Here is a 144,179-nt window from a genome sequence, read left to right as displayed (position 1 = left end):
AGATGCCTATTTTGTCTGTAGATAATCGGTATAAATGTATGACTTGATACTGTTTTGCCAGTGAATATCAATGCTCTGTTTAATGTCAGGGGTGGTGGGGTGATTGTGTGTTTGCTTTCCACTGGGGCGAGGTCAGCCCTCATGAAGTGAAATGTCAACATTTTGCTAAAAAATGAAAAGATGTTAAGAATAAGAGTTGGAAAAAAGTTGGAAAGTTACTAAATGTGTGCACTTTGTTGCCATCCTCTTAAGATTCATTTGAAAAGTTGCCTTTGCTGTCACCATACCCAGAGCCTGTTGACTGTAATATCAGTAGCCTATGAAGCACTGATCAAGATGGCATGACTAGCCCGTAGATCTGGGTGTCCTGACACTGAATAATGCAGCTTTTTCCTCTGAGGCCCTGTATCCTTTGGGCCCTGTCATTGAAGATGCCCTCTCATCTCATCTCTCACTGACACATGGAAATGTTCTCCAAGTAAGAGTTTACATCACCCTGAGAGGCTCGGCGATGAGGTTTTTACAATGGTAAACGGCCTGGCCTAAGTGGCACGCATCTCCCTCTGAGTATGTCTCCTGACTGTCCTCCTAATGACTCAGAAAATATGCACGCCGCTCCATTTATGGGCAGTAAAAACAGTCATCCAGCTGCATGCTAACAGACTGTGAAGAGCACCATAAAAACTGTCTCCGTCATATTCACTTACAGCATAGTGTCGACTGGCAGCTCAACTGGCTGTCATAACATCCAGGAGGATTGTCGCTGAGCTCCGTGCTATACCTTTCTGCCCGACACGAGCAGCCAAACATGAACTAAAACAGCAGGCGTGCCCTCCCCTGCTACAAAGGGTGACATGAACTAGCAGCCCTGCACATAGGAAGTGACACAAACAAGCAGGCCCCAGAGAGGAGGGCCATCAGTAGCGATGATGAGCGACTCTCTGGATGCTCCTTGACATGTGTGGCTGCAGCAGAGAGAGGGTGAAGGAAGCAGGGGAGGGAGGCGGTGGGTGTATGAGTTCGGGGAGTGGGGGGGGGGAGAGGTGAAGGCGGGTGGTGCGGGGGCATGCGGTAGAACTGTGCGCACGACTGCATTATCCGGCTGATTTAGTTATGACAGCTGGTGCCCAAGAGGAACGCAGCAGAGGGGGATAGGATCGCCCAGGCTGCAGACAAATGATGATGAAGAGATCACTTTAAAGAACAATCTCCATAATATTTCATGCTCGCTCGGCAGCTCCCAGGCAGCCCGGGCTGCAAGGCTAACTGCTCTATCAATTGATTTGATTCACTGCCGGAGCTACTCCTCACACATAGTATTTCAAATAAATGACACAGCAGATAGGAATGATATCTACATCAATATTAACCCTGAAAAGAACTAATGGATGCCGGCTGCAATTTGCGCTATATCCTGAGTAATGCATGGGAGGCAGGTGATGGAAGAGTTATAACTGTGGCTTTTCCTGTCTGCCGCCCCCCCGCACAAATGCACAAGAGGATACAATTTGACCTACACCCACCCCACCCAACACAAATATACAAGCTACATCTTCCTTTCTCCCTAGGCAACCATTTGTTTTTGTATTTATAAAGCACATTATGGCAGACTAGGCTAAACTAAACCATCTCTCAGGCTTGTGGAACACAAAAGCAGTTTATCAGATAAATCACCCTTGACCAGTTAGCTATTAGAGCGGCCAGGAAGTGCAGCTCGGGCACGTATGGTGCTTATAATGATAGCATAGTTGCCTTTTATTAATGCACGGACATGATGCATGCTCTTGCGCTGCAGTGGTTTAACATGGCTCAGCACTCTTTAACCTGATCTCACTTACTAACCTGATGTATTATGAATTCAGATCAGGTACAAGGGTAGATATACAGATTATTTGGAATAAAATGACCACAGCAGTTTTCCATAGAGATGCCACAACTTCTAGACTTCTAGAGTTAAAATGCACGTCATAGTTTTTTCCTACTTTTTCCCCTGCGATGCCTGTGAATAAATTAAATATTGAGCAGCACACAGACAAGATGGAGTCCATATTACACCTTAAAATACCTATTCGTCTGGCTGGGTGTTTAATTTATTGCTCAGAGATACGTTTAGGTGGCAACACTTGCGTAAAGGTGATGCCAGTACATTCATTAGTCAGGATGATTTTCCCTGAGTAGCTACTGATCGCCTCTGTGCCTGATATCTGACCCCTGCCCTGGTAAGAAGAGACCTCAACCACACACACACGCACAAAGACTGGGAAGTTTGCTGCTTGCCAATAAGGTGGTGATTAATCACAGTGCTGGTGAGAGTGTGTGTGGGGTTTCCATCAGCGATGCTTAATGAATGTCAAAATAACACAAGTGTCTCTGAACACTTGGGTCAGTCAGCTGAGCGGAGGTGCATGTGTGAGGTTTACGTGTGTGTATTTGGGGGTGGGGGAGTATGCCCTATAGTCGAGACCCCCATCACTGAGCAGTCTGCTAATGAGTCCACCAGAGACCCGCCCAATACCTTTGATTGTGATGCCGTGGAAGAGAGGGGAGCAGTGCAATCTTTAGCTGGATTAAGTATCTCTTAAGGAGATCTACTTTCAGCCACAATGTTATCAACCCTTGAGTGTGTATTAATTAGGCCTATTGCAGAGGCGAAGCAGGCGGATTCGCAGTATTCCCTCTACTCTCCTGCAGATGCTCATGCGCACACGAGAGAGAGCAAAAAAGATGCATCTAATAGCCTCCTGCAGAAACCGACTTACACACAAACACAAGGCTCCTGTGTGAAAGTGCAGTTTATTTTAAGGGGGGGGGGGGGGGGGGGATACATGTTTAAAGTAAAGCTTACACCTCTGTCTGCATATGGCAGCATGTTCTTGCACGCATTAATGTGACACCTCATTACATCTCCATCTACATGTTACATCTACACATCTGCATGCATGTTTTGGTATTGTATACATCATCCTGTTCTCATTAGCAGGGCTTTTGATATGAAGTGATGCATTATCTACGCACCAGGCAACAGTTGATTGACTGCGGGCCGGTAATACTGTTTAGCCCCACTTAGAGCAGCCTGACTTTGATGTAAGTACATATTTCCTGGTGAAGGGGTTGTTATAATTTCAAACATTCGCATACTCATCATATGGAGTGCTGACATTGTTGCGGTTCACTTGCTTTTTTTATCTCTTGCATGTGTTTCCCGGACGTGAAATCCACTTTTTTCCTCTTCCCTGCAAGTCATCAAGAAAACCCCTAATAATTGGCCTGCAGGTACGTTGCTTTTTACCTTTTTATCCTGTTTGGCTAAAACCCCTCCACGTATGCCAGCAGGAGGTAATGCACAAAGCACTGATATACAATCCAGCCAGCCCCACCTCACCCCCACCTCCATCATAACCCGGATGTTTAAGAAGCATGTCCAACTGGTATGTTTGGCTTGGTGTAAGTGGTGTTTAATGACAATGGACTGGCTGTTCTGTTCCGGAGCTGTGTTAAGAGTTTCTAATCAAACGTTCTGCTCCATCAATAATGCAGTGCCTTGGATCCCATGGAGGACTTAATTGTGGGTGTAGGGCTGATAGGGAGAGCCTTGGCTAGGGGTGTCTCATTGCACTCTTTAATTAGAGACCCCCGTCATGTCAAGAGCCGGAGTCCTGGGTGTTTACTATGCAGCGATGTGCCCAGCACTACTTTGGCAAGAACCCTACTGTAACCCTGCCACCAGCTAGCGCTCGTAGCTGGCTCCTTGTGGAGGAGAGAATTGGACAGGTGGGGGGAGAGAGAGACGAAGGAGGGTGAGAGAGGAGACAGAGAAAAAGGTGGAGGGATGAGAAAATTAATGTTTTCTTTAATTTCATTATTTGTGGATATTATTATGATGCTCTGTACAGTGGTTGTTGAAGAAAAAAATAAGTTAAAGAAGTCAATAAAGACAATATTTTTTCCTGGGGCGACTTATTTAATTGAATGTTGGGTTGTGGAACTGACGCTAAATACATGAATAAACAAGATTTGGTGTGAATGTGTGGCGTCTGAAAGGATTTTCAGATTTGCCACCCGTTTCTGGTGGTGAGATTAATTACACAAACCCTTCTGATACATGTGTATGACATATGCCTACAGACTCTCAGTTTGTTCTCAGCTTTCAGTGCTTTTCAGCAAGGAAAAGGCACACCATTGGTAATCTGTGGTTGTCCTCATTTTATTTTTTTCCTCCTTTTTCTGAACTTTCTTGAAACATCTTTTGTTGCTACGGAGAGTCCTGTGCTATAGCTTTACTTAAGTTAACTACATCACTCTTTGGACCCCAGGAAATCACAGCAGCTCAAGCATGTTGATCATCTTGGTCTACTTGGCGGAGTTTAACTGGGGGTCACTGTGGTTCTCGGTGCGGCTAGCCTCATCTAAGCCCACCCTCTCATTGCCTCTAAGGATTTAATGCATTTTTTTATATGAGGTGAAGTCAGGCGTTCTGATCTCATACACTTTTTCTGTCCGACTCAACTCCTCACAGTCTGTGTGGGCTACGCTGAACTAAATGTCTATGGCTCAGAGTGATCCACGCAACACTTATTAGGCTTTGTTAACCCTGGAGGGACATAAAAGCATAGAAGAGACAAGTTTTTTTGGAAATATAGTTTCCTTGATGACTTAGAATCCTTACAGACAGTTTAGTAACCTACTACCTAACATTAGTAACATTAGTTTGTGTCGTTGCGTGGTAATTCGCCTCCATATTTTTAGCCAGAATCACACAAATCCGTGGAACAATTAAAGTTTGTTTACAAGTCAACTGCATGAAGAACATATAAAAGCCTAGGAGCAGCAGTAAAAAAAAAAATCTGAAAACTTGCCTCAAGTAATGTCTCTGTGATGTGCCTATCCTTACCTTTTGTGAATAGTATTGAACACAACAGCAATAGAGTGAGCAAATTAAATAATAATAATAAAAGCGCGGACAGAGCAGAACTGTTAAAATTGAAGCTTGCAGAAGTCCAGGAAAGGAGAAAATGTTGAACATTCAACATTTTGCAAACATTGAACACAGGCATAAACACATAATAGTGCATAGCATGCACACATTGACATCCTTAGAGTCTGCTACAAGGTGTAGATAAAAATTTAAATTTGAGTTAATTCTCCGATGTCACTCCCGCTGAAGGAGTCAGGACATTGTGAGATTTTTTATTTATTTTTTTCTGTCATGGTTATTAGAGCAATTATTGATAACAGGCAAACATTCCTCTTCTGGAGTCTCAGCTTCGTGTTTTTTAGAAAATCAATATGGCCTCCTGGCCCTCATCTTATGTCCAAACAAAAAATGACAGAACACATTTGGAGTATGATGGATGATGGTACCTTTATGTGGCCCGTGTAATGAAGCTGAAGATAAAGAGTGAAGAGGACTTCCAATTAGTAAGCCTCTCATATAGTGATATGGGTTAGTGTATTTTTTGAAAGGGTGACTAGACTTTGTTAAGTTGGCAATCTGACTACTAAAATGAGTGACAGAAAAATTGGAAGCAAAGTAAGGGCGAGTGGACGACATGGTTGCTACCAAATCTATCCTCCAGCTACAAGCAAAGGTGCCTTTCCCTTTTAGTATGTGCTACAGTGAACTTTGACCTGATTGCATCTGACCCAATGCAGAGATGCATGCATTTCTGAGTGAGCATCTTGAAGCAACAAATAACACAATTTATTTCTTGTAAGGCGACCCAAATCTTCTCACATTTGACCTGGTGGCTGTGATCCATCTTAATGTTTGCCGGAACCAAAGAGGTCAAGATGGAGAGCTGCAGAAGAAGATATCATTCAGTGTCTAATCATTCTATCAAGGCACAACAAGCCTTGTATTTGTGGGGCGTCGGGGATGGAGGGAGACCCCGGCCAAACATCAGGTGTCACACTCTGCACCAATGAATGGACAATGGTTATCCATCAATCTTCAATGTCAGCTTGTCTCTCGGTCTGAAACCAACTACAATGTCCATCTCAAAGCAATTTGATCTCCTTCAGCTGACTCATTCATCGGCCTGGCCTCATTTGCAATCTAGACTGGTTTCCTAGAGAAAAGAAAAGTTGGAATTCAAACGAGAACATGGCTGCAAAATATTGAATTTAAGGGAGCCAGTAGTTCACAATATTGCTTGGAGCACAGTAGGTGAGCGATGGTCTTCATCTCAGTACCACGGTGGCTCATTTATTTTGTTGATAGATTGTTTATCAGTCAGGCAGAATGGGCTTGTATCCGAGTAGCTGGAGGGAAGTTTGGAGGGGTTTTATGCAGAGAACAACCATGTACATCCCCTTCAGCCAGCTGACCTCGCCGGGTCATCGGGACTTAAGTAAGAGTGAAAGTCGCTTTAAATGGAGCGAGGCTCCCAGGGACCCAGCCTTGGCTGAGCAGCTGCTGCCGGCCGGCGACTATTACTTTTCCAGGGGCTGACTTTGATGTTTTAACAATCCATACATATTGATTCAGACTGATAATAAACAATTTGATTAGCCTCTTTCTATAGGCTGTCATTTCAATCACTTTCAGAGCTCCGATGGAGTGGAAGTGAGGGGCTGTGGAGGGAGAGCGAGAGGGAGGGAGGGATGAGACAGAGAGAGCAGGCAAAGCTGAAAGAGAGCGTGGAGGGCTACAGCCCCCTCCTCAGACAGAAAAAGGAATCCAGCCCTGATTAGGCCTCTGCCTTTGGTGAATTGGACAAGACAGCTGAGCTGCCAGGTTATTAACTCCCTCAGAAAATTCTCAGCCCTCTCTCAGGCCAGCCTGAATACTGCGATCTGGATCGATAAGCAATCTCCGGTGTGTACCAAATGCCTGCTGGATTCATTTGTCTCCCAGCACCCTCTCCCTCCACTGGACAATGCACCTGCACAACTGAGCCCCTCACCCCCGCGCCTCTCCGACTCCCTTCTTTCCCGAGTGCTGTTCTCACTCTCTCTCCTCTCCCTTTTTCTTCATCGCCCTCCCTCCTTCCTCACTTCTCTCTCACATTCACTCACTGGAGTCTCTGTCACTTTTTAAATAATGACCCTGGGGCTGAAGGAACAACTGCCTACCTCTATTTCATCACGGTGAGTCCCTCTCCTGCAGGCCCGGGCGACCAAGCTGTCCAGGAGAGAGAGAGAGAGCGGGGGAGAGAGACAGAGCGGCTGAGGGAGAGAGGGAGAGGAGGAGTAGAAGAGGGTTTGCCCACGGCGATGTGGAAGGTGGGGGCTGCAGCAGCATCATGACTGACAGAAGCACAGATGTCACCATCAGAGCTCAATCTAAGCATATAAATGACCAGCTCATGGCAACTTTCTATTAAACGGAAAAACATACAAAAATAGTTGTTGTTTACGGTTGAAATCACACAGACAAGTGTTCCATGGCACGCCATTCACTATATGATGCCAAGTATTAAGAATCAATCATGCTTAATGCCTAATTGTTAATTATGGAGCTGTTTTATGCTGCCAACGTTGGAGTTTGTTGAGTCATGAGAGAATATGGAGCTCCTCTGAGAAGGCTGTCAGCGCTGTGCTGAGAGTTGCAGTTGGATCCACTGTGTGTTCTGAATCATATACTTTAATGTGCTGAGGTTCAGCAACCAGCCGGAGTTGCCAATTGTATCACACATTAAGTTCTCAGAGAAAGCGGCTCGGCTCGTACTCTGAGATCTCTTACACTCAAAGCGAGCCTGTCTTTGTGGAGGAGAAGTAAAGATGGATTTACATAGTGATTGTGTTTGCTGATTTGGCAGCGCTTCAGCTGATAACTTTTAGTGATTCGCTGCAGCATTGATCTCCCAGATGGATTTATTGACGGGGGTGGACAGCTGAAGGTGGGGGTTGAGTTGGTGGGGGGTGGTGGGGGTGGGGGTTGCTTGCTGCCGAGGTGATATCAGGAGAAAACAGTAGATAGCCACTCAGGCGAGGTGGACAGTGGATGGGCTTGATGTTACCTGCCTTTACTTGTTGTCGGAGTTACTCCCCCGAAGGACTTAAAAGCTGTGCTGTTCCTCATAGCTCATTTCTGTGCTTTGTCTTCTCTATAGTCTTTCTATTGTCTCTGTGTGGCTGCAGAGTTGTGACCCCAGAGGGAATTGTCTGTCAGCATACAATAAAGGCATGGCCTGCGACCGAGGACTCCATTTCTCAGGGCTAATTGTCAGAGACAATACATGGCACAGAAAACACAGTCTATGAAGGATAAACCTGGCGGATGTTTAGACTTTCTTATCACTGTAATCTCTCATGGAGCAAAATCAGACTAGAGTTTGCATAGACGGTTGTAAGAAGAAAGAGGAAGAAAAAAAAAAACAGCGAGGGAAATGCAGTTATTAAAAGGAGCTCTGTAAATATTTGAGGGGACTTTAATGTAGTCAACTGCAAAACACTCAACAGGCAGGGCGCTTAGGCAGGGATATGAGACAGACCAAACAGGAAGTCCCTCAAAAATGTATGTTGGAGTTTTTAATCAGTCAAAGATGCCTTTCTCATCAGGGGTTGATTGCAACGGAACAGTTTTGGTTCATAATGTCTTTTTTCCTCTGAAAGATCACAGGCGGTGATATCATCAAAGAAAAAATGTAATAATGAAATTCGGCTGATAACATGATACAGAAAACTGATCCCTTGATTGTTGTAATTGCAGTCCTGTATAACCACAGCGTTATCAGTGCCATGTGATGAGTCTAACTCCCAACTAAGCGCCTTTTCACCTAATAATGTTGTGTAATGTACACCACAAAGTGCTGCTTTAAAGACTCTGAACCTCACTAATTTACTTGGACTCTGTCCAGGCCGTCCCAGTTCTCACTTTGTGACTTTATCGGCTATTTCAAACCATTTTAACCTACACCGTAACTCTATCCCAGCAAGCACTTTTTCATTAGCATCTCTCTTTTTTTTCTCAGTTCAAGGTCATTTGTAATGTGGAATCTATAAACTTCTCAATGAAGAAAGTTATTTGAATTCTTAGATTTTAATGGCAGAGTTTAAAAATTCCCATTTCAGACCTGCAGTTTTAAAATGATCCTGCAATGTGTATGTCAGCAGATGAAATTACTGAGGGTAGCTGCTCTCACGCCACGCTTCCCCTTATATCCCTCTCTCTCTCTCACACACACACACACACACACACACACACACACACACACACACACACTTACAGTATGCACACAAACAGACCTTAAACACTAGCCTCTGCATTACATTATCTTTACAGTTTTTGCATTTATTTTGCATATCTTGGATATGCCCACATCTGTGATGGCTTCAAAACAGCTAAAAAGCTCAACGTCTTTACCAGTGAAAAATGTCTTTGACCAGTCACACAAGTGTCTCATTCAATAATTCCAATACGATATAAAACTGTTGTCTTTTTTTTTTTGACAGATTTACATTAGCAATAAAGATGGTATACATTATCGTGAAAATCTATTACATATTGACAAAGCACGTGTGTTCTAGCAAACTACAGTACATGCTGCACTTCTGTGCTTAATGGAAGATGCCACATAAGATATTCTGGTAATGAGTCCAGCTCTGTGGATTTTCTTTGGCGGGTTTTATTAGTTCTGTTGATAGCCCGTGGTTTTTCATTTCAAAGCATCTGTATGTGCAGTATTTTAATTCGCAATTAAATACATACAAAAGATATTTCTGTCACTATCAGTGTGTGTTTGAAAATAGTGTTAACATGCTTGCACGCTAAACTAAGATGTTTAACACTACCCCTGCTTCACATCTGCATGTTAGCAGGGCCATTGTGAGCTTTGTTAGCATGCCAACATTAGCTTTTAGCTAAAGTAAATTAAGAAAATGTTTGTGTGACTTTTACAGACCCTTAAGGTGACTTATAATGTTAGAAAAATGCATAGTCTTCTCCTTGCGGTTACCTTGAATGAAGCAAATTGTGTGTACGTGTGTCCTTCTCCCTCTTCCTCTCCCTCTATTTCTCTCTCATTGTCCCTTCCTGACAGTGACGGTAATGCGTGAGTAGGTGAGCCACCCTCAGGGCTCTGTACATCCACGTCCACCTCAATATAAATCAGCACTTGTCATCACGCACTCATATCACACGCTCTGATCCCACGTCCCCTCTACAGATTCCTCCTTGTTGTTCGATACCGTCCGAGATGCCAGTGGCCAGAGTATTAAACCTGTCCTATCTCACCGGCAGTGTCTCCCTCTCTGTGTCGCTTTGTTTTCTCCCTCCTAGTCCTGTAGGTGATCCTGCACGGTGAAGTTAAACAGATGTGACTGCATTAGATTCAGCCCGGACAGCAGCACACCTCTGCTGCCCTGAATGCATTCTATAATTATCCGCCACACCTTGTATCGGGAAGTCAGCTCATGTCAAAAGTGCAAGTGAAAGCTGGGGTCACTGTCAGGAAAATGAGTCTGATAGTGACAAAGATCCAAAGCAGCTGCACTGAAGTGAAATAAGATTTAGATGGTGTTGCTGGAAACATGCAATCTGACTGCGGCAGACTGCGCGGGATTGTTGGCTCCATTTTCTGCTGGTGAACGCTGAGTTTTGCTGTGTTGACTGGATCAAGACAGTCACTATATGTGTAATTTTAGAAGTGATTCTGAGTCGTACGTGATCTGTTTTGCCGTTCAAAGACGTGACACCAACACGCAGTAACGTAATATTACGAAATAACAAAACTTTTCCATTAGGCACCACAGTTCTATGAGAGAAATGCTGCAAAAGTCCTCATAATAACAAAGCAGGTGTATGGCAGTGTCCATACAATAGTCGTTGAGATAGTTTTCTTAAAATCACAAACATCTCAAATCACAACTTTACAGTGATACTGGAGGAAGTGCCAAGGATCAGTTAAGACATTAGGATTCGTCCTCTTGAGAGAATGAATGTCTGCATAAAATTCACAGTTGTTAGCATATTTTAGTTTGGATCGAAGTCAAATGACTGACAGACTACCATTCCCACATCATCCATTAGTATGACTAGAATTACAGGTGCAAGAGTGTCGTGGTGCCATTTCCTAGGCCTGTTAAAAACCAAGCTCATCCAATGAGAGACATGCGTTCTGACCTAAACCGCCCTGCATGAATCGATTTGAATACAGTGAATTTCACAATAAAGACCTCATGCATTCAATAAACTGCAGTCCGTAGTATGGGAGATAAGTGCTGCAAATGTAAACGTCATCAAGAATTAGAATTCATTTGATGGGTCAGACATTATTTGATGGAGGAGGAGCAGCTGCATTGGCCCAGAATCACCCAGCCACTTTGATTGTAGCCACTGATTGATTTTTAAGTTAGAAGGAGGCAATCAGTAAATACCGCCCAATCAGGGGCCAAGAACATAGAAAAGATTAGACAATTTGAGGTAATCAATGAAAATATTCTCTGATTTGTAGGCGCTCAATGACTGCCATAAATCAGGCATCATAGCACCAAGTTAGTTTGCAATAAAACAAAGGCCAGCGACAGGCAAACTATAAGCGATGAATTAAAGGTCTGGGGGAGGAAGTGCCGACTAGCGTGGTAATGAGACAGAATTACAGGCCACGGATTCAGGCCTGCTTCCCTTGCAGAAGCTGTCAACAACTAATGGGCTGCAGCAAGTGCTGCTATCCGTCATCCTGCTTCCTGTCCACATATTTACTCGCTTATTTATCACCGTGATGCAATATCATCATTTTTAATGTTAAGCATCCTCCACTCCCGCCAAACACAGACGCCCATCTTGAGAGACCCGGATATGGACACAGTTAGGATATTGGCCTTTGTAAATCAATAGTATTTTACATTTAAGAAGCCACTCTTAAAATCTCAAAATGCACCTTGATAAATGAAGGTGGTACTGTATCAATTTGGGTGACTTCTAGGTTTATTCCCAGTGAGTTTAGAGGAACATAACCAAAAATGTGTGTGTGCAAAAATATTCCATAATCAATGAGACACTGACTCCTAGTCAGCTCCATTGCTGTCATGTGGTTTAGACTACATAGCTGAACTGTGGAAAACAGAAGTCATTTTTCAGCCTCTGCTTGTCATCATGGAGGATGTTCCCACTTAGGACAGTAGAGTTTCATGCTGTCCTGGCGGGGAGCTGAAGCCCCCGTGCTCGGACCTAATGGACTGACTAGACAGATGATTCTGACAGCGACCTGCTCAAGTGCTTTTGATTCTATCATCCGCAAAAGGGTTGGACAGCTATATCAGATGAATTACCTAAAGTGCCTCTTATTTCATCATCCGGAACGTCGACAAAACGGCATTCTTTTAATTGATACACCCCAAACAATCACCACGTCGTACATCACACGGCGGCCTCTGAAAAATCACTGCTAGGAGCCTAGGCCAGGTGCAGAGTCATTAACCTACGCCATGGATTGAGGGTAAGGTCGTGATAGAACGCCGCTGTAACGTTTGTATGAGAGCAGCTTTTGTTACTTGACCTCTCCTTTATTACACTATCTACACAGACAGAAGCTGGCATCAATAATCTCATTTCCTACGCCTCTGGGCAGCAACAAAGAGTCAAGGAATGTATTTTTCAACTGTACCCCACCTTAGTTCAGTATCATATGTCTTTAATAGTTCACCTAGTAATACCTCTAAATATGTTGTCTTTTACTTATCTTCTTGGTGCAGTTGCATTCCACAAGAGATGCAATAGTTAATTAATCCTTAAGAGGATATAGGAATCTCTAACCACACCACAGCCTAGCAACTGTAACAAGCACGTCCGATAAAGTTGGGATTTTTCCACATGGGAATGTAGTTAGGCCGATATGCCGTACAGGAGGATCTTTCTGTAGCTTTCCAAAGAACAAAAAACAAGAGAGCAATCTTGCAAAGAATGGATTAAATATTAAATATGTTACATTAGAATAGATGAACGTTCAGCACATAGAAGCAGCTTTACTTCAAAAACCCGAAAGCAAGTGGGGTTACATGACGAATTAAAATTCAAGCCACGCTCGCAAGTAACTAAGTGACGCTCCTTGGTATAATGTATACTGTATACTACATACTGTGCTATCTAGGTGCCGGTGACCAAGCCATCTATTAGATTTATAATGTTTCATTATATACTATGGCCATAGTTAAAAAAATAAATAAAAATCTGAAGAGAATCATATTTTGGAAGAGCACTTCCACTCAGGTGAATTCGTGAATCATCACCACATCACAGTACGTACAAATATCCTGCACACTAAACAAAGACCTCACATATAAGTGCAGATGGTCAAAACACTGTGATACGTGTTTTTATCATGTTGCTAGAGCCATGTGCTGGTACAGTACTGACTCCTCTGACTTTGCTTACCCTTGGAAAGCTTTCTGCACCCTATGATCCAACATCTGAAGAGCTGATAAAAACCCCTCAGTTGCCTCAAAGCAGCTGCGAGGCTTAACATTGTCAAAAAGGGGTTTTTATTTCCCTACCGTTTCGACCTCCTGTGTATATTTTATTGAGCTGTTCTCATCCCACGGCGGCGCACGAAAATGTATTTTGAAGCTCATTAACACGGGACGTGCATGCTTGGAGCATGTAGCATCTTCTTTCAGAGACACTTGTGAAAGAGTGTGAGGGCCATGGCGAGGGGCTCAGAAATCGTTGTTTTTGATATTCAGTGAGCTTTTCATCTTTTTTTTTCTTTTTTTTTTTTTTAGCTGCAACACCACATGAGAGGATTAGGAAAGTTAATGAATTACCCTCACAGGGGCCAAGACAGTGTGTGTAAGCTGCACTATCCCACGTCTCATAACATGGAGCTGTTTGAATTTATTGAACTGAGGCCTGAATGTTCCCACACTGATCTGACCCAGTTCAAAATAATACTCAGTCCCCTTGCTCTGTAATCAAGATGACAGCATGAAAGTTCTCTTTATCGGAAATGTTGTTAATAAAAATGAAAGTTAACTGTACACTGTAATGCTCACGGTAGCCTTTCTGCGACTCTGCTAGGAGTAAGGTATCTACAACAGCTGATGATCAAGGTATCTGCAAGCGCTGTGATCAAATTAACAGTGTGTCTGTGTTTGGTTTGTGCCTGTGTGTGTCTATGTGAGAGTGTGTGTGTGCAGGCGGGGGCTGGAGTTGGCGGATCCCCTGGGCAGCTAATGTTGGAGATTATATGCTCCTGAACTTCTCTTAAGTGAAAACAGTCCACAAAAGTGAAATATCGCTTTAAGATGTCGCCTCTTGCCATTGGCGTCTGTTTGCTCAACTCCCAGAGGCAGCCCTGTATCAAATGCACCAGCACAAATGATAATAACACAGTAAGACCTTTCTATTTTTCCAAATTAGGTTGAGCCTCACATCGGTGCCCTTGAGGCCGGCACAAAGGCTCTGATTCTTCCCTGAAGATCTTTCTCTGCAGATTTCTATCATATAAAGCAAATATCAAAAATGTGATTTGAATCTCGGAAAAAATTAAAGCTGAAGGGCGCTAGAAGGAGGACCGGTGTAGCACGGTGGGTGACAACACACCACCTCGCTCGAACTCTCCTCTACAGGCATCGATTTAGTCTGTTTAGCTCACTGTCAGCTGGCTATGCCGCGAGGCACACCCTGGAGAGACGGTGCCCAGAGTCACTGAGCGGCAGACCAGACTGCCCCAGGGGTTAATTGAAGTCCCTCAAGTGACTCAAGTGCCCTCTCTTTTAATGGGTCAACCCATAAAACGTTGGATTTCTGAACAGCAGTGGGAAAAATGTATCCTCTTATGGGCCTCTTTGCCCCTCATTCTTCCTGTTCTTGAAAGGGAATCTCGGATGTGGCTGCTCGTAAAAACATGACAAAAGAAACATCTTGAACCGGCCTAATAATCATATGACTGACTCTTGTTTCCTGTGATTTTGTTTTCTTTTTTCTTTTTTTTTTTTTGGGTTACCACAAGTATCTCTTCTAGGTAATAAGGCCAACTGCATTGTGCTCAGCAGCAGCAGGAGCAGCTCATGAGAACAGCAATTACAAGGGCAGCCTGGGAAAATCAAGTCATGTGAAACTCAGTCAAGTCACTAAAGCAATACTTTGGCCATTTGGGTATACACTTATTCAAATTCATTTTCTTTTTGAGACTTAAATACAACAAAGCTGTGGATGTATCCCTTAAATGTGGAGTTAGACATAGAATGCGATTAGTCTGTCTAATCTAGAAAATGCATTTAATCATGCATTTAATCCAGATGAAATGCATGTCTACCAGCCTGAAGGTATATAATAGAAATTTTAGGTGGTGCTCTTACTGTTTCTTGGTGAATAACAGTCAAATGCACTGACATCACAATGGGTAACCATTATTTGTTTGTTCCATTTTCAGTTTTGTGGAACTTCGGGTTGCGATTGCTGTTCCTGGCACATTGTCGATCTGTCGTTACTACATCCCCTTTACACATAAGATCTGAAAGACAATTTTCGGTAGTTAAATGTGGTGTTAGCTCGCTAAAAGTTAGCCTTTACTCTGGAATGTCTGTGAAGAGTCTCCATCACCAGGTCTTGGTACGTTACAAGTGAAGACGCCAGTTCGGCCACCTTTGTTTTATCTTTTGTTTTGGAGGTTGCCTGCTGTTTCTACGGGGAAACATTAGCACTGCTAATCTAATTAGTGCTGCCAAATAAGTAGCTGCTAATGTCTGACTGCTGTGGAAGAAAGCCTCACAATTGCTCAGAGCTCTGAAAACCCTTAACACTACATGTGATGCTGGAAAATGGCTCAGCTACTACAATGCAGGTGCAACCTACACAACCAACCTACGCAACACCTCCCTGATTCCAGTGTACGAGGTGTGGCTATTAGATAATGACTCTAAAGGTGATTCAACTCATCGTACACATTGTCTCAGAACCTTTATTTCTTTCACTCCTTCCAGATAGGACGTTAAACCAAGACAATTGAGTAGTTTAAACATATTGTAGAGACGCAGCAAAGATGTGCTGCATGGATAGTAAATCAGCTGTTATGCAAATAATTGCACAGAGGATTTTTCCAAAATGGCAACCCATGTATTTGCAATTTGAGGTTCTAGTTGGCATATATTTAAATGCACAGCCATAGTGTCCCAAAATGTTTAACTATTTTTTTGAACTGCAATCAAGGAGCTCATGAACTGATCCTACAGCACTACCAGTGGAGAGAAAGCTGTTAGCGTGTTTATTTTGCAGCTACAAGCAGTGGACACAAATAATGTTAAGCGAGTATTACTGTAATACAGCATCAGCAGCAACATTGTGGTCCGTTAACAGCTGGATAAATAAACGCTAAAAACATACCGGGAGAAAATTCAAGGCATTCTGTTCCATATTGAATCCTGGCTTTGCAGTGTCGACGCATTTTAGAGCTGCTCCACCATCTATCAGTTTCAATCAACAGTGATTCCCCTTGCTACATTCAATCAGAGGTATCTGCAAATGAAATCTTTAACCATCTTAAATCTTTAAAAACTAATTTACCTAATGCCTTACAATTCCCGATTAAAAGCTCTGTCTGCAATTACAGTAGGCCAGTGATTACCAAGTTCCATGATTTATGCCGTGACAGTGTGGTCAGACAGTGCAGTCGACACTGTGTGTTTACGTGTTAGTCCTGGGTTTGTGGACGTTATTCCTGAAAGTGAAAGAGCCTTGCATGCATCTATTTGCATGTGTGTGTGTGTTTGATACAAGATGATGAGAGACTATGCCACTGGCCTGTGTTCACAATGCATTCGTTGCATCTCTTTCATTTGCTGGAAGATAATCTTGCCATCGATTTGTAAAAATGCTTGAAAATGAAATGAGTGTCTCTCATTCCACTTAATCACGAGAGTATATTGATCAGGTTTCCGATGAAGGATCATTTAGATAGGGTGGAGAAGAATAGGCCAGCCTATCATATTATGTCAAGGAGTAATAGGATGTCTTTATCTGAAGATTCCCGGATATCAGTAAAAGCCATCCTTCTATATCTTCATAATGGAAACCTGCATCTGTCTAATTATGTAACGCGCTCTGCTTAAAGGGATATTACCAATATAATACATTGTAAAAATGATTTCTACAGTACTCGTATGATATTTCCAATCTTTTCTGCAAAACAATGATAGTCATTTGATCTCAGAATCAGCCTTTATTTTGTTGCATTGCTGACAGATACTAGCATAGTGTAACCAGACTCATATTCTGATAAGAATGGTTACACGCCATTTCATTATAGGGCGTGTTTCAGACCAATGTATTAAACTGAACAGACCTATGATCACTCAGAGCCATTTTGTTGTGAACTCTTCTGTCCATCACCTCATAATGACCAAACTTACAATTTGATCAGCCCAGCAGATCTTTGCAGGAACAAAATCACCTACTGCAGACTTTCCTCTGCGAAAGATTTTGTGGGCGGGGAAAGTCGAGCTGGCTTCTAAGCTGGAGAGATGCTTAAAGACTTTACTTGACTTTTTACACAAATAAAGTTAGATCTACAAAACTCAGTGCTGTGACTGGTATTTTTAACAACCAAAAGCCGAGACAATAAAATACTGATCAGCGAAAATTCCTGAAGTACTCAGGCTACTTGACTGTAAGTGGCTGCTGTTCAGCACATACCTGTATAGCCTGTGGGCTGAAGGCCATCTGCCATCTACCTCACTGGCTATGAGTCAGTGACTTACAGGTCAGTCCAAGCATGTTCAGATGCTAACCACACATGATTAATTGTTTTTTTAACTCTATTTTGTGAAAATATATCTGTCCATGACGTACTAAGTAAAAGATACAAGTTCGAGATGCTTGGCAGATGCCTTCATTTTCTTTTGAGAGGTGTGTCATTCCAGGCTACACAATGAGCAGTGGAAGTTTGTTTTTAAGCTGGGCTATAAAGAAAAATAAATAAGAATAAAGAATTTTTTTTTTTTTTTTTTTTAAAAAGAGTCCTTTCTATCTGACTAGCATGGGCATATCAACATGCATCATACACTACTACCAAGATTCTGGTTGTGATAGGCAGTTGTTACTAATGCTGAAATAGCGTATTTTCCATAACTTAATTAGGCTTTCTGCCATTTCAGGAGAGGTTTGGAGAATAGCCAATAGGGAGGCCCTCTTTGCGAAAAGACCTGTGATTGGCTCCTCTCCTCGAGGCGGAGAAGAGGCGAAGAAGACTCTCATGCCGCTTGCAACATACTGAAAGGTAATCTTGTAATTTCTACTGGTGGAAACTTCAGTTTAGTAGTTTAGAGTCAGAAATCATGAATCCTGTACAGACCTAATTGTCTTTAGCAACAGGTGTCACAAAACATATGCATTTATCACCGTTGACCCAGAAATCCATTAGCGAATCTTTATATTTAAAGAGTTTCTATGTCAACCCTGGGTTGGGTTGGAGGCTATACAGAGGGCAAGGTACAATACAGCTACATGTGTACATTTATGTCCAACTTATGGGCCAGTACCAAGCTCTAGCCACTGAGCTACACTGGGAGTCAAACCCTCAACTTTACAGACAGCCTCCTTTATCCACTGAGCTTCCCAGAGCCATTAACAGTCTAATGCTGTGCTGTGAGTATGACATGAAGTAGAGTTCTTGGCAGTAGACTGACCATTACACAGAGTAAACTGAGTGACGTGCCTCTAACAAAAGAGGGTTATGGACTCACCTCCCGAAAGTGCCCAATCACACCTAATGGCGTCGTGTTAAAACACGGTGTGTGCAGCCTCTGGGGGTCCATATACTACCCAGAGTGCACTGACCACTGTGCATCCAAGGGCGCTGTGTTGTGATCAAAACGCAGCAGTGTGGCAAGCGGGGATGGGAGACCAGAATCACCTCTGATTATGGCTGTGGGACATCCATTTGAGCATTTTTAATATGTGTATCCTATTAGGCAGTTTAAGTGCTTTTTGATAATTGTGCTTTGTACTTTTACAGCACTTCAGTCTATTCCCAGTTCAATTTCCTCTTTTATCGGACGTTTGAAATATTGATCTCTGACAGATAAAAGCAAACACCATAATCTCACTCGGGTGAGCTGGTGAGTGAGTGAGCGCGCAGTGTGAGGAGAATACACCGGGGACCGGTCGCCCCTCCAACCCTTTTCTGTTTTATTACTTTTATTCGTCAACAGAATTTGCTTACTGCTCTGGGATGTTTATGTAAAGCACCTGCAATCTGATAGGTGGTTGATATGACCATCTCTCCCAGTGAACCCCCTTCACACACACACACACAATTTCCCTGCCAGCCCACCCGTCTCCTCCCCTTCCATCAACCCCCCATGACATTTTGCAAAATGCGGCACAGGGGCTCCCGTGGTGCTTCCGATGATTGCCGCTGCTTAAACTGCTGTCAGCGCTGTCAGGATAACAGTGATTTATCTCCATAGCACTTTATGGAAGTTAGTGTTTTCTGTTAACCTGAGCACTGAAATGCTGCTTGGTGCTGGCTTGCAGTCACATTAACCTGAATCAATCACGTCTTGATTTTTCCATAAAAGAAAAGCCCTCTGTAAATAACACTCGAGCTATTGGCGCACTGAATACACTAAGCTTAATAGCAGTCCTGCTGAGCTCTGGCTGATACACGGTTATCATTGTTACCTCTTTCCAATATCCACATGCCAACATAGGGATTTGATGCTTTGACTGGTGCGTATAATTTCTTCAAATGGGGCATTGCTTAATACCAGTACTGTCAAGAGACACGCCGAACCTGTGAAATAAAGCAGAGATCCACAAAAAAAAAAAAAAAGTTTCCAAACACAATCTTGCAGAAGTGAAACAATAATGCACATTGATTGTGTATGAAGCAGTATGTTCTTTGAGTTGAATCTGTTCAGATTTAGATGGCAGGTCCCTCTTGAGATAATAGGAAGGGCTGTTTTGATGTTTAAGGCATTGCTAATCTCCTAAAGCCTCGGGCTACTCATCCCACTGCATATTTGCAGGCCTGTCAGTTTGAGTGTGGATGCAAGAAGATGGTCCTCTGAGCAAATGAATTTTTTTTTTTTTCCTCCTGTTTTTCCTTTTTAGCTTTGCAGACACTATTTGAGATTTACTGCAAACATTTGACCACCGGCCTGGTGTATTGACTGCATTTGACAAGCGTAATCCTTTTCTTCTTTCCAGTCACTTCCATTCTGCGATCAATCAGAGCATCAATGCCCTGCAGACTGCTATGAAGTGCAGAGTGTTCGATCATGAGCCAGGCACCTTGTGGATTTTCACCATAATATAGTGATTGATTCATCTTCAAAGATATCTTAAGTGGTTGGCTGGGTACGGTATATAATGCTTTTTGTTGACTGCAGCCCTTTCCTTTTACCCTGCTTGCAATCCTTTAAAACGGCAACACAAGCACACACATCAAAACTTAACCCAAGACAAATACACTGCAGCGCTTTTGATGTGATTCATTCCCGCGCAACCCTTGAATTTCTCTTGCGAGGAAGAACTTTGGTTTGAAAAATGTTGTGTAGTGTACGAACACGAGATGCTCTTTGAATCCCTTTGGATTTACACGGACTTCCCTGTTTGAAAATTGCACATTTGTGCCGGAATCCCTGATTTCACAGTTTGGCTTAATCCTGCAGTAACCCTGCACTTTGAGAAAAAGTTGCAGCAGACCTATACTTTGACCAAACACTGAATGAGACCAAATAACTGAGGCCAGAAAAACCTACAGGTCTGCAACACCTTTTATGTCCATTTGAGTTAGTGGGTGTTCAGCTTTGATTTACCTATTTCAGCAGTGATAGTCTTTTTCATCGCTATGTGTTGAAGTTTAAAGCCACTGCTAGGTTCCCAGAAACAAAAAGATGCTGTTATTATGTATCTTACTCAACTACTGATAGTCAGCTGGGTGAGAAGTGAGATAGAGGAATATGTTTCCTTGCAGTTCACAAATCTGCTTTATATTATCTAATATCAACAAGATTAGCACATTAAAAATAGCTGTCCTGGGAAAAGGAAGACAGTGTTGAACTCTGACAACACAGTGAACTCTCACTGATATGTTCATGTTTGTCTGGAAGAGGTGTGCGTGTTGGGGTGGCTTGGAGGGAGATGGGGGTTGGAGCATTGCAGAAGTATTAAAGGAAGTGTAGTAATTACAGCAGAGGCAGTGTCAGTGACCTCTAGATTGCACTATCTTGTCTCCTTTGTGCCTGCCTTTGCAGCCCGCCTCATTGAGTGAAATTGTATCTTTTCACTTTGGCTCTCTTAAAAATGTGCATGGTATTGGGAGCCAGTGAGGCGTGATTTTTTTTCTCTTCTTTTTTCTTTTTTAATGCCTTTTCTCCACCTCCCCTGCGCCCCTCCCTCCAGCCTCCCCCAGCTGCCCCTCTCCTCCGTCCCCACTGTCTTACTGGGAGGTATTTCATGAACAGCTGGGTCCCGGGAGAGGGGAGGTTAGTGAAAGAGGCACACTGTGTATAATTCAATGATTATCAGGTGTGTGTGTGTGTGTGTGTTTGTATATATGTATGTGTGTGTGTGAATGTGTGCGCGCGTGGCCCTCCCCCTTCTATTGGCAGGTGTCAGGTGACAGGCAGGCCATGTCACTGGCTGTCAGCTGGCTTTCTATTGGAGCAGTCACACTGTTCACAACATTACCATAAGCTGATGAGGAAGGCTCGGCCCGTCTCGGCGCACCCACTCTGATCTGCAGCTCTGATGTCACATGGGAGACTCGGACTATGTCAACGCCAAAACACTTAAACCTCTTAAACACCCATCTTTTTTTTTTTCTTCTTCTTCTTTTTTTTTTTTTTTTTACTTTATTTGAGTTTCCATTTAATCCCAAACCAGCGTTTTCCACAACAGGAAATTATCCAGATTAGAAGAAGTTTGAAAATGCTGGCATTGCGTTGCGGTACAAAAAGAGGTTGATATTATACTCAGCCTTTTCAAGAAAAGGGACTTTCATGTCTACATTCGACTGCCACAGACAGTCTCAAACAAGTATCCATAGAGTTTAAATAAAGTTAATAACTATGACTTGTAATATCTGTATGCAGAGTTAAAACTATTTGACCATTGCGACTGCACGGGAAAAAAATATATATTTGATCTGCTTAGATTAGCAACAAGAAATCAACAGATTTATGTCAGTAAGAAAAGTTTCTAACATCTGTTTTAAGTGTTACATATTTTCCTCAAATGGAAAAAAAAAAAAAACAGCAGAAATCTAAGGCTGCAGAACAAAAAAAAAAATAGTCAGCAACTATTTCTTCAGTGGATGAAGGATGTTGGATCATAAATCCCTTCAGCTCCTCTGTATCTATACAATTGGATTCATTACGATCTAAATAAAGATGTGATGTTCCATTTCAGATTCTTTCTCTCTCTGATGCCCTGACCCTCAGTTTAACACGCGTTAGCTTCCTAAACTCCACATGCCTGATAATCGTGTACAAACACTGAACCAATCTGTCCATTACTAGCCCCAGTAATGTGCAGATTGGAGCTGTTGGTGATTCAAAGATGGTCTCGCATTTGAGTTACCTTTAGCATGCTAATTGCAATTCTCCTCCTCAGCAGGGATCCTGTTTAAGATGGAGGGGACAAGCGAACAAGAGCGCTCGATCCTTAGCTGCCTGGATGTACTGTCAGCAGGCTGGGCCACGGAGAGGACAGAGAGCTGATATCAACTGTAGTCTGGACGAGCAGCAGCGGAGTGAAATATGAAATATTTTTCCAACACACAAGCAAATAAACACCATAAAAAAGTGTCTTTTGGAAAACAGAATGCATTTGTAAAAGGACACCAGACACTAGGCTAAAATGCGAGCACACACGCACACACAAAGAATTTGTTAAAGTTTTAAAGGGGGCATGGCTGGTGGCGGCTCTGATCGATAGCATTAGCTGTGACAAAATACATAAAAAGGGAATCAATGCTAATAAAGTGAGCTCAGCCTCAGAAGAGAGCCTCACCCCCCCTCTGTTCACCTCTAGATCGGTGGCGTTCCTTGTCCGGTGCTTTGTGAGAAACGGTTGACTATCTGTGACACGAGGTCCAGGTCAGGGATCACATCTATTAACAATTATTAATCACCGGGTTGCAGCAAAACAGCAGCAGCTGAAAAGAAAATAATGCCACATTTCAAATAGGGCAAAAGGAAGCAAACATACAACAAGAAAAAGAATAGTTAGTAATAAATATTATTTAATATTACTTAACATTAGTGAATTAGTTGTTCACCAGGTCGTAATATATTAACAATAATAACACAGAGTCTGGAGAAAGTTTTATTTTTTTATTTTTTTGTTTTCTTAAGAGTCAATCATCGGGACACCACTCTACATACCTGAGCTATCCTGCGCACTGTAAGCATGTCTCCCTCTCTTAAGTTTCAAGCACCTGTTAAACTGTGAGAACACTTGACTGCATGACTGTGCTCTCAAAGAAATCTTGATGTAGTTCACTTGCAAAGCAGCACGATGTCTTTATGTCCAGAAAAAAAAAAAACATGGTTACTGTAATGCCATCAATCATGTGAACATAACAGATAAAGCTTGCTGTGCTAATTTAAAGTCAGTGTGTAGATTATATGTTCTCTAGTCACAGTAAAGTCATTTCATACTGTCTACATTTGTTGACACTTTAGTATTCACTGAAATATTAAAAGCCTTACGCAACCTTTTATGCTACCTGTGTTCCTACCAGGATCGGCACATGGGGTTCAAGTTACATAAGGCCTGTTTGATTTAATCTACATTCATGGAATAAATGTTCATGGAAATTGAATGAACTCTACTCCTTTTTTCGTCATACTGAAACTTGTGACTTTGTTTAACCCGCGATCAAATTCATGTTCTAAGGCACAAGCATGTGAACTATTCTGCCTTCAGTTTCATCACACATGAACTGATGATGATGTGCTTTTCAGTTGTTGTTACTGTTAAAATTAGCATTTACTAATGTAGCAAATGACAGAATGTAGAGTTTACAGAAAATGAGAGGGAAAACTTTTACTAAAAAATAATAAAGAAGTATTTCAAAATCCTTTTTATAATATTTAGACAGCTCTGTGTGCATTTACGTGCATCCATGTAGGAGTTTGTCATTGTGTCATTAAAACACACAAACATGTTCCTGTTGGATGTGTTTGTGTATTCATGTGAGCGCTACCTGATTAAAGTCGGTGATCTGGAGCACAGCGCCCCACAGTGGCCCAGCATGGGACAGGTTTCCTCTCTCTCTCTCTCTCTCTCTCTCTCTCTCTCTGCACCTCTGTTGTGCCCAACTGTACGCTCATCTGCTCCAAGGTGGACAGTGCATTTACATAAAGGTGCAACCACTTTGAGCCTGTGATCATCAACACTGTTTATCGTTTGATCAGCTATGATTGATGCTCTGTTAATACAAATTTAACTTAGCGTATTTTCCCTGCCAAGGGACCCATGAAGAGGTTCAATTACAGAGCAATCTCATTAATTCGAGAGCTTGTTACGGCGAGAGGACAGCGGCCTTTTTTTAAATTCTGGAATGCAGATGTGTAAGGGACATAATTAGTAGATAAGAGTCCTAATTGGATCCTGCTGTGTGGCTGCAGAGGGTGTAGCCCTTGCTATGTTTTACAAGTTCCACGGTGTGGAAGAACACTTTTTTATAACCTGCTCACACACACGCACCATCCGTCACACACAGAGTGGGAGGGAGCCCCTCGTAGCTCCCTTGTAGTGTTAGAAAAAATGTCGCTACGGATGTATGATATGAGCTTTTCCTCCTAATCTTGGTTTTAAAGTCAGTGAAGCTGTTCTAAATACGTGAATATTAGTTGTATTTATTGAAAGTGTTATTTGCTTAAAGCTTTGGCACAATACATAATGCTCTAATCACTAATTTTACAGGTTGTAGCTTGAGTTAGAAAAGCAAAGTAATCAACAACCCTATAGACCCAAGAGGACATCTTTTTTTGAAGAATGCATTGTGAAAAAATCAAACAGTCCTGTGCGCCTGCTTCACATCACTGTTGTAATGTTTTTATGACACAGGTTCCTTTTCCCGGCCTTGTCTCCCAGGCCGTGTAAAATGTCAGTGAGGTGGAGGGCTGAGGCATATCAAAAAGCCGACCACCCCCTGGCACAGCACACCGATCTGGCTTCATAGCCCTTGTTAGATGGCCGTGTTATTTAAGCATGCTTGTCTCTTGGCCTCTGCGGCAGGACCCGCTATGTAGAAATGGGCAGGGTGACTGCCGTTCAGTCCCACATATACGGGTCTGATTGTTCTCATCATGGTGGTCCACCCACGCCTGGAACTCCCACGCACACCTCCCCTTCTGTTAGGAGTGAGCGCTGTGCGGCAGACTGAAGGCGCAGGCCCAGGAGTGGCACAGCAGGACTGAGAGGCAGGGGCAGGGAGGAGGAGGAGGAGGTGGCATTCTGGGGGCGGAGGGAGGGGGTGTAACCCCAGCACTGGGTGGCGGATCTCCCCCGGCCGTGCCCATCTGAGGGGAAAAGCGACCCAGAGGAAGCTCCATTACTTCCAGGGCCGACCGAGGGCCTGAGTGGCCGATGGCAGCAGCAGAGCAGAAACACACTCCCCTTCTTTTCCAGCATCAGCGACCCTCCACACTCAATTACTTCTCTGGAAAAGAGGTCTAGGGACAATGAACACAGCCTCTGGAGCACTGATTTATACTTTATTTACACAAGTTCTTTACTTGTTCACAGTGAAGTAATCTTTTGGAAGAAGCGCACTGGGATTGTTCCTAGTGTGACCAAGGCCATTTACTGCATGTTTCTCTTTTCTGCAGGCTGCTGACTGTGAACAGTGTCAAGCTTGTACTTTGTTCCTAGCAGTGTATCACTGAAAAAGCAGTCGGTCGAGGAAATTACCACTCATCACGTCTACACAGCCCAGACAAGTCAAAGCTGAACTTACAGTAGCTGATGACTTTGTTCAGCCTTTTTTTTTTCCTTTTTCTTTTTGCAGTGCACCACCTGTATAATGAAGCTGATCCAGTACCTGTATGAGTGTATCAAGTGTGAAGCAGTTCTATAATACTATTTTGTCTAAGAGCTGAATCGCCGGAGAACAAAAGTGGTCGGGCACAGTTTTATAGAGAGGGATTGTGTTAACATCAAAGTCAGACATGCTCTCAGGCGGGTGGGGAGGAGCGCTTCACCAGAGGTTGATTCATTCACATCAGGGTGTTTCTTCAGCCAAAACGAAGCAGAAATGTCTCTATTCTGAAAGATGAGATGCTCACTTCTCATTTTAGCCCCTTTTGGAATGAGGGAGGACAAAAAAACAACAACACCCGTGTCACTCGCCTACTGACCCTTATCTCTGTTAATTACACATGTAGTTTATTTCTCACACTCCAGCACTTACAGTCAGGCCACTTCCCCCGTAAAAATGGACAGGGACGCAGATTTGTGTCAGCTCCGTGGCCTCTCCGTGACACGGACAACTCTTATCTCGCGTATTTCCTTTCCCTCCTGAGATATTGTTGCAGTATTTCCACGTGTGACGCTGACATCCGAGAGCGTGTTTTCTTCACGCCAAATTCTATATTTTCACTTCATCTCTTTCAGCCCGATGCTGGGGATTTATCCCTGTTTTGCTCAGAAGGAGGAACACTTTAAAAGTCTGCACACATGCAACGGAAATTGATTAATTGCTTCAATACTTACATGCAACCGACATTACGTCCTTACGATAAACATCTCGGTTTTCAAGGGTCAGGTTTTTTTGACCTCTTTCCTTGTGTTACTTTGAAGGCAGAACACTTTAGCCATCTCACCCAGCTTCTTGGTTTTATTTGTCTGTTGCTCCTTTTTTTTTTGTTTTTTGTAGTTGATACCACCTAGTTTGTCTTTGTGTATGTGTCTCCATGTTAACTCGGTCTGTGTCTGTGTGTGTGTGTTTGTTTATATGTCTCGTAAGTCTTGGCCAAGCAATCTTGGCCTGGTTGCCCGCTGTGCTGCCTGTCATTCTTGCTTCCATTGACATTCAGACTGAGCAGCTGTGCCTCTTCATGTTTTTCAATTAGACATCACTTCAAACCAGGCGCTTTGGAATTTAAAGGGCTCACTTTCCTTGTTTACACACCCTGGAAACACTGGAAATAAAAATCTCTAGAGTGAGGAATTCGCTTCAAGAGTAATGTAGACACACTGTATACATCCTGTTCTTTGTGAGACTTCTGTTGCCTTGGTGGTTCACATATAAGAGTTAAAATGATTGATACTTTTTGTGAAAATGTGAAAGGTAAGACTTCCTCTTAACAGGTGTTCCTCTTACGCACTGGGAGAAAAGGGCTAAGCGCCACGTAGTAGGACTAAATAACCCAAAAGGCTTGCATTTTTCCAATCACAACAGAGGTGTCATTTACGTGCCCGTCACCAGGCGTGACCTGGACCCAGACTGAGCCCTGAGGAGACACGCTATTGATCTGCACAGCCAAGAAAGCCAGCTGCCATTAAAGCCATGACAGTGGAACTGTACGGCATCGATCGGCACCGCCGGGGCCCCACCATATTATTTATAGAGGAGAGCTCCATCCACTACTCTCTTATGTCTGATAATTGATGGCAAGTGGGGCCTTGCTTCCTACCCTGACCCCGACAAACTGAAAGTCAGATGGATTACATCTAACACAATTATGATTGATATTATCAGATTACGCCATGCACGACAAGGCATGCTGGGTGAGCAGAGCTGAGGTATTCACTCTTTCAGGATGTCTCGCTTAATTCCTCCAGTGGGAAAAATGGTGAGTTTGTGGCGAAGGGGTGAAGGTGTGTGTGCTTGTGTGTGTTTGTTTGTGAAAGTAACTAATGAGTCAGAGGCCCCAGTGCACAAGATAAATGTCTGAAATATAACCCTAGGCTGGTGGTCATCCAGTGTCCTCTTATCCACGAAGCAAACATAAACCTAGCATGTTACGCCTGGTGTATGCACACGTGGTCTGAAGGCTGCATGTCGTCTACCTTCAGAAGGTGTGAAAGGATCCTCGGAGCTGACTTTGTTTGACTCGAGTAAATTAATAGGTTTGCTAAAATGAAAGTTGGCGCATTCCCGCATTGATTTGTTTCCACCAGGTTTATACGGCTCCCCGAGCGTAATGATCGGATTGAGCGCTTCACATTTTCTTCCACCTCAACACATTAACATCATTTTATGGTTTTGTGGTTTTCCGTTTCTTTCGGGAAAAACACGTCCACCGCCATGAGAGACACAACTAAATAATTAACAGAGAAACTCTTTCATCTTTAACATGATTTTCTGCCACCAGTCTGACTTCGACTCGACTTCACAGGAATAAAAACATTAGCTTAAACCGGAGTCTGTGCGGGAAGGAGCTCTTCACACGCGAAACCTGAAGCTGACACTTAATCTAGTGTGTTTTGATTTACAGTTAGAGCGTGAGTTATGTTTGCATGTGTGAGCGAGCTTGTCCATGCTCATTTGCTTGACAATGAAACCTCTATTGTGGACGGGGCCGGCTGAAAGTGGTACATTCAGAGAGCTACAGCGGCCTTTCCTGCCCCGTCAAGACCCATGACCAGCATACTGCTCTCAATCCATTTCTTTATATGCTATTATTATGAGCTTTACTTGATTTTTCCCTCTAACCTAATTACTCTGAACGACTATAATGCGATTTAGACATTGTTTATTATTCAATTACAGGACATATCTGTCCCTCTCAAGCATGCAACTCTTGCCCTTAAAGCCCTCTTTATGGCTCAGAAGTTTCTGCATGCTGTGGAGACCATCGTGATGGCGAATTGAATTAACATGACAGAAGGTAGCAGCAGCTCCTTATGGGAGTTAAATTGTAACGACAAGCCAGTTAAAATTCATTTTCCACTCTGATTAGATTTAGCGCGATCATCGTCGCTTCACAGATATGTCTGTTCTTCATTCATATCTGAGAGAAGAAAAAGCATAAATCCCGCAAATTGGGTGCTGTCACTTCTTGTTAGGACGATGGAGATTTATAGCTCGGCTGGAGCACAAGTTCTCAGCCTGTCCTTGCCAACGTTAGGTTCATAAATACACCAACAAAAAAGAAAATGTCTCCAATTGGACCAAATCAGATTAAATCTGCATCTGTCTCCTGTTATATTTTTATGTCCAATTCATTAGAAAAAACAACATTCTTATTGGACATTAAGGGTGGCTTTTTGCGCAGTACAGAAGAGACAGCATAGTACAGAACGTGTAACAAGGACTTTCAATAGCTTTGGCCTCACGGTTTTGAACTCACTTTATATTCTTTTGTATGTTTTTTGATACTTCCAAGGTTTATGAGGGAGAATTTCTGTTTGAATTGATGAATGTGCTGAATGAATGTCCGTACCTGATGGCAGGCGGCAGCACAGAACATAAAAGGTATGTCCGTTTGTAAACGGAGTGAGTGCAGCGCGCATGAGACCATGAGTGAATCAGCGTCCCTGTGCAGCGGTGTCACGGAGTGGAGGAGGTGAGGGGAGCAGTCCGGCTGGCTGACGCTCCTGCTGGCCTGGCCTGCTGGCTGAGCCAAGTGCATTTTAACACCTGGAGTCCTGCTGGCTAGCTCCTTGCCAAACACTGCACTATAATGAGTAGTTAAGGAGCACAAAAAAAAAAAAAGGTGATTCCCTTGATGAAAAAAAAAAAATTAAAAAAGCAAGGGAGTGGGACGTATCAAGTGTCAACCGAACATAAAAATGTCCCGCTCAGAAGATGGTGTGCGTTACCCTCCTGTTTGTCACATCATCTTAATTTAATGGCCTCTCCTCGTTTGTGATATTTGATTTCATTTTTCACCTCACCAAAGACAGGCGGCCCTATATGTTTGGTCAACATATGGCACATATTAGATTACTCATATATTGTGTTATGTTTCAGCAGTGTCATCTTTCTCATCCAGTGGCTTCATGCAACATATGTTCTCTCTCATTACGCATATCACAGAAGCTATTGAGCTATATCTGCTATCTGATACCAGCAGCACTTTATATCTCCATAAAGGACCACTAAGCTCTGAGTCACTGACAGGTTTTTGTCTTCCTAAAAAAAAACAAAAAAAACATTTGGAACGTGCATTCATCTACCTGCCTAATATTTTGGAGCAATCAGGCACATTAACTGGAACCACTGGGGCTCAGTGGTTTGATAAATGGCCCTTCAGTGGGCACAGCAGTGCTTAAAGCTAAATGCTCTAATCATTTCAGTCATTCTTCAAGCAAAAAAAAGGAAATGGTGCAGTCAAAAAAAAAACAAAAAAACTGCTTCGCTTTGTACTGAATACCTTTGAGTTTGGACTGTTCGTCAGACAAATTGAAAATGTTAATTTAGCGTTGAGAGGCTGAATTTTTTTTAAACAGAATATAAACAAATGGTTTAATTTAATAATCAAAGAATAATCAAGAAATGGCTACGGTATTTCCAATTCGCATGCGAATTAGAACTAACCCAAACACGCAACTGAGACGCATAAGAATGTCATTAATTTTACACATATTTAATTATAAAGCGGACAAAACTGACCTAATTACACTGCAATCCATGAAATCATTTTCATAACACTTTACAGAGGACTGACCAACTGCCTCTAGAGCACAGACACCACATGTCTCCTGTGAAACAAGACAGATAAATTTAATTAATTAATTAATTTAACTAATAACATTGCAATTTGTCATTAAAATCAGCACTATTCGTTTTTCTAAATGTGATTATTATGTAGTGGTATTATTTTGTCTCAGTCTCACCATCAAACTGACTTTTTCAAACCACGGACCTTCCTGACAGATGCACTGAAAGTCTGTTGTGGTCTGGTAAAAATACTTTGCTGAAGCGAGAACGGTGACATCATTCTGGACACTACTGGACACCACAAGCTTCCTGTTTTTACCCCCTCACAAAAAAAAACAAAAAAACATGACAGTTTGTCTCTCTACTGGTGTCTAGTCTTTGTACCTCTCCTCAGGGACAGGAAATCCATGCTGAAGGCAAACTGTGATGCTCCAAAAGGAAGCAATGACTGCAGAGAAAACCTTTAAACATAAAAAAAAAAAAAAAGGCTGTCATAGAAAGTCTGGGTGAACTGCTGCATCAGAACAAAATATAAGTTCTCTGTGAGCACACAAAAACGGTTTTAAAGTCTTTGATTAACATATAAATATAATATAGGCATTAATGTTTTTATAGACGGCTTCAGTGAGAAATAACATAATGCTGCTCAGATGAAATGTATTTTCTTTGCACGGTGTATCATCCTAAATGAATCATCAATTGTCTCATGTCTCTGTCTTCATCTAAATTGTATTATAAAGTCAAAACGCAGTACAATACATCTTCGGCGCAGCTATTGTGGCAAGTAATTGAACATATCAGTTCACAGAAGCTAATAAGGCCTAGTTTTGTAATGTAGGAATTGTACATTGACAAACGGATTGCATTTGCTTCTTTCTGCCCTGCTTATTATCAGTAACTTGTAATATAAATATGCAAATCGGCTGCGTGAACTTTACAATCCGCCGTTGAGGCTATTCATCTCCTTTAAAGTGTTCATTTACATGTGGAGAGCCTCCATGCATCAAGCCGTGTCATTTTGAAAGCAAATATTAATCAATTTTGCATTGTGGATTGCCCCCGAGCAGTGTGTAATACATGCGGTGTCTCTGCTGGGATGGATGTACGCACACCGTTCCCTGCTCAAACTTCTGATATCTGTGAAGAGGCTGCGCTATTCAGTGGTATCGCAAAGCTTCGTCATATTAGGTGCACACTTGCCCTGTTATGCCCCACTCTGGAGCCTTTAATACATTTATTTACAGAGAAAACAGGCTAATGCTAATTCCTTGTATCCCACGTAGATACACCTATGTTCTTCAGCCTGTATTCTTTTGGCTGTGTATCCATGTTAACTTTAGAGGATAACTTTCTTTCCTTACTTTACAGTGAGTACTCTACTTATCTCAGGGTTGTAGATTAAACCTCTAAATTAATGATTACAAAGATTCTGCAGAGCCAGCTGGCGTGTTAGCTTACTGGCAGTGGCACATGAGCTAAGTGACAGTGAATCATCCATATTGTTCAACCGAGGCTGACATTGCCTTTTTTAGTTCATAATACCGCCCATGATATGCTTTCAAAAACAACCGAAGTTTGTGTGAGTCATGTTTCGGCCGACATGGTCTGTTAATGTTGATACCAGTCAGAACTCATTAACCTCATTCCACTGGGCCTCAGCATGACCAGTCAGTCTCACAGGAAGCTACATCAGTTTCACTGTAGTGTAATGCATTGGAATAATACTGTGAGTTCCTCCTCTCCCATCACGGTCTGAGTAATTCGTTATTCAGCATCATATTGTTGCACTAACGAGCTCCCAGTGTTGTGTCGTGTTTTCATACGCCAGGCACTGCTGCTATCATCTCCTAGTGATGGTGAAAGACTATCATTGGCCTTGGCAAAGCTACCAACATGAGGTTGATGTTAGTGTTTTTTTTAGTGAAATGTGTCAACTGTCGCAGTGTTTTCTAACCTTTCTTATCTTGATACTGCTCTCTGCTCTTTCACTTTCTCAGACATGTTGTTTGATTCATAAAATAGGGAAATTAATATCTTTTGAATATTTGTGTATACGCTTTTTCTTATTTATTAGGTATGTCATTATGATTTACTATTATTTTACATCTGACTGCCTTGCAATTTGGTACAGATACTCATTTTTACATATTAGAGTTGTTTGGACATGTCTGATCTAGTTCCACCATAAATTTAAATTTTAATCAGTGCAGCACATTTCTTAAGATTACAGTATTAGCCTGATAGCATCTATGCTACTTTTCCTTCAAAGTAGTGAATACACTGTATGGTGGGAAGGGAAAGAAAGAAAGCTTAAAGGGTAATTCATTAAGCAGAATGTGTGCAACATGACGGACAAACCAGCTAAATTCCTAAAAACATCTTAGATCAGGGCTGTATGATTAGATTTTCTTGTGTAAATGCGGCCGGGCCTTGCAGACACGTTCGTTATGGCGCGTCTGAGGCCCTGACGAGCCATCATACTGAGTAATACCACATTAAGTCAGTGTGCTGTTTTTGCAAGACGAGCAACACACCTTACCAAGCAATTTGACAGCCAGCAACAACAATCCTGATAAAGTCAAGCAAGCAACTAAGTAAAAACGGAGCATACAGCAAATACAGCAGCCTGCCCCCATTTCCCTAAGGGCTCCCTCCTACTCAATAGCGTCAGACACGGCAGACAAACGATGATAAAGTGATCCTCTCATGACTTTGACAGGCACGACAGACAGCAGCAGCGGGCCGGGCCCACGCAATAACGCCAGTCAACCAGGCTCAAAGAAGAGCAATGAGGCACGCGTTTCATCTGCAACAGGGCAGTCAAAGTAAACACCTACGCTCGCAGTCATGTTCCCAATTATTGCCAGCAGCTTGTTAATAAACGAAAGCATATTGCTGCTGTCGGATCAGCCTCACAGGTCGTTCATTTTGTTTTAAGGATTTTAAGATGACAAAGGTGACTTTTGCATGGGTTTACCAGGGGCATTAAGGTTGTTATTTATCATTATGTACAAATCTGAAAATTATAAGTAGCCTATGCAGAATGATTTGTAAAAGAAGTCTTCATTAGCCCAAATATGTGGATATTGTCTTTTTTGTGCTCTGTATATAAACAAAGCATCATAAGATGGTTAAAAGAACCCATTATTATTAGATCAAAAATCAAGAAAAACTTGGTTTTAAGTCTACATGGGTTAATTCCTGTGACATTCCTGATTGATTACTGGATATTCAATTCTTAAACTTGGTTCAGACTCCCTGAGCAGATCCACACAGAGCCGGTGTGCGTCGGCATCGTTCTGTAATTGTGCCGCTAAAAACACAAGTCAGCTGTGTTGTGTTTCTCTTTGTGCTTCAAACAATGACAGCTGGAACTGAGCGGCTCATGTTTGAGTTGGTGCTGATAAATGCTGAACAACAGTCACTTGTACTGAAGTCACTGCAGTGCAGGAATGAGACGAGACGGTTGGTTCAAGATGGTCTGAAGGAGGCAGGAGGAGGGTGAACTTTCTGAGCCAGCCAATCAATGGACGAGAAACGGCATTTCGGACCAGTCACAGCTGTCGCGGTCTCCGTCACTGGGACATGTAGTTACATTTCTGGGGAGGATCATGTCAGGGTACGGGTTAGGGATCAGAGTTATGCTGTACCTATGCGCTATATATCTAACATTTAAATCAAGCTGAACAAAGATCTGGTTGTGGTGTCATTTGTTGGGAATCCACGGTGAAATACATGTAGAAGAAAAATTTTAGACTTTACACACATTTTATGGGTCCAATAGGCGTCTTGCTGGGCCTTGCGGGTGCTTTTAAAGCATATTTGATTTGAACAAGCACCATGGCAAACAGGAGGGTGGTTAAGCCAAAAGGTCAAACATGTAATATCAAGGAGGCCGTGTAGTTGTCACCAGTGCACAATAGCATTCAGGAGAAGACCGCCTCCAACCATCTCAACATAAGTCATCCATTTCTCTGTTAATTATAGTCATATCGCTGTATTGAAGTTCAATGTTCCTTAACATATTCTTTGTTTTGAGTCCTTTTTGTCTCAGGTAATGGAATGTCAGCTCGGTGTGATTCCCGCGTGTTGCAGAGTGCTGATCAAAGTGACCTCTGCACTCCTCCGCTCTTGCAAATCAATACACCCAGTCAACAGGAGCTGACAGATGCAGGCACAACATATAATAAATGACAATTCACCATCACAATGGCAAGAGCATATCTGACAACTGCTGCTCATGGCAGTCATTTTCATGTGATGCCAAGCTGTTATGTTCAAAGTGGGATTCATTTGCCAGGACTGTCTCACACAGATGCTGATATTACAAGGCTGACTTGTAAGCACCTCATCCCCCAGTCATACGTTCCCGCTGAAGCTGCCCCGGCCAAGTGCTGACAGAGGCGGCGGTATTACAGTTGTATCTTTTTATTGTTGTTGTCTTTCAAAGGGAGCTTATATTGAAAGCAATTTTCCTCTTAAGGGAGCAAATTGTTCACAGAAAATTGTAACTGCCATCGCTTGGAGATGATTGGCTGCATCTTTTGGTGTTGGCAGCCAAGAATGGAAGGATTTCATATGCGGGAGGGGAGAGGAAGGGAGAGAGAGAGAGAAAAAAAAGGAGCAGCGCATATTAAAAGATGTGTTGTGAAAAATGAGTGTGAATTTTCACACGCTCCGGATGATGAAAATGGCTGCTGTTTTGCCAGGTGGAGGGGAAATAGAAGTCTGATGTGTGTATTTTGTTGTGGTGCAAAGAGGTAGAGGCAATATGTTGTAGGGTTTGGAGTTGCAGTTTTTATTATAAACTACACCGTGTGCCTATCAGGGGAAACTCTGAGAGTGGCCATTTCCCTTCATGTTTTGCAGCTTTGTAAGGATCATGAGGATTTGTTTCTACTGGCAGATCGCCCGTCACCTGAAACAGAAAAGCCAAAGGACTTCTGGGCTGTGTTGTGGCTTAGGCTGCTGCAGGAGAAGGACCATGCACAGTTAGAAAAATGACACGCACATGCTCTTTTCTCTATGGTATACTTCAACAGTGCAATATAAAATGAGTTTAAACCTGTATGCATTGCATCAGGGAAATTGGCATATGCCTATATTCTAAAATACAACGTGACAAGAGCTGCTCTGCTTTTATAAATAAACCAACAACATACTGAGGCATATATAATTTAAATAGTATTACAAGCTCCCTTGACTGCTGTGTGACAAAGTTTAGATATAAGCAGTGCAGGTGGACACTGGCTCATCCATGCTTTCCCCTCTAGCACATCCATAGCAGTACGCCCCTGCAGCTGAGACTGTTTAATAGTACAAACTATACATGCAGATACAGAATCACCACTCGCTTTCTTCAATGAAGAAAAAATGATCGCCTGTGTTTACATTTGTAAATCTGGTGATAGAACACTTAAGGTATACTTTTTCTATTGTCTATTGTTGTATGTGCAGTCTACAATAGGAGTCAGTGAGGAAAACACTAATTCTCACCTAGAGTGGACCAGACAACAAAAAAATCTTATCTGGCTCATGCGAAAGGCAAATAGATTTTATCCGAATGAGTGGGAACCATCTTGAATTTCAGTATCCAGTTGTCTTTAATACTTTCATGCTGCACACCCAAACACCAGCCTGCATACCTAAAAAATCCTGAAGATACCACTTTGTGGCCAAAGCCTGACAGTAGATTCAGTGCTGGTTATACATGGGTTTGAAGTAAAGTAAGCAAACCCTACTTTAAATGCCAGCAGTGCCTCTAATTGTTATGCATTTGAATTTAATCAGTATCCATTTATTGTTTCTACTTCTGTTGTGATCCAGTTTTTGTACAAACAAGTTGGCAGAATTTTATCTGTAAAAGTTCAAATGTACGACGGTGGCAAAACGATTCTTGATCTCATAATTTATCAGATTTACGTAGCAAAAAGCACCATATTTAGAATGATAATGAATGATAATATATGACTTCTTGCCAGTACCAGTGTTTTGAATCGTTAGGTTACGTTGTAACCTTGGTTCTCTGAGTGAAGAGACTATCTCTCCACTCCGTTACATATTCCATATGTACGGGGAATGACCTCCCCTGCATGTCAGGGTACGTGGATACTTCTTTAAGACACACCGGCTCGCCCGGTCACGCCCCCAGGTTTACCCTATAAAGCACCTGTGCTGGCGTGAAATCAGTGATAGTTTGATCGACACTGGTCTCCGAGCGGCCCTAAGAGCTGGAGAGATAGTCTCTTCACTCAGAGAACCAAGGTTACAACGTAACCTAACGTTCTCTTTCGTCTCGAGACTATCTCTCCACTCCGTTACATATTCCATATGTACGGGGAACTCTTTAAGACACCCCGTGAGGAGACGGTGCAGCCCCATAACCCGAAATGCAAACGTGCAACAAACGAACTATTTACAAATGTACACTATTTACATACCACCCAGGTCAAGGCCCGCAAGGCGCAAGGCCAAGCCTGAGAGGCAGAGGGCTGCTCAGGTCGATCCGCAAGACGCAGGATCGACCCAAGAACACAGGAAAAGGCCCCACAAGACGTAAAGGCCAGTTACTGTGAAAGGGGGTCACCACTCAGACCAGCTGACTCGGTCGAGGGTCAACAGGTGATGGGGAAGGAGGCATAGCCCCCTAACAAGTCTCACCCAGCACCCTGTCCCCAAAGGAAGGGGTGGCTGCGATGTTTAGGCGGTAAAACCTTGAAAAGGTGGACTGAGACGACCATGTGGCCGCGGCACATATGGTGGCCAGAGAAGCTCCTCGCCATAAGGCCCACGAGGTGGCCACACCCCGAGTTGAGTGTGCCCGAACCCGGGGTGGGACAGGTATACCAGAAAGTGCGTATGCCTGCTGAACCATGTCCACGACCCAGTGGGACAGCCTCTGTTTTGACAGGGGTCTCCCCAAACGACTGGTGTCGAAACAGATGAAGAGCTGATCAGTCTTCCTGACAGCCTGAGTGCGCCGGATATACTCCTTCAAGGCCCTAACCGGACACAGCACACACTGGCGTTGCCCAGACATCCCATCTCCGCCAGAAGGGAGCGCTCGTAGTTCTACCGACTGAGATAAGTGAAACTCGGAAAAAACCTTAGGCAGGAAAGCTGGGTTGGGGTGGAGGACCACGCTTGACCCATCTGGTGAGAACCTGCAGCAGTCACTGTGGACCGACAGTGCCTGGAGCTCACTCACCCTCCTGGCAGAGGTTATGGCCAGCAAAAATGCAGTTTTAAGGGAAAGCCACTTCACCTCAGCAGCCCCAAGGGGCTCGAAGGGAGGGCCCCTAAGCGCGTCGAGGACCACGTCCAGATCCCATGGAGGGACTGTAGGTCTAGTCCTGCAAACCGTAAGCCGCCGTGCACCTTTAAGGAACCTTGAAATCAAGGAGCAGCTGGCCTCACTCAGGGCGTGTTCACCGCCACGCACTGCCTTGATTGCCGCCACCATACCTCGGAGGGTAACGGCAGACTTTCCTGCATCCAGCTGGCCCTGCAAGAACAGCAGGATGTCCTTGGCCATGGCTGAATAGGGGTCCACCTGGTGGGCCCTACACCAAGTGGAAAACACCTCCCAGCGATATGAGTAGGCCATCCTAGTAGATGGTGCCCTTGCTTCTTGTATAGTCCTCACCACTGGCGCTGGCAAACCTAGATCCAGGAGCCTGTCCCTCTCAGGGGCCAGGCCACCAGTCTGAGGCCCGCTGGGAAGGGGTGGAACAGGGTTCCATTTGCCTGAGACAGCAGGTCCCTGCGCTGTGGGAGTTCCCACGGCATGCCGTCCAAGAGTTGAGGAATCGCCGAAAACCATGGCATGTGGGGCCAAAACGGAGCCACCAGAATCAGCCTCCCCCCTTCCATCTGCAACCTTCGGAGAAGAGGCTGGAGAAGGGAGAAGGGGGGAAAAGCGTAGAGCAGCCTCTGGGGCCATGGGTGAGCCAGAGCATCCCACCCCAGAGGAGGATTGTCGTTCCTCAGGGAGAAGAAGAGTTGACAATGTGTTGACTCCCTGGAGGCGAACAGGTCGACCTCCGCCCTGCCGAGGTGACCCCAGATCTGCTCCACCACCTGCGGGTGGAGCCTCCATTCTCCTGGACATGGGCCCCCTCTCGACATGATGTCCGCGGCCGTGTTCAATGACGCCGGCACATGTACTGCTCTGAGCGAGCAGAAGAGGGGGTGGGCCCATTTCAGCAGCCTGGTTGCCAGCTTGCACAAGATGAGGGAACCCAGGCCCCCCTGCTTGTTGATGTAGGCAGCTGCCACCGTGCTGTCGGTCCTGACAATGACATGGTGGTCTCTCAGTCTCGGCAGGAACTGGTGAAGTGCAAGAAAGACGGCTCTCAACTCCAGGACATTTATGTGCTGGGTTGTCCAAGGACCGGTCCAGCAACCGCTGACCCCGCAGCCCTCGTAGACGGCGCCCCAGCCTGCCAAGGATGCATCGGTGGAGACCACTTGGCGATAGACCACTGGTCCCAGAGTACTCCCTTTCTCTATGTCTTTATTTTTTTATTTTTTGGTGTGTGTGTGGCGGGGGCGGGGCCTTCGGCAGTGACGAGGAAGCTTCTCTCTCTTTCCACTTCCTTGTTTATACGTGACACGTGGAGATAGCCCTCGTGCTAGCGCTCTAGCAAAGCCAGGCCGCTAGCTATTAAGTCGTTGTTGTATGGACTTTGTTTAAGCCGGCCTTTCTCTGGCCGGCACCGGGTCGGGCGGCTGAGGCGGCTGGCTGCAGAGTGGACGTCTGCGTTCAACCGAAACTCACCGGACGCGTCAGCTCGCGAGTCGCAAGCAATACGCCGGTAAGGAAACAGCCGTCGTAGCCGCTGCCGAGCGCGTTAGCTCGCGAGACGCGAGAAATACGCCGGTGTCGGCTCTGCTGGAAAAATGTCGACTCGACTGGCTGGGTCGGCTGGCTGCAGACTGGACGCCTGCGCTCAGCTGATTTCCCACCGGACGCGTCAGCTCGCGGGCCGCAAGCAATACGCCAGTAAGGGAATAGCCGTCGTAGCCGTAGCTTTCACTCCTCTTTTTGGAGAAGCACCGTCACCGGGGCAAGCCACCGGTGATAGCGCATAACAATGAATGAAACAAAGGATCAGCATCCAGGGTGGCTGCCCATAGACAGACACCTCCGATAAGGTAAGTGGATACCTGCTGTAACCCTCTTTACTTTCTCTTTCTTAGATTATAACTCTGCACCCTGACTGAGGTGGAGATCAAACAATCACTGATTTCACGCCAGCACAGGTGCTTTATAGGGTAAACCTGGGGGCGTGACCGGGCGAGCCGGTGTGTCTTAAAGAAGTATCCACGTACCCTGACATGCAGGGGAGGTCATTCCCCGTACATATGGAATATGTAACGGAGTGGAGAGATAGTCTCGAGACGAAAGAGAACTACTATTCTCAATACCAATCGGTTACTATCAGCCGAATGTGTCAGTGGCTGCTCGTAGTTACGATAGCTGCTGAAAAGATGAAGAAAATGTGTCACTGTCTGTGTGATCTATTCAGATTTTTTTTTTATTTTCTCAATGCAACTGAATATTATTTTTGTATGTGACGCATGTTTACACTAAAAAAAGATGCTGGAGATGGTTCAATTATGTCACCATTATATTTGAACATGCATATCGTGTGATTGTGCCTGGAAGTTAACACCCAATACTTAATAAAGTGAAGACGCCAAATGTATTCAGAGGTCTGAACCAGGTATCTATTGACACACAAATGAGATTGCTCTCCTAGCATTAGAAATATACAATATTATGCATTAATTCCACTAGAATATTACGATATAAACTTGCCAATTTAGATTTAGAGTTAAAACTAATTATTAAACTATACAACAAAGAAATAAAGTGTGAGTTTATTTGGCATATAGAGTTCAGTCAGTCTCACTGTAGTAGTTTCTTCTTCTTCTCCGACTGATCTCCAGTAAGTACCCCTCCTCCCCCTCCACTGCCAACAGGTCCCTGCAGCTGCTGCTAATTGCCCAGATACTGACATTTCTTTTTCTATGGACATAATGAATTATGAAAGTGGCAGCTTGCACCCAAACTCCCTCGGCACACACACACAGGCGCACACCCGCACTATCCCACACCTCCCAATAAACCTGTTTGTTTTGGGCTAGCTTGGGCCATCCATTAGTTGTTATTGTTTTCTCTAAACATGACATTGATTCAATTTACCACCAATCAATTTCAAATGCTTCTGACATTCAGATATGACCTTAAAGCCAGGCGAACCAAGAACTATGATTAGGATTAAACTTTTGTTAATGAGGTGATTTCTCTTCACACGGGCCCGGGTGACACGATGGAAAAGGAATGGTCAGTAAAAATTAGATCAATTATTGTGAACAAAACCGCTTTAACTTGATTACCCTTGCACTCGCTAATTTGTGTAATTAATAACCCCCTCTCAGCTGAAGAGAGCAGTTTATTAATAACAATCTATATCTGTGCTCCTTAATGAAATGGCAGGGGCCAGGCCATCCGTTGTACAGGTAATGTCATAATCAATGATGCCCAACACACATGTTAATTACCGTAGTTATTAATTGTTACAGTTGGACTTGAATGTTACATGCTGTCAGCTCCTTTGTCCCACTATGTATAGCAATCAGTGGATTGAAAATGGCAAATCTAATTAGCCATTCAGCAAGCAGGCTGGGAATCCAAATGAGACGATATCAGCCCTGACAGCTGGCAGCCGAGGCGCCGTTCACACTGGGCTGCGAACAAAACCAGCATTATCCACTGCCCCGGGAACAACAGGAAAAGGCATGTATCGCAAACTAATAAATACATTCACAGCAGCGGCCTGCCATATCACACAATGGTCTAATGAAATGCCTGCTTGATGCCTTTGTTTGGGGTACAAGGAGTGTTTATGCATTTATCTGTACAGGGTGCACATCGTCCATCCAGCAGGCTGCACAGAGTCATTTTAAGACAAGAGGTTCTTTAATACTCCTGCTAAAAACAATTTATGTAATTGATTCTTTCATTTGTTTTATTAATAACTGAGGCTTTTGCTATATGAATTATAACATACACTGACTTGGCAGTTCATTAGGTACACTAGTGAAAACTAATACATTCTAATGTTGAACTAAATCCCCTATTCATGACTGCTCTTATGTTCAGTTTATGTTCAAACAGCGTCAGAACAGTGGTAATTGATGTGGATGAGCATTTTGGAGGATGTAGTTTGTGGTGCTGTTTTTTAGCCTAGCCCACTGACAAAAATGAGGTCGTCAAACTAATACAAACCTTCACAATCTCTCAGTTGTTTGAAACAAATGCTGAATACCATAACCTTCATGAAGCTTTAGCGCAAGACTGTTTAATTAAAAAGCAATAGTTTTCACTAGTGTATCTAATGAACTGACAAGTGAGTGTATGGATGCTGTATTTAATGACAAACATGCATTAAAGTTATCATCATTTAATATAACAGTACTAAACATTCCAGGAAGTTTATTCGCGAGTCTGCTGCTCTGAAAGTGATGGTTTCCATGTCCCGTCATCCTCTTTATTTTTAGGTTTATAATGAAAGCTCTTAAAGTGAAATCAAAAGTAAACTGTCTTACCTTCCGCTGTAATAAGTTCCCCTCAGCCCAATCATTAAATTGTCCTTTGATGCACATGTGACTGCTTCAGATAACGGCACGTCCCTTTGAACATATTTGCCTAATCTGACCATTGTTGCCCAGTCTGTGAGGGAAAATTGTGAGGAAGATTATAAAAGGTCATTGATGAGGGAAGCAGGACATAGTTCACTTAGCATAATCTAACCCCGAAAGTCATTTTCTATTCATTACAGTGGTCGAGGTTACAAAGTCCACTAAAGAGCACAATGTTTAATGTGTCTAGGGCATGTCCCTATGTTTACTGTCCTCATAAAGGACACAACAAAGCCGGAATTGGTATTTCTCTGCATCATTACTTAAATTATAGTGGAAATTATGTACAGTAAGTACTGGATGTTACCTAATGCATCAAGGCTGTTGTGGCACTGAGAACATTAAACGGCAGGATGGACTAAGAGTCCCATTAGCAGAATGTCACCGGTTCAGTTCCCACTATTGCCTGTCCTGCGTAATATCTCCAGAGAGGACAGAGAAACAGCAGGCACACACATTGATGTTGTCCTGTGAAAAACATGCATCTCCAATGTTTTATGGGTCAAAATAAGACAGGTCTGCTTTTTGCATATGACTAAATTATTTTTAAAAGAACACAGTGTTGGATTTAGAGTTTCTGGGCTACTGTGGAAAAAAATGGCAATTCAACATGGCGGAAGCTGTATATATAAGAAGACAGGAAGGACTCACTCTAAGCAAACTAATACACAACAATTTGCAGGTACAGGAAATTATTCACTACTGAAAACATAATCATGACAACTATTTTCAATTTCCTAGTAAGACACTGGTCTGGTTGATTTAGCTTAATTAACGAGTGTTCGAATTCTCAGCACATAAAGGAAGACATTACATTTTGTGTCCAAAAGTGAGAGATGCATGATTTTTCTCAGAACACAAATTACATTTTTTTTTAAAAAACATCTTGTAGTAATACGTAGTACCTTTGTTAGCATCTGGTTGATTATTTACACGAGTCCAATACTCTCTCTTGGCTCTGAAAATAAAAAGAGTCTGCAATCTGCAATGTTTGACTGGAAACGCTTCACTGTGTTTACCAGCAGCTATCTTTGCACTGAGTCTGAGAGTTGTTTGGTCCTTTTGCACAGACACAATTTTTTGTGTGTTGGGATATGATTCATTGACACTGAAAATGAGTTGTAGCTGTGTTGAGCTAATCTGGAGACTGGAGAATTATTCGTTTCATGACTCCTTTTTTCTCTCTTTACCTGTTACACACATGCAGTGTACACACACACACACCAACACAAAACCATCCATATTTAAAGCAGACAGCAGCTTGTGTCTCCAACAAGAGAGCACCTGTAAATAATGCAGTGTTAAAGGTGGCAGCCAGGAGAGAATTAGAGGGTGAACAGGTGGATGGATCCCCACCCCTCACCCTCCACCACCCATACACCCTTGCACCAACCCCACCACATCACAAAGCCACGCCAAGTCTCACCCCGGGCCCCTCACCATGCGCGTTCTTAGCACCACAGGTGCTGAGCTGCAGCATGGCAGGCCCAGGGGGGGCGACGGCCTTTCCTCTCGCCATACTGAAAGCAGTGATGGGCAATAAAAACACTTCACACCTTAAGTGAAAGATACGACTTTAAATATTTTACACACATTCTGCATATGCAATTTATCCACACCTGGCTCTGAGGACCAACAACATCTGGTAGTGGTTGCTTTAGAGGCAATTAATTCTTCATCCAAGCGGCCAGGTCCTATCTGAGAATGTGAGAGAGCGACTCACACGCTACTTAGATGAGCGCAAATGTTAAGATCACACTGCAGTCTAGGAACATGAGAACTATACAGAGCAGAGTGACGGATATAAGTGGTAATATTACTTTGTGATAAAAATATTATAATTTTGCAGCAAAGAATATAAGTGGAAATGATTTCCCTGACATTTGAGGACAAGCAAGATCTTGAATCTAATTTTAACATATGGATGTCAGTACAAACAGCTACTATAGAAGAAAAACAACACAATTTAAAAATATAAATAGAATGATATTTTATAATAATATAGCTGCAAGCAGCAATGTAGGGTCCAAGCAGTTCGTTTGCAATAGAGCTGCAATAGTACTGATAGCATCAGCATGATCCAAGGAGTCCAACAGTACCATGTTTTTGAATATCAGGCATATGGGTCAAAAGTTATAAGCAAAAACGCAATTTTGCTAATTAAATCGCCCCCTAGTGGCCGAATGACACTATTTGTAGCCAAAAAGAGACTTTCGCTAATTCCAGCGCCCCCTTGTCGCCGAATGACTCCAAATTTGGCATGTCCCCTCACGACGGGGTCTCTAAGCATACTTCCAAATTTAGTTTTGATACATCACACCATTCCCGAGATATGAGCTTGTATCCCGTTTGCCGCCTTCACCACCGACTTTGATTGGCTGTAGCGGCCAAACGGTTTCGAATCTGAAGACGCCTGATAGTAACTTTTGTGCGCATCGGTCAGAAGACGGTCTGTGCCGATTTTGGTGAGAATCGGACAAAATTTGCGAGCGCTGAAAATTTAGTTTCGCTTTCAACAAAATCCAATATGGCGGAGAATCCAATGAGGCGAAATGAACATCATCGGTATCGTTGATCTCGGCATGATCCAAGGAGTCCAACAGTAATATGTTTTTGAATATCAGGCATACGGGTCAAAAGTTATAAGCAAAAACGCAATGTTGCTAATTACATCGCCCCCTAGTGGCCGAATGACACCAAATTTTTATTGCGCACTTCTAAAGGAGTCTCAAAGCGTGTGACTAAGTTTGGTTTTTGGAAGTCAAAGCGTCACAGAGATATAAGCAAAATTCCTGTTTGGCGGCTTCGCCACCGACTGCGATTGGCTAACACGAAAAGTTGGCGTGAACTGTCACTGGGGCAACCCACGGTATATGCGGATATCACAATTTCATTTCAAGTAAAAACGCATCAAGAGATATGAGCAAAAACAATGTTTTGCTAATTGTAGCGCCCCCTAGTGGCCACACGACACCAGATTTTGTTCGTGCACTTGGGACAACGTCTGGAAGCGTGCTACCAAATTTGGTTTCAGTGCACCAAAGCGTTGCCGAGATATGAGCTCAAATGGAAAACGCCACCTTCACCTTCAATTTTGATTGGCTGTAGCGGCCAAACGGTTTGGAAGGTCAAGACGCCTGATAGTAACTTTTGTGCGCATTGGTCAGAAGACAGTATGTGCCAATTTTCGTGAGAATCGGACAACATTTGTGACAGCTGAAAATTAGTTTCGTTTTTCAGCAAAATCGTAAATAGCGAAAAATCTATCATGACGCATTATGACGTCATAGCGTGCGTTGCAATCGTCATGATCCAAGGATTCCAATGATACCTTGTTTTCAAAAATCGGACACACGGTTCAAAAGTTACATGCACAAATGTACTTCAAACTTTGACCAGTTGGTGGCGCTAGACCGTGCTTAGTGCTTACATGTAACTCAGTCAAAGTAATATTGAGACTGCCCTTAAGCTATGTGCCAAATTTTTACAACTTTCAACCATACGGTTCTATGGGCTGCCATAGACTCCCATGGCGGAAGATTTAGGAATAATAATAATAATAAGAAGAAAACATAGAATACCAATAGGTTTCCAGCAGCTTCGCTGCTTGAACCCTAATAACTTATAGGAGTCTGAGTTCCCTGATCTGAAAAAAAGAAATGCTAATTGTGTGTCCTGACAACACTCAAGCCAGAGGCACTTGTGTCCCTCCACTGATGAACTGAATAGATAGATCTGCTTAATGTCTGACGGAGTGTAATTTTGGAGGGGCATGTGTCCGCGGAAAGAAAACCGATCTGGATAATGGTGAAAAATAACTGTCTTCTGAGGCCGGAAGAAAAAAGAAAAAAGAAAAGATTTAAAGATAGCTTAAAGTGACTGAGTAACTGCTGAGTTAATACTTTTGGCAATAAACATTCGGGCTGATTACACTACTTTGACTTCATCAGAATCCTGACCTTTGAAGACACTTAATAAAACCAGTGACCATGATGGAGTTAAAACAACACCGAAGTGGTATATTGAGTTAGGACTGATTGGCTTAAAACCATTCATGATCCACTCTTTTTCATCTCTAGTGCCGGAAATCACCGCTTTCCTGTTGTCTGAATGGCCTCGAACATTTACCTTCCCTCTGCACTGATAGGATTCCTTTGTGTATTGCTGTCTTTTCCCATGGGAATGAAATCAGATTTGGAGTTCAATGCTAAGTGCGAACTGCCCTGCATTCCCATACCCGTACTGTAGAACAACAGAGGGGACACCAGATTACCCAAAGAGGTGGTGTGTAATACGACCATACTGCCACCAAGGCCTGCACCCAGTGGCATGGATGTGAAAACCACAGCAATGAAATATTAGCAAGGTTATAGAAGAACAAAATAGTCTTTTGTCAGTGAGAAAGAACGTGGAAGCTTATTTCTACAAGAGCATCAAAATAAGAGTTTCTGTTTTGGGAGAATTTTACAGTTTAAGGTCAAGTAAGTAAAGAAGGACTTGTTATGGTACAAGGAAATTATTGAAACTCTCCACAGGGAGTCATAAGTACTTCCTTCCTTGGCATTCTACTTGTTTGTGTTCAGTGTTTTGTTCAGCTGCATAAAGAGCTGAAGTCCAGAGCAGGTGAGGCTGAACTACTGTAATCCTGTTGGCTGGGAGGGTGGGGTTAAGGTGCTAGATGGACACTGGTTGTACTGGCTGTTTATCACAAACACAGCCTAGCCCAGAGAGGTCCATCTGCTTTGATTTTATTTAGTGATTCCCCCCAGGGGCCCTGAGCTGGAGCGAGAATAACAATACTCGAGCCCATCTGTTCCCGTAGAACCAGCCCCGGCTAAATTACCACGCGCTACGAGCGGCTGGCATATGCTGTGGCATAAAGCTACAAGAGGGCATTGTGCGCCAGCTGTTCTGTTGACAAATACTTATCTGGCACTTCTGAAGTCAGCTTGCTAAGCTGGTTTCAAGTTTGACTAAAAACTAAACAGGGTAAGGTGTAGAGCAGGGTTCCTGCGGGGGAGGTGCATGCATTATACATGTTGATTTATCCAGGGTATCGTTCTGTCAAGAGATTGTCTGGGGAATTGGGTCACTGGATGTTAATCTGAACATATAGGACAGATAGAAGACTAAAGCAAAGCAGACCATAACTAATCTTAATCATCCTCCTGTACGTAGAACAGGCTGCAATCATATTGTTGTTATAGGGTATGTTTACAAGTCTGTGGATGATCACCGCTTCAAAGTCCTAAATTGGGCTTGATCATAGTAATCCTATCAGTGAAGGATCTGATCTTTCTAGGGGTGGATAACACACACTTTAAACGCAAATACACAAGAAGGGTTTATAAGGATTTACATCTGTCGTCACCCAAAATTATAAATAACACACTATTAACGAATCCGAGACATTTACTTCAAGGACGCGAGATGCCAGCAACAGGCACTTAAATGTGAGACTTGACAGGCTAGTGCTATACTAACCCCGGTGGATCACTGACGTCAGTGCTTTTTCTGGCCATATACAGTAACTATTATTTTACAGGAACACAGAACAAACTCCTCAGCCCAGTCCAGGACAGTTTACATTAAAGCTTGCAGCAGAACACTGTAGCAACCTGTTGAAGGTATAGCTTATGATTTCTTTGTAAACCCTTTGTAAGCTTTTCCTGTGATTTTGCAAAACTCAAACTCCCAAACAGATTTAGAGTTAGAAAAAGAGGCAATTTGTATAGTCTACATAAAACAAAAAGGTTAGGAACGTACATTTGGGTTTTAGGGTAAACTGAAAATGGCTGTTCACATACGTAACAGAAATGTTGCAACATACTGAAACAACCTGGAGTACAGTTGAACATCACTGCTTCAAGGCTACTGATTAACACACCAAGATACTTTCAGAAAAAAATATTATTGAGACTATATTCAAAGACCTTCATGAGTGAATGGCTGAGACGCCAACCCAGAAACACACCCGATCTGAATCCGATCCCACACCCAAAGACCGAAGCATCTGCAGATGATTCCCTCAATACATAACATCTGCCACCTCAGCGCGCTCTCACACTCTCAAATGCACTCACAACGTGTCGCGTAGCCTTCAAAATGGGCTTTATTTAGTTAACATTTACAGGAACATCACTGACATTAATTTTCCACCCGTTACATATGTCTACACTGTACAGATGCAACAGAACAAAAAAACAAACAAAAAAAAAAAAAAAACTTGAAATCCCATCGTCTGTTCTGAGACTTCTCTCGTAGAGAACAAGGCGCCAGTCAGTGACAAGCTCCAGCAGTGCAGAAAGAGTTCACACAGGAAGGTCCTCTGTCAGAATCCCTGCGACAGTGGAAACGACCACGGGACGGAAGTGGTCGGGTGGAAAGGAATTTATAAAACGCCCGTACACATTTACTTTATACTCACAACTAAAGCCACCTTTAAGCTGTGATTCAATTTAGGAAAAAATATATAATGCTGATGCTCACATCTGTAGTATATTGTTATTTTATGCAATTGTGTGATATATGAAAACCAACAATTACTTTATTGGTTTGCTTTTGGTATTCTGTAAAACCGGAATATGATGAAATCAAGGACTGTATTTATGATTTTTTTTTTCCATTTCTCGTTTTTTCCCCCAGTGAATACATATATATGATGCCCCAAGGTTACCAGCCTTGTGCCTCTTCATTTCCTCTTCTTTGTTAACTGTTCAATGTGTCACCATTAACATTCAGTAGTTACTATGAGACGATAACTCACCACAATATACAGTGAAAGAGGACAGGGAGTATCCAAAACTTAAGGTATCATCAGCCCCGTTTCAGCTTCTCAAAAAGGGACGTATGAGCTGGTAATATGATTAGAGTAGAATAAATAATAATAATAATAAAAATAATTGATCACAATTGTTTAGTTGCCTGGTGCCTGGCTGGAAAAAAAAAAAATTGCGTGTCACTTTCATGAAAGGCAGCAAGAGTCAATACTTGCTTCTCCAGAGGAAAAAAAAAAAAAAAAAAAGGATGTAAACACAAAATATAATTTACTCATCAACACAATGAGTGAAAGGCTTAAAAAACACTGCATTACAAACTCTTCACATCACACACTCTTACCTTAAAAGGTAGCCGCCAGACTTTTCCAGGATTTCACCTCATTGACCCTACAAATGCATGGAGTGCTCCACCAACCAGCTTTACAACAGGAGCCATTGTACTAGTCTCCCTTTATGCATTTATCTGGCATCTACTCTGCATTAGCAATGCAGACCATTCTTTACAGCTACAGCCGAGGAGCAAATTTGTATTCTGAAACACAAAACTCTGATGTCTCCCAACCAACAAATTAGCACTCAGGGTGACTTCTAATGGGAGAGAGAGAAAAAAAAAAGTAAAAAGCGAAACCTAAATGTTTCCTGATAGGTCCAGTTTGGGACGGAATGAAAAGTGCAGCATCGGTTGAGGAGTAATGCAGTAAAACGTGAGACTTTTACAATGGCTACATCTGTTTCTGCAGAACATATACTGTAAAGACATTTACACAGTGTGATGGGAAAATATGCAAACCGGTTCACAAGGAGCAGAATACTCTGATCTTAATGCAACTGCACACTAGGTTGACATCTATACTGCTGATGTTACTACCTGGAGAAATCTATGCTACCGAGAGATTTTACACAAGTTTTTAGAAGAGTACACAGAGCTTGGATGAGGATTTGCGCACTGCTTTGCTTCCTTAATGTGCGTTATGGAAAGCTCCCATCTTTTACAGTGATTAAGAAAAGCAGGACTCCTCTTTTCTCAAGATAAATGAGGTGAGCAAGGTCCTCCCACTACCTCATTTTGTTTTTGTTGCACTTGTTTTGTCAGCCACTGCGACACATTATGCCCTTCCACCCCTCTTCTCCATCCTCCCTGAACAGGGAGTGAATCTTCATAATGCCTACCTTTGCTCCATTTTTCCACCACCAATGCTCAGCTGTGAGACACAGGGAAGCTACATAGGACTACATGAAGAACACAACACTTCAACTAATGCACAGTGCAAATAGGCTTCTCCCCCTCTCTGCCATCTCTCTCGGCTCCAGAAATGGGCAGGCATAGAGGAGAGGTGGTGTTGAGAGGGTTAACTCTGGACAGCGCCCCTTGCTGGCAGGCAGCCATTCTGCTTTTTGTTTAGTTTTTGTTTTTTTTTGGTCTTTCTGGGAATCACCTGCCTGGGGGGAGAGGGAAGTGGAGTGACTGAGGGGCAGGGGTGAAGGGGTAGTCGTTCGGGAAGAGGACACTACTTGTACAGGCTCATGGTTGGGCTCTGGTACATGCACATGTAGGCATCGCACAGCAGACGTCGAGCCTGGCCTTGGATGCTCTTGGGATCCAGGGTGTGCAGTTCCTCTGGGGTCATTTTCAGGTAGGCTTCCACCTCCGGACAGGGAGACACCTGCGGGATGTTGAATCCATTCTGCCCTCCTGCAAAACCACCAGCAAGGTCATTAGAAGTAACACAATGGACACTGCCAAGCCTACGGTGTGTTAATCACAACTAATACTTAGTGTTTAAAATAGCAGATGACTACACTCTAAACGGAATTGTTTTATAGGCTTCATGAACTATTTTCTATTTAAACAAACAATTCATTGATTAAATGTATAAACAGTCAATTCATTTCTGCAGCTTTCTGGGTTGGATGTCATAGGAAAAATAGGCACACCACATTTCAAAGTCAATACAATGCTACAGAATTAAACTTCGCAACTTCATTTCAAAGTTTGACAATAACTCCAGCATCAAAAAAGCCACGACACCAACCATCACGGTCAGCCATGCTGTCAAAGAAGAGCCAGGCCGAATCTGCGCTGCCGTACTTGACGAAGGCCACGTAGTGACTGGTTTCGATGCACAGCACGGCGAACAGCTCCATCCTCTGGCGAGGAAAACTGCCCTGGCGCCCCGTGCCTTCTTGTAGCTCCTTGGGGACAGACAGTTTGCCGTGTCGATGGGCTTTCCTCCTCGGATGGAGGTGGACCTAAATCAGTGGAAGCAGATATACACCATCACACACACCTTTAGTTTCTGTGTCCTATTAAGGATAAAATAAATATTGTAAACAAGTTGTTGTTTTGGAGATCACATGAAAGAAAAGCCTTTCAGGAGCCATAAGGCAATGCAGATATCAATGCAAAATAACTTCAATAAATGCACTGGCTGTGAAACCATGTGTTACAATCTACAGTAGAAGCCAGTCATCTGCAGAACAAGTCCAACGCTGATAGAGTATGATTCCTTTGGATTTGGCGCCACCAAATGGATGATCCTCACACAGACTTTACAACTTGTTTTTTTGTTGGACTGATGTTGCAATAATGCCCTCTGTTGTTTACCTGTGTATTGCACTTTTCGCAGAACTGTTTAATCTTGCCCGCTGTGATGTCCCCATCCTCGTAACAGTCTCGGCACTCATAGAGAGCCAGGCCTCCGCAGATCCGGCATTCCCTCGGAGCTGGATAATAACACACAAACCTTTATCACTGCTGACACACTGTACAGAAGTGAAGTTCCCTAAAAAGTTAAGAGCAGGTTGGAAAGCAAGAAATTGGCTCCTTCATCACAGCTGAGCTGCAGTGACAACTCAGAGGAATTTCATTACCAAATGCCACACAGCTCTGAATCACCATTGATCGGCACGTCGTACTTACTGACAGGAAAAAAACAGAAAATGTAGCTACAACTCACTGTCTTCAAGAAGGTCTGTGATGTCTAACTCTAAGGAGGGGAAAATCTTGTTGAACATTTTGAAGTCCTTGCCAAAGCGGGGCATCTGGATGATAAGGCAGGAGGGAGCCTGGAGCCAGGGAGTCAGGAAAAATAGAGAAATAGAAAACGTATGGAGTCGTCAACAAAGCAGTCCGGACATACTGGAAAAGCTCAGTGCACATAAGAACTGAAAACTGAGAACATCAAGTTATGTTAAGTATTCAAAAGTAAAAAGAGATGATGAGAACAATGACTAACATACAGTACAGTATTTGTAGTTACAAAAACTGCTTTCTGGATTGATCATTGAGCTTCTGTGAGTAACAGTGAACATATGAAGGAAGCGATTTCTGTGTGTTTACACTGAAGAGACACAGAAAATGTGGATGTACATTAAATATTACAGGTGTATAGAAATTAAAAGGTGCATACTTCTATTACTTTTTCTTCATCATCTTCTCATAACCAATACCCAAAACAGCTAAGCAAACATGCACTGTGACCTGCTGATATATACCAATATGAAATGTGATACCTGTTAATGACACTATTAAGCACATATGATATCCTGTTATTTTTTTTTCCCATATTCATTTGAATTTTAAAATTTAACACAATGTTCTTAGTATTTTTGTACAACTGTAGAATGTTAAATAATTTTGCCCATAGGGTAATTATACAGAGAACACAGAGTCTAAATTTTAGGCAGCACAATATATGCACACACTTGTCACTTGGCAGTGACTGTACCAAATATCTAATATACTTAAATCATGCTAACTTGTTTGAAAGTTCAGTTTGAAAGTAAAGTTTGAACCAAATAAAAGTTACCTCTGCAAACTTTAGGTCGCTGTTGATGAAGGACCATTCCAGAAGTTGCTGGATGGTGGGAACGCCGACTTTGTCCTTCTTATCCATGAAGATCTGGTAAAAGTAACAGTCCTGGACCTTCTGACCTGCTGACCTAGAAAACAACAGGCTTTGTATAAGACTTTTCAGAGTAACCAAATAACCTAAATAAACAACTTACAACTTTAAGTATTCTTTCTAAGGCAGGTACATGCTTCAGATTAGCCACTTTAGATGACATCTGTACTGTTAACAGAGGGCACAAATGATGACATGCAGCGCCCTGACCCGTTAAAGATTGACACGGAAAAATAGAATAACAAAACTGTCCACACTGTCCGCAGTGAAACCTCTTGAGTAAGCACTGTAGCACAAGTGAAACCTTTTGTGCGTCTGCTTAAATTTACATATTACAAATTTAGACAGGGCTGGGGTGACTGTGGTTTAGCAGTGATGTGTTTTAAACTACATTTGGTAATGCGGCAGTACACAGACAATCAGGGACTGTTTCAGACATTCCCGTGGATCTGTTTTGCTAACTAAAATTATCCTACAAAGTTGACCGTTTCAGAATTAATAACAGATCATTGCTAGATCAAGTGCATATTTCTCTTTTGAGCCTTTGGGCAATAAGAGCACATGCAGCCATGGAAGATTTTGTGTTTTTTTATAAAAGCCAGCTGGCCCTTACCTTAGTTTAAGCAATGGATCCACCCTCAGTATGTGATGAAAAAGGATATTAAGGAACTCCTCGGGATCTGTAGTACAAAATATACTAAAATGAGATTTGTGGTAACATTCCTGCACATATGCTACCATAAACTGTTGAAACTATGAATGTGAATGATTGTGTGTACCACATTAAAACAGTATTTTCGTTTCGTTTCTCATGACTTGTAGCAGTGTGTTGCTTTCCTTTGTGTCATAATAGGAGCTCATATTAACATAACAAGAAAGCACCGACAGTGCAAATATGTTGAGACGATCTTCATAATCGACATTATCAATGCAAACCCATGAGTATGACCACAAGTATGAGAACAACTATGAGAAGATTTTGAAAAACCAATAGCCAGTCTTATTGTCCCACCTTTCTCTTCAGAGGTAAAACCAGAGGCAGCTTCTACTTTCTCCAGAATCCTCCGGAGCTTCATCACTTTAGTGGCACAAACATAACCATGTCTGGAGGACAAAGACAGAGGAAGTTATGTGCTAGTTAAAAATCCAAATATGGTTTCAGTGAGATTACATCTGCTAGTGCAAATTGCGTGACATGAAACTTGACAGTTTATTGATTAAAGTAGAAGTAACACTGTTTTCTTCGTTTCATTTCTTTGCTTTAACATTTGTGCGCTTAGTTGTGTGTAAGTCAGAAATGTGCACCTGTGTGTGGGTGTGTGTGTATGGGTGTATATATATCAAGACTTACATGCGGAGGGGGTTAACTATCTCTGTGCGTAACAGCTCTTGGGTTTCTCTATAATACTCAACGTCAGTCTTTGATCGTGGCCTCAGCAGAACCGTGTCCAGTACAGAACTGAAGGAGAAAAGACTGCAGAGCACAATATACAACAAATAATTTGTAATTAATTTATTATTTAACTGACATACAGTTGATGATAATGTCTGATGTTCACCTCATGGTAAAAAACATTTCATTTTGTTCAAGTATTGGTTTTAGAACACACTTTATGAGGAAAACCCTTAGACTGGATTCCCCCGTTCTGTCCCTGGAGTGGCCAAATTTGAAACTAAACTTCAAAAAGCCTTTGGCTCTGTTGGCAGAAACAAGAGAGGCACAAGTATCCAGCAGCCAGTTCACAGCTGGAACACATCCTAGTGTCAGAGCCAGTGGTCAAAGTCAAATTAGTTTACTAATAAGACTCTGCCTCAGGGCAAACACAGAACTGCTGGCTGATGAAACTCTGTATAGTCAATCAATATGACTGAAGTCCACAGACATTCATAGAAAAGGCCCTTCACTGAAGCTGAAAAAGTATTTACTGTTGAATACTGACCAGAAGAGGGTTGAATCCAGGTAGCAGGAGTTGTAGTGGCCCTGAATGCCTTTCTTTTTTCCCACCATGACATCGAGACCATCGTTTTCTGTGCGTGGAGGCGTGTTCTCGTGTACTACCTCACTCAGGTAGCCCCCAAATGCTGCAAAAACACACACAGAACAAGTGTTAAAACACATCCTTTTGGGATTAACTGTTAACTTAATCATTCATGCACCTCCTCTTTACTCACCAATGGAGTTGCACCGCTCTATCGGGTTGGAGGAGTGGTGCAGGGATGGAAATCGGGAGTCGGGTCGGCAGCACTTGAGCTTCACAAACAGGGCCTTTTTGGGTGGACAGGTGAAATACCGCGTGCCTTTAAATGTCCCATCAGTGCAACCAGGACACTCTTCTTCCTGGAGGAGAATGTCCAGATCATGTGATGTAATTACTGCAATATAATGCATATGGACACAGTAAAATTTATTTGCCTTCCTCCAAGTGCATAAGTATTTGGACTGCCTGATCAAAAATTGTGTCAACGGTCATTAACCTTTTCGTGACGGATTTGTTGTATTTTACCCACATCTGTGTGAAATGTGCTTAACAAACCGTTAACAGAAAAATGCTAATAGACCACTGTGTTAATAGGAAACATTTGGGAAAGCACGCTTGTTCACTCTTTTGCTGGATGCAGTGACTTCCCTGAGGTTGACAAGCAATCGACAGAAAATCCAGGAAGTCACTGGCTGGTGCTCGGAAATAGTCAAAGGCCAAAAAAACCCCATAAAACCACATGCTAATATTGTCATATTAATAGTAGCTTTTGCAAAGAAACCAGATGTGACGTGTTTACTACAAGATGTAATTCAGCTGAACATAATAAAGTGCTTGGTGCTTGCTTGGTAAATCACTTCCATTCCACAAGGTTTTGACCAGACAAAGTTCACTACTCCAGTAAACTTAAGATATGCACAGCTTTTTCTAGTCCACTTAACTTGCAGAACCAGTGTTTATTACGTTAACGAAACACTGATGACCAAGATGTGATGTTGACAAGCTAAAACTAATATCTGAAGATAAAAACTACAATGAAATTTGTGCCTTTTTATGTTTAAAGAGACAGGACTATAAGGTTTTTGATATGATAAGATGCTATCTGAATATCGGATATTCAGAATATATGATCTCTTCGTACAGGCCTGTATGTCTTTCAAAATGTGCGTCCCTGTCCCTGGATTGGATAACTGTATCTGATTTCAGGAAGTTGACAGTAGACTACGAAAAGTAGCAAACTACTATAAGCCCTGTGGCTACAAATTAGGCATCTGAAGGTGTATCCTCCTGCTATTTATGCAGCCTCCATCACCGTAACTAAGTTAACAATGAAGTTAAATAAGTCTCTCTACCTTTCAAGTTGCTGTTTTGCTCTACATGAAGTTATTGCCTTCTGCTGATGTTTTACTGACACGTTTACACAATGTACAGTGGAGTGTATAATGGATTAGCATTTAGCAAACTAAAACTGTCCACAAGTGTACTTCCTGGAATAATTCCTTCTTGTGTATACCTCCAAATAGAGTAAGTAATACCGTATACCATTCGAGTTACAAGCCTGCAATTTATTGTTTAAGATTTTAAATGTTATTTTGCTTCAAAATGTGTACCCACTTCCTGGTTTTACTTCAATTATATTTGTACTTGAATTTCCTTAACAATAGGAGTACTGTACTCAAGAATGCAGTGGCAGACAAGTTATCTCAGGAATATGTGTTCAGTCATTGTAGTGCTTATAAACATCTGTGTTTATTGCTCTTTAATTTGACGTTTCAGAAAATACGGATACACAAGTGTCTCAGTATGACAAGAGGAAGTATTACTTACGCTGTTGATGTACTGATTTCTGATATATATTTTTTGTTTCTCCACATACATATACCAAAGTCTAAATCTACCTAATTTTACACTACTGTGTTGTCTCACCAGCTCCAGACCAGCCAAAGGTTCCAGTAGGCCAGGAGGCAGACCCACCCAACGGATGACACCACACAGAGGGGGGTTCTCCTTCACTTCCACCAGAGAGCCCACCTCCAAACCTGGCTGTCCTCTGGGAGGCGTCGGAGGCCGTGGCGAGGGGGGCGCTGCAGGTGACGGTGGCTCGGGCTGCTCTCCCATCACCGACTGGACGGAGAGGGAGAGAGGCCCTTGGCTTATGTTGTCAATGGGCCCCGTCTTGCGGTTCAGGCTGAAGGGCAGCGAGTGGAACTTGTTGTCGCTGGACAACGAGGTGGAGGGCGGGGCTCTGGAGGGCGGGGAGGACTGGTTGAAGTCAGGGGGAGTGTCAGTAAGTGACTTGGCGGGGTCCTCCCCAACTGCAGGAGAGAAACCAGAAACCAGAACTTAATGTCTATTTATATTATGTAGGATTTCTTGAATGTAACTTTTCCGACAAGCACAAAGGATTATGGAGGTTTAAAGAACCCCTTCCCAACTGAGGTGGTTAAATTGCAATAATATTCTGATTATTAGGGGAATATTAGAGTCCATGTATACACAGCAGTAACGTATAATAACAAAGTATTTGTTTATTCCTGAAGAAACAAGTTTCCGTAACTGGTTAAGCGTGAAAAAGTCCTCAGTTGAGGTGTAATGTCTGGTAGGTGCTCTGAAATGTCCAATCAAACCTTTAAAAATACTGAAGCCCAGGTACATTAGTCAGCCAGGACTATAACAGAGGAATTCCATGCGTACCAGTACACTTCAGTCAATACCTACTGTACATACTCTTTGTTAAAGTTAAAGCTGGAGAACATTATAATAATATTCCTTTAACTCAACATCTGACACTGCTCTGAACATAACACTATTTATACAAATCACTGAACAAACTACTTAAAAGTTAAAAACTGGAATCTTACCCGCCAGCTTCCACAGAAGCGAGTAGTTAGATTTCGTTCCATCCGCATTCATAATGTTTAAATTCAAAATGAAATGACAAACTAAATATACTTCAAATTAACCGACTGTCCATTGACCCCTAAGATATACTCCAAATATGTCTGTAATCAGTTTGGAATTCTTAAAGATGATAGATAATAATACTGCAATTAAAATACACACAACAATATCAAAAGTGCTGACTAAACTCTCATGATAAATAACATGAACTATTGACTTCACCTTTAAGCTTGTGTGCCCACAATCGAATCGCTTATTCAGTGAAAGAACCACAGGAATTTGTAGACATGTATGCTGACTTAATAAAAGATATGAAAGCACCAGCACCATAAAAATAGCCCAAAATGTGGAAGGTGACCCTGAGACAGATGAAAATGCTTACACATTCACAGGATGAGTAAGCAGTTGTGAAAACAACATGCCAGCCATTTATGACTGACCTCCTAATTTCAGCAACACAAAGAGTAAGTGAGATGTCATGAATTAGCCTTGAAATAGTACTGCACGCTCTCTAGTTTTCTGTTTTGTTATGGCAGATGGCAACACCACAATCATTGCTATATTGTACAATCAGTTTTCATTTTGACAGTAGAGATTTATAAACACCAACAAGAACAACAACAACAGAAACCCAACTTGTGTCCCTACACCATGGGGAACACAAAAACAATGAGATGATGAGCAGACCAAGTCGGTCAATACTGACACCAGCGTCAAGTCTTTTACTAATGCTTTGGCCTGCAAAAAGTGTAACACAAATTTGAATCTTTTAAATGCATTGGCAGCAAAAAACAAAGACAGCAACCAGTTTATCAGTCATTTGCAGCACTGAGCATTATTAAAAGCTTTTAGCAACACCTATTACTCCATGCAGGTACAACATTCCACTAAAATGGTGATGAAGGACAAGACCAGTGGAAAGGTCTTTATAGCAAGCTACTGCAACAACCTACTGATGGTGTTTCTACTCTAATGCAAACCAAGTTTGGGCCATACATTTTGCTGCATAGTAACTACCTTTTCGTAGTTGCTACGAGAATCTTATAACAACTGGCTTCACTCTCCTTACAGACTAGAGTACATTTTAGCATTTTATCAGATTTCTCAGTTCTCAATTCTCAATTCTCAAACACTCTGGTACTGTTTTCTGGAGGATTTTAGTCATTTAGTCACTTCCTTTTCTAGTTTCACTCCACAACAACTCAGAGAGACTGTGCCAATATGCAGCCCCTCCATGTCTCCAAGTAACTATCTATCTATCTATCTATCTATCTATCTATCTATCTATCTACTGAATTCCTTATGGAAGGCAAATTTAAAATATGCATATATATACATATATAAATACATGTACATTCTAGTAAATGGAACGTGGAGCTCCTTTGTAACCTACTGAAAACTATTTTTGCACATAGATGCGTGTTGGTGGTATTTCTCGTATTAGCCAGCATGGCGTAACCAGGAGGCAACCAGCCTCAGAACTGCAGCTCCATTTAGTTGCTGCTTAAAGGATAAAGGAAGCTCGGTCATCTCAACAATGTGATGTGTAGTAATCCAGATGGATGGTTTCCTGCATAGTTTCTGACTGTGGGTAATTGCTTAGAACTCATAATAAAATATCTGAGTGATATCATAGAGGTTATAACTATGAGACGCTGTGTGGCATTAAAAGAATCAAAGGAAGTTAAATCTTGAGAATATGTTTCTCATGTATTAGATATTATTATAAACTCTCATCATTTACTTTTTACAGCTGTCAGGAGTAAAAATTCAAAACCTCACTTGATGAAAAAAACATAATAACTATGTGCTGCATGTTTTAGCAGATGGGAGAAGCAGGTTTGCAGCTATACCAAATGCTAAAAGTATTCACACCATATCGTATGGCGCATCTGGAGGACACTTATTTAGAACCTACAGTACCAGAGTGTATATTTAATGCAGAGGTAGTCCAGTAGGAATGGAACCATTGACCATGCCAATGTAAGTTTATTACAGCACCTTTAAAAATGTGCCTTGGTAAAACAGATTAGTACGTAGCTTGTTGTGAACAGGAGCTTGCCGGTAAGATGGTTGACATCCCATGAGTGCCCACTTTTTTTAAATTTTACCTTCATCAATGTACCATGTGCTTTTGGATTTGGACTGGGTTGGGGGATCAAGAGAGCTGCCATTTAAAGTATAGTAAAATTCAGACTTGCTTCTACTGCCACACTGGTGACCTAATCCTGTAAATAATAAAAGTACAGGAGAAACACACACACACACACACAGAGATAAGCACACAGTGCGCACTGTACAATTCTGAGATGCTTTGTCGCCATGTTTGAAAAGTGAACCACGGGGGAAACTTAAAGCGCAGAAAATCCCAAGAAAAAGATTCCTTTAGAAATGGAAAGAAAAACCGAAACCAGATAAATCACAGTAGAGAAACATTGCATTCACGTCAAATTTATAGAGCTGTTACAGGAATTCCTCCAATTTTACATTAAATGGAGATAAGCAAGGCCTGTGTTATTTCTCTTTTTAAAGGGGGTTTCCACCAGAAGTGCTGTACCGGTTATTACTTTTCACTCTTCTGCCTAAATCATTACAAGTTTCAAAAAAAGCTGATTCATTTTGAGAAGAAAAAGACATCCGTTAAAAATATTTAGAATTTGAAAAAAAGAAGCCGAAATCTTCAAAACAAAGTTCAGCTTTTTATATTTTTTAAAACCACAACAAGACTATTTGGATGGAATGCCCCTTTAAGAATTATCATCACTAGCCTTGTATCGTAACAACGGTGCAGTACCTTTGGTCTTTGGTTTGCTTTGTCCAGAGGACGACTTGTCACTGTTGGTGCCTCTGGGGGCAAAACTGTGCTTTTGCAGCCTTTGGTCCTGCATGGAATATTCTGTACAGCCCAGAAATACATCCACATTAGAGGCACAACACCCCTGTCATGATAACCTACCATACAGTAAATGTCTTCCACAGCCCACTAGCAAAATCTACAAAAGTCAAGTCTACACTGACCTTCTATCATTTTCCTTTTTGCTTGTCAGGCTGTCTCTGTAGTTTGCTTAACATATTACATATAGTAACAAGTGCCAAGACTTTGTTTTAGTTTATTTAGCTATAGGACACATAGCTGGAATGTATGACTATTGCCTGTTTATTGTCATACAACACAGAGACACACTATGCACTACATATGGAAGGTTCTGCATTTGTTTTTATGCTTAATTTAACTGCAAGCACATAACCTAAAGTTCCCTTTATGTCTCTCGTATTGCACTCTGCATAGTTTGAAAAGGACAATTGTCATTGTCTACTATAAAAACCTGACAGATTAGGAACCTATGAGTAGAACATTTAGTTTAGTAATAACCTCTACTTAGAGATAACATTTACTTCATGTTGCCAGTCCAGAGAGTGATTAAGGAAGGGACAAATTTGGAAGAGGTGACAAATTCGCTAAATTAACAATGTCAGTCTTCAGTTTCCTGAATGCAAGTCTGAATAGTCAGAGAGGTGGCAGCAGCACACATAAACAAATCAATATGCCGCTGTGGAGAACAAAGAGACAGAGTATCTCACTTGACTTTCAAAAACAAGTGAGCCATCAACACAAAAGGCTCTCTGTTCCTGCTGGAACCAAAACACAAACTCTGAATGCTCAGAAAGGAGCTCTGCGTTGGTCCATCTGAATGATTTCAGAAAACGCGCACAATTTGGCGACAAAGCCATGATGCAGAAACGGGGACAAAAGTTAGATGACTCACCTGGCATTACGTCACAGATGGGGACGAGTCGAGTGTGCTCCAAACTGGCAAAATTACACAAGAGCTTCCCGTCAAACACACCATCCCAGTCCCCAATAGGATTGTCCTGAAAGAGTTGGAGACATGATAACCTTGTGACCCTCTCAGGAAGTCTTCATCACTGTAACACTCATTAAGTTGGTGCCACACGTGCTACTTCCACAATTTTTTTTTAATGATTAACAAGCTCTATTGTCTTGCTGCTTGAGCGTGATCCTCTGTGTTGTGGTAATCCAAACTGCTCATCTCATCTTCTCCAACTTAGCGGCAGATCTTGCGCCTCAAGTCCTCCCCTGTGAAAACTCCACATTCTCTGAAAGCACAACCACACTATTCTTCTTTCTTTAGTTGGAGTTCCCAGATTCTGCTCCAGAGGGATAATCTAGGATACGCTTGAGGCTAGTGCCACTAGCTAGGGCGAGGCTGGACGCAGAGTGAGGCAGAGCAGTGGGCTCTCCTCAGCTGCCTGCTGGCCCCTTGCCATGTTGTTGGGTCATACAGCACTAAGTCTCTACCTCACTCCCCGCGTGACTGTCTTGCCTTTGTGTGGGAGGTTCAGATGCACTGAGTGGGCTGCTGCTGCGGCTGCTGTTGGTGCTGCTGCTTACGATCAGCAGTCAAATGCCTCAGTTATGTGTTTCAATCTCGCTATGGCTACAATACCACTCCCGCCTGACAACGGTAGTCATAGATACCAGATACTGTGATCCAAGGCAACAAGGCATGTTCCTTCAACATGCACGGGGAAATAAGGAAAACAAGAGCACAGTAAGAGTGAGACAGATATATTAAATCTGATGATTTAAATCTAAAAACAGTGACATCCCCTCACTTTATAAGAAACGGCAATCTAGTTGAATGCAAATGAGAGACTGGCCAGGTAAGAACATTTCAGTTAAATCACAATGAATGGCAGAACACAGATGACAACAAAGGCGTGCCCTAGACATCAGTGAATAAGATGTGTTTAAAAGTTGAGTAAGTAGGATTTATTGGATCAATCAATTGTAATTAGGAATCACTGTATGCTTGCTTAGAATGAGGTCATCAAATTTACTTTCACTAAGGCCCGCCAAGCAACAAAACAATTTCACAGAAGGATTAATAAAGTATTCCGATTCTGTTCCACCATGTTTCTACAGCAGCCCAGAACAGTCAAATAAAATGACTGGCTGGACGCGTTCTTTTGTATTTTTTACAAACGGCAGGTTCTCCAGCAAGTTTGGCCAGTCAATTTAAAGCTTCTTCTAAAGCTCACCGACAACAACAGGGTGTAAAAAGTGGCATACAAGCAAGCGAGTAAGCATATTCCTTTCCATAAGGAATTAATATAATAACATGTTGTCTAATTAATCACGTCAGGTATCTGACTACTGTAACACAGGCAAAAGGGGGAGTCAGTGGCAAAAGTTGCACTGCTGTACAAAGAAGTCTCATTAAACACGCAGCCTTAGATCTTCATTTTCTTCTAACTGGCAAGAGAAGTCCAGATATTTCCGTTATCATTTATTTCTTCAAAGGACTGTTTAAATGTTTAGTCAGTATGCTACAAGAACTCTGTGAAAAACATCACACTGCCTATACAAGGTGATCAATTTGCTTATTTCATCTGATCAGTAGTTGTGAACCCCGAGCAGTATTAGGTCGATGAATTTTTAGTGTGATTCACTACTTGTTGATATACCTGTGTAGATGTACGATAGCCTATTTTATGAGAGCCATACTTACCATGTCAACTCCCACATAGTACCCCAGGCTCTCATTGCCTGGCAGCAGGTCACAAAATATGATAGTGCCTCTCTCAGGTCCCTCCCTCGTTTGCACCAGGACCCTGGAGTTGATCTCCAGTGGAGGAAAGTCCTGTTCCTCTTCCACCAGATTGACGTTGTCCACCTCAAGCTCGCCCAAGGCTTCGTCATCTTCATCCTCCCAGAGTTCAAGCTTGTCAAGGGCCACAAACACGCCGCACTCATCCTCACAGCGGAACAGCTGCCGGCCCTGGTAGGAGCCCTCCGTGAAGCCCTGGCCCCGACCCTCCTCCTGGGACAGCAAAGTGGAGGAAAGACAAACTTAGAGAGGGAGGCAGAACAAGAGGGATAAGCAACTATTGTCATAATAAGGAGGGCAAGTTGCAAAGTCTGCTTGCTCAGCCTTCTACAGTGAAGGGAAGTCAACTGGCGCTGTGAGAGCATCTGATCGATTACTGCAGCAGGAATATGACTTGACTTAGTGCTATGATGAACACATCCAAAAATGTCTAGCACAGACACTGCTCTCACAAGTCATACCAGTCATAAAACACTGAGCATTTTTCTCATACGTAGGCTTTTTAGAAGAGATGCTGCTGAACTAGAAAATAGTCTGTCTAGAAATAATGGTGATCTCTATCTGGTTGGGAGCAAGAAATCAGAATTTTATCACTGGCATATGTGCTAACTGTGGCATTTATACAGAGCAACAGATTGAATGCTTCAGCTCCATCAGCCCACTCAAGAAGACTACAGCTGGACTCAGTAGAATAACAACAACATTGTGCTACGATAAGCAATCCTTTGTGTTTTGTTACTTACTGTATTGTACATACCGTCCAGAATGAATGGGAAAACATCAAGAGCTCAGATTTAGCGTTGAGATAAAGGGAACAGAACTAAAATGTCGTCCGTATCTGCTTACATTCAGGACTGTCATAACACTTTAGCTTTTGTTCAGCTATCACTAAAATAAGTTTCAGTTTCTGTCCTTGACGTTAAGTTAAAAATTTCAATAAACTTCAAATCTGCGTAATAACAATAACCTAATTAATGATAAAAAGGAGTTACCTAACATCTAAGTATGAAAGTATACAGTACAGCATGCAGTATACTTCATTTTATCTTGCATTTTCAGTGAAATTTAAGATTTCAATTTAACGTCAAACTTGTCACTACTACTTATAAAAAGCTAAAAAGCAAGTAGACCTTAGTGTGAAAGGAATCTGGGGAAGTACAGACTTTTTATTTCTTTTTGTTGGGTGCTCAGATACGTCCAAAATCCATTGAGCCTAAACTAGCATTCTCACACTCCAACCACAAACTTCTTTCTCTGTATTGGAAACTGTTCAAATGGCTGTATTTCTGTTTACGTCTAGTAAATAAAGACAGAAGCTTTGAGTGTGCCTTGTTGTGAGGAAAACCATATCCATCTGCCGGAGTACTGGTCAGTTGCAAGACTAAAGAGCTGGCAATGTGGCAACAATATAAATTTGTCACCTCTTCCAATATATCGAGATATATATATATATATTCATTGAGCCAACTAAGTTTAAATTTAAAAATAACTAGATCCAGTTCATGCGTGCTTCTTTTGTTTTTAGTTGTTTACAATCTAAAAGTAACTACATCATGTTCTCATCTGATAACTGGTTTGCAACCATCATACCATTGTGCCATTAATAACAGTTTGCTCACTGATGTGGTGGTGGCTGGTCTTAATTTTAGTTCTGGTTCCACAGCTGCACACCGTTTCTGAGCTGTGGTTGTAGTGGAAGTTTAAACTCTGTTCTCTCGTTGGTGCGCTTCTTTTCATCATGGTATTGTAAAACAAACCTCAATCAGTTTTAAGGGAGCACTTTCTGTTTTTAAGCCTGAAATTTGTTTCATTTAAATTGAGCTTAAACAACGCTGATAAAACACGTTACAAAGCAGCCACCATTTCCAAAATAAAGACATAAGACTCACCAGCAATTCCACTCCGAACCAGATTCCAGAGAGGGCTCTGTCTGGGAGCAGCGAGCCTTTGAAGCGGACCACACCGGGCAGAGGTTCATCCCCAGAGCGCAGCTGGACGCGCACCTTGGAACCACAGTCAATGTCACGGACCCGCTCTAGCCTCGATGTGTTGCAGAGAAGGGCGTATCGCTCCTCACAGTTGGTAATGGGAAACAGCAGCTCAGCCAGCTTCTCGTCCAACTCCAGGACATCCCGTTCATCCAGGCTCAGCACCACGTTGGTCTGGTCCAGAATGCGAAGACTTTTCTTGCCTTTACATGGCGGCAGCGTTCTCCCCAAGCTGTTGCGCTCCTGGCAGGCCTGACCAAGACTGCCACGGGGGATCCTCAGGGTCTTCTGGGGAGGCTTTTCCACCGTACACTCCTTCACGACCATGTAGAAGCGCCAGTCCTCCCTGAAGCCCCCACTGGGCTTCTCCTGGCTCCACAGGGCAGAGCTCATGGCTGCATGCTAGGCACGAGGTCCAACGTCAAGGCAAGCTTGACCTGTGGTCTGAGGTAAAACAAAACACAAAAATATGCAACTCTTAAAAAGAGATTTAAGCTTCCTATGTGAATGCATATAGAAATAAGCAAGCAAAATGTGCTGCATCACACATGATATGACACGTGAAGACCTATGGTCAAAAAAATGAATAAATAACACCAACAGCACTGAGGCTAAGGTGAGTATTTTCTGAATACGGACGGTGACCTCAATATAAAATAACTTCAAATAGAAGCTGTAAGATTTACTTAACTGATGACTGATCTTTACTCCACAAGCCTTGTTGTGGTTTCTCTGGCTTTGCATTGTCCCGCTTCAGTCATTCCTGTGCAGCACCCTTAGTTTTATCAGGACCTCGTGTGACATTACTCATATTTACTGATTTGAATGTACTAAAAATAGACCGTAAGTAGACGGTTGACTTACTCTGACACTCAGGGTAGACTAATAGCAGACCAGTGGATTTCCCCTGATCACACCTCAGATATGATTTTGAGCCAGCCGACACAGTCAAGAACCCACACTTCCCTTACATCCGTCATTCAAGCAAACAGTATGAGCTGGTTTTACAGCATTAACTTTGATAAATTGTTGCTATTTTCATTATGGAACTATAAACATTAATATTGTCATGGGTTATGCCGGGTACAGGCTTAAGTCACAATACAGGCATAAAACTGAAAGTAATTTCAACTTGACATGGGCTAGCGCTTGACCACATATGGCATTTATTTAGCGTGGTCTTACGGATGAGAACCACAAAACGACATTATGACTCGTTTAAATTAAGATTTCCCTTGACAACCACAGCAGCGGCGTGTCACCAGGCAGAAGCTGTCAGTCACAGGCCCTTTAAGAGAGGGAAGTGGCTACCATACCGTCAGCTAAAAATCCACCAAATGGTCATTTACGTTTAATGCCAACGACACGGACACCTTACCTTTGATACGTGTCGGTTCAGTTAGAGGATCCAGGCAGCTGTCATTCTGCCCATCCAATTAGACAGAGGTCTCTGGAACAAGATAGATTCCTCCCGTTATAACCTCTGATTAGCTCAACGGCTAGCTAATGCTAGCGTCCTAACCAGCTAAGTATCACGCTAAAGTTAGCCTAGCGAGCTGGTCAACAGCAAGCAGGCTGGCAGAGGACTGCCATCCTCTAAGGTATGCGAACAGCATTTAATAGAATCAGTTCTCCATGAGAAATTCGTGAAATAACACAGTGTATCGCTACATCTATGAGATATATTATTTACAGGAGACGACCTCCTTAAACTTGATGTGTGACGTTCTTGCGCTCTCTCATAGACATTGGCCATTCGTTTCGTCCTCAGGCGCTGATTGGCTGTTTGCTGTGTCAATAACCAAGCCCCGCTCTGTGGGGTTTTCCCAAGGATGGTAGTTAGGTTGAAGTGTAGCTTCCACACCAGATGATGATGTCTTGTCATTTGCAGGCTTTAGTAGATGAAAGTAATTGGTACAGAATATTTACTAAAATGAAAGAAGTAATTATAAAATATGAGATAAAGTCAAAATATTACTTGTTTGAAACAAGATGAGACTGTTTTCAATGCTTATTATGCACATAGTCTTCCGTAAATGTGCTATATACTATTATAGAGTATTATATTTAGGACTATATGGATTACACTATTGTAATAATTAAACTGTATTACTATATTAAGAACTTAATCTTGCATCTGGCTAAAGTGAAGCTATTTATATACTGTTAGGCAGTGTTACCTACAACAACAGGCTACTGTATGTCGTCATTTCTAAGAAGATCGTCTCTTTTATTGAAACTATAATTGTCCTCAAGTAAAACATGCAATATATATTTGTGGTGGAGAGATCTGAATAACTCGAGAAAAATCTAAGTACACCTCTTAAGCAATTCATTACCACCACTTACGACTGATCATTTATTTTCAAGAAATACAAAAAACAGAAACCAACTCTAATAATATTATTATCAGTTGTAGAAGTAGTGACAGTGTTTTGTGTATTTGGATAAACCCTGAACAAAATGAATACAATAAATAATAACATTTTAATAGAAAATATATCCCATTGTTAATAGAAACATTCCTTGCAGCACACAGTCCTTGGCCGACCTGATAAAATGTCAGAAGATCAGTCTTGGTTCGCGTTGAGTCATTTCTTCAACCTCTTCCAAACTGAGATGATTGTTTCTCAGCCTCCAGTTTAAAAGAAACAGACACAAATTAATCAATGACAATGCAATTTGGAAGTCGAAACAAAGTTTGAAGCCGGTATCTTAACCACAATGGAAGTTTTTCATGGCAATGAAACTATCAGTCATTTGGGCCATGCATGCCCCAAATTCAGGGTGCAAACGACCAATAGCGCACACACTAACCACATATGAAACAGTGGGAATCTTAGTACTTGTGGGTGTGTCTGGCTTGGTGTGTTTCACGTACCATACTGACTTCACATGAGCGTTGTGCTGCAGAGCTTGAATCAGACATTCCACTCCTGTTCTGGTTACGCAGTTCTCTGTCAACCTTTTACAGGAAACAAGAGGGTGGAGCAATTTAAGTGCTACCAAACAGCGAGTGCATGAATGTCAAATAAACCACTTGGTTAATGCAAATGTCATGGACAACTAAAATATAAGCACAGTTGTCTCCAACACTTACCAAAGCTCCTCCAGTGATGTGCTACTCCTGATGATCTTGGCCAGAGCACACGCTCCCTCACTCCCTACACCATTGCCTACCAGGCTGCCATCACACAAAATCATAATTGTAATGCAACCTGCAACCCCCAGAAACATTTTGTACGGCTGATCTAGAGTCCTGTTTCGCACAGTAACACTTTCACATTTGTAATACATTTTCCACACTGTCTAAGTATACCTAACATGTGAAAGTATTGAAAGCAAATACTACCTTAGCCACACCAGAGATTTGCTGTTCTCTAGGGCGTTGGCAAGGGCCTCTGCTCCTGCATCACCTATCTTATTGCCCCAAAGACTAGAAATAAAGAAAGATATGTATATTGAAAAAAAATCTAATTTTATAGTCCATGAAATTCTGCAGGAAAACTTTTACCCTAAATACTTCAGTGAACGGTTGACTTTCAGTCCCTCTGCCAGCTGCTTTGCTCCTTCTGCTGTTATGTTATTGTTGCCAAGCCTGAAAGATATAAAGATGTTAATGAGCTATTCTTAACAGTAGTCAGACTTTGTTATTGGGACAGTCCCTAATTAGTGTCATATCTGCTGACTGCAGCAAAAACCGCATGTACTGACCTTAAAGAAACGAAATTCTGCTTGGTCTTCAGAAGAGCAGAAAAGTGCTGCGTGCAAGCATCAGTGAGCCTGTTGTTGAAGAGCCTGGAGAGAAGCAAAATCATGACGCAAAGTAACTGATTAAATGTTAGTTTTAACTTCATGGCTCTTAATCATCTTGACAATACTTACGCAATTTTGCAGAAGCTTTCGCACTGAATACCTTTAGCAATCAGTTTGCGGATGCCCTCATCTGTGATGTTATTGTTCCTGAGACTGATAATAGACACTTAAGCATGAATATAATACGATTTTTCACTATAATGATTGATGGTTCATTAATGTTGGAAGTTGCAATTAAAAGAAATTCAACAAAGGAAGGATTAAAAACTCTGGCACTTACTGCAGAGAATTACAAATGTGCATGCAGGGAAGAAGCTGCTCCACTCCAACATCACCCACTGAGTTGTAGTCAAGCTGGAGGCCTACAGGGTTTCTTAAATGCTGGAGCACATAAGCAAGTGCAGTGCACTCAACAGGACCGATGTTACAGTATGTCAGTTTCAGGTGGTCCACTTCCAGCTTACTCATAGCTTCTTTAGCAATCCTGCTCTCCTGCATCTCATAGATGCATTTTATAAGCCAGACAAACCCTGGCATTGCATGCATGCTCTTCTTCTCTCCTTGTACAGGTGGAGGAATGGACTTAAAGTGTTGCTGCATGCCTTTGGAAAGACATCTCGCCACCTGTCGGGCCTTCTTCTCCATAATAGCACTGGAGCAGCAGTGGAGCCACAGGCTTTGCTGGCGGTGAGATAACAGTCCAGACACAAAGGTGGCTGTGATTTGCAGATTTGGTATTTCTGCTGCAATAGTGTCCCCCTCTGGAACCCTCTCATTTGTGTCTTTGGAAGGCAAGCATGCACCGAAGCAGGCACTGCTTAGACCTGTCTCCCTCGTGTCCTGTAGCTCAAAGAGCTTAGGGATAGCTGAACGGTCAGTGGTACTCGACAAAACAAGGTAGAGAGCAGCAAAGAAACATTGCATTGTCACGTGAAGGAATTCATAACGTTTATTGTCAGTCAAGGACATATCTCTGCTTTGTATCAGAAAGCCCATGCAGACATCCTTTTCAGTTACACCACGTGACTCCAAGTCTGTAGCAGAGAAGATGTAACAGGTGGTTTTTATCCCTTCAAAGGCAAGCTGGCCTAGATGCAAGACGGTTTGTAGGTTCTCCTGTAGCCAGCCTGACCTCTTGGTGCTCATCAAGGGGCTTTGGTGCTGGAAAAAGTGCTGTAAGATCATTAGGTAAATATCTGTGATTGTTTGTGGGCTGCCTTCTCCACAGCCTAGTAGCTCTTTATGACACTGTGAGACAATCCAGCAGAGGACTGGACTATGACAAAGTCCAAGTAAAGCAGTGTTTGTCTGTAAGGACTGCAAAACCTTAGCAGCTACAGAGGTGTCACTGTGATGCTTTCTGACAAAACAGTCGATCCCACTTGGGGAAAAGCCTTTCAGGAGGACCTCTTTACAAAGATGCTTCTTTAACACGGGAGTCACTGCCTCTGGACGACTAGTGACCACTTTACGCACTCCCTTCATTAAGGATCCCTGGATTAAGTTGAACAAGAGCACATGGACAGGTGCACGCTGGGTGGGGCAGCAGAGTCGGTGTTCATCTGAAAAGCCCTGCTTGAGCTCATCCAGGCCATCGAAAGTGAAGAGGATGAGATGTGGGTGGTCCAGGATGAACTGGAAAATCTCCTCCTGCTCCCTGTCTGGCCAGCAGCAGTGCTGAAACAGCAGCTCTTGGACGGACAGTTCTCGCTGCTCTGAGTTCAGCCTGCGACAACTGAATGGAAACAGAAGGTGAAAGTCCTGGAGGGCTGCACCCCGAGCCCAAAGCAGGTGCAGCCTCTGGAGTAGGGTGCTCTTCCCACTGCCCGCCTCCCCAGACACCAGCACAGTGTCGGCTTCGTTGTTCACTGTTCCTGCCGTACCAACTATGTCTTCCAGGTCCAGGGGTCCATGGACGTCAGTACTGTTGTGAGCTAGTTCTAGCTGGCCTTCAGTATAAATGTCGTCCAGAGACATGTGACTTGTCCCTCCATAAGTACTGAGAAAGCAAGACTGGGCAGACACAGAGCTGCTCAGCTTTTTCTGGTACTTTTGGAACTCTGTGGAAAAGTGTATTCACAAAAGATTAACTAGGATAATTATCACTTTATCCATACTGTACCTAATCTACGTATATTCTCTAAAATTGATCTTGTCATATCATTTTCAGCAAGATGGTAATAATAACTGACCTTTGGAAAGAGTCAATTTCTCCCGGTTCAGTGAGGATCCAGATTCCTGTGTTTGCTCAATATACTGCAGGACAACTGTTGCCGCTGACTCTCCCTTGGATCTGACATGGTCAAGCAGGCACCTTGCCTGATTGACAACATGAGCAACAACATGTTCATTATTAAAGGCATAGTTTAATATTTTGGGAAATGCAGTTGTTCAGTTATTGCTAAAACTTAGATCAACAGACATCCAGTCAGAGATGCGGGGAGACCCCAACTGAACTTTAAATGCTGATGTCAGTGGATGTGTTGCAGGTAAAAGCTTTTACAGATGCAGTAGTGTCTAATAGATGCAATAGTGACAGTTCATACTGAATCGGCACTGGTAAACCTGAATAATATGATGGCAATGAATATATTTAAGCAAAAACTTTAGTCTGAAAAACACATGCAAGGAAGAAAAGCTTGACGTTTCTTTTTCTGGCATGCCAATAATCAGGTATGCAGTTTCATAGTTAAAGAACAATGACAAGTCAAGCCACTTTTAAACGCTGATGTGTATGTGACATGGTTGCTATCAGTACCTGCTGAGTGGGAGTGCGTATAGGTAGCTTCACTTCATCGCAGTCTGCTGAGGTGAAGTGCCCTGTTCCGACAAGAGCTTCTAGAGTACCATTAATGCAGCCTTGAAGCCTGGAGACGAGGTCTGGCCTTTGAGCCAGAAGAGTCTGAGTAGAGGTGCTCTGACTTTCTTCTTTTCCTTCTAGATTCGAACAGCATCCTGACAAAGAGAGGCCAGCTTCCTGTGCGTCAGGCAACACCTGTTTCAGAGCAGCCAGGAAGAGTGCACACGTATTCACGCCCTTTGTATAAACCACGTCAAGCAAATGTCTGGCTTTGGTATACAGTGCCCTTCCCGGCACCTGTATGTTCTGGTATTCCTCCCATATGAGCTCCCCCTGGGCAAGCAGTATATCCAGAATCCTCTCTAAATGTTCAGCTGACCCGCTGCTGCACAGTGCATGCAGTATCTCTGTCCGCTGTTTCAGCACAAGCTCCTGAGCGAACATGCTTTCATGTCAGCCCATGCTCAGGAAATCCAGCTTTTACTGTTCCTGCTTCCAGTGCCACCACCTGTCACAGCACACACCCACATACAGTTTCATTCAGGGTTTGTTACACAATTTTGCGTTAGACAAAGCAGGAAAGCGGGCACGCAAACGCCATACCTACAATTGTAGTTACATACAGGCAGCCCATGTTTGTGTAAATTGTTACTTACTCATTTAAAACATGTTCAGGTACACAAGAACAACCCCATGGACATCCTCAGCAGAGTCATTGTAGAGTTAAAGCTCACACTAGAATCTCTAAAACAAAGAGCTTCCATGTGTCATGAGGGAAGGGAACTGCAGAACACAGACTTACCTCTTCCTCATTCCGCAGCTGTGACTGAAACTTGCTCTATTAAGTCCCTCCTGTAAGATGGAAAGTAAATGCTGCCAACGAATGAACAGAAACATCCAAAGTCAAACTCTGACAGGACTAACAGGCAACGTCACTTCCCTAATGTTTTTGAAACAGAACCAAAGCAGCATTTCACAAATAGCTGAACGATATTCAAAGACGGTTAAGAGTAGTCTGCCACATGCGACAGCACTGTACAGTGAAAGGTGATTACATTTCCACATCCTCCTAGAGGGGGAATTAATTGTTTTTTTGTTTTTTTTTTAAAAAAAAGCAGAAGCTCTGACATTGAATGGTTGAATTTACATTTTGAAAAAAAAAGTCACCACTGAAGGTCTGGTCGCAGTTCAGTGTTGCAGCCACTTGGTGGAGCTGTTGCTCAACTAAACCAACCCGATTTGCTCAAGACTTTCTGTGTTTTCTACCCTTTGACACATTTCTTTTTTTCCTCTTTTAATCACATTTCTTTGTTCTTTTCTGTGTCCTGGAAGCTGTCATGTTCCTATCATCCAAATTTTCTCTTTGTGCACAAGGTGCAGAGATTTAATTAGAAATATTCACAGGTTGGGGAGTGATTCCAAAAAAGGAGATTTGTAAAAAAAAAAAAAACACACAATCATCTATTGTACTCAATCTACAGCGTATCCTAGTAATGCTACTGCGTGCAACCTCAGCTGCATGCTGTGCATCTGATGTAAACTTCAAAAAGTGCATATAAAACACAACTTTAAAACAGCTCATACTGCTCCCTGCTCCACATGTAGTCTTTGATGTCAAGATAAAATAAGTGCCAGAATGACTATTTGGACAGTCACGCGATTTATCGTCATTGTTATTATAGCTTCCTCCTGAGAACCATGATTAGTTTACTGTGTGTTCTTGCTGTGCCCTGTGAGGGGAAAAAAACTCACACACACAATGGCAGAAGTAATCAAAAATGAGCTGAAATGAAACTTTCAAAGGGGAGTTTCTCTTCTTCTTCTTCTTCTTGTCTAAGAAACAGGCAACTCTACCAAGGGGAGTGTAATGCAGAGTGCTCTCTGTCTCGCATCCTACATGAAGCTCTTAAGGTGGAGTTCTGTCATCTATATCACAGTGGGGGGTGCAGAGAGGTTTGGACGGGTAAGAAAGAAGGCAAGAAATTGTCAATAAGAAACAAAGACACAATCCCAGAAGACATCTCAGAGTATTTCTGTCCTCCTTTGCAAATGAATCCTTGACACATTGTTTGTCAGAACATGGAAAATATGTGACTCCAACTTCACGCATATGGACTACTGTATATGCATGCTTTATTAGGCATGAATAGATTTAGGAACCATTAAATAGTAGTAAAAGTTATTCTAATTCACTTTACAGTATATTGTGAAGTGGGTGAGTGATCATTTTTCACAATAGACCCATGCATGGGTCGGCTTAAACTTAAGCGTAAGCATGGGGAATCTGCTCCCCAGCCTGCAGTTTACTGGGCATGAGAGTTAAGTCTTGATCGAGTCAGTTCAGTAGGCAAATAAAACTCCTGCTCAGCACTAAACAACCTCATCCGCCGAGTCACTTTTAAACTGCATGTCAGTAAATAACACTGAAGTCCAGTGCTGGATCCTTCCCTCTCTCATAGCAGAGATGAAATACCTCGGCTGCAGCCGTTTAAACGCTGTGCATTCTTTCTGAGCAGATATCAAAAGCACATGTGTTAGAGCTCAGTGTTACGCCAGGTGCGCTGATGTACTCTGTGTCTACTGATTGGTTTCCCAGGCTCAGAACTCCCAGAAGCAAATCAGCACATTTCATCGTCAGTGCATTCTTTTTTCTTTTCTTTTTTTTCCCCTTTATTTTCTGATACTTTAACAGAATGCCGCACTGCACCACACACAAGCAGCACCATTAAAATATCAATACAGAACATATGGTAAACTAATCAATGTAGTTTTTGAAAAGTAACATTATCAAAACTTAACCTTTTTGTTTATTAATCATTTTAAGAGAAAGCGAACACATAGTAACAGCACACATACATTTACATGGTGTGAGTTGTTGTTGTTAACAGCCGTATGCCTGGCCCCCAAACGAATCAACTAACCGTGTTTGCATCACACAGTGTTTCAATGGTATGGTTTTAAAAGGACTTTAGCTTGTTAAAGCCTCACACTAACAATAACTCAAGACAGATAAACATACAGTATGTAAATAGGTACATGTCAGATATTCAGGTTTTCGATTTTATTATGTTTTCAGAGCTCACAATTGCAGAAAAAAACACAGGTACGATCTTTAAAGAAGTACTAAATTTGGATATTATATAGTTTATATGTTTGCTGTTGGATCACAATAAAGACAGTGGTTTGTTACACCAGGTTTTATATGTTAGAAAAAAAGTTCATTACCGCATTTACAGTAACTAATGGAGACATTAACTGTTAGAAGATAATGTATAGCCGTACTGTAGCAATACATAGATTTATGGCACAGACTGACTCAATGGAAGGATTGACAATTTAATTAGAAAATACCTCTCCAAGCCAGAAAGAAGAGGAAGTGGAAAGCAGTTCGTTCAGAGCTGACTGATTAAGGGGAGCACGTGTGCGTGACCATGTGTATGTACGGGTGAGTGTGTCAATCAGGATTTAATTGACAGGAAGATTAAAGCTCACATCTGAGAGCTCCCCTTTTTTGCAAGAGCAGCCAAGTTGAAGGAGGCCGGTCTCCAGCGTCTGCCCAAGGTTTTAGGGTGCTGTGCTCAAGGTTAGCGCGGGCACCCCGCTGAGCGTGCGCTGTCTGAGATGGGTCCTACTTGTTGGACATTCATTATCAAACTCTGTTTGCTCCTTTCATCTGCGGCTCTCTGCAGCACTCAACGTAAACTACAGAGGCACCTTGCAGCTTGACATCTCTCCATTCAGTCTGTACCTTAAACAGCATGCTGCCACATCAAAGAGCCGCAGCTCCCTTTGATGTTGCAAAAAGAAAGAGCTCCAATGATCTACTAAAAACCAATGCAACTTTCTGGAGCCTTGTTTTATTCATTTGCTATCTCTAGAAGTCTGGAGTAGGTCTCTAGAAGTCCAGACGGCAGATTTGCGCTTTGGAAAAGTTTGCTCTTTGGAAAAGAAAATAGTCTGCTACCTTTTTATATCGCAGTGATGGTATTTTCAAAATATCCTTTAATGAGTGTCATATGTGATGAAGTTCAACCAGACTGCCATTGGATTTAAGCTAAAAAACAAAAAACTAAAAAAAAATCTTTACCACTGACTGGAACTATTTAGAAGAAAATACAGGGTTTATACTGGGTATCATATAAATTTATGCATTTAAGGACAAACATGACTGTGACGGGATTTATTGGGTCGGTCTTTTCTGATTTTAGCAATTTACCACCGTTGCAGTTTAAGTCACTGCAAATAGACGATTAGTCAGACTATATTCACGTCTTTATGTTAAGCTGGCAACATTCAGAACGTCACATCATTATGACTAACGATATTCACATAGAAATCCAGCCTCAGGTTAACGCTTATACATCATCTAATAATGCACAGAACACAACATCATTGACAATGAGATTGGAAGGCTTAGACTTTAGAATTAACATTACTGGTGTAAATTGCATCCCCTTACTTGAAGGCTTAAAAGATAACTCTGGCATTATTCTTTTCTTATTCTGAATGAATCCCATAACTAAAAAATAAAAAACCTTCCTCTTTTCCCTGTCTTTTTGTTTCGAGTAAGGTCTTACTAAGTACTTAAGTTACTGAAAGAACTGGTCGCTGCCTTAGTTTTATTAAGTAGGAAATTCTTGGGGACTATTTTCAGCAGCGGATTAATACAAATTTGAACCTACAGTCTGACTCAAGATAAAGTAAAACCATCTTGTGGTTTGGTTGACTTGCTGTTGGTGTTGTATTTTTTTTTTATTTTATTTTTTTTGTGATAATACCGTATGAGAATATGTGGCCAGTAGTTAGTAGTTGGGTCAGAAGGCCCATGTCCATTCTCTGATGAGTAACAACTGTTTTGGAGTCATAGGTGGTCACAATGTTATGCCTGATCGGTGTATATACACATATGCAATGTGTCAAACGTTCTTGCTTACATCCTCCTGCTGGTGAAGACACAGAAAGACTAAAAATCCATCCTGGACACAGATGACATTACTGGGATTCAGAAGCCTGTCATTAAGCTGAGATATTACAAAACATTTTTGTTCTTATTGCACAGTTTTTGGCTGTTATTGCTGTTCACTGTGAATCACTTTTATATTGATCACCATTAATCTTTGATTTGAAGATGTTTTATGGGTATTTGAAGGGCTTGAGGTTGGGAATAATAGGGCAAATATGCAGTAACGCACAATAATACACTGGACCAGGGAAGGATGAACTTCCACCCCCCGGCTGCGTCCGCCACAACCTCAGAGCTGAACAAAGTCGCCCCTCTCTCCAGTGCCAAGCATGATGATTAGAGGGTGAGTTTTAATCCTGCTAATTATAATTTCACCAGATATGACAAAGGGAAGTGTTGACTGTGAAAAGTGACATTTAATGCAAATGGCTACTGGGTCAGGCCCACTGAACTTTAACACTTTGTCAGCTTGTTTCCTAATTGAATGAACTTGACAATAATTGAAGTGTTTTATTTTTGCCCTTCTTTCCGCACATAAAAGGCTGTCATGGCAATTAGCTGTAATTCTCTCTTTTCCCTCTTTCTTTTCATGCTCTTGAGTAGGCAGGAACCGGCATATTCCGATCATTTGCATTATCCAAAGCGAATCTGCTTTGAAGTTCTGAGATTCTGTAAGAAAAAAAGATCCACTTATCCCACATGAAAAAATGTTCAAAGCTCATAAATTCACTGGAACAGATGTACATTATCATTGGATTTGCCTTTTTCCCCCCTCTTTGCTCCTGTATTGGTAATAGACTACCTCGTGTCCTTCTCATCCCTCAGCGTTTAGCATCTTGCCTTTACAGAAGCTAGCACCCTGCTGTGCCAATCCACACTTCAAAGCTCTCTGCCTATCTGCTGGAAACAAAGCACACAGGACATATTATGGCAGCCTCTCATTTCCACATATTTAAGTCAATATCATCACTTTTTTTTTTTTTTTTTTGCCAGTGGCAACACAGAGATAGGTTTTATTTCTACCATTCCCTCTAACCCATGTCTCCCAACAACACGAAATACAACACAATGCAAGTGCGCACCAAAGGTTTATCCTATTATTGCCCCAGTCGATGTGGAATTGCTCTCCATATGTTCAAACATGGAAGAAAAAAGAAAATTGGTTATTATTGTCTGCATAATTGCATTAAACTAGCTGTGAAGAATAAACAGTCAACCTTTACATTAGGCAATTTATCTTCATTTTCTAAAAGGCAAAACAATCCTACTGCGTTGAACTCATCAGCTATAATTACACTAGATCATTTTTACTTTCCATACCACAAATTAATTTCCTCTTGGGCACCGTTAGACTTATTAGAGCATAAGTGAATGAAAAGGATTGTAAATACCTCTGTGATGTGCAGAACTGAGAGAGAGCGGTCCTCAGCTCTTGCTGCTCTTTATTTTCCATAGATCAAGCTGTGTCTCGGAGTAATTGCTCGCTGTAATTGCTTTTGGAGAGGTTCATCTGTAAACGACCGCGTGCCCTTTACTCAGACCGTTGACCTTTGTTCACATTTCAGCTGAGAATCAAGGCATCCATCAACACCTACGGATCCTTTGTGCTGGTTTACATTGAACTCCTTGAGCTTTCGACTCATGTTAGGACTCCAGCTTCACACTGCACAATTTTTGGAAAAGGCCACAGAGACTTTGATGATGAGAGTAGCATCTTGAAATCGTCATAAGTCAGGATGGGAAACCTTCATATCTGTAATATACCTCTATTTAAATAGTGGCCAAGTGCAAGTGCAGTGCTTAAGCAAATCCACTAGTGGTCATCAGTGCTGCAGAGTAGTGGTTCTCAAAGTACGGTTCCCAGCCCCCAAGGTGTCACTGACACCTTGGGGGCTGGGGGGGCTTGGGGGCTTTTTGTGACGCATCATGTTGAATAATACGTGTTGAAGCGTGGTTTCCGTTTTTTTTGTTTGTTTTCTTAGGGTTAGTTCAGGAACTTTGGGGGAGTAGCTTGCAGAAGTGGCATTGCATATCTTAAGTGTAGGATTTTAAGCATTTCGAATTTGTGTTGTTGCCACTGCTCGTTCTTTTCCAGCGCTGAAGGACCCCATTTAAAAGCCAGTAAACCACAATTAACCCAGTGTTAATCCTCCTCTCCTACACTCTTTGATACAGCCACCTACTGGATCCATCTTAAATTTGAAGATCTCGAAGAACCTTTAAGTTGCTCCTGGAACTAAAAGTTCCTGATACTTTGGGTGTAAAGCAAGGATCACAACTGCTCTTTCACAGCTGAGGATGAACTGATACTACCAGCTGATGTGAGGGATGTCCTGCGCTGACTGCCATAACGACTAAGCAGAGGACACGTTTGCCAGCTATAACTCTGAGAGTTAGGAAATTGTGTCGTGACAGCTCACACATTTCAGTTATGCTGATGTCATTGCAAATGGAAGAGAGAGCCAGAACTGGACAATTAAATTCACATCAAAGGAAGGATCAAGTCTATTTTTATTGTTTAGGTTACATAACAGTGTGTCAATTATTTACTTTTGCAGCTTTTATGAGCAATAATAACTTGCTCCATTGTTTTCATTTAAGCCTGATGATAACATGAACAGCAAAATGCATTAACCAATATTTAATTAGCACAAATTAACCTACAACAGCACTGACTGAGGAGCCTGAGGCCTGCTGCTTTCTGTGTCCGTGGATGTACTATTCTGCAGAGTTAAGTTTAAATGTAAGGCAAGCATAACTCACCTTTCCCTCGAGCTCCATGAGAACTTCGATTTCATAAAGTGCCCAAAAGATTTGGCGTACAAAAAGGTCAGGACTGTGGTTGTGACTTGTGTTTTCCTTTCCCTTCAAGTGCTCAGCTGTCATGGCTTTCATTAGTTATGGCAAATTTTGCAAGGAACCCGCACACAGAGCAAGTATGGCGTTTGTTTGGGTTGCAGAAACAGTCTTTAAATCAACTGAGCAGTTTTTTTCTGTTTCTGAAAGAGAAAAACGTTAAACTCAATGCGTGCTCACATTTTCTCAACAAATAGCACTATTCTGCAGGACTGAACTGGTTAATACGCTTCAGGATTTCTGTCAGTGGAGGATGATGCAGAGAATATCTTAATCCTCTGTTCATTTGTATGCACCTAATGATACACATCAGACCAGAATTATACATCTTTGAAATATAAAAGTACAAGTTAGCCTGTCTTAATATAGGAGGTGACTTTAAAAGTGCATCTGATATGAATGGTAACCACATGGAGATCCTTCATCTCTGTGTTATCTGTTTCTGGCTGCAGGCACACTGTAGCTGCATAAAAGTGTTACTTTATTAAGTTATGAAACAAAAAAAGTGCTCTCCTTCTTCAGTAAAACATGAATAGAGACTGAGGGATTTATTTCACAATACCTAAACATTGTCATTCACAGGGATCATGTTATTAAAATTGTCACCACTTAGTTTAACACCTCTGATATGGATGGCTGACGCTCTTCGTAGCTGAGAAGTGTAAAGCAGCGGTAATAATAACCTGGTGAGCTGCGCCACAATAGAATCCATTCGTAACGACTGAACCGCGTTCTGTGGGTTTCGCCGGCTCGCACGCACAAATAGCCACGTCCGTGAGAGGAGGCCGTACCACAGTGCCAAGAGGCAGAGTCGCTGCGGTCGCCATGACCAGAGATAAGCTGCTAAGCTGCAGATGAAAGTGTGTGTTCATGTCGAGAGCGTGGCATGGTGAGCAGCTGGCTGTGGTCGGCCAGATTTGGGAACCCTCTGTGACACCACCGGTTAAGACACAGCGGAGAGGAGATTTACGTCACCACACGCACGCACGCATTTCTTCACGGCCTTCTCCTGTTAAATGTGGATGTGTGTTGATCTGAGTGGTGAGCTGCTGCAAGCAACCGACTTTAACTACATGAATGTATTGAATGAGATCATCAAAATCCGTCTAGTCTCTGAAGCCGATGAAATGTAAACCCCCAGGTCACATCAGATACACCTGTTCAACTACTACTTCAAGCAAATATCTAATCAGCCAATCACGGCAGCAGCACAGTGCATTCAGGCATATGGACGTGATAAAGACGATCTGCTGAAACTGAGAATCAAAATGGGGAAGAAAGTTGATGACTTTGAACATGGCTGAACTGCTGATCTATTTACACGCAACCATCTCTAGGGTTTTACAGAGAATGGTCTGAAAAAGAGAAAGGATCAAGTGAGCAGCAGCAGCGGTTCTCGGAGCAAAAATGCCTCCTTGATGCCAGAGGTGAATGGAAAGACTGGTTCAGTATGATAGAAAGGCAACAGTAACTCAGATAACCACTTGTTATAACCATGACCACAGCGAGCGCCCCTCCTGTCCGCTAAGAACAGGAAACTGAAGCTAAAACTTGACAGAATATTGGAAAAACGCTGCCCGGCCTGATGAGTCTTGAGTTCTGCTGCAGCATTCAGATGGTTGGGTCAGAATTTGGCGTAACAAGTAAAAGAAAGCGTCAGTGGTTCCAGGCTGCAGCTGGTGTTGTGGTGTGGGGCGTTTTCTTGGTGCACTTGCTGCACTCCTTAGTACCAGATGAGTATTGTTTACATTCCACAGCCAAACTGACCATGTCTATCCCTTTATGACCACAGGACCAACTGGTTTCTTGAAGATGGCAGTGAGTTCACAGCACTCAAATGACCTCCACGGTTACCAGATCTCAGCCCAAGAACCAAAGATTCCCATCATGGAACCAAACTCTCTAAGGAATGTTTCCAGCACCTTGTTGAATCAATGACATGGAGAATTAAGGATGTTTTGAATCCAACCTGGCACTAGACAGGTATACCAAAGAAAGTGTATACTATATAAACTACTCCGAAAGGTTCCTATGTACCGAAGTAAGACGAACCAAAAGCAGTTGTAGTCTGACATCACTTTTTAACAATGAGCTCTAAAAAGTAGGTGTGTCTTTGAATGTGAATGCATTAAAACACTCTCACGTTTCAAGCAGACATTTTGTAAGTAGTCAGACTTGCATGGTCGTCTGCCTTTCGTCTCATGCTTCAACAAATATGACCGTGACATCGTACGTACTGTGTGTCTGTTGTGCGCACCAATATCAAATAAAGACTCCAGAAGACTGTCAGTTTATAAGGAACAGGTTCATACTTTAATAAAAGGGTATTTTCCCTTGGCACAGATCTGCTATCAAATAAATAAAGCAATTAATCAAATACAATCTAATATAAACTAAACAGAGTCATGAAAAATATTAGAGGGAGTAGGGGGGAGGGAGGAGAACAGCTAGGCCTAAAGTTTACAACAAACACTGAGTGAAGGTGTGTCCATGTGTGTGCGTGTGTGTGTGTGCGTGTGTGTGTGTGTGTTTGGAGATAATTATTCCTCCCTGCTAGGTGGGATTGGAACGGCGGATACTACAGTAGCTGACAGTATGCAAATGAGATAGCTTGACGGTTATTTAATCATAAATAAGCCTTATATTCTTTCTACGCGATGCTGCTTTAACCTCTCCGCAGGTCACTATATACATCAGGTTCTCTCAAAGCAAATCAGCGGTGCATTAGATGCTGTTTTAACATGGAGACGTGACTCTGAATACTGACAATCTTAAACACCAGGACAGCTGCACCGAAAGCAGTGGGACATGATTTGAAGTTTGAAGTTAGTTCTGAAATAATTATGTTTTTGTAATGCGACGCCCATCCTCGAGCAATAACCTGCAAAATAAATGAATAAAAAAGTAACTTCTGGCGGATATAGAGGCTTCAATGATGACTTGGTTGCTGATAAAATGACAAAAAAAAAAAAAAAAACGCTTGAATATGACTTTTCTTCCTCACAAAATATAAGTCTATTAGCTTGGTACGATGAAAGACAGTAGAAGGATAGTGACAGTGTGAGGTAAGAGAGGTTTTTTAAATTATAAAAAGTCTTAATGACAAACAGATGCTGTTGAGGTGCCTTAATCAAGCACCTTTGAGGTTTCTAACGTGAATTAAGGTAAATATATGAATGTGAGCAGGGCGTTAAAGACGTAGGGAGTTGTGTGTATTCAGTAGACCTTTCTCTGAGGAAAAGGGGTTTAAAAATTGCAACCTGGCTGCGGGTCTGACTCACCCAAATTCCTTCAGAAGCCCTCCCTCACCATGTCGAATCAGACCACCCTGCAGGAGGAACAGTCGCCCGCTTGCTGTCAGTTAAGACAACAAGTCGGCCGTTTCCACGCGGCTTATATTTAGAGACTCGGATCGGTATCATCGTCGCTGTTGGGTGAGGTGAAAGCTCTGACAAAGGAGTTACAGTGTCGTGAGGGCTACAGTAGCGTGGACTTGTTGTCCAGGAAAAGCAGTTTGAGGTGAGGAAGCTGAGATATGGAGCGCAGCTGTGACCCCCGTTTGGGAACGAGGCAGATTTCCCCACCGCGTCCCATGAGATGTCCCGTCTGACTGGTGCCTCTGCTAAAGTACGTCCTGCAGCTGTGCGAGGACACCGCAGGGCTGAGGGCAAGACTGGCATGCACTGCATTCCTGCTCATCGCAAACACACGCACACCCTTACAGGAGACAAACACAATCATTTCAACAATTGGGGGCCCGAGGGTCTGTTTCACACAATCCATGTGTTGACAACTCACTTCCCACGAGTGGATAAAGTTGCCCTTGAGCAAGGCACTTAAGCCATCACAGATAAGTATAGCTGCACAAGGGCAGGTTGTTTATCCACGTGACAGTAGCTTCTGTCACATCAAGGTGACACTGGTAAAGCTAAGCATTCTGGGGAACTCTGCCCATCGACGGCATCGCCTATCGGGCATCATGGGAGAGGCTGAACAGACGGCCCCTGGCGCTGGCAGGAGGGCAGGAGCGGTGACTTATGGCTGTAGTGGAGTCTGCAGGCCGGGCCCGGTGTTACCCAGCACCGGAGGAATGAGACAGCTGAAAGAGCCCTCGCCCCGCCGCACCACAAACAGAGCCTTGTTGGCTGGGAGCGGAGGCCACATGGCGGCACGGTGAAAGACCTGCTGACAGCTGGGGGACAGGAAGATGCCATGGAAACAGAGGGAGCAGCCGTGTGACCCTGAGCCAGGACGACAGAGCCGCAACTAGTTAGTCAGAAAACCATGGTGCGGGGCGAAGTACGAGTACATGTAGCTGAAACTGGGTGCTGCTGGGACACTGAATGCGTGCTCGGCCAAACATTTCCCTGCTAAAAAAATAACAGTAAAAATGTCTCCATAAAGGCCAAGGTCCAGAATTGATTAAATATTACACCAAACCTTAACCGGCTGATCACGACATCTTTTAAAGGTGTCATGGGACTCAAGCATGTGATTCAACTGCTGACATTTCGGACAGTCAAATAAAAGAAGAGGTTTTGGTACAAACACTGTCGGGATTCGGGAGCAGAGCAGGAACTTTATAGGTTAACGGCTGTAAGAAGTACAATACAGTCAACCCGGTGTACTTTAACTCTTGTTTGTGATGTGACGTTGAGCTACCGAACAAGACGTCTGAGAACTGTAGTCATTTAGCCATAAGTACTGGGTCATAGTTAAATGAGAATAAGTTGAAAGAGACAGAGAATGGGGGAGTGAGTGAGTGAGACCGGGTCACTAATAGTGTTGCACATATTCTATTTAAAATGAGGCTCCTAGTGGTCTTAATAAAAATGCGGTTGTGAAGAAAAACAAACATAACAGCTTCAGATAGTGAATACAAAGATATCACATTATCAGTAAAGCTTATAAAATCGATAACAACATATACCTTATGTACAGCAAAGGTTAGTTAATAAATGTAAGGAGCTTTTCCACATTTCAGTACTGCAGAGCGTGACACGATTTCTCTTCTTTCAAGAAGAAATTCCCAGCGATTTGAAAACAATAACCTCTGAATGCTTAGTCAGAGTCACCATTACAAGAAGAATCAGGATAAAATTAGAGGTAGCAGCAGATTTGGGATCTTTCTTCTTCTTTTTCTTTTCTTTTTTTTTTTTTTTTTTTTTTTAACTTTATAGCATTTCAACATTTCCGTTCCCATTTTTGCTTACGGGGTATTGCGAGCTTAAATCAGAATCTTCATTTTCATCTTCAAAAACCCGCTTGACAGCCTGCTTTAAATACTCACGCACCCACGAGCGCACTTCAAGTGGTTTTCAACAGACACCAGTGTCGTGACACCCAGACACGCACTCACTCAGACTATAATCACACATTCAGACAATGTTTCACACACACGCATACACACTCTCCCATCGTCTAGGTTTCCTTCATATATTTTCATCTGTACGTCACAGTCTTTCATACTCTCGTCCCTCCTTAAACACCTTTTGGCTTAGTGGTCTGGAACGGGTGTGGCGCTGGTTTAGAGCTGTATAGTCCATCAGGCAGAGGATCACAGAGTCAAGGGAAGAGGAACATCTGAGGTGTTTGTTGAATCGATGCCTCTGTGCCTCCTCTTGAGCCCCACCGTGATCCTCAGTCCTGTACCACTGCGCTGTGGCCCTGAATCACCGTCCTGCTGCATACCCAAGCTTCTGTAAGTCTCACCAACCTCTTTATAACACTGGTTAATAGCACTGTCTCAGCACTGGGACGCCCTTCCCTATGATCCTCCTTACAATGTGACTGCAGGGCTGACTGCAGAGTTCTTGAGGAGGAAGCTCCTTGCAGTCAGTGTCTGCTGGCCTGGGTGTGTTTGTCTGCAGGAGTGCTGAGCTATCCCAGGCAGAGTTGAAATTCAGGACTGATAAAAGTGGTGATAGTGGTGATGGTGTTCATGGTGGTGGTGATGCTCATGCCGCTGCACCACTTGTGCCAGCCCCCCCTCGTAGAGCAGCACACTCGGCAGGTCCCTCACATGCTCTTTCTCCACCACTTGTCCCGGAGCTGTCAGAGAGCCCAAGGCCCGGTAGCCCTGGCTCTCCTTGGCCCGCTGCTTGTGTTTACGGTAGGGGGCTGCAGACTGATGAGGGGGCGTCTGGCTGGGTAGAGCCGGAGGAGGGGGGGCGCCTCGGTTCCTCATCACCCTGCCACTGACCTGTGCAGGTGGTGTGCGGCTGTGGGTCTTAGGTGAACGAAGGGCGTGTTTTCCTGAGTCTTGGCCTCGTGGCCGGGCGGGGTGGAGGCTCTCTGGAACAACAGCGTCCACAACCGTTTGCAAGCGGCGATGGTGGGAATGGGAGTGGCCATTTTCTGGTTCATGGGAGCGAGAACGTGTCTGGTTGGATGGCCGGGTCTGAGGCTCTGCTTTAGTCGGCTCCGCTGCGGGGGCTGTAAGGGAGAGAGGCATACAGTAGGTGTTTATTTTAAACAGTTGCAAACCAAAACACTCTCACAGGACTCACATCCTAAGGCAAAATACATTATACGGGCACCCGGAAAAAAAAAGAAAGAAAAATGGTTGGAGACATCTAAACAGAGGCAAAATAACACTACGTGCCAATTACTGCGCAAACAGCTCTCTGACAAAATTCTACTTAAAAGTTTGACAAAATGATTCTAGCAGCCTCATTTCAAGATCTTTCTTCACTCAGATAACCCTGACACAACACGATATAACAGAGCAGATCTCTGTTAGCACTTCCCTCACAGAACCAACATTAAAATAATCACATGTCATCGCCGACCGTAAGATCAAGGCTGCTGTTATTAGACCTAATATTTCACTTCTCACCAGCCCGTTCTGTTGATGGACTTTAGCCTTCAACACTTGATGTATTGTGCTTGCCTGAGCCCAGATGTTTGTACTGGCGAGGAGCGCAGTGGGCTGGTAGTTCCACCTAATGGCTCCAAGCAGGTGCCGCAGTAATGAGGGCCCCTGGACGCAGCTTCAAAGGGCCACAGTCTGGATTTCTCCCTCCCCTCTCCCCCCACTGGCCCAGGTCCACTCACCGGCTCCGAAGCGGGATGTGTAGTTTTCGATGCCTGCCAGGTCCAAGTAGTGGTTCCTGCGTTCCAGGTTCTCATCCACACAGTGGCGCTGGCAGCCAGGCTGGGTGTGGTGGTCACTGTGGTGGCGCCTGTGGACACAAGCGGCACCTCTCATTAGGTAGCAGTTTAGGCCAGTGAGGTTCACTATGGTAGTGTTTGGAGAAAGTAAAACAAGTGTTCCTTATGATCAGGGAGAGGAAGAATAATTGCTAGAGAAGTGAGATTGTGATTGGAAAATCACAGGTTTGAACCTCGGCTGGGAGCAAGTGAAGAGCACAGCAAGAGAGCTGCCTCTCCCCTGTTTACTCCTCCTCGGTGCAGTGGACATAAATTTGGGCAAAACTAATTAAAGAGTAGATGACTATTACAGAACCCAAGTGTGGATTAGACGTTAAACAACCACTGACCCTAGATTAGTTTTATGAGAACGTTTCTATTTCAAAACTGGATGTATACTCTTCTTCCACCACAAGCAATAGCGTTGTGTGCTGTGTACAGTCAGGTGGGCTTACCTTAGGAGTGCTCTAGACTTCTTGTCTGCACTCTTGGGGTCTTCAGTGCTCTTGTCATTTTTCTCTCTGGGGTGGGACATGTCTGTGTGAAAGACAGGAGGCTATTATCAAAGAGAGCACCACAAAACAGCCACACATACACGCATATATACATACATTCACACGCACACGACAACAGTCACATGAGCCTCAGAAGAAAGCAACCTTTGTTTTGGGGTTTTACTTTGAAGATCTATAGAAAAGGAAAAACAACAATGCTTCATTTATTCTATTTTCAACTCCCGGCCGCTTATAAGACGTGGAATGAAATAAAAAAACACGCACACTTCAGAAATAGTTTATTAAGGACGTGAGATCTGATGCAGTTTGAAATTAGCATGAAGGCAACCGGCAATATTTTCAAAGCTTGCTCCCTCTGAATCTCTTGACAGATATTTATAGCCGAAACAATAGGACGCAAACACACAGGAATATATACTTTTTGAGATATTTTTCCCTGACTACTTGTTTACCAAGTCGTCAGTGAGAAAAGTTAAGTTGAACGCAGCTATATTTTCCCGGCAGCTCTGAGAAGGGGGGACAAAGAGAGGGGGAGAAGAGGGGAAAAAAGGGAACTTTGGAGAAAAGAAAAATGGCTGTGGTTATCAAAAGGACTCGGCGCATCTCTTAAGGTTTCTTTCAGTGTATTTGAAGGCGCTCAGGGAAGGGGTGGGGGGGGGGGCTCTCCTGGCTCCGTCACTCCCCCCATCATTAAAAATGAACCCCATTGAGTAGGAGAGATGGAGCGACGCCGAGACTACAAGGAACAAAGCTCTGACAGGCCTGAAGCAGCCGCCGTTCTGCATGACAACAAACACATCTCTGGGTGAGCTGACAGCAGGCAACACAAGGGGGACCCCAAAGTGCCCCGTCTTCACCGCTGCTCCCACCCACTGTGTTAACGTGAGCTTTACCTGCTGCACCCTGCGTACAGCTCCTCCACCGCTGGCTGGAGTCAGGCGCCACCGAGAGCTTGACCCGCAACGTCTTGCTGCTGCTCGGAGAATGGTTGACGGAGGCATCTACAACCTCATAGATAGTGTGGAGCAGGCTGGTGATATCCTGTGGGAAAGAGGGAGTAAGATTATGATACATCTGCACTTTTTGAGCGTTCAACGCACAACGGAGTATAAAAGAATCTTGTTGATTCTTAGTGACATTAGCGCATTTTCAGCACATATATTTTACAGGAAAAAAAAGGTAAAAAGATGAGGAACATGGGAACTATTCTCATGACGACACTCTAACCAAGAATCTGTGGCTTTGTGCATTAAAACCATACATAATAAATATCGTGCTGGCTAAGAATTCAGAGAAGTGGCTCAGACAACGGTGAACAGAGAACGCACTGACATCAGTTACTTCAGCTTTCCAAGTGAAGCGATCAGGCTGGCTGTAAAGGCAAGTTATAAATTCATAAAAACAAACGTCTTGGCAGTAGCACAGGAGGCTGACTTGACTGTCAGCCCTGATATGAGTCGTATTACAGCCGTGAGCTCTACACTTTGACTGTTCCTTAAATCACTGAAATTATATCTGCATGCAGAGCAACATCTGTGGCCACTTTCGAGCGAAATGAGCAACGATATGTACACATCAACTCGAATACACGTAAGCACACGCTCAAGCGTGCAATGTGTCGTGGCTGACCTCAATTTCAGACCAGGGAAGGCGGAGAAAAAGCAAGAGACTGAAAGATTATGGAAACAAAGAAAAATAACCATAACCACCACCATAATCTTGGTACTTTCAAATTAAAATCTCAGAACATGTGACCACATTTGCTGCGCTTAATTAGCACATACAATTGTGCTTCTCTTGCAGCTGTTTAGGAGATATATTTTGCACAGATGAGTGTTTATGTGCTTTATACTGAGCTAATGACTCGCTCTTGGGAGTTAGCAACTATGCTGGATCTTTTCATAGCAAACCTAATTCTAATTGTCCATAAAAGGTTCACCTAGTTTGGAAGTGAAATTAACTGAATCATGCCACGTACTGTATCTGAAATGTCTCAAGTGTTTTACTTCAGGAAGTAACACATAGAGCTCCTTTGACAGAACTGCAGAGAATTAAGCCTGCGCCACACAAAGACTGCATGATTTTCACTCGCTACTCCACTCTGACTCATAAAAAACACTATTATGAATTCTTCAGGGACCGGTTCCACATACTGGTTTCAGACATAGACGAACCATAAGGAAAAAAATGAAAAATGAAAATAAAATAAAATAAAAGCTTCCTGTGTCATTTTTGGTTTCCTTCTCTTTTTTACTTGTGTGAAGGGATTAAAAGAAGTTGGAGAAGAAAGCTTTTCTTTCCCACTCCAAGCCGCCGCCTGCCGTCTCATGAGCCGTGGAGCCACAGGCAATGCCAAAAAAACGGCACAGCCAACCACACAGAGGACAGCTCCAGTCTCTTTGCGCTGTTTCAAGTTGTTCTCAAAAACACGGGCCTTTCTGGATGTTCTCTCAGATCTGTACCAGGCAGTCGCAAGCCACAAGGTGCCTCGCAGGAGCGCAAGCACACAGACTTTGCTGGATTTGGTTTTCGGGAGTGCGATTGAGTTGCAGGCTTCTTATATTCTTACTTTCCTTTTGGGTGTGGCGATACCAGCAAAAGTGAAGGGGGAAGATATTGATTTTTATTCCAGGCGAAGGCTGGATGTTGCTCTGCACAAGTAAGGTGCTGGGTAGCAGTAATCACTTAAAAACTGAGTGAACAGGAAATGAAACAAACTAAACACTGTAAACAAATCTAGTGTGATGTTTGGACGCAGTTCTTGTCTCTTTATTATATTTATTTCCTTATTCATTGGTCAGAAGTCATTTCTCTTAACTCCTGCTGGAATCAGGAATTTTACCTCTCTGGTAACTTTGCCGTTGTTGTCAAAGTCGTAGAGGGTGAAGGTCCACTCCTGCCGGTTATCCTCCTCCACAGAGACAGCGCACTCCAACTCCTGCAACAGCACGACAACGAACTCAGTACCATACAGTGTGTATGTGAGCGTGTATTTGTGTGTGTGTCCTGCCATTGCCCTAGTTTCATCCAGAGGGGGAAGTAATAAATGTCCCGTTCTGTGTTGACACTCACTTCAAACTGGAGCTGTTTCTGTGGCCCTGCGGGAGATTGGCTGTCCCTCTCCTGCATCTTCTCCTCCACACAGCAGCTGTCTGTCTTCTCCGGGGGTAAAGCCACTGCAATGACACACACACACACACACACAAAGATAAAAGAGAGAGCCTGAGGATGGAAACGCTGGGTGCAGTCACAACCTGAGGATATGTCGTCGCCTTCAAGTGTTTCTTGTAAGCTCTGACATCCGAGTTTGCAATTAAGATGTGTCACACATTCAAGGGCTTCTGGTTGGACATAAAGCTACACAGCCAAAGTTCCTCTCACCGCTTGCCTTCTCAAATTGCATTAAATTGTATTTAATAGTGAATATTACAAAGGCAGCATAGCACTTTAATTGGGTTTGGCCAGGAGATACATACTCGTTATCACAAACTTGCAAATCAGAGGTCATTAGACTTTGTTTGGCTTGTCAGGCGCACTGAACTCGGTGGTCATATTTATATGATTTATGATCACCCTCAAAGGCTGAAGAAAATCAAAGCAAAGATTGTTTTTTACTTTGTCAGGACATTGTTTGTACAGTGAGACAAACAGTTTCATGCCAGCGTGGCGTCAAGTCACAACAGCATTAAAAGATACAAGGACATACTTCAGTGTTTCTACCAGTCCACAGAATATACCTTTGTTACCAATACTGAGAAATTTCAATGAATGCCATATTCCGATATTTAGGCATCGCATTAATTCACATCACACATCACAAACATTCCAGACAGTGGCAGTTCTTTACTAAATACTGAATACTGAATACTAAATACTGAAGCAGTATTTATTTGATTCCAAAATGTCGATCCAGTTCAGAATGAAGAAACATCAGGACTGTGACAGCACTAATTCTCCAATGGCAACAGCTCTTCAATCAGCCACACACACACACAATAATAGTTGTAAGCTCTTAGCTACAGAATACATATCCCAATTGGTTCACACTGAGATGGGATGTCAAACATGAAACTGAATGACACAACATGTCTAAAACATGACGGAATATGGCAATTGGCATTTGAATCTAAACGGTGGAACTGAAACAGCATGCGAACATCAAAAGGGCTATAGGATGCCCCCCCCCGGGTCCCCGACTCAGTGCAGCAGAGCTCCAACTTTCGCTGGAATGACATTCACCGTACATTACCATCCAGAGTTTCTGTGCAGTCAGACAGTCTGCAGGGAGTACTAATCTGTCACATGCACTTTACCAGTTAAGAAGACCCACCTGTGTAGACTTCCCTTATCACACAAGTCAGTGATAGTTTCACTGTGCTACACTGTACAGATACTCCCAGACAGGGTTCAAAGTGAAAATGTCACAGTGATTTAAGACCTTAACACTTCTCTAATTCAGTGAGCCTCACCTAAACCTAAGTACTACGTGTGCCACTGCATTCACAACCCTATTTTAAATGTGTAATACGGGTGTTGATTCAACACATCCGAGGTCACAGTTAAAGGTGGTGTATTTTTGGATTACACTATATTACAAGGTTGCCAACTCTGGTAGACAAAATTAGCACAACTGTCACTGTCTAGTTCACTCCCTTAGTTTCAGGGTCGGATGTTATCCCAGATCTAATGCTACAAGGATATCCTTCTTTGCAGATCCTCACGTATATAACTGAGACTGTGGGAGATGTACAGGTCGGCCCCTTTGTAAGCAGCTATGAGTTACAGTCACCCAGACGCTTCATCCTCATATATGTTTGTGTATTTTTTAAGCTTGTCACCCGTCAAACACTCGTCCGCCCATCAACCGAATCCAGTCATACAGTCCTGCACGGCGCACACAATCCATAAAGCCACGTAGACCACACCCCTCTCTCCACCCGCCCTCCTCCTTTCTCCTCCCGCCACACTTTGAAGTTCCATTCTCAAACCTTTTGGAAGAGGATCAGACCGTCTGTAAAACAGAATCACTAATTAATTAAGCCAAGTCAAATCTGAAACACTGTTTGTTTGCTCGCCAACAGAGCAGACACAACAGCCCAATTTCTTTCCTCCTGATCCAAAGCAGATCAAAGCAGACCTGTCTCATCCCTGGGTAGGGGAAAATGCCAGAAATGAAAGGCATCATCCCAGGGAGCTTTTACTAACTTTTTGGAGAGGAGCAGCATTTGGGGTCCTGCTGTTTGATCATCTGAGGTGCTCAAAGGGAACATTGTGTGCGAGGGCAAATCTGTTCCGTAGCAGGCTCAATATGGTGGTGAGATGCTTATCTCAGAGCTAATGAAATGCCGGGAGGAGTAACAGTAATCTGCTATCACCCTCCTCCCCCTCTGGCCCCCTCCCCATCACAGACATAAGCCGGCTCTTTATGAGTGAAGCTGCCGCCAGGGGATTGGCTGCACATCAGATCCGAGGGGCAAGACGAGGGCAGCCGAGGCTGGCAACCTCCATGCCAAGACTGTTCCAGCAGCTCCGCTACACACGTGCGTAGATACACTTAATACACACACAAACGCGGGCAGGTTGAGAAAGCTGCCACACACTGTGAGCAATCACACCCGGCTTAGCTTGGATACTGTATTACACATGACTGGGCCTGTGCCCGCTCTTACACACAGACCGTGTTGGAAATGTGAGGGAAATTCTTAAATGTCCCTTATTATATTATATATGAAACTTAACATATGTGGATGCACCATTAGATTGTATGTAAGGTGGAAGCTTGTGGTATGGTCAGAAGCTCTGCCTTATGATAATCATGTGGTTGCAAGGAATGAATGGATATGTTGTTGTATGCTCCATTAACATAAGGAACTCACATGAAGGAGTTCAGCCTGAGGGGGTATTTGAGGTACCTCCTCTGTGTTCATGTGTTCTGGAAATAGGTCACTGTATGTCACACAATGATGGTTAATGTGAAGGAGAAGTGTTATGTGTGTCATGAGATGTATGTTGAGATTAGGGATGTGCAATATTTCATCGTTTACGATATATCGTCAAAAACATTCCCCACGGTAAGAATATGTCATACCGCGATAAAAACGATAAATTCCCATTAATGACGTATATATGTGCGCGACACACTCGCAGCCCAACATGTGCGGAATATTGACAAATTGACAATGGCGGAAGGCGGAGCAGATACACCGGGCAGCGAGGAGCTCGTTCCTAAACGAGGCTCCACCTCCATTATCTGGTTTGGTTTTAACCCCTTAACGCCTGAATTGATTTTTCAATTATATAAAGAAATGACATATTTGTTATTTTTGCTTACCACTCCGGCCTGTCCTACGAGAAACTAGTGCTTGCAAAAAGTTCCTAGGAATTTTTTGAATGTGCACAAACCGACATTGGAGTATTACATGCGTTATTTCGGTTGCAGTCTGAACGGAAACAGTGCGTCGCGAATTCGCGACACTAGGCATGAAGGGGTTAAAAAGTCTGATGCGGAGCAGCAAATTACAACATGCAAGGTTTGCATACCAATAATGCATAAAAAAGGACAGTAACACCACTAATTTGTTCCACCAACTCAAACACAAGAACAAACCAGAATATGAAGAAAGCCAGAAAATGCGCAAGGATGCAGAAGCAGCGTCGACTTCATCCAAAGAGTCCGGTAAAAAAAAAACAACTCAGATAAAACTTGCAGATGCATTATAGTCAAAAAGATTAGGCTGAATTTATCGTCATTTTTATCGTTACCATGATAAATAGAAATTATCGGGATAATATTTTTAGTCCATATCGCCCATCTCTAGTTGAGATGTTAGTACAATGAGTAGCGTCAAGTCATATGTGATCTCATGATGTGACTACTGATAAGACCATTGTTTAGGTTAGTATAAAAGCTGAGGAGAGACTGCCTCTCTTCAGTCATCATCTGTTGCTGATGAGTGACTCCTGCTTGCAAGCAATAAAGGTTTCTAGAAACTAAATATTGTGTCATAACGTGGTATTTTGACCAACTCTCATCTGCACTAGACAAGCGACTGACTTTCAGTTGCCACGACAGATACTCCGGCGGTTTTTGGACGACCAGGATGGGATGATCTTCCTATTCATTCATCAGTGAAGATTTTAACTAGTCATGAACAACATATATAATTATACAAGTGTCTTGTTCAGCTATGTTGTGACCAACAAACTCAATGGGCTTGGGATCTGTGTAGTCTATTCTCGATATATGCAAGCAGTACTGACTTTTGCAGTTAAATTTCTCCACAAATGGTTTTAAGCTTTTACCTGCAGCATATATACCCCAAGTGGTTCACACTGAGAGGGGATGTCACACATGAAACTGAATGGCACAACATGACAGAGAATGGCAATTGGCATTTGAGTATAAATGGTGGAACTGAAATATCATGTAAACATGGAAAGGCCTGTAGCAGCATCCCCGAGTCCCGAATCAGTGCAGCAGAGCTCATGCTTTCACTGAACTGACATTCACCGTACATAACCATCCAGATTTTCTGTGCAGTCAAGACAGTCTGCAGGGAGTAATGTGTCACATGCACCAGATAAGAAGACCCACCTGTGTGGACTTCCCTGTTTTAAAGGTTTAATACGCGTCACAGTTAAAGGTGGTGTATTTTAGGGTTACACTATATTATAAGTTTGCCCACTCTGGTAGACAAATATAGCACAATGGTCAGTGTCTAGTTCACTCCCTTAGTTTCAGTGCTGGATGTTATCCCAGGTCTAAAAAACTTTCTTTGGACGTGCTTTCCTATAAATGTGCTTGTTTTCCTGTGCTGTCTTCTCTCTCATTTTCACTTTTCTCCACCTTGCAGGATTTCTGAACAATGGATTGGATCACTGAATAAATACATTTCACATTTGTTTTTATTTCAGGCTTTATGTGTCTACAAAATGGCCTGCGATATGAACACAAGCACAGTCTATACCAAATTGAAAAAACACTGTTTAGATATAAAACAATCTTTAAAAGGCAGTGTAACTGCACAGACATTTGACAAAACTTCAGCAATCCAAACTCTACACGGAGTTTACACTGACTAAGACATTAATTCATGCAGCTGAAAGAAATAATCAGACATAAACCATGGAATTGTTTATTAAAGTGAGTTATCGAGACCTTTTCCTGTTAATCATAGTGAACCAACAGAGCAGCATACTCTTAATTAACACCATCAGTCTGAGAGGGAGGACAAGCTTGGCTCATATTCAGGTTCAGCCCAGTGACAAAATATCATCTGAACTCCATTTATCAGTAACATAATCTCATCTCTCTGCTTTTATCAAGTGAGGCTGAACTGAAATAAAAGTGAATTTTCTGCCATGCCTTCAAATTCTTGGCTGGTTTCATTTAACCCAATTCATTTCTGCCTGCACCTCACGTCCAATCCTGTCTTTAAATGGGAGGGAGAAACTTTCTCCTCCCAGAGCTCTTAATCCAGGATCACATCACATCGGGGAAAAAATATGGAGGAATGGAGGCACTTTGCACCACTGGGGAGGGGCGGATGAAAGATGGAGGAGGTGGGGGGCGGTAGAGCGGACCTCATCAGCACATTGCTGGGGCTTAGAAAATGGGTGTGGAGTAAAGGGGAAAGGATGAACCACTGGATCAAAGAGCCACACAAGTATTTAAAGGGCAGTTTCACACAGACGTTTTGCGAATGTTCACTCTAATAAATGCTAGACTAGATAATTTCACCAGAAAGCGAAAATAAGTCAAATGATCTTGTGCAGGAGACGATAGAGAGCAGAAGGCCTACCTTCTAAACGATAGTGTTCATCACCGATCCCCATAGCACATGCTTCACCCATGGAGTCCTGAAAAGAGGAAAAGAGGGAAAACACTTAAATCCCTTGTTCAAGTGATTTAAAAGAAGAAGTCATCATATTTTTGTCACATAAAAACAAACATATTTAACGGTGCACATCCACGCCACGGCTTCACAAGACAGAGTGACATGCCTGAATCGAAATTACAGCGTTTATATATCTATATATGAACAAAGTTTGACAACTGCATGCTGAGCTCAAACAGCAGCGGGAAGTTTTAAGAGAATGGTAATTGCAGGACTAGACCAAACTAAGCAGAAGACTGGCAGTCAGATTTGAGACTATGATATAAGTATCTAAACGACTGCCACTGGCCCTGAAGTGGATTCTGAGAAAGACGGAAGGTAGTAAGGCTATTTCGGTGGAGGAATATCTTTGCAGCTATACGTTCGGAGGCATGTTTTTATCCCCGGGCCCTTTTCACCCGGGTCCCCTCTCCTGGCAGCTCTGTCTCTCAGTGCATACCACAGAGACTGGAGGGACATGTGATCCTGAGGCTTTGCTATGGAAAAAGTCTGGCTCAGGTGTCCCTGTGGCATTACATTCATCTGGCCGAAAAACCATTACTCACAGGCTGACAAATGCATACACATGCACATGTCCACATGATCCGACACCTACACATGCAACCACCCACAACTTTTCCATCGCACACAAACTATAGTAAAAAAACTTTCCCTCAGTCATCAAAACTAGATGAGTTGCATAGATACTGCCGAGACAGAATTAGTTTTATCACTGGTGATGATTAACCATGATAACTGATCATTAACAACATAAAACGCCTTCTTGGAAGAGTGTATGGAAAGCATGTGTTTATTGCACACAAGCTGGTGTGTATGTGTCAGAGGCAACGCTGTGACGGCGTGAGAGGGGATTTCAGTGTAATCCAGAGAAGCAGAAGGTCAGATCCTACCCTCCTCAGTTTAGTGCTGGCCAGCCTGCAGCGGCGTGGGTGGCCTCAGAAAAAAAATACAGCAAACTGCAGGGCTCATACTGATAGACTGATATAGCAAAGTTGGGAACTGAGACTGTGTTTGTTGTTGGTGCAAGTAGCCAACACACATTCCTATATGGCTTTATGAACCTGCTCCTGGGCTTTTAATGCAGATCTGGCTCTGCTCAGCCAAGGCGTGATGAAAGGTCACCAGGAGTCTCCATGAGAACCGCAAGATCCCATTAAGGTTAGACGAAAAGATCTTTAACAATCGAAGAAAGTTACACTACAGCTGCAGACATTACCACTACAAAGGAATGTGTTTTTCAACAACAAACTTTCATGCTTCAAACAGTCATCACTGGTGAATGTTGAAACCGAAGCTTATGCATGATTTATATGATTGCATCGATTTTGCAAGTAGAAGACATTTCGCACATTTGCCAGCTAAACTGACCGTTCCATTTGTCAATAAACGACTGTGACCACAAAACTGACCAACAAAATTAAACAGAAGGCTGCTGATTCTCTTGAAATTGCAGGATTTATGGCCCTCGCCAAGTTCAAGTGTAGTGGTGAACATATTTAACCAGAGCTTTGCCTTTCATCCCACATTTTAGATACACTGAAAGAAATACACGCTTGAAACAATATCGATTTCTTAGGATTTAGCAATAGGAAGCTTCATTTATCTTAAGAAAACTAATGTAATATTATAGGTTTGATTGAATTTGATAGCACAGCTACACTACTGTTTACTGGTGGATGTTTTTATTACAGGACAATCACTGGTTTTATACACTTATGTATAGTTTATATATAATTATACAGAATAATTGTACAATGATATAATGCTATATGCTAATAATATAATGATTGTATAATTACCAGATACAATTACTATAAGTTTAATTTGGATGTCCATCCATGTGGCAATACACAAACTAAACTTCTTCAACTCAACCCAGCCCAGAGAGATGGTCATGAAAGAGAGTCGGCTGATGCGTGTTGACCCATGCAGACATCAGTCAGTCACTGTAAATTAATGACAGAGGTCTCTGTTTCCACTGAGCCCCAGAAGAATAAAATTACTCCACAATAAACATTCCTTCCTCACACACACACAGGAAAACACATGCACACACATACAGCATCTTGAATGTGTGTCAGTTTTTTCTTTTCTTTTCTTTTTTGATGAATGATCCAGAATTATTGAGAGGTTAGCCAAGAACATGAGAAAAAGGGGGAAGAGGAATGTACTAATTGGTTGTTGTCTGTGGTGATGGATGAGAGCTGTATTATTAGTATGCTGGGGTTACTCTGGGATTTGCTCCGGTCAGTGTTAGACAAAATATCCCATGCTTTTTCTTACTTCACACACACACACACACACTTCCTCCCCCGATGAAAAGTCTCTGACCACCAAACTGAAATGGATATACGAGGGAGCAGAAAAAGAAACAGGAATCAATTTCAAACTGGAACAGAAAACCTTTATTTCCCATCATTTCTTGGACTTGTGTTTTTCATTGCGACATGTCAATGATCATTTCTGACAGTTCTCCTTGCAGCCTGATTAAAAAACCTTCAAGCTATAATGATGTCACAGAAATTTCTAAAAACCACTTCACTTTCAAGCATTGCTGTCTAGTTTCTGGCTTTGGCATTGATTGATCAGATGATCAAAATACCATGCAGAGGTCCTAAAAAATAAGCGTCTAAGTTTCCTGCCAGCCAGTTGGTCATGAGAGCAACCAAACTGACTTTTGGACAGCTCCAGAAAGAGGGAGGATTTATAAACAGAAGAAACATTTATATGTTGCCTCTCCAAAAACCCACAGGAAAAAGTTTAATCTCCTCAGCCTCGCCTATAAACTTAATTGCAATGTTACGTACTAAGAAAGGAGTGACAGAACTCCTACTCCTCTGGATCTTCTTTTGGTTAGACCTGAAAATCCCCTCTCCTTCTTGTTTAGTAAGTTAGTTTTCTTTTCTTTTTTTGATAATGTTCATAATGTGAGTCACACACTCCTCCAAATCATTCAGCTCTTTACAGAGAACATGTTTTCTTGAAATTAGGCTGTTATGTTAAAAAAAACGGTAATACCAAGCTAAAGGACAATTAAACAGACCAGACTGAATATCTAAAATGACATTATTGCAACCTAAAGACAAGGCAGCAGTTGGAGCTGGTCTTAGACAAGAAAATAAGCCAGTCTGGTTTCAAAGAACAAAAGCTTGAGATCAGTCCCTTCAGTCTCACTTGAAATGAAAAGGCTCAGTATGGATTTGCCCAGAACTGTGATGCAGGTCATCCCCCTCAAAAGTCTCTTCTAAACTAATGAGTAGAGACGAGGCTCAACTGATGCAACATTAACAAAGTGAGTCGAGGCTGTCAAGGAGAAATTAGGTTCTTTAAATTCTCCCACATAACCGACATGCCCACAATAATCCTGATATCCAAGTGTATGCAAAATAGTAACCATAAAAGAGCCATCAGTCTTTCTGAGACGTGCTCGTCTAGCAGCCTTGCTAATTCAAGGGTCATGGGTCATTGTGCGAGAGTACACTTACACTTATATTGTTTACCTTGTGTGCTATGTGCAATTACTACTGTTTTACTGTAGTACTTTTTTTTTTTACTACTGGCTGCAGGTACAAAAATACATTTCACTGTGCATTGTACTATGTATAACTGTGCTTGTGACAAATAAAACTTATCTCTTATCTTATCTAGCTTACATCAAGGAGAAGACTTTCCCTTTGTCGGTGGTTTAACAACAGCTTAAACAATCTAAATGTGAAATGGCAATGTTCCATAGCGCGGTGTTATTATAAAAGTAATTGTAAAATCAATACTACAGAATACAGATGCACTGCTGATTAACACTGCCACACAGTATTTCGTCCCTTTGTTCCTGCCTGTTCTTGTGACTTGGGACCCAAACTGTTTAAAGAAAGCTACAGCAGGGAGTCAATTCTCTGCATCTCTACAGGATCCAGTCAGGGGTGCATGCCTCAGGGCACAAACAAGCATCTTTCCACTCCACTTGGGACCAGCTAAAACAATTTTCCAGACATGATGTTAAATGTTCTGTGGAAACCAGAGCATAAAGCATTTTCCTTTCAATAGCAGCCAGGTCCTTCAGAGCTTCTTCATGGCCTTTAGGACAAGAAATTGTGTGGCCCCTGTGTGTTTTAAAGTTGTTCAAGTGCCTTCACAGAAAATGATTTATTACTGGACTATAACACAGGACATAGTGTGCCGGCCCCATTACAACATCCCATCTACGTTGCTCGTCGGCCTGAAGACCTGTTTGGTTTGGCCACTGGAGCTATTTGGCAAACCTCATCAATGGCACACTTTATAAATATGGATGTGGACGTGCCAAAAACAGATGAGTTTATTTAAGAAAAATAATAATATTTACTGAACTTAGAACCTATAGTGTTGTTGTTTTTTAATGGTGACCACTCAGCTACACTCAGCATGTCTTACGTAACAAAATAATACGGAGATAGGCTAGCATTCACTCTGGCAAACTAATAATCCTTTATACCCTATTATAGTGCACCAACTGTATCTGAGTAATTCAGGAAATGTTATACTTGAACTGCAATGATCCAGGCTTTAGGAAAAAATTGTCAAATATTTGTTTTCACAAACGTTCAAAAAGCATAAGAATGAAATATTTACGGTACCCTTTAGACACCAGATACATTTTTCTAGATAACAAAGCTTAAAGACTCACAGATCAACCTCACCAGCAGTTAAGATTTTCTGAATCATGTCATGTCTTCATGTCTGAAAGGAGCTTTTGCCCTTTCATTTTGTATAAATTGCAATGTTTATGTCATATTATCCTGGATAGGGCAAGAGAAAAAGAGAAAGTGATGAAGACAGTGAGCGCATGCTGGCCCAGAACCCACTTGGTGAGTTAAGACAGAAAGTTGCCTCTAGCGTCATCCTTACTCTGGCTCTGCAGACATGGACCCGCTGGGCCAATTCTTTTCTGTGAGTCTGTGTTTGAAGCAAAAAGGGTACATTAAAGTGCAAGTAATATGTACTTGTATGTGATTGTGGGAAAGTCCCACAAGGCCTCTTGGCCTCTATGCTGTCTGCCTCCATGACCCACCACACAGGCTGACAATTTATGCGGCCGACGACAGCTCCCCCTGATCGTGCGCCAGGGCTCAGTGGAGGCAGGCCTCTGGAGCAATGGCAGCACTACTGGCACTCCATCAAAACCCAGGAAAAATCTCATTAGGAGTGCGGCTGGTTGCCTCCTGCTACGTCTTCCACCCAGTACAAGAAAACACCTTCAGGATGGCAACATTCTGAGCAGCAGTGCCGTAATGAAGTGGGGAGCGACACACATGAGCAGCCATTAAGCACAATGAGCGGGACAGGCAGAGGGACGGGAACAGTCAGGACTGTGCAATGGTTCTTCAAGAACGCCTGCTTCCCTCTGCACCTTTCAAACAGGAGATGGTTGAGGTCGCTGACACTCACATAAAAGCCACCCAAAATGAGAAGTGATTCCTCAGAGTTGTGTCCAAAATCTGTGCGTGCACAGCACATAAACTGAAGACCACAGGCAGTATCATTAAATAGTAGGACAATGAAAAGCATGTGACGTATCTGTGTCCTTGTACCAAGCGTGTTAAGATAAACTAAAGTTGTCATCATGTCTTCGTACTTTGTCCCATAAATCCAGCGCACTTGGCAACTAAAGTGATTGTGAGTGAGCCTGGATAGAAGCCATTAGCTAAAGTTTATGAATTACTAATGGAGAAAACAGCTGCATCGCATGGGAATTTTCAAAGGCTCCAGATCGCACACACAGACCCAATGTTGAAAACCAAGAAGTAAAACAACAAAAAACTCTTATTAGTTTTAGAGCTGCAAATTAGCTTATAGGTGTAGTGTTACTCGCGGATGACCTCAAGAGAGGAAATACCCATCCCCCTCCACCATCCCAAAGAGTAAACTGAGATACACCGGAGGCAATTTCAAAGGGCTGAGAAGCACAAGTCTAGGAATCTGGAGCAGTGCCTATCCTGCGACGTGTGGTAGGTGTGGTGGTGCCACCAGAGGAGAAAAATGAACCACCAGTCATCATCAAACAGCAGTTTAGACCTGAGTACAGGCTTCTCTTCCAGTTTTTTTTTTTTTATGCTGGAGCGCTCCTCACCTTCCAGCAACATTAAACAGCCTCATTCAAAGCACCACGTAGCAGTAAAACATGACGCCCGAGATGGAGCCAAGATAGAGGGTGTTGATGTGAGGTAGTGAAGCGCTGCACTCCCTCTGAGTGAGGCTTCAAAGGGGATCAGTTTTCACACATGAAATAAAGATCTCAGATAATCATATAGCATGGCAAAGCTGACGTTAGACAGTCCCATTTATGGATGGAAGGGAGATAGGGCCAATTTTCAGACAACACCTACAGATGGAGAGCCGTAGCAAATGAAGGTCTCCGCATATCTTTCCAGCCAAATAAGATAAACCAGTTTTTTCAGACTCGTCATCACACGATGCATTGAGGTCGTTTTGTTGAATTTGCTCCAATAGAACAGATGCTTGTGAAATGAAAATGCCAGAGCTTTACAACGATCTAAAGCAATGCGTGAAACTTAAAGTATGTAATGCCAAGAGGAAGCCATATCTACTCTGTTTTACAATGCAATTTTATGCCTTTGATAAGAAACTCCTCGATGCCTTTCCAGAGGTCACGGACGATAAATCTTTTGATGTTGAGACTTTCACATCCAACCTTTAACAAAACATCAGCTATCTGGTGGATGCTTTTAATCTGAAACACCTCACAGTACATTTAGTTAGTCTGCATGCTTTATTTTTCCGTACAAATGCTACATTTAGTATTCAACAAACAGACAAGAGGCTTAATCAGATGGGAAAACTGTGAAAAGTGGTTAAAATACCAAACTGTTGAACCGCACTTAGGCGCCAAATCATCTCCAGTGCTTTCTCTTCCGCATCTAAACCACTCGGCCGTTCACTCTCTCTAAATAAAGACCAATACTTAAGTTGAGTAGATAAGAGACTAGAAAAATAATTCCTTAAATTCTGCCGACTAAAGAGGGCCAACATGTAATTTGACGTCTCAGAGGGAGCTTCAAAGACAGACACCTTCTCTGCAGACTCGTCGGCCCCATGTCTGACACCCCTCAGTCACGGCACACCCACCTCTCTTCCTGCACCCCAGGAAGGAAATTATAGCCACTGAGTTGGGATCCATCACCAGGCAGGTTGGAGGAAGCAGCTCTATGATTAAAGTGTGCATGGTCAGCAACACACAAAGCTGGAAGGGCTTGAGGAGGCTGCACATGCCAGAGGGCTTACCGTGTTAACTCTAGTTCATGACACAGGTCATGCCGAGATTCTCCACACACAAACACACACCAGAAACATTTTAGTGAGGCTGGGCATATAGAGGCGGAGTGGTTCAGAGAGCAGATTTTCACCCCGTGTAGAAAAATGAAACGTACGTGTAAATAAATCCTTTGACGTTGCAAAGACACATGTCTTTAGGTGGGAGCGTGAATTTTTATACATGTCCTGTTTTCTCTTTAATTTGTTTAGTTTAGGGCAAACAAAGTACCATGATTGGACGCATTCCCTTTGTAGAGAGCGATAGTGCACAGCCACAAGTCATTTCTCCACGTCAGATTAACATTGCAAACACTGCTGGTCACATTACCTCACCCACATCAAAGACTGCCTCCTGAAAGGCTCAGTGGAATATTAGCAGAGATTTACAGCCCTCATCTCCATGCTTCAGAAACATGCTGATCTGAAGTAATCTCCCTCCCCTTCTCGCTTTTTTTGTGCTCTATGTGTGAAGTTGGCCAACACTTTAATGACCCATTTACAAAACTTTTACACCTGCAAAGATAAGCTTTTACGACGCAGCCAGTCCCTCAGGCACTAAACCCTGCCTGCTACTCAAGGTAACAGCCTTTATTAGCTTTTGAAAAATATGTAACCGCAGCAATTAACATTTATCACACTGTTTATCAAAGCCGTGTGTAACCACAGAATAGGGGAGGGGGGGGGATACAAGGTGTCAAGATCAAGAGTCTAAAGGTGGGATCACCCCTCGAGCAATTTAAAGAAACCCATAGCTCATTTCCTACAAGAGAAACAGAGAGCCGGATTCAGAGAGATTTTCTTCGTTTCCTTAAAATTTATTCGAAACTACATGATTTTAACAAAAAAGAAAACATTATCTTTAGTTCACAAAATGGATATGGTTGTCAGAATATGTGATAAAGCCCAAGATATAATGAGAGAAATGCCATAACAGTTACTAAACTAATTTCTGTCATTTTGCTGTGTACTACTTCATCTTTTATTATGTTTCTATTGTGTTATCTATTTATTGTGTTTTATCTTATAAAGCACTTTGGAAACCTTGTGTTTGTTAAAATTGTGCTATATAAATAAAGTGGATTGGATTGGATTGGATTCATTACAGATGAATGCTGACGTCATTTATAAACAGTTAGTCACTCACATAAACGTAACATGTGAACAGGCAGCATGAGCAAAGCATTTTCTGTTTTTTTGGGGGTTTTTTTTTGGTTTCTTTTGGAGTCACGAGAGTTAACAGGGAATATGAGCTGGAGGTGAATCCTTAAGACATGTCCTCCACCAGCCAATGAACTCCACTTTGGGAACTTGCATTCCCAAGTGGAAGCTATGGTTTGGAAAGGAATGGAGACAGCCTGTCGCTTGGCCTTGATTTACAGGTGGTTCCCGTCCGCCAAGAGTAACAAATCACAACATTATGGCTCTCCAAATTCAGATTAAAGCCCAGTTCCAAACAATGAGGAAAAGAGAAAAGGAAAGGAGAGAAAGAGAAGAGAGGGTGCCTTCTATAATGCTGTGTTTTGTATGGCAATTGGATATCTCAGCCTCCCTGAAGGAAATTAGTTTGCTCTGGAGCCTTGACTTCCTTTTGGCAAAAAGAGCAGAGCGGTCCTGCAGGAGTGACATGAGCTTAAAGAGTAGGTGCATGTCTGTCAGACATTATTGAAAAATTAGGATGGGCTATGCACTCAAGACAAGCCTGCTTCCAGGCTTAAGTGTCTGAGTGTAAGAGCCAGTGGGCTACACTGTGTCTAGAGGATTTCAGTAATTAGCCAAAGCTCTCTTTGAGCAAAGACAGTCCTTCAGTCATCTGGATGGCTTCAGACGCCAGTCTCAAGTGCTGCAAAGTGTGGGAGGAACAGGGTTTTAGTCAGGAAGTCTACCTCGAGGGCAGCAAGAAAGTGACAGGCACTTCAGCCTTTTACCGAAGCCAAAGGAGAAGATACACCTTTGTAACTTGTCATGCCAGAGTTTTCAGCTTAAAAGCCAAAATGCACAAAACTAATAATGTTTTGGCTCAGTTAGTAGTTAGTGTCTGATCCATTGTACAACTTTTGTAAGTAGTTGGGGGGGGGGGGGGGGGGGGGGGGTGCAGTCTGAGTGCAGTCTGGGCTCAGTCCATGCACATGTAAGCGAAGCTGTAGATCAGTGGGGGGCAATCTTTATAATCAGCTCTCCAACATTCCTCCAAATAACAGCTGTCTGTAACATTTATCGAAGCTAATTACTAAACTTTGTCACTGCAATCAACTGTGGAGCTCAGTGTGGTGGGTAGCAGTTATGAAAACCTCTGACGTGTGCATGTTGACCAGATGGCACTGACCTCAACACCAAGGTGGCCAAATTCTTCTTTTCTACCCGTGCACACACACATATCCATACACTCATACACACACACACACAACATGTTTAGAGCAGACATCCTGCCAGCCACAAGCCACTACCTCAAGACATCCCTCACATCTGACCTTTTAACTGTGGACTTAAAATCTCTGTAATTACAGAGAGTGTTTCAACTTAGCAAGTAAACATAGCAGCAGAAATAGACACTTCAACTACTATATACATGTGTGCTGGTGCCAGAGGCACGTTTCTATTCATAGCTGACTAGAATTAGTGGCTTGTGTCACTGCTCACTGTAATGAATTTGCAGTGGCATAGGTTACACAGTCGCGAACAGCTACAAAATTTTACTATCAATGCTCAACACACGTAGTAACAGAGAAACAGGAACGTGTACAGGTGTTCTATTCATTTTATTTCAACCAATGAATTTTGCTCAATTGCATTGTGTCAGGAGTATAAGTGGATCATCAGTTTTATTTAGTCATTCGACTTGGTTTGGATGAGGTAGAGGTGGATTTGACAAATACAGGAAATTACTGTATAGAGACAAATATGGAAAGGAAAATGGATATGATTCTTTTAAAAGACATTAGTGTATGTAAGGTAGAGAATCACATGAGATTTTGACTAGCAAAAAGTAGACTATTTGTAGAAGTCAGTTTTTATGATAAAATGCTACAAAGATTTAAAGCACACACCAATGCTGAATAGACTCCCACTGACTCTCACAGTAAACTCACATTTCAGATGTGGTCATGAGCCTTATGGAGATTTAAATCCTTTAGAGACTTGCAAAACCTCTGTCCAAGTATTTTCTTTTAAACCTCAGTATTATTAAGAAATTGGGAGAAGGAGTGGTGTTTGACAAACAGGGGAAATGGCCATTTGGGGAGAACAGGGTTGGTCTGCTCCAGTGAGAATCTAGAGGGTGAGGTCCTCTTTGGGTTGTGGCACCTGTGGAGCATAAACACACCAGGGGAGGACGGTTTTCCTTTCAGCACGGCCGATCTTCTGTTTAGTTTTCCTTCCACTAAAAACATCCCCTAACAGACAATCCAGACCTCCTCCAACCCTGGCGCCACAGGAAGAGCCAAAGAGCCCTGGAACCTCTGTCAGTGAGAGGCACAATGCTCTCCCACCTCTGTTTACCTAAATCCACTTCCTCTAGTCCCTCCACCTCAGGTGGCCTTAGAGCCCTAGTCACCAAAGCGTGCAAACACAAGGAGGATACATATAGTACACCAGCAGGGCTCATGGAAGCTGTGGAGTCCATCACTGGCATTTGCCTAGATCCAGTTTGTAAGACAAACAATTGGAAGGGATTCATGCTGGGAGTCTGTTAGGGGTGATAAATGGCTTCACATATTATTGTAAACACATTGGTAATGTGCGTATGTATGTTGGTGTGCAACTCTGTGCTCCATGCACGCTCCCGTGCTTGAGCTCACTCTCACGAGGGCTTGATAGCAGTTTTATGCAGATGCTGATCTTGTCCTATTTGGGAGCCACTTTGAGTGCTCAGTCAAATTATTCAGCACTTACTGCATGGGCCAGAGCGCAACTCGCAGGGGAACCCGATAAACAAACAACAGAGAATTATTCAGGGTTTAAACACTTAAACACCCACTTCAGCAAAGCCTTTTAAGTGGGTGATTAAAATGGGCACTGAGCTCCCACAGAAAGCCCAGAAACGCCACACCTCGATTCTCTCAGACTGACACCCACAGCCCTGCGTCTATGATCTATGACAGGCTATTTTATTTCCATATTCATTAGAAAAAATGGAAAGTACAGACTCACTGCATAGTTATCTGCCACAGTGAATATGACCACTGCTCTAAATTCTTCTCACTCACGTATAATTAAAAAAAAACAGAAAGTTGCAATTATCAACCAGCTAAAATATTTCCCCCATACTTGCTTTCCCTCTCTAATTTAATCTTCCTAGTCAAATATGGAAAGAAGAGTGCGTTTATGATGCTTTTTAAAATGCACTAGACACCTAAGGCATAGACACACATCAAAAGGTATGGCAGAAGATATGTGAGCATTGCACCAAAGATGATGATATATATTTAGATCATCTGTCTCTGTTTACTAGAAGCATGCTTGTCAGTTGCAAGTGATTTCAGTCCAGTTTGGTTTTGAAACAAAGCAAACGCAAACAGCAGAGGATCCTCAAAATCTGCCTATTCTTTGGAGTCGTGAAATAAATGCCACCATTAAATGTGGAACAAACCCTCGAGCCAGCGAGACACTTTGATCAACAGCTATCCGTCGCTCCAAACTGAGCATACATTTGGGGAAACAAAGCACAATCTCAACTGCTAATCCCCTGAGATTCGGAGCACATTCCCGTAGAAGCCTTTGATCTCTGTAGTGCATCCGGACAGCTGACTCCAGACATACTGCACACTTACATGAACACGCACGGAGGGATACGCACACAAAGGAGCATTTCACTCAGACCATTAATGTGCTGTTTTAATCTACTGACACCTACAGTGACAGATGAGCATTGTCTTTTGAACATTTCATGGAATTAAGAAACAAATCCACCCCTGCGTTTCTCGGGGAATTGGTATGTGTGGGAAATACATAAACAAACAGAAGGGAGATGCTTCAGGTTTAAGAGAAAACGAAAGGTGGATAAACCTGATCAAATGTCAGCATGTCACTAGAGCTTCATCGTACTCTAAACCTCTATCATTCTTTCACAGAAATCCTTTCCAGAAGGCGCCATTCACAATAACGGAGAGTTATCCGCTCTGCTTTGTCACACAGGAAAAACTCCTCCAGCTTTCAGTAATCTATGTGACATACGATGCCTGACGCGACATTAAAGCCACCTCCACATCCTCGAACCTCCCAGTCCCCCAGCTACACTGATGTGTGCCCAAGACTTCCACTGCATCTTCTCATGGGAAAATTAAAAAAAAAAATCACAGAGCCCTGCTATGGCCAGGTGCTACCCCTCCTCCCAAAGGCTAGGGCTTTTCTTCTCTTTAGAGTGTGGCTCCAAACTTTTCTCCCAGCCTCTTCAAAGAGCAACAACAGCCCCTCGGTCCCTTGGGAGCACAGAGGGGGTAGAGCCCGGTGGGAGAGGGGCATACGTCACACAGCACGCACAAGAGGCCAGCCGGTGGGAAAAGAAAACGCACATGGTGAAGACAGAAAGAAGGAGAGAAAGAGGAAGAGGAGTCTGCATTTGAAAGGTGCTTTCAGCTCCTAGACAAGGGCCCTCGCTTTGTGAAAACGACAAGGGAAGAAAAAGCACAACAGCAGAAGCGAAAAACGAAGGGGGCGAAAAACCTGCCATGTCTTTTATCAGACTGAGGCTGAAGCAATGTGTTTAAAAGCTTTAGGCCTATTTCCAAAAAAACCTTTCTACTTTCAAAAAAAAAATCAAAGACCTGGCAACCAACTGCGAGACGGGGAATGGAGGCTGAAGTTTCACTGTGATTCGCTTTTGAGATGCATTCTGTCGTCAGATGTACCTTTGCTTTTTGTCTACGTTCCGCGCAAAGTGATGGAAGTTCAGTTGAAGATGGAAAATCTAAGCTTTGTCAGAGCGGCGGCTCGGGAGGACTGGCCGTGGAGGGGGTCTTTTTACTGCACAGAGGGTAGGGCTTCACAGAGGAGGAGGAGCCATCAGTGTCACTACAAACACCTCCCCGCATGGCCCGCTTCAAATGCAGTCTCAAATCATCAGCCACAACCAACGCAGGGCCACAGGGTAAACGCAACAAACAGATGGAGGATAGGAAGAGAGAAAGGAGCACCAAAGGAGGGGGAGGGGGATTTTTAGAATAGAGAGGGGTGAGGAAGGCCATTAAAATAGGTTATTTTTGAAGTCAGTCTTGACATGCGACAGTCTGTGTGCCAAGGGAAGCGACCTAATAAACCACCAGAAACTTGAACTTCCAAGTCCTAAGTTGTGAAAATCATCTGCCCTATCAATGTCTTTGTCAGCAACGAAATTCTGCAGGCCGCACGTTATATATCAAATTTATGGGTGGGTGTAGAAACCTTGCAGTACACTCGGGAGAAAGTGAGCCGAAGCACACATGACCTGGATCTCATGTGTTGAGAGCCACAGATCCACCTGCCCACACCACTCACTCACTGTCTGAATCTGACTGCAGAACCCATGAATGGGTACAGGGCCCGCATGGAAACATCATTAAGACTTCACGCCCATCTTTGCGTCCCGGTCTTACAGCGTGTACTCAGCTACAGTTTCAATTTAAAAAAAAAAAAACATAAATGAAGACAAAATGCTAATGTGAGCCACTCTGCACAACAATGACCTCTTTTTAATCTGCATTGTTCCTACAGGGAATATGGTTTGGAAAAGATCAGATCAAAAGAATTCCAAGCGCGGACTCCCTACTGTTGACACCCGACCCACATTCTCCTGGACCCTGGTTCAGCTGGGAGGGGGGTTTAAATAACAGCAGCTATAAATAACTATCTCACCAGGTATTCTATACAATAGAGACAACTTTTAAAACTAAGACAGAAGACTTATCATCTGTTTTGTCCAAAAGCACAGTGAGGTCAAGCCTTTAAACTTCTCACCCAGTGCTAAAACTTAATATGTCCCAGTCTTATAGGGCGGTTATAATAAGGTGAACATTTCCTTTAATAGATTTAATAGATTCTATTAGGAGAATGATTCAATAAGTCATAATTCAAGATTTTAGATTATTTTGATTAGTCTGATTATTTGTATTTATTTTATATAAAGTTACTTTCACACATACTCTCATTCAGTATGTGCTCTTTAGGGACTGAGACAGTTTACAACAGGTCTTTGGGAAAGCTACTGAAAACTATTCAAAGCTACATAACATCTCAACACAGCTCACCAACTTGCAATAAGATTTTTCATGAAAAGATTTATCGATCCAGTGAAAGATCGTGAGGGTACAGGAAAGAAAAAACCTTGCCTTAATAAGTGTGAAGGAATAAATGCCTTGCTTTACCATACTATGTCAAGAAACACAAAAACAATTCAAACTTCACAACAATCATTATAGATTTAAATCCATTTCATAATCAGAACAACAAAAAAATGCCCCCAATTAAATACTGATGCGATAAACACCTTTCTTATCTTATTCATTCTCCCGCAGAGCTACAAAAGCCATTAGGCACCCAGACTTGAATTATTTATACAAGCTGAACTCCACTAACTCTAAATTGTTCGAAAACATCCAACCCTTTCGGCAGGGGCCCCTTCCATCCTGGGCCAAAACTTCACTCACACCAACATTGCTGCGAAAAGCAGCCTGTGAATAACGGTATGTCGAGGAACAAAGTAAAGACTGTTTGTTTTTGTGGTAAGAATTTATGATAATTGCATGGTAATAATGTGGTTTTAAATACTTAAATTGCCCAAAGCATATGTATCCCCCTTATACACACAAAAGCAGTGATGAAAATGGAACCGTTTTTTTCTACTGCAGCAGCTACTTCATGCTCCAGAAAAGAAACATAAATTCATAAAAACATTTTAAAATTTCCCACAGAGACATGGCGCCTGCTGTTAGTGCGATTCTATTACTTTATGAAGAAGTTTACTGCAGCTTTGGACACACGTCAGGATTAGCAATGGAGGTGCCAACCTCCTAACACTCATTAATAAACCATCGTGCACCACAAAGCAATCAAACACCTTGTACAGAAGACAAAACAATGGTAGACTTTAGACCTGACTGAAGTGAGAATCAGCAGATATTTCTGTTGCCTAAGACTTCCTCATATTTTCTTGCTGCTCACCAGCATGCCATTGACTCCTCATACCAAAGGCTCATTTTTCCAAGAATCCCACCCAGCATGTGTATTTGTGTCTTGCTTGCGTGATAATCAGTTCAGATGCATGGTATGACATGACCTTTACACGGGAGCTGCTACATGTTAATGGTGCACGGGATTCATCAGAATAAGCCAATGAGGGAAGAAGAGGAGGGAAAATTAAATTAACTGTTTATTACTAGAAACAGCAACGAGTCATAAGAATTATTGGCTTTCAGAGCTAAAGCAAGTTAAACATCATAAAAGGACATTTCCATAGGTGCTCCAATTAGTTCAAAATGCAATAGATCCTGGATTCTAGGTTGTGTTCAATAGATAAATGCATTTCTGCTCAAAGTGTCTGGATCGTGGGCGTAGGAACTGGTTTTGCTTATTTTCTCGATGGGCTCCAATTCCTCAAACACGCTGCCTTTGAGGAAGGCATCGCTAACCAAAGGGGCTTAAGCCTCCTCTGAAGCAATTCCAAAGGATTTCCCCACTTGACAACAACGGCACAGTGTTTACGGCACTGCCAAAATACAAAACAAGCATGACCTCCAACATTTCTCCCCAGCCTTTACAATCCACACTTGTCACCAGACTGTCACACTGCAATGCTTTCAACTCAGGTTTGATCTATTGTTACTTAAAAAAAAAACAACAACTTCACATCAGTGCATGGGCTGATACACAACATTTGTTTCCTACATGAGGACATGTAGCATTTAAATGCATTGCTTTATTTTGTCACAGTGAAACAGGAACACAAAGCAAGACTTTAACAGACAGAGGTTTACTTCAAGAGCATCTGTTTTTGTTGTTTTGAGTACACTTTCAACTTGCATCTCTGACTGGTAGACTAGAGAATATTTCACTGTTTCAAAGCAGAAACATCACTAGATAACTTCGCTCGTCTCCACTGCTAAATGTTTATTTGTCGGCAAAGGCTGGAGAAAGTTTGTCAAAACTTCGGGTGCATTACAAGAGGAAGAGGTACAAATGTACGGGCGTGAGCTGGAGCCGCGAACGCAGCCTCATGCGCAAGTTGGTGATATGGCGAAAGGAACCACCGCGAAAATTCATCCTCAATTTGTGAAATGCTCACGAGAAAAAAAAAAAAAAAAAAACGAGGAGACAGCCAAACACTTTGGTGGGAATTTTAAGGTGCTTTTCCATCACGCTGCTTCACTGTGACTAAGTGAGCCTGGTGCACAGAGTCGTACTCACCCGTGTAGTCAAGCCGCAGTTGTTCTTGTGGTGACAGTCCTGCTGCTCGAGGCGAGAGCTCGTGCAGTAGTATTTCTGCTTCACGAGCCAGTCGTCGATGCCCTTCCTCGCCAAGCAGGCATTGACTACAAAACTGTCGCCTGAAACACACCAAGCGCATTATCAGCTGCTACAAACGGCATTTTCTCTCCACACTCTGGTTTTCCACAAGCTGTCCATCTTCAAAGAGTCGGACTCTGCGCTGTAACGCTGCTCTAATGAGCGGAGACTGACCCTGGAAACTGCTGTTCACAAACTGACCGAAACACTCAGAAAAAATATATGTACATATAAATATATTAAAGTGCATCACATATGAGAGAATAAATTGGTGTGTGCTTACCTTCAGGACTCTCCCTCGGTTTACAAATAGCGGCTAGAGAGAAAGAAAGAAAGAAGGAAAGACAATGAGTCTGTTACTCGAAAGTACCGCGGCACCAGTGGAACAACTACAGCTGTGATTTTTCTCTCAGGAATAAGAAACCTTACCATGTTTCGAGTGCAGTTTACCCATTTCTATGCATCGAGTTGGAGTGTAAAACCATCAGATGAATATAATCCAAAGAGAAAAGGAGACGGGCTGCGATATCCAGACAGAAGAGCGTCCGTGGAGACCCAGAGCAGTCTGCGCTCAGTCTCTGTGCAGGACCGTGCGGCTGGGGAGCCAAGCGAGCCTTTGATCCGGAGCGCCGCCACTGACAAGACACATGCGAGACAATAGGCTGCGTGACTTCCTGTCGGCGCTTTCAGAGTAAAGAATCACGTCTTTGACGAGACGTTAAATGAAAAGATAAACAAAGCGAAAGCGGTATTTCCATAGTGCTTGTGCCATGCCAGTCTTTTACATTAAATCTCAGAGATTGTCGACTGGGGCCGAAGTCAGTCCCTGCTCCGCCTTGAGTGTAAACAGTTAAACAGCAAGTAATTTGTGTTACTTTTTGGTGGTTTTATTATGAAATTTGTATGCCACAACTTCCGGAATCAGGGGACTTTTTCTGTCTGACTTGATTCATCTCATTCTGATTTTCATGCTCTGGTTTCTCTTCAAGACGCAGGACAGGTGTGAAGAAACGCAACTGGGGGTGTACACGGCCCTCTGAAACCGTTAAATTGGCTGCGATTCACAAAGGAGGTCTTGTGCATGGGTCACGGGACGTTTGGAGGCAGACACACCAACTCGAATGACTTCAAATTACAACAACATGAGGGGAAACAAAATGAGCAAAACCCTAAAGATAGTTATTAGATAGTTTAGGCAAAAGTGTTCATCAGGTAAGCTGGACTGATGACTCCTGTCTGATTAGTCAAACAAGGCTTCCTACACTACACTGGACATCACAAAGCATAGATGAGATTTTTTCCATAATTTTGAACTTGATTTTTGGGTTTAGATTTTCTTCTTGGCCTATACATTCTTGTCCACTTTAGTAATAAACTACATCAGCACTTATTCTCAAAAAACTGTCTTCCTGGGGATAAAATCTGTAGTGAACAAGTGTCTGTCTATCTGTCTGTCCGGGTCTGCCTGACATGAGAAAATGAGTCTTATTAGAAGTATTGTTGGGCTGAAATAGCAAATAGAAGACTAGCATTTATTTCATGTCTTCACGTATATAAGACGAAGAGGCTGCCAGTTACCCAGCAGGTCTGTAATCTAACACACAGTGGTAATCAACTTGTGAGAAAACCATGGAAAATGTTCAGAAATTGTCTCCATAGATGTTTGATCCTTTAAAAGAACAAACATATTTTAGAATTGTGCATGAATTTCTGTGTTTGTAACTGGTGGATGGTGCCTGATTAGCAACACGCAGCAAAAAACTCAACCAGAAAAGACCAAACACCTACCAATGACTTATAATGTTTTATTCCTCAGACCAGGTAGCTGGAAGACAAGTGTGACCATTTGTAATGTTCCTCCTTCATTATTTAATCCCTTGTAGAACTTAAGTAATGCAGAACATTACTATAGACACTATTATGTTCTCTAATTGATCACCTCAGAACAACTGAAAAGAGGAGCTGTGTTCAGTGTGATGAAATTACGTGTTATGATGTTTCACCTTATGCAACACATCGCACTTAAATACAAACAAATAACACGCAGATTTTTGTCAAAAAGGTTTTCTGAGGACTGGTGGAGGGAGGTTGCATAAAAGGCTGCTTCAATCAAATTGCACGACGGTGCCATGTTTTTCCAAATGCTAGATGTCTAAATTTAGTCCTCACTTGTCATTTCTGTGTCATGTTGCATTTTTCCTTTCAAGTCTAAAAACAGGGGAAGCTTTGTTCATTTTTAGGATGTAATCTTACAACTAGCTGTACTCAAAGGCAAACACATGTTGATGTGCTTCTAATGTCCCATAAATCTCGTTTAAGGCCGTGTTTTCTGCGTGTGCCTCCAGCCTACCAGCGTATCAAACACGCACTGGCAAACAAAGTGTGTAATTTAATCATTTACATGAAAAAAATAAACAAATCAAAGGCACGCTGATTTTATTTTATGTCCATATTTCACATTTTTCTCTTTTTCTCTTTAGCCCATTGACTTCATCTCAGAAATGCACCGATATTCCCACATAAAAAACATTAGTTCCCTACTCTTGCATTACTCTGGAGATAAGGTTTAAAATAATACTGTAAAATGTAATACAGCCTGCAAAACGGTCAGACCATGACAAGCTGACAGTATGCCATTTGCCTTTGTTGCTGTGACCCTAGTTTTGGGTGTGTTAGTCGAACCTCTGGCATAAACTTCCCGTCCAATTCAGCATATTGAATTGGAGGGAATGCGTATCGGTGAAAGGGGTCACTCTGAATGGCTGATCAGCTCAGCGAACCAATGCACGAGAAGAAAAATTGGTAGTGAAGAAAGTAAGCAAATGACTCACACAGACTGCTCTCCTCTCCCTTTTTCATCTTCACCATATCTGAACATTCAAATTCACAAACATTTTCACAACGACACGGTCATCTGGAACAAATAAACTGTAGACCAAATGAGCCGCATGATTCAGTAGAGGTCAGCCCTGTACAGCGGCTTTTATATTTTTTCTTGCTTCCCAGCTAGCACAAGCTGCTCTGGTTTCCCCTTTTGAACGAGGAATGCAAACTACTGCCACCTGCAGTTATGGAGAATGTTTTTCTTCTCGTGCAAGTGCTGAACATATGAGCTAGCTAGCCATTGGCTGTTATGGTAGTGTGTTCAAGTTAAACTTTTTGGTCCAGACACGGGCAACATTATGAGACAATGTCAGGTTGGTGTGTCTGTCAGTGTGTTTTTGTCCCTTTTTTGCAGCCTCTTCTTTGGAACATGACATTTCCTATGCTGTAGGTATCATAACCACAGAATTAACTCAAATAGAGAGTACAATATGACTAATGTTTATGTGTTATTATTGATGTCATTTATGTGTTGTGCTTCATAATATTACTGGGTGATTCAGAGTGATGGTCAGTAATACTAACTGGAGTCAGATCAAAGTAGCTTCTACTTTGCCTCGTCTCATTTGGAAAAATCTGCAGCTGTGTAATCACCAGGAGAGCACGAGTCCTGCCATGAGCAGACGGTTTGAGTGGAGAGGTGTGTGAAAAACCTCAACTCCTGCAACTTCTCTGTCCACACTTCCCTAAATCTCCACTAACACTAGAAGCAGAGGAAACACCCTGGCCATTCCACCTGTCTCCACATGGTGTAGTCACATGTTTGAGGAGGCACTGATCAGCAAACAGAGCCCACGTAAAGGCTACATCAGTTTGGGATACCAATACACCAACTACTCCTATAAATTCTGCGATTATGCAGCTAATAGCCCAGGTGTCGTGCACAAATATATCTGAGCTGGCATGACTTCTGCCAAAAGGAAGGACGTGTTTAGGGATGAGGCTATACACTGGACACATGTCCTCCAGTTGCATTTCCACCACACAATGGTTTCCACATCCTGACTTTATCATCACATGTTGTACCAAGAGGAATCAGCCTCCCCTTTGAACTAGCCTGCCACAGACGCACAGATGAGCTTGTTATTATAGCAACTCGCCTGAATTTGCTGGGAAAGAAGGCCTGTCCCTGTGACACACTTCCTGTCCTTTGAAGAGGCCAACGGAGAGATGGCTTTGCGGGCCCTATTTCCAAGCTTCGCCTTTGATGCCTGTGAGAGAGGAGGTGGCGGGGGTTTAAAGCCATCTCATGGACGTGGACCCCCAAACCTCCAGTCGATCCCCATTATAGCGGGATGCAGTTATTTTAGCCTGACACATCATCACAAGTCAGAGAATAACTGAGGTAAATATTTGGCTTTTATTGAGGCATTCGTCACATTCATTGAAAATGCGACTCTTGATTTCTGTTGGGTTTCTTCCACTGTGAAAAAGCTTCATAGTACAAAGTGAAATTCTTTAGACACCTGCCTGATTGATGTAGGTATTTATTGGCCTGGGGGAGTACCTATCTCGGTGGCCAACTCTGGCTCATTCCACCATAAAACTGGGCATTCTCCCTGGAAACAGCCATAATGGGGGGCATTCAGACGGCCAGATTCAGGGGGATCTAATGGTTTGTCTGTGTTTATGTCCTTGTAACAATGTTAGGGGCCTGATGCCTGGAGAGCCCACCGGAGGGAATACTGCCCGGCGGTGAAGAGGGGGATGTGAGGTATATAGAGGGAGAGAAGAGCAGCTGCCGGCCGCTTAAAGCTCAAACATGTGACTGTTGCCTTTATCTTGGGGAACAAAAGGGCGAGATGTTGTAAAGGCCAGAAGACAATCGCGACTGAAGTACAGTGTTGATTCCTGCAGCGGTGGTGACTCAGACCATTGTGGTGGCACAGCGTGTGATGTGTCAGGCGAAGGGTCTGCAGGGAGGGAAAGACAGCCTGGCATGCGTTTGCCTTTCTGCATGCTGGAAGTAATGGAAATAACATGGATTCAGAACATCCGTGGACACGCTGAGCCTTTACAGAGAGTAGAGTAGAATTCAGTGTCAAATCAGGCACAGCCACATACTGCTAATAACACCTTTGATGTATTTACAGTATATGAATTAACTGGCAGGTGGCAGTTCCTTCCTTTCAGTGCATTTGATACGCAACAAGAGTGTAAACACACTCATTTTATGTGCCAGGAAACACAAGAAACACCATGCAAATATAACAGACTCAGAGAATATATAAAAACTTTACACTTAAATATCTGGTAAAATAAGGTTAAATATGGCGAGTCTTTAAATATATGTGGCACAGTGAAGTTTAAATAAACTTACTACACATATTCACCAGAAATGTTCTAACATTTGCAGTCTAGAATTAGTTTTTTGTTTTGTTTTTTTTTCATAGCAGCAAAAAAATTAAAAATAAAAATTGTAAAACACAAAACTTCACAAATTCTGTGGAGGTTTTGTAACAATAATATATGCAAAGAAAGGAGTTTTGAAACATCCAGATCGGACTTTCTAGGACTTTTTAAGATTTAGAAGACTGCTGATCCAGTACTTTATATTATTGGTTTGTAGTGTAAAACAGGGGAATCCTTACCGCCCCACTTAAAAATTCCTTTTCATCTTAACAGCAGCATATAAAATGCCTCTAAAATGGCCTGAAGCCCACTGACATTTCTGTTTTTGCAAAAGGTGTCTGCAGTGGAGCGGGCCATGAACAGAGCAAGCGATGAGCAAATAAACACGCGCACAAGTGCAGACTGTGAGGCGTGCCGCTGAACAACCGGTAATTTTTCCAACATCACAAACTCTCCAGATTTAGGCCTTTATAATCAATACTTTCTGCTTCTGCACTTCTCTTTACTATCTGCACTCGGCACTGGCTGCTTTTTTGAAGCGGTGGGGATGTAGCCCGATCCAGAACGAGGACACAATTAGTGTATTCAGCCGAAAACAGTGGGGTTCCCCCTTTGATGTGGGGATCAAATGAAGGAGCTGTGTGTTTTTGTCCAAAATGACAGGCTTGCCAGGTTTACTAATGGGTAGCTAATAGAAAGAGAGGTTTATGATGCTCATTAATTACACAGTCTGTCATGTGTTGGAAGGGTAGAATAGAGGAGATAGGGAAAAAGAAAAAGAGTGTGGGGTGCAACAGAGGAAGCAAAAGGAATAGAGTGGGGGTGGTGGAGGAAGGAAGGCTGGGCGTACTCTTAAGGGGGAAATTGGAAATCAGTGAAAGAGCAAGGGCACGGAAAAGATCTCCTAAGAGATTCGCGTAAAACCTGAGTTGATAGAAAGCAAGCAAGAGACGAAAGAAAGAAAGAAGAAGAAGAAGAAGAAGAAAAAGAAAAATAAGAAGAAAGGAACAGGAGGAGATAAAATAATCCTTTCCCAAAGATAAGAGCAGCCACCAAGACAGGAGCTTCAAAGAGCAGGAGACACTCTCATGGGAGCGTGCCATAAACCTTTTCCTCATCTTCAGAGGAAAATTCAGTCCCTGATCCAAACACGCCCAAGCTCTCAGCACCCACCACTCTGCAGGCGGCCGAGGCCCGGCGACTCCTGGGGTGGCGTGCACACTTCCAAGCAACTCTGCCTTTGAACTGCCTGGACTCATGTCGAGTGGCGATGGTGATCTGCACATAAGGTGCAAATGTGAATAGTTAATGAAGAGAGACGAAAAAAATCAGAGCCTGTCACTCCCACCACGGGAAGACGAGTGATCTCTGCTATCAGCTTCAACCAGTACAACTCTTATGAACCTTCTTTAGAGGCGGTTTGTAATTTCAAGCTGAGCCGCTAACAATGTCCCCGCTAACAGTAGCCTATCGTCTGTGACAGAGTAGAGGTGTGACTTGTGGGATGTTGCCCGTGGATGTCACGGTGCGTTTAGGGTAAATGAAGCTGTCATTAACACTGAGCCCGTCCAGTGACCTGTGAGAGACCGGCTCTCGTCCCCATAAGGCTGGGCACCAGTGGGGCCACTCAGCCAGACGAGGTTTATTTAGCTAAGCTCCAAGTCTCCCACACATAGAGGCCTGCAGAGCCGTGGAATTCATTATCCTGGGCCGTTAACAGGCTGCTGGTGTTTTGAATAGTTTCAGCAGGCTTTGAAATTGCACTCTCTGCTCGGGTTCAATCGCAGAGGCCACGATCAAATTGCCCCAAGCGCTAGATCATCTTCGGGGCATTCGGCTTGAGAAGTGAAACCGAGGTCCACACAGGAAAACAATGGCAGGCTAATAGCAAAACATTTATCAGCACTTTCCCCAGTGAGGAGGCCGCGGTTTGGCGCAGTGAGGTTCTTATTGCAGAAAGGCTTCGCGTCCACAGACCTGTGAACTTTCACCCACAGTTTTTATGACCCAGCTGCAAAAAAATAGATGAATGTTGAAAACATGCAGCACTTTTAATCCCTTCTGGAAAACATAACTCCTGATAGAAGTATTGAGAATGAAAAGCAAGTTTTATCTTAAACTGTATTTTTTAATGAAATTTAATGTTTTGTTTTTTGCATGCATGCAGGAATGTAACATATCCCTAAACTAGAAAGACTCAGGGATTTATTGATCTACAGAACAATACAACATTATATCAGCTTCTCTTCTCAAAAGAGCTCAAAGTGCATTCGATGACAGAGTGTTTTGTCAGTATTTTCTTTATGTGTTTACTCAAAATCTTGTAAAGCATATCATTTAACCAGACAAAAAGCTGCAGAGGGCTGTCAGCAGAAACAGGCATGCCTCCAGGAGAATTGTAAAGCAAGTACTTAAAATAATTTTTCCACAACAATAAAACCTTTCTGAGTTGGCTCAGTTGGCCCGACAGAATACTGCACAAGCTTAGTGCGAAAGCAGCAGGGGCATTTCAGAAGAAAGCTATAAATGTGCCACATATTCTTTACTGGCTGGTTTCTACCTCTATAAAATGTCTCATCCACTGTAAGATACAATGAGTAAATAATTCATAAAGCATGCCGATTCCTTTCATAGCACTGTTTGTGTCACAAGTCAAACGAGTGCCGGTCTCTAAACTTGAATCTGGCCAGACTGTGACGACAGCACAGAGTTAGACTTGAAGTTTGGGCAGGCTTTTTTTTTTTTTTTTTTTAAATCAAAACAACATTCAACATCATTCAGAATTGATTTTTGTGTGATAAGTGAAAGAAATGTGCCTCAGCTTCACATGTAGTGTCTGTTTAATGGATGTGTGATTGGATATCTTCATGAACATGCGCTATGAACACTATGAACGCGATTCTTGGTTTTAAAGAGAACAGGTATGGTTTCCCTTCCCTGATGAAGAATAGATGAACAACATTTTGGATCCGTGAGGAAGCACTGTTTCAGCTGTTGCTTTCTTGGCTGTATATGAGTCCTCCTAACTCTCAACCTAGCAACTTGAAGAAGCATCTACCTGTCATTCAAACCGTTCATTCATTCAGTCAGTCATTTTCTGTAACCACCTGTCCTGGGACTATCCTGTCATTGGGTGAGAGGCGGGGTACACCCTGGACAGGTCGCCAGTCTATCGCAGGGCTAATACAGAGAGACAGACAGCCATTCACAGTCACACCTACCTAACGAGCATGTCATGTAGACACAGGGAGAACATACAAACTCCACACAGAAAGGCCGATGGATTCGAACCCAGTACCTTCTTATTGTGAGGCATCAGTGCTAACCACATCACTGTGCCGCACTTGTCATTCAAACCAGCCACACCCTAAGTTATACACAACTTTAAGCCTTGAAATAAATGTAACATTCAGCTATTTGTAAAATATCATCCCCATACCTGAATGGGAGAATTGTCTTCAGAGGCCAAAACCATTGTAGCACCAAGCTATGCTTTAAAATTTGGTTTTACAACTTAGGGCGTATGAAGAGTGACTCGCTTTTGGAGCCAGCCTCTTCCAGCACTTCCACGTTCATTTTCATCCATTAATTTCATTTTGCCCATTGTGCACCTCTTCAGAAATGTAACAGCAAAGGAGACCACAGCTCTCAATAGTCGAACAAGCACAGAAATTAATCCCTTGGTTCAATGGTCACGTACACTATCTCATCTTCTTTCTTTTTTGTGTTGCATTAACTTCAGCAAAGAAACTGTTGTCCAGCATTTATTTGCTCCAACCCCGACATGATTTGTTCTGTTTCATCCACCACTGTATGAGGTACATAAAGAAACTCAACACAACAGCATGCATAGTTCCCACACATCAAACTAACACCATCTTCCTCATCAGCCAGCAGTGAGTACATCTGTACATGACTGGATCAAGGCTGGGAATTAAATCCCTGGAGGTCAGCAACAAGTTGTTCTTTGATCAAGGTCAGTTTATGTCCAGAGTGTTCTTTGTTGTAATTCCTGAGTGTGCTGTTTCAACCAGGAATTTCACCAGTGGAAGATAGCAGGGTATAGCTCTTATAATAGCATCAATGTGACTATGCAGTTGTGTTAGATACCTCCTGTGTTGTACTGTCCTCTAGAGACATGCATATGTTTCAGGTAGGTTAGAGTGGCGTGCATGGACTGCGTCCTCCACAGGAGGAAACTGCTGCTTCCTCCAGGACTTGATAAAGTCAGCCAGCCTGACTCTCCATACCTCACCCCATAAATGTCTGCCTCCAAGGATTTGCATGAATACTGCCTACTGTATAAAAAGCTCTGATCTTCCATACACAGTACATACACGGCTGGCTAGACAGTGATGGCCCAGGTCAGCTGTTAGTCTTCAACACCACCATCAAATTCTTCCTGTGCCAGGAAACAGATTGACCATAGATGTAAAGTGGTTATACCGTTAGGGCTAATCTCAACTAAAATCACATTCAAGTCAGAATATGAACAAACGGAGAAGAGGAGGAAAAGGTTTAAATAGCAGACACTGAAATAGACAAAGCATTTTTTAGTCAAATGTCATCAGACATCCTAAAATATATTTAAAAAAAAAAAAAAACTCATACATACATGTTGCTCACCTAAATGAACACTCATTAGGTATTGTAAAAGGTGAACAATAATGTTCAGTGCACTGGTACTTGTCTGTGAGAGGGCCCTGGGCTGAGAAGAAGAGGCAGCCACCCAGTGATGCGTTACGTGAGATGCTTTCCAAACAGTGAGTGGGGGAACAGTGAGTGAAATGACCCCTGAAGCCGGGTCACCTCATGATGCCCCAGTGTCCAGCAAGGCTCCACCCTCTCCAGCAAAAGGGGGCAGTTGGGTCTTCACAATAAGACAATTCTTTGCCGTAATGAAGTCTTGTTCCCAGAGAGAGAGGGGCTGGCTGGTTGCATGGCTGGCGGTTCAGCAACTGACTCTGGAGGTGGGGGTAGGGGTGAAGGTAAATAGAGAGGGGGTGGAGGGTCCATAGAGGCCAAGCATGTCATTCTGCTGGAGGTTGTCCCTTTTGTTCTCTAATGGGACAAGGAGAAAATCCAGAGCGGTGCAAGAACTGGAGTTGTAACGTTGGTTGTTGACTTAACATGAATTTTTAATCATGCATTTCATCTTGTACTGACTTTGTTTTCATATATAGACTGCAAAACTATTTTTTTTGTGTTGTTTAGTAATTACTGAGAGAGACAGAAGAAGGAGAAGAGCGAATGCCACCCCCCACCCCTAGGGCTAAACCTACATCCAGTCTCTTCCTGCTCTCAGGGATCACATATACTGTGTTTTAATGGCTCTGAATTCACAATGTTGTTGTTCTCATTTAAACATTTTCTGTTTACAACGGGATATATAATCACAATCACAAGCTGCTAAGCTGCAGGTGAAATCATTGTTTCTCCTCTAAAAATACATTCATTGTGAATCTTTGGCAGAGGCATGCAGTCTCTTTCTCAAATGTGTTGTATTGGTAGACGGAGCAGGGTCAGGTGTGTCTCCCTTTGCATGCTGGGAAACATCTGGAGAGCGCATGGGTTAAATCTCTGACTGGGCCCTGCTCAGTGTTAGTGGCCTTGGCCATCACCTGTTAAAACCTTGTGTGCCCGCCACTCGATTTACTGTATATCTTCATTACCTCAGTGACTCTCATCAGTGCCAAAGCTTCACTTTCATTGCTTGGCTCAGCTTTACTTAAAGCTCTTGGGTGCTTCCACTTGCACCGAAAGCACAGAATCCCCGCAGCAGTCAGCATGTTTAGCACATAGCTTATTGGAATATGCTATGCAGATGGATAAGCTGTAGAAACACGACGGTGACACACATTCACTTTATCCGTGTGCAAAAGAACAAACTAATTACCCATTTTTAGAAAGTTGTTTGAGTGAATATCTCTGTATGCTTTTCAGGCCGTCATAATCATGTCATACCCACATTTACAAAGGATTGGCACTGGTTCTGCGTCACCAGACTTAGTAAATCACTGGTGTGAAAGTACAGTAGTTAGTTACTAAGTTAAGAGGGGCCTAACACACAAACTTGGATGCCAGCAGTCCTTTTATTTTTTCTATCTAGCCTTGGCTACAGCAGACTCAAACGGAAGAGGGGCTTCTGGTATCTGTGTTCTTTGTGATCTACTGTACGTGACTTTGATGCATGATGATTGCTGGCAGACCTCTGACCTTAAAATAGTAGTGCAGCATAATCCAAGATTAGGCATGTTTTCTCAGTACGGAGTACAAATCTCCCTCCATCTACCAAAAGCTGAAATGCTTTTGAAAAATTGAAAAAAGAAAAAAAAAAACAGCTCACGATAAATCTGCGAGGATAAAGAGATGTTGATGCAGAACCAAAAACAGCAACAAATATGAAGAGGTCATTTGCGGCGTTTCATTTTTGACCTCTCAGACTTTTATGGGCTCGTGTGCTTGGCACAGGACAACTCCAGGGTTCAAACGCAAGTCAGAATGCTTGTTCTCATAAAAATTCAAGAGCAATAGCAACATTATAATCTTTTCTTATTGAAGAACTTTTCATTCAAATCTTGCTCCCCATGTCAGAGCATCCTATATTTCCACGTCCCGCGTCTGTTAATATCCTCCAAGCCCTGCTGATGCTTTAATTTGAAGCAAAGTGTCAACGGATGATCATACGTATCCACACCTTGCCAGACCCACTGGTGGTGAGCCCCGTGTTTTCCCGAGGTCTCGGGTTGTTCCTCTTGGTTTCATAACAGTTTGAAGTCTTTTCCATGGAGGAGTTTGTGAGGCGGTAATTGGGAGCAGATGAGGAGGCCCCTGCGTGCCTCCATGGTGATGTCAGCCCTGGTGGAGGGAAAAGGATCGCGGGGTGGGGGCGGCGGAGTGCCGGGGAGGGGAGGAGGCGTGAATACATGCGGTTAGCCAGAATGTCTAGGACGCAGCACACTCTCGGGCGGGTCTACAGGTGGGCAGACTGGCAGCGACAAAGAGCCCAAAAAGGAGCCAAGGCGCTCCAACAAATATCAAACATGTAGACACGTTTTGTAAAAATCTTTAATTAATAGCATATTTTTTTTTTAAAAAAAGCTAACAGGATTAAGGTGAAGATAAAATGATATCCTCGTTATCTGGTGCTGGAAAGTGAAAAAAAGGTTTTGTGGTATTACAAGACATTAAAAAGCTGCCCAATGTTTTCACTATCCATTATCTAATCAAAGAAAGACTTGTGAAGCCCCTTTTTCATTTTAAGCATTAGTGTGGCTGGTGTGACTGCTTTTTGTTGTGCTCAGCCTGTCGAGATTGTGTGATCTAAAATGGAAATTCGTTAAGCACTTTGCTCTTATCCTAGTACACACAAACTGTGCCCACCTAGAGCTGCCCTGACCCATTTCGCTGCATGCGGGACATTTGCATGAAAGGAATGAAACTCGATGCCAAAATAAACATCAATTAAAGCTGTCAAACACCACCAAAAACAGCTGCAGCTTTGAACAGCTCGACCAGCAGGCTTCAAAAGCGAGCCGTCTTTAAAGGGCTGCCTCGCATGTACCAAAGGCCAGGCTGGAATTAGCACGGCCTAGGTTAAAACAGAAATTACCTCTGCTAATGAACCGACATGAAAGATGATTTCAGTAAGTCCTGCGTTAAAGTAAAAGAGTTACCTGTGTCAATCACCATTTATTTTAAGAGCACAGAAGCCATAGGAAATTGGTGAGGCAAATGCAATTAAATATACATGTGTGTAAATCTTTAAATCAATTAAAACATAAACCAATTCATCGCAGTTTGCTGTGACTAAGTGCAGTTAACTGCTTTTTTATCTTGCTTCAAATAATATATTAGATATTAAATATAAAGGAAGTAAAGGAAGGAATTAAACACTATTGTTTAATAATGTCATCACCTTTGAACACTTGTTATTATTTGTTGTATGTTAAAGTGCCAGCCTCAAAATGATTAACCCTCATGCATCAGTTTAATTTACTACCCTCTTGAGTCATTAAGGACAAAAATGTCCACGTCCAGAAAACTGCTATAAAAACGTAACTGATTTATATTTGTTTCTGCTTTTTTTCTGTATAAATCTCTTAAACCACTTCAGCACTTTACAAAACTACCAAAAATTCTGTCATTTTGAGGATTTTAACCCTTTAAATGCCAGTTTGATTACTTAAAAAACACACAAAAAAAAATTATTTTTCCATAAAACTAATGTTGGGAGGCAGGCTGGGGCATTTATTTTTCAAATCAGTCTTGGATATGACCAAGACTGTCTAAAATACTGACTTGATTGCATTATTAGTTTTTGTGTAGCATCAGATTTAAAATTTGCAATCGTCTTGTGACCTTGGCGGACAAAAATGTCCCATTGACTGCCATTATAACCACATTTTTAAATCTCTCAGCCATGACACAATATAATCATTCATTATGCAATATTAGGGTTTCATTTTTGAGAAAAATGGTCAAATATGTGATTTTTAGTGTTCAACACTAAACTCAGCCATTTCCCCATTATAGGGCCAATGCATAAAATGTTTATTTCGTTAGTATTTGTGCTTGTGTTGTTGAGCTTAGCAGGCTATTTTAAGGTGTCTGTGTGTGCACACAGCCATATATGCACTCTTTCAAGAAAATAAAAACATGGGCCCCTTCTCTTACTGCACTTCACTGTTGAGAAAACAAAAACTGTCAGTGCGTTTGTGCACCTGGCTGGAGTCCTGTCTCAAACTGTTTGGAGCTTGGCCGTGTGGTCATTTCATTCCTTTGACAACCAAGGAGACAGATGAAGATGTTCTTCTCTGTGGAAAAGGGTCAGAATGAAAACATGTAGAAACATTTATGCAGAAAAAAAAATATTAGTACATTTTTTTTCACAGTGTTCTGTTGACCTATAAGAATTTTATAAGATAAGAACTGTGTAGCGAGAGACTTTGTTACAAAAAACTGTGCCACATTCACTAACACAGCCAAACTGATGCCCAGATGAAGCGGAAAAATTTCCCCAATGGATAAAAATGTCCCTAATGATGCATGAGGAGTCAAGTAAAATTAGATATCAGCTTAGAAACCAATCATTTTCAGTGTGCACTTAATGATTACAGGAAATACGTTCCATTTTCAAGTGCCGGTAAAAAGTGCAAATAATTGCTCACAGGCGTACAATGGACCCCTATGAAAGCAACTCTGAGATGCTGTAGTTCGTAGCATGCTCATGACCCATGACCTCTCACATTCATGCATAGTATATATTCTTGACATGATGGTTTCTCTCCTGAGTGAATTTTAAGAGCATGTCCTGATGCAGTGCTACAGTTTCTCTCAGTTTGGAATTGTTCGGAAGATATTTAGATCCAACGGGGAATAGCACTAGCATATCATAACAAAATATTGTTGAAATGAACGAGTTTCGCAGCAGATAATGCGTTATTTAGAGGCTGTGTTTCGATGCCCCAATCACTCCCACTATATGGATCTACACGGAGCTCCACTGGATCTTCCGAATTATTCCAAATGACACCAAAGTTATATGGGTGAGTAAACAACTGTATTTTATGGCAGAAATAAGGTCCAAGTTGTAGAAAACAGTAATTCCCCTTTAATTGGGTGTTAGTTTTTAGCTATCCAGTTAGCCAAAGCATTGGTTACCTAGCATGGGGTAGCAACACTCACTTCTTACTGGAATATGAGTCTAGTGACAGTCCTATAACCAATCAGCGCCATTCCATGGTGCTCAGATGACATGTACTACTATGTTGCTGTTACTCTTCTTCCCATCACCAAATGAGTGGTAATTATTTCCTAACAAACTGACTCCAGATCATTTTTCCGTCACAAAAATTGTATAAACAGGGAAGGTTTTAGGGTTGGCTTCCAGACTATTGGTTATCATCAGATTAATTAATTAATTTACGCCCAAAAATCCATCCTTTTCCTTGTCCGTGTTTAGTTAAGATGTTTCTAGTTGATACGTGGACACAGGCACCACATGACACTTTTGTGTAAAAGCAAAATATGTGCATTATAAACATTCCACATATCTAAAGGTGGTATAAACAATGCCAACAGGTCCTCAGGAGGAGGTGAAATCAAGCAGGTATTTGTCCCCTCCTTGGCTGAAAGCACAGGGAAGACTGGAGTGATTTGTCAATACACATTTTTGTCTGATTTTAATCTATCATGGCTGCTCTACTCTTGTCCATTTGCTCATAGAGCGCTCCCATTGAGTACCTGCCACGGCTCATTACCGCTTCAATACCAAACAGTTTTTGCCTGGACAGACAGGATTAGGTTTTGTTTGAGATCTGGCACAGCGTCCGCATAGCTCACACTGGCAGTGTGAGATGCGAGGGCTGCTCTTGACCTTTAGTTGATGGGACCCTGAAACCATAAGTGTTCACCTTAAAACTAAGGGAATTGCCAAAGCTTTTAATCCTCTGAGGAAGTTGCATTTTTTTTTTTTTTTATAAGTTTAAGTTAGACTTATATGTTTGCTTACAGAACAGACTCTTACTACTATTACTCTATAATACTTTGTCAAAAGATCTTTTGTAGGTAATGACTGCCTGAGATCTGGAACCCGTGGACTTCATCAAAGAATGTCTTTCTTAATTTTGATACCTTTACTGAAGCTGTCTTCAGTTGTTGTTTGAATCTTTCTAAAGTCATCAGGATGAGATCAGGTTACTTACTCGGCCCCAACAGAGTATTCCAGTTATTTACCTTCAAAACATACTGCCTTCACAGTATGTGAATCCCTTTACTCTTCAAAACTAATCCTGCTGTTTATATCATCACTAACACAACTAATGACCCAGTTCCATCAGAGACCATGCATGTCCATGAATCCCAGCGCCTCCACTGGGTTTTTACAGATGATGTTAGACAACTTGGATCATGAGTCGTTCCAGTCCTTCTCCACACAGTTTTCTTTCCATTACTCTGGTACACGTTGATCTCAGTCTTGTCTGCCCAAAAAAATCCTTTTCATAACTTAAATTCTTTAAGTTAATATAGGGTTGGTGAACCCTCTGAGTCTTCTCTTTGTGATAGACTTGGGTAATTGCATGTTCACCTTCTGGAGAGTGTTCTTCACTTGGCTGGATGCTGTGAAGCATGGAAAGGATCCAGAGATCATCCACCACTGTCCACTCCAAGTGTTCCTGCGCTTTCTTTCTGATGGATTAGTTTTGTTTTTGCAGGCTAAGGATGTCCTGTTTTACTTGTACTGTTTCCAAACAGTTTGCAAGCGCAAATGTCAACTCCAGACCTTTTACCAACTTAATGAAGACATAACAAAGGAATATCTCACACCTGTCTATGAAATACCTTTTCAGTCAACTATCCTTTTCTCCCTTGGAAAAGAGGGAGCTACTGAATACCTTCAAATTAAACCTGAGAGTCTGCACTTTAAGTTCATATTCATTATATAACCGTAACGACAAAAATAGTTTAATTGTACAAAAATATATAGACCTAACTGTATATACAGTCTAGGGTAACTGTTGCTACTCATAAAGACTTTTTAGTGTGGCCAAAAGGAGAAATAAAAGAAAATATAAACATAAAAATTCCTTGAGTGCATTGATTGTCCTCAACTGTCTTTGGTCTGCCTTTTAAATAATGTCCCTGCACTGCTTTTAATTTTGTTTCCCAGGATCTCTTCCAAGTGAAAGCAGTCTGTGTTCTTTCTGCTGTAATGTCTGTCTGATGTTGTACAATAAAACATCTCTTGTTCCAAAAAGTTTACACCAGCACATACTGGAGGTGCTATTGAACACATTCACATTCCTAAAGACCGGAACGGACGTAGCGTTCTCTGCTGTATTTCATATGAACGGCAAAGCAAAGAAGGCCTCCCACACATTTCTCTAAACACTAAAAAGGTAAACATTTGTGCCGTGCCAAATTACCAAATTAACACAAACTCAGGGGAGCGTCGGACGAGCAGAAATAAAAGCTCCGCTATGCTTTGATCTGACGTCTTTGCGAGGAATCTTCTTTGCAAAATGTTAATCTATCCTCTACATTGCAGATTAACCCCGCCCCCCCTTCAAAATGTGACCGTTCTCAGATGGTCAAGGTAATTTTGACCCACTTAGGCTGCTTTGATCCGAAACCCCTTTTAACAGATCCTCCATGCGAGAGTTCAAACTGATTTTGTCACTGCCGACCACAGCTCCTTTGCTGAGACTCCGAGTCGAAGCTAAATCTCTTCGAAGCTGCCAGAGTTGCTGACAGCCAGCAGAGTTGAAAGCACCTTCTAATGCTGACGTTCAGTGTGAGTGACTTACCGCTAATGGGTTTCACTCCTTTTTTGGAGGGGGGTGGGTGTGTTGGAGTGTATTTCTGATACTTAAGGATAGCAACAGCTTATGTATTAACACTGTTTCTTTTGAAGAAAATTATGAAGTTTGTAAATTAGCCTGTTAGCTCTTGTATTCCTTTGGTTCCTTTTTTATTTTTGTGCCGAGACAGAAAGACAGCCACCTTTTTAAGTCTCTCTTACAGTGATTCCAGCTGCTCTGTTCTGGAGAGGTGAACCGGCTTGGATTCGCACACAGCAGCCGTGAGGTGACGGCGGCAAGGCACCGCCACAGCAGCTTCACAAAGAAACAGAACAGTGATTAAAGAATCAGATAACGAGACAGAAACACAAGAGAGTGTTGAGAGACGTGTTCACGGACCCTTCAGAAGTGATCTCAAAAGCCTCTTTACTTGGAGACCTGTTCCCTGTCAGCACTACTCTCTTCTCCAACTTTTTTCAGGAATGTGTGAGCGGCAGTCTGTCTGAGTTTACTTAACTCAGAAACTAAAAAGAACAAACGCTTAACACTTCAGCTTCACACTGCAGTTGACTTATATTTTCATCCTTCGCCGCTGACGTATCGGTCACTTTTTCCCACTTAGCCGATATCACTGAAGTGCCCGTTTCAGCGTATGGACAAATTACTCTTGCTGTAGAAACATGTCTGGCAGTAAAGTGCTGCTTTGGCAATAGACCTTGCAGTGTGGCACACACATCATCAAATACTCCACACACCAGCTCCCGGTCTGTTCAGCTGGTCCAAAAGACTGCAATGGTTTTACATCATTGTCTTTGAATGAACTCCCACACAAACATCACGCCTTCAAAGCAGGGAGGTTTGGAGTGATCAATACTTCATGCTCAAACTGTCAGTCTGGCAGCAGGTAACACAACAGGCAACAACAGTGAAACACATTGGGGGTAGAGTTAAAACGTATTTGAGTGTGTCAAGATCAGACCTATGATAGCCTGTAACCGGCAGGCAAGAAGGAGGGTATGAAAAATCAGCAGGAGAATTCACTAGGTAGACATTTTCAACATGTATTCAGAGGATGTTTTTTTTAGACTTCTGGTAGGACCATCAGCCTTTCCTCCAAACGACACTGCCTTCATGGGCTTATTTCTGATTTGGAAACATATAAATAAAAGTATGTTTCAAACTAAGAATTAAAGTTGTGATTTTCTGTCATTTCTGCCCAGTCCAAACAGAGAGGGGTCATCAGAGGGGAGGCCTTAAAGAGATGGGAAGCAAAATGACTAGTTTAGAAAGAGACTGCAAAAAAGTGGGTGCATACAGAGCAAGTAAACGGTAAGATAAATAAAGAGTTTAACTGTAAAGCCATGAAATATATGCAACAAGAACCCCAGAATCAAAGTATATCCCACTGAAGCCATGCCAATCATGTATGATTGCAGATCCTTGGAACAGACCTGCCCGAAACAGAGTGAAGTCTTTGTTAATGTTATTAATTACAGCTTTTTCCAAAAGTCCAATATCTGCTGAGAAATCATCATGCATGCTTAGAGTGCAGTGCATCTGAAAGTTTGACTGTTTATTATCGAGTGACCACTTGACTGTATTTCTCTTATTGGGGTTAGATAACACATAGCTTTACCAGTGCTGTGACATTAAAAATCTCCAACAAATGTCATCCATTGCATTCAGTGATTTTTAACACTGTACTTATTTTTTATTCTTTCCACAACAGACATTTTGGCTTCTCATTGCAAGGAAAGCACAGGTGTAGTTAAAAACCAAGAAAATGACATTTATTCTATTTAGGTGAGCTAATTCCAGGATCATACTGGCTCACTGGCAGATGAAACTTAGCCATAGAAAGGGCATAAACATTTTCCTTTTTTTTCACAGCTTTTGGTGTGTTTTTATGTCAGTCCCCCTCGAGAAAGTGCTATACATATCTAACCTATATATTGTGGTAAAGGTAAAACTGTACAAAGAGCTACTGTACCCCTGCTAAAAGCTTTCCATGTAATTAGTGGTGACATAAATGCAGGACAAGTTATTTTCATATCACTGCATTTATCTTCAGCTGAACAGTTTTAAGGAGAAACTGTGAAAATGTAAATGAGGAGCATGTATCGTTTGCATACTTTTGTGTTACGTTACTGTTACTGGCTGGTCAGTGTGAGTATTTTGATGAGCAGAGAAACCAATTTTACCCTGTTACTGAGCATCTCACATGCATGTAGACGCTGGGTGCATTCATTGCAGACATCTTGAACTGTTACAGTGAGGAAAGCGTGTTTATGATGGCCTCATTCCACTTAGAGGAGGTCCTGCCATTGCACATGCTGGTTCGCTGTCAAGATGTCTTCCATGAAAAAGCTCTGTTGTTCTTGTTCCTGTAGTTACCGCCGCTTTTGTCTTGTTTCATAAGAAGATAAACTTGCAGCAAGTATTCACAAATGTGTGCGAGCCAGCAGTGAGTCTTTGTCCACCTCACAGTCAACTCTTTTGTGAAGTCGACTTAATAAACTATTTCACTTCAAAGGGTTTGGTTAATGAAGCCATGAATCATAATTTAAATAATCCACGCAAAGTAACAGAAGTGACACGGCGTGTTTATCTGGTTCCACTGTTCTCAACACTGAAAAACAAGATCCCAGCAAGACAACAGCTTGAGTTTCCCCGCAGCGATTCCCTGTGTGGGACCTGCACTTTTTCCCTGGGAGTGGAATGTGTCCCAGCTCCCTATGTGGCGAAAGAACAAGCCTTTTAACTTCCACACAAAAATGCAAGAAATCTGCGAAGAATTTATGTTTCTCCTCTGGGTCACATTTGCACATTTGTGGCTAATGAAAAACCATTTGCTGTGTCTCGCTGTGCTCTGGAATGAAGCCCTAATGGTAATTAATTGATTCCTAGCACTCTGTGGCAATTATACAGTTCTTTGGAGAAATGAAAGAGACTGCCAACATGTTCTGCATTAATAGCACAACCTTCATTTGGACACAGAGCAGAACGTGTGAAGTCGTACCACGGGGACTGCTAATTTGCAAAAAGAAGAAAAAATGTGTTGACTTGTTATTAAGAGAATTCCTGACCTTTATATTACCATCTGTTAATATCGTGACAACAGAAACAAAGAGCAGCTCCTTTATTTTACTGAGGCTGCTCAATGAAACTAAGTGTCCATTTGACATCAGTCTTTCATTCACAGAAGAAAAAAAAAACTTTAAAAGCTGTTTTATGCTAATGTCAAGCTTAATTGGCATTAGAAAAATTGCTCTGGCATACTGAGGGGCTCCAAGATTAGCCAGAAGAGAAAGAACAAGATAAAGCCTTCAAAAGGCCTATTTCAGAGGAATTATAGCGTCCTTTGAACATCATCCAAGTTTTAAATACATTAAAAGCCTGTTGGCATACATGTAAATTAAGCGGTACCAAAGTGTTCCAAAGAATTCATGGTGAATCAGAGCAAGGGTGCGAGGATAAAATGCAAGGGAAACGTGTCCCCGAGAGAGACGGGAGGAATCCTGCCATCTCCCACAAACCTCTCTGTCCGTCTTTTCTTCTCCATGTCCATTCTCCTGTGGGCCAAGTGGCTTAACTTAGATGAAAAGAACAACAGCTAGGAGCTCCCTTGGCAGCAGAGCCCTCATGCTGTCCAAAGTGCCAGTGGAGGAGCATTGTGTATAGCAAATACAAAAGCCTGTTTAGCAGCACTAAGCAGAGAGCACCGGGGATTCTTTTATTCCTCTGGCCGCCTGGCCAAACACTGGCACATTTTGGTCGGGATAGGTCTGGGCACAGGAATGCCTGTTCCTCACTGTCCTGTACATCATGTGCTGTGAATGGGTGGAAGAGTGGGTTTTGTGTCCTCTTCGTCTTTTTGTGTGTCACATCTGAACATGACAAGTGACAAAAAAAAACTTTACAACTGCATAATGCTCTTAAATGGTTTACATCCTAATCTACAGACATTGAACACAAATAGTTTTTTTATCATGGGAGGATTCAAATTACCAGTATTTCTCACATGTGGTATTCCCCAAGGATCAGTCCCGAGGTCACTACTATTTATTATTTTTATCAATCTGTGCACCGATTACAGACTGGTCATTTGTGGACTATTGTCTTGGAGACAAATAGTTTCTCACAGTGACCTCGTCACTGTCTCACCCACATGCTAACCGCAGAAAGATAGCGGCAAATCGTCAAGTAGTTGTGAACGAAGAAGGAAAACATTCCCACAGAGATTTATACGTGGAGTATTGTAGGCATACGTTTTACTGGGAATACACTTTTATGTTGTTTGTGATGTTTGTTTGTTTTTTTTCTTCTTTTTTTTTATAATTACCAACGGTTAATAAAGGTAGAAACAATGTAATTTCTATATTTATTTGGATTAGTAGATTTCACCTTGAACCCAGACTGTGCAGAGGTTGTGTGTTCATCTTTTATGTCGCTGTTCATCCAAGTAAGTAGATTTATTTCAGAATGCATAGAAACTAGGAATGTTTTGATGTCGCCCAGTTTTAATTTACATTTTAATTTAGCATATTTACTGGTTCAATTCAATTCAATTCAATTCAATTTTATTTATATAGCGTCAATAACAATACAAATCGTCTCAAGACGCTTTACAAAAACCCGGCCTGAAACCCCCAGAGCAAGCCTGAAGGCAACGGTGGCAAGGAAAAACTCCCTTTTAACAGGAAGAAACCTCGAGCAGAACCCAGCTCATATGGAGGGACCCATCTGCCTAAGGCCAGCCGGGTACAGACAGAAGAAAGAGAGAGAGAAGAGAACAGCAAGATAAACATACATCTGTCATAGATACACATATCTGACTAAAGTGTACATGTGGAATCTTATGATACAAACTGATGATGTTACATGACAGTTTGAAAATGTAAGAGGAATCATAGGCAGGTTGGAGAATTGTTCATTCAGGTAGGAGTGGATAACTGCAGGATTCCATGAAGACTGGGCAGGCTGATGAGACCACGACAACAGATGTAGTATAGAGCTCCACGGGAAACACACCACTCCAGGCCAGAGATACTCACAAGAAGAGGGGGGAAGAGGGGGGAAGGGGGGGAAGGGGGGTGGGACACACACAGCAGTAAACATTCTACATAGTAATAGCACAGAATTTGCATTGTAGAATAGGGGGTCCATAATTAAAAGTCTTCTTTAGAGAATTGTTCGTGAAAGTGTTGTTTGTTTTTGCCACAATGTGTCTATAACACAAAGGGTGTTAAGGATTACAGTAAGAGTAACAGGATTAAGAAGCTCAATTAAGGAACACCTTGGTCTCGTAACATATTCACCCTCGGTACATTGACTTCAGATCAAATATCAGATGTGGAGATCTGACGTTTAGCCCGAATGTAAAGTTATAATGCATATTTTATTAAACTGGTTATTTTTGCTGAAGAGAACAATGGAGGAGAGGCTAAATGTTTGTACTTAAGCTCTAGCCGCATTTGATTAACATGGTCAAGTCATCAAGCCTCCACGAGGATTTACATCTCAAGACGAACAGTGACATGAAAGCCCTGAATCTTCAAGAGGGTGAAGCTCTTCATTTAAAGTTAAGAAGATTTAGATCAAAAGGTTAGAGAAGGGGAAAAAAATACACTCAAAAGACGACCCTTTGAAAAAAAAACATCATGGCCCTCATAGTGCTAAGCTGTACAAGTTCACAGCCATGGCAGGACACAGTCCGTTCCTTCACAGCCTCAGAGAGATGAAAGGGAAGATTGTCCGCTCGCTTTGATTCAGACTTGGCCAAACGAAGTTTAAGAATGCCTGGCAAAGTTTGTGTTCTGAAACCTCAAAGATCTTCAGCACCCCCGCCCCTACTCCTCTTCCCTCTACCTCCCCCTCTTCCTCCCATTAAAACAAGTGAACGGGGAGAATTTGTACAATGTTAATTCTTAATTACTTGGATTGCTGTGATGCTTAGCGGTGTCACTGGGACTGTGTTGTCTTTCAGAGCTCTTTGAGGCCTCAAGGAACAAATGGTCAGCGAGTTCTCTGAAAACTGTCGTGTTTTGGTACAGTCCGACTCTGCAGCATGTCCGAATAAGGTGGAGAATGACAAATTAAAAGCCCATGGACAGCAGAGACTTCTTCATCTGATCTTTATGGATGTCACGGATGTCTTTATAGGATTTAGAGAGTCCCAATATGTGACCCGAGCTACAGAAGTATCTTGGGTTGATTACGATCTTCAATCTGATGCAAATATGTTTGTTGGTTCTCATCTGTGGTGGTTCCGTTTGGACTGTGATCACATTTCTGCCACAGGCAAATTAAGCCTTCACAATACAGTCACATCTTGAAAGAAATAGTGCAGCGATGGCACTATCATAAAATGTAGAGTTAGAGCCAGTTGTCATAGCAAGAAGACTGGAAGTGGAGCAAGGCGGCTAGTGTCTGTCCCAGATTCAAAAATCTGCACATGCCAACACCTCTTAAGATCACAGATTAGCATGGGTATCTTGATCCATAACAAAAATGTCAAAATGTTGAGTTGTGGTTTAAGAGGCAGCTGAGAGTTGGGATCTCTGCCGTGGTAGTACCTCACAGGCTTAAAGTGTTGGCTCAGTTGCCATAACAAAAATCAAAAACAAAAGTCTTTATGCTAATGATTTATGATAGAGCTGAGCATACACTATTTAGTTACAAATGTGTCTGGGCTTTACTTTTCCCTACTTTCCATGTGTTTTGTTTCTTTGCGTTCCTGTGTTTGTCTCACTCTCTGTTTGTGCTTTAAACTGAGTTAAAGTCACAAACTAGTACGAAGAGATTTCAACAACAATAAACTGTATATGCACTGATCAGGCATAACATTATGACCACCTTTCTAATGTTATGTAGGTGTCCCCTGCCTCCAAAACACATGTGAGTTCTGAGGGTGTCCTGTGGTGTCTGGCAACATAATGTTGTTAGTGGGGACCTTTGGGTCCTATGGGTCGATGGGAGGGTCCTCTGTGGATCAGGCTTGTTCCAGCACATCCCAGAGATGCTTGATCAGTTTTGGATTTGGTGAATTTGGAGGCCAGGTCAACACCTTGTGCTGTTATTCATGTTTTTTTAGTTGTTCCTAAACTTTTTGTGTGTGTGTCTGTGTCAGGCTGCATCCTGCTGGGGACGGCTGCTACCATCAAGGAGTGTCATTGATATGGGGTAGGGGTACCTGGTCTGGTCTAGGTGGGTGGTACATGTCTAAGTAACATCCACATGAATGCCAGGTCTAAAAGTTTCCCATCAGAAAAAATTGTATTGTCACAAGATGCTCAATGCTATTTACTTCTCCTGTCAATGGTTTTAATGTTGTGGCTGATCGGTGTAACTAGATGTATGAAATTGCAATATAAGGAGGATTGCAAAGGTGCAATATTGTGTCTGACCTTGGACAAGTGCATTAAGTAGTATTTAATCTACTATTCCCCAGCCATTTGTCACCAGATCGTTCTGTTTACCACTGCAGTAGTCAAAGGCCCTCGTAGTTTTTTGTTCGCTCTTTGTTCCTCGTGTTTTGCCTATTTGAGTAACTCTGTGTCTCCTGTGTTTCAGGTCTGTGATTCATCCTGTCTGCCTGCAAATCAACAACTCTCAGCCTTGCTTCCACGGTCCAAAACTACTTCTTCAAGTCTTTCCACACACACACTGCCTTTCCCCAACCTCACTTCAGTCCCTTCCCTGCGCTCCCAGCCCTCCATCATCTCCCCCTTCATTCAGCAGTAAACCTTATTAAACTCTATTACACACCCAACAAACTTCAGCCACCATAGGCCAAATGACTAAGCTCTCTACTATATATAATAATTACATTGATATATTGTTGGACTGTTAAGCAATAAAACCAAAGAAGAAAATATGTAATGTAACAGCAGCAATGTACGCAGAGGAAAAAGGGTGTGGTGAATGAATCGATCAACAAAACATTGGACTACAACACAACACGGCTGTAAATAGAGTCAATTTGTTGAGAGCTCTAGTAAATTCCAATTCAGGTCAATTGTGACGTCAAAGGAGAGGAATCAACCACGGCACAACAAAAAACAACCGTCCAGATGCACATGTCCACTCTGGAGAGGAATTCTGAGAAGCCAACATGTTTGACTGAACACATGTTGTGGAAAGTTTGAGTTGAGTCTGGTTTGATGATGGCTCTGGAGAGAATCACACATTGCTCAAATTCCAAAGCTTTAGATCAGGCTGACAAGAGTAACTGTTTGAAATAAATCTCTCAAACAACTTTCCATGAGAAAGCCGAAAACCAAAAGCATCTGATTTCAAGTTCTCCCTCTGATGTGCAGCTCAAAGCGATTCACTGTGAAAGACTTTCTGAATTAACTTCAGAGAAATCTCCAAGTAAACAATAATAGGAAACAATATTTAATCACATGCATTTGCTTGTATTCATGCCTGCACATCAGAGGAACTATTCTGTCTGTAGTGGTGGATGATGCGGACTTCAAATGCAGATCACTTTAATTGACACAGCTCTTCATCTTCAAACTGGTGTTGACAATCCGCAATTCATGAGCATAATAATTACATAAATAACACATATGAAAGGCCCGAGCGAGCTTGCAGAGGGTCTGAAACAGCATTATCAGAGCGTAGACAGCTCGCTGTGATCACAGTCTCTCCCGACTCACGCCCTTTGATGGGGATGCAAGGGTGAGATTACAGCACAATGCTTCCATGCTGCCTGTAGCTCTCAGTTCCACATGTATATAACGTATATATACATGTCCTTCACAGTGCTTGCTGACTGGGCAATCACTACTCTGCCACTCCCATTGGAGTTCAGTACCACCATCAAACCACTCACAGAGCTACGATGTTGTCTCTTTGGTGTTTTGATCCAACATGCACATCTTTTTGTACAAAATAAAACAGAACTGACAAAAACTGAAAGTATCCAGCACTGGAGAGTTGTAGCCGTGAGAAGCAGCAGATTGATCTGCCACTAGTGTAAGTGTGTGTCCTTGTGTGTGTAGAAACTTATCGTCCTGCTTTTCTGCCAAAAAAGGATGCGTTGAAAACGTGGGAGTATTTCTTGAAAGGCACGTAAGAGCTGGGTGTGTCCTGTGGTATTTCCAATAGCAGAAAACTCCCCTTCACTCCAACTTTGGATCAGATTCTGGCAAAGTCATGTTGCTCTTATATCTCCGTAAGCAGACAGAACCAAAAAAGGCAAGAGGATCAACAAGCTGCCGGGACGATGATGCTTTAGATTATCAGCCAACTAATACACTTTACTCCCTTAATTCTCTGAAATATGGGTTCATAACCAATAAGCTCCATCTTACTGACATGTTTGAGCTGCTAAGCTGTAAGCTACAGTATCCAGGGATTTGTGTTCAGAAGAGTAAGCAGCACTGCGACCTAAGAGGGCTGAAAGAGACCCAGAACTTGACCAAGATGATGGAACAAAGAGCCAAACAAAAAAACCGTACAGACAAATAATGGTACTAACTTTTTAAATCAAGGCATTGCAAATTAAAAGTGCGCCAGTAATATCCTTTATGGTGCTGCAGCCTGGATAAGGTTTTTAAATTTCCCTAAAACGCCAACGTCACAAAGAAACTGCATTAGTTAATTATGTACAGCACAGATAATACAGCCTCACGGCCAGGCATGCGAAATAAATTATGTTCTGTGGCTGTGATACTTGTGTAATTACAGATACATGAACGCACTGAAAGGAACATCCTCCACAGCTGAACCTTAAAAGTGCAAAGAGAGCAAAACCCCAGCCCCGTCTCATCAGACATGCTGCTGTAGGCAGGCTCTTGTCTTTTGTTTTGACAGGACCAACATGTCTGCCCAGAGTTAGTTCTGTCTGTTCAGGGTGACTGCACCGTAGGTTTACAGTGTTTGACAAGGTCCTGGACTCTTCTTCTCTCTGCTCTCTCTGCCTGTTCTGCTCTGCTGGAACTCCAGTTTATCTGCACCTAAGATGAAGAGGACACCCTATCGGTTGCTCTAAATGCAAGCTGAGATAGCTTTGGACTAACGTGACTTCTATAATTAAAACAATACACACAAAATACTAATCAGCAGTTTAGTTTTTTTTTTCTCCTTTTCTCTTTGAGTTACATTTTAATTTTGCTGAGAGGAGCAGACAAATATTCTTTTGTTTCTGTTGTAAATTTAGACTAGAACTGTATAAATACTGCTCCAACCATTCGATAATGCATGAAACTTGTGAGTGCATTTTTGTAGACATTAGTAATTGAAACATATGCCGGCAATTTATTGTGGTGTGTGCTGACTCAGTCACTCACAAAGCTGTGCGTTAACAATAGATCCCAGTGTTTTAACAGATCACAATGCAATACAGTGATGTACGAATTTTTGAGGTACTACAACTGCAGTACTTGGGCAGGTAAGTTGTTCCAAACATCGTGGAGAGCTTGCCACTTAATGTAATCACAGGCTACACCCATGCTTTTTTGCTTTGGTTCCCCTAAAACAAAGAATTTTGTGAAGTGCTGCTGACTCCATTTTAATGAAAAAAACTCCAAAGTACCTTTTTTTTTTTTTTTTTTTGTCTGAATGGGCCAGACACAGTTGGAAACAGTGATGCAAGCAGTGACATTTTGTTCATGACTGAGTCTCATGCATGGCCTTTTTCTCTAATCAGTTGGCATTGACTACAACCGGTTATTCAGAATGGTTGTTAGGGCCCCCTGCACCTCTACTGGCCTTGTAGTTGCATGGCAAGGGAGATGAGAATAAAGGGCATTGCAGAAGAGGCTTAAGGACGACTTTTCAGTAGCAGAGGCTCACCATGTCTCACCTGTCGCACCTTTGTTTTTCGTTTTAGTGAATTAAACCCTGTGTCTCCACTTTATGTTCATTCATTCATTTATTTATTTTCTGTAACTGCTTGTCCTGTGAAGGGTCGCGAGGGGGCTGGAGCCTATCCCAGCTGTCACTGGGCGAGAGATGGGGTACACCCTGGACAGGTCTCCAGTCTATCACAGGACTAATACAGAGAGACAGACAACCATTCACGCTCACATGCACACCTATGGCCAATATACAGTCCCACTTTATGTTGTGTCTCTTAAACTGGGTTGACATTGCTGTTACTACTGCCTACATGTGGCCTGGAAGCCAGACTAACTTGGTCTGGAGCTCCTCCGTTGGGAACTGATTATGCTCCAACAAAAATCAGCCAAATAATAGGTTTAGGTGGCTTTTATGCGGTGATGGACAGAAGGGTCTGAGCACCGTGAAGTTGAACTTGTTTACAACAAGGTGGCTCTGACTGGTTGTAGGACTATCCAAATGCGTGCAGAGGTATTTTGCCGTGTGTGGTGCGCTTCGAAACTGACAACTGTGTCTGGCTACACTAGACTAGCGTACATATACAAGAGGCAAAATGCACATTAGAGCAATTTGTGGTCCCGTGTCCAGTTGCATTATCAACCCTACTCCCTTCCAGTAAACATGAATGGTCATGTGATAAGCGTATAGACAAGCCATGAATCAGTGTTAATATCACCATCTGGACGGGCACGGTTTTCATTTCTGACTTTCTTCAGAGTGTGTCGCTGACCTTTGTGTTTGCTGGAAAAGGCTTCATCTCCCCATCAGCCTGAATCCTGTGTCTTTTTGTTGTTCATCCTAATGAAGGCCAGAACACGAACACAAGGTGCAGAGAGCTTCTATTGTTCTATTATGAACCAGCAATTTAATAACGGCCTTTTCATCTTCCTCTCAGTTGCTTTGTCTTCAGTCTGTTGGACTAGTATAAATGTTTGATCCCCTCACCAATCAGCACCTTCTTCACTGGACTGACTACCCACTACTGGGCTTTGCTTCTCTCATATAAAAGCTCATGTAGTATTATAAGATAATTAAATCTATGCAATACTCATTTTGACACATTGTAATATTACAGTAGACACAAGGTGGAAACTAATACTTGGGTTTGTCTTCATACTGAGCAGCAGTGATAACATACAATCATTACTCTGAGCCAAGAGTTAGTGTCTTTGGGTCATACATATCAACATTGCTTTGACATAGAAACTAATAATTGTCTTAACCATGACCTTATTGTTTATGCACTTTCTGTTTTTTCTGTTGTAGTCTGTGAAGATGTTTCCATAGAAATGATCAAAGTATTTTGGATTGCCTCCCTCTGAATGAGCAGAAGAAAAAGTGAAATAAATATGAGAAAGAGCCAATTCTTGCTCTCATTGATTTTCTTTGATTTTCAGAGCATGTCTAACATGACAAAATATGTACTAAAGAAAGTACTTCTGCTTATTGTGTATACTATACACACTGCATACAAAAAAAATTTATGAAATTATAATTACAGCTTGGTCAACACTTCTAACCAAAGTGGTTATCTTTGCATTTGATTAGATCTTAGAAACAACGTTATCTAATGATTTATAGAAACAACGTTATCTAATGATTTAAACATTCTCGTCAGTGTCTTCTTTAGAAACCAGGACATAAATTCTAACATATATTTTCAAAACAACGCCATGACTGATGCCTTTCCATAGTTAGCACACAGGTAGCGACCATGTTAAACACATCTATGGAGCAAAGTGCAGCCAAGGCCAAACTTTGTACGTCTTTATGTCTGTATCACTGTTTGATGGCAGCAATAAACTGAATAAAAATTCTCAGGTAGCGCATATACGATAATTTCTAAAGACATATACATACTTAATGAGCACTAAAAACTGATTGACCTGTGTTTATTTATTTGTTTTATTTTGTCTTCCTCTCTGTGTGTCTGGGGCATTTTCCTTCTTTGCAAAATGTTGGCATTTTAATCACAGCGTACTGTAGCTGTACAAGTTGCTGACAGGTTTGGAAATGGTCTTCCTCTGTAGAACCTCTTTGGTATTCCGAAGCAGAGTTGCATCTCAGCCGGAGGCTATAAACGATATTCCAGCAAGTGCTTTTCAACACGCAATGTTTAAGGGTGGACAGGATTAATGGGTTTGCCTCTTTTGCATGGGCAAAGTGATTTAAGCCACGGCAGGTGCTTCAGAGTGCAAATATCCACTACGCAAAGAGCTTCTGCACAAAGAGTGCTGCTGTCCGGGCTTTGTAGACAGGATATCCACAGATGTGGAGCCAGACCAGATGGCATGTACAGCTGAGACGGAGGGAGAAGCTGGAGACAGAGGGATAAAGACACACAGAGTTGGAGGGGGACAGGCTCAGGGCCCAGACACAGGCCTGCATTAAGCTATGCGAGCGTGGCCATGTGCGTCTGACATTTAGTCAGCCCCCGACTCTCCATTGACTCACTCTGCGTAGCTCATAACATGCCTGCAGGCCACAGAGGACAATGCCTGCCTTCTCCTTTAACCATCATCAAACGCAGAGATGAAAACGGCCACACGATAGAGCGGCTGTCAGAAGTGTAAAAAAGCAAATGTAATGTATGAATATAGCTCTGTGGCGAGCCTCATC

The 144,179-nt window shown here is 42.4% G+C and overlaps 3 protein-coding genes across 7 annotated transcripts; all 3 read right to left on the bottom strand.

The window, feature by feature from the left end:
* Window positions 1-48,306: 48,306 nt before the first annotated feature.
* Window positions 48,307-67,191, bottom strand: cyld (cylindromatosis (turban tumor syndrome)). Of its 3 annotated transcripts, XM_084541982.1 has the most exons (17): window positions 66,776-67,191; window positions 65,299-65,841; window positions 63,311-63,622; window positions 61,544-61,649; window positions 60,571-60,672; window positions 59,888-60,004; window positions 56,802-57,190; window positions 55,069-55,234; window positions 54,837-54,978; window positions 54,248-54,370; window positions 53,909-54,000; window positions 53,510-53,576; window positions 52,801-52,933; window positions 51,949-52,057; window positions 51,597-51,715; window positions 51,025-51,241; window positions 48,307-50,684 (listed from the first exon to the last, which is right to left on the bottom strand). In XM_084541982.1, exons 2-17 carry the CDS (start codon window positions 65,788-65,790, stop codon window positions 50,500-50,502), a joined length of 2,871 nt encoding a protein of 956 aa, XP_084398108.1. In that variant the 5' UTR covers window positions 65,791-65,841; window positions 66,776-67,191; the 3' UTR covers window positions 48,307-50,499. The 3 variants fall into 3 exon arrangements, with proteins under 3 accessions (XP_084398108.1, XP_084398109.1, XP_084398110.1); XM_084541983.1 differs by lacking the exon at window positions 59,888-60,004; XM_084541984.1 differs by lacking the exons at window positions 59,888-60,004; window positions 60,571-60,672.
* Window positions 67,192-67,746: 555 nt separating this feature from the next.
* Window positions 67,747-72,785, bottom strand: nod2 (nucleotide-binding oligomerization domain containing 2). 3 transcript variants are annotated; one of them, XM_084574465.1, is made up of 10 exons: window positions 72,670-72,785; window positions 71,972-72,521; window positions 71,406-71,532; window positions 69,494-71,273; window positions 69,283-69,366; window positions 69,112-69,195; window positions 68,912-68,995; window positions 68,750-68,833; window positions 68,498-68,581; window positions 67,747-68,362 (listed from the first exon to the last, which is right to left on the bottom strand). In XM_084574465.1, the coding sequence occupies exons 2-10, from the start codon at window positions 72,455-72,457 to the stop codon at window positions 68,113-68,115; spliced, it is 3,063 nt and encodes a 1,020-aa protein (XP_084430591.1). In that variant the 5' UTR covers window positions 72,458-72,521; window positions 72,670-72,785; the 3' UTR covers window positions 67,747-68,112. The 3 variants fall into 3 exon arrangements, with proteins under 3 accessions (XP_084430591.1, XP_084430592.1, XP_084430590.1); XM_084574466.1 differs by having other exon boundaries at window positions 67,747-68,032; window positions 68,279-68,362; window positions 71,972-72,749; XM_084574464.1 differs by having other exon boundaries at window positions 71,972-72,749.
* Window positions 72,786-81,934: 9,149 nt separating this feature from the next.
* On the bottom strand, window positions 81,935-114,621 carry nkd1 (NKD inhibitor of WNT signaling pathway 1). The gene is made up of 10 exons (XM_084541774.1): window positions 113,605-114,621; window positions 113,459-113,491; window positions 113,077-113,216; window positions 96,301-96,358; window positions 90,572-90,675; window positions 90,342-90,437; window positions 88,393-88,540; window positions 87,440-87,521; window positions 86,889-87,016; window positions 81,935-86,267 (listed from the first exon to the last, which is right to left on the bottom strand). Exons 1-10 carry the CDS (start codon window positions 113,627-113,629, stop codon window positions 85,735-85,737), a joined length of 1,347 nt encoding a protein of 448 aa, XP_084397900.1. The 5' UTR covers window positions 113,630-114,621; the 3' UTR covers window positions 81,935-85,734.
* Window positions 114,622-144,179: the final 29,558 nt, after the last annotated feature.

The sequence above is a fragment of the Chelon labrosus genome (assembly GCF_963514085.1).
Source record: "Chelon labrosus genome assembly, chromosome: 3".
In the NCBI taxonomy this organism is placed as follows: Eukaryota; Metazoa; Chordata; class Actinopteri; order Mugiliformes; family Mugilidae; genus Chelon; species Chelon labrosus.
Note: the sequence above shows the minus strand (reverse complement) of the source record. Positions and strands in the feature narration are given on the sequence as shown.

Excerpts from the sequence above, each read along its gene's own strand:
- cyld (XM_084541982.1), bottom strand. The coding sequence starts at position 65,790 with ATGAGCTCTGCCCTGTGGAGCCAGGAGAAGCCCAGTGGGGGCTTCAGG. Across the intron at positions 57,191-59,887 it reads CACATGGTACATTGATGAAG|TTGGGGAGGACCCCGCCAAG; the intron begins GTAAAATTTAAA and ends TCTCTCCTGCAG. Across the intron at positions 51,242-51,596 it reads GCGAAAAGTGCAATACACAG|GTCCACCTCCATCCGAGGAG; the intron begins GTAAACAACAGA and ends CCACTGATTTAG.
- nod2 (XM_084574465.1), bottom strand. The coding sequence starts at position 72,457 with ATGTTCGCTCAGGAGCTTGTGCTGAAACAGCGGACAGAGATACTGCAT. Across the intron at positions 71,274-71,405 it reads GAAATTGACTCTTTCCAAAG|AGTTCCAAAAGTACCAGAAA; the intron begins GTCAGTTATTAT and ends ACTTTTCCACAG. Across the intron at positions 68,834-68,911 it reads CGTTCACTGAAGTATTTAGG|TCTTTGGGGCAATAAGATAG; the intron begins GTAAAAGTTTTC and ends CTTTATTTCTAG.
- nkd1 (XM_084541774.1), bottom strand. The coding sequence starts at position 113,629 with ATGGGTAAACTGCACTCGAAACATG. Across the intron at positions 96,359-113,076 it reads ACTGCGGCTTGACTACACGG|GACTCCATGGGTGAAGCATG; the intron begins GTGAGTACGACT and ends TCCTCTTTTCAG. Across the intron at positions 87,017-87,439 it reads AAGTCTAGAGCACTCCTAAG|GCGCCACCACAGTGACCACC; the intron begins GTAAGCCCACCT and ends TTGTGTCCACAG.